Source organism: Camellia sinensis, chromosome 5 (assembly GCF_055761805.1).
Source record: "Camellia sinensis isolate YWXY chromosome 5, ASM5576180v1, whole genome shotgun sequence".
In the NCBI taxonomy this organism is placed as follows: domain Eukaryota; kingdom Viridiplantae; phylum Streptophyta; class Magnoliopsida; order Ericales; family Theaceae; genus Camellia; species Camellia sinensis.
The window spans coordinates 215,682,689-215,826,867 of record NC_138965.1 but is presented as its reverse complement, the minus strand read 5'-3'; the positions used below and the strand labels follow the sequence as shown (position 1 = coordinate 215,826,867).

The 144,179-nt window shown below is 34.7% G+C and overlaps 10 protein-coding genes across 73 annotated transcripts in view; 2 read left to right on the top strand and 8 right to left on the bottom strand.

Moving 5' to 3' along the window:
* LOC114311454 (putative pre-mRNA-splicing factor ATP-dependent RNA helicase DEAH4) overlaps nt 1-20,577 on the top strand; it is a 20,595-nt gene extending 18 nt beyond the window's left edge. The window contains exons 1-17 of one of the 7 annotated variants that reach the window (XM_082867902.1): nt 1-348; nt 619-796; nt 1,282-1,374; nt 1,476-1,580; nt 2,297-2,514; nt 13,502-13,554; nt 13,662-13,778; nt 14,409-14,500; nt 14,925-15,011; nt 15,806-16,020; nt 16,113-16,205; nt 17,205-17,328; nt 18,062-18,209; nt 18,541-18,610; nt 19,261-19,421; nt 19,704-19,879; nt 19,997-20,577. The exon at nt 1-348 is cut by the window's left edge and continues 18 nt beyond it. In XM_082867902.1, coding sequence (XP_082724028.1) covers nt 771-796; nt 1,282-1,374; nt 1,476-1,580; nt 2,297-2,514; nt 13,502-13,554; nt 13,662-13,778; nt 14,409-14,500; nt 14,925-15,011; nt 15,806-16,020; nt 16,113-16,205; nt 17,205-17,328; nt 18,062-18,209; nt 18,541-18,610; nt 19,261-19,421; nt 19,704-19,879; nt 19,997-20,150 — 1,932 coding nt within the window. In that variant the 5' untranslated portion in view covers nt 1-348; nt 619-770 and the 3' untranslated portion in view covers nt 20,151-20,577. Of the gene's footprint in view, nt 349-618; nt 797-1,281; nt 1,375-1,475; nt 1,581-2,296; nt 2,515-13,501; nt 13,555-13,661; nt 13,779-14,408; nt 14,501-14,924; nt 15,012-15,805; nt 16,021-16,112; nt 16,206-17,204; nt 17,329-18,061; nt 18,210-18,540; nt 18,611-19,260; nt 19,422-19,703; nt 19,880-19,996 lie in introns of those variants that run through there. The other 6 variants (XM_082867905.1, XM_082867901.1, XM_082867903.1 and 3 more) reach the window with 6 other exon arrangements.
* A 444-nt stretch (nt 20,578-21,021) lies between these two features.
* Nucleotides 21,022-26,908, bottom strand: LOC114311453 (beta-glucosidase 24). Its single transcript, XM_028257610.2, has 12 exons — nt 26,625-26,908; nt 25,662-25,757; nt 25,410-25,485; nt 25,038-25,115; nt 24,855-24,942; nt 24,026-24,242; nt 23,370-23,485; nt 22,930-23,150; nt 22,789-22,820; nt 22,445-22,550; nt 22,191-22,299; nt 21,022-21,514 (listed from the first exon to the last, which is right to left on the bottom strand). The coding sequence occupies exons 1-12, from the start codon at nt 26,700-26,702 to the stop codon at nt 21,328-21,330; spliced, it is 1,404 nt and encodes a 467-aa protein (XP_028113411.1). The 5' UTR covers nt 26,703-26,908; the 3' UTR covers nt 21,022-21,327.
* A 13,429-nt stretch (nt 26,909-40,337) lies between these two features.
* LOC114311452 (4-coumarate--CoA ligase-like 9) lies at nt 40,338-44,562 on the bottom strand. The gene is made up of 6 exons (XM_028257609.2): nt 43,315-44,562; nt 42,027-42,216; nt 41,670-41,815; nt 41,430-41,497; nt 41,036-41,138; nt 40,338-40,610 (listed from the first exon to the last, which is right to left on the bottom strand). The coding sequence occupies exons 1-6, from the start codon at nt 44,437-44,439 to the stop codon at nt 40,479-40,481; spliced, it is 1,764 nt and encodes a 587-aa protein (XP_028113410.2). The 5' UTR covers nt 44,440-44,562; the 3' UTR covers nt 40,338-40,478.
* A 16,751-nt stretch (nt 44,563-61,313) lies between these two features.
* LOC114311450 (cyclin-dependent kinase G-2) lies at nt 61,314-68,624 on the bottom strand. Of its 50 annotated transcripts, none has more exons than XR_014328647.1 (11): nt 66,341-68,624; nt 65,767-65,902; nt 65,566-65,654; nt 65,461-65,483; nt 65,260-65,371; nt 65,033-65,139; nt 64,749-64,937; nt 64,542-64,675; nt 64,273-64,352; nt 62,587-62,698; nt 61,314-61,805 (listed from the first exon to the last, which is right to left on the bottom strand). XR_014328647.1 is itself a non-coding variant. In XM_082867899.1 (7 exons), exons 1-6 carry the CDS (start codon nt 68,050-68,052, stop codon nt 64,838-64,840), a joined length of 2,256 nt encoding a protein of 751 aa, XP_082724025.1. In that variant the 5' UTR covers nt 68,053-68,624; the 3' UTR covers nt 64,390-64,675; nt 64,829-64,837. The 50 variants fall into 50 exon arrangements, 3 of the variants coding, with proteins under 3 accessions (XP_082724025.1, XP_082724026.1, XP_082724024.1); XR_014328646.1 differs by having other exon boundaries at nt 61,314-61,772; XR_014328653.1 differs by having other exon boundaries at nt 64,273-64,350; nt 64,542-64,619.
* A 3,446-nt stretch (nt 68,625-72,070) lies between these two features.
* LOC114311449 (Remorin family protein) lies at nt 72,071-75,133 on the bottom strand. Its single transcript, XM_028257592.2, has 3 exons — nt 73,382-75,133; nt 73,214-73,295; nt 72,071-72,427 (listed from the first exon to the last, which is right to left on the bottom strand). The coding sequence occupies exons 1-3, from the start codon at nt 74,200-74,202 to the stop codon at nt 72,218-72,220; spliced, it is 1,113 nt and encodes a 370-aa protein (XP_028113393.1). The 5' UTR covers nt 74,203-75,133; the 3' UTR covers nt 72,071-72,217.
* A 7,726-nt stretch (nt 75,134-82,859) lies between these two features.
* On the top strand, nt 82,860-87,743 carry EMB2421 (FAD/NAD(P)-binding oxidoreductase family protein). Of its 2 annotated transcripts, none has more exons than XM_082867896.1 (11): nt 82,860-83,188; nt 84,263-84,345; nt 84,442-84,577; nt 84,742-85,235; nt 85,337-85,384; nt 85,534-85,708; nt 85,853-85,965; nt 86,049-86,145; nt 86,267-86,486; nt 86,803-86,956; nt 87,240-87,743. In XM_082867896.1, exons 1-11 carry the CDS (start codon nt 82,975-82,977, stop codon nt 87,654-87,656), a joined length of 2,151 nt encoding a protein of 716 aa, XP_082724022.1. In that variant the 5' UTR covers nt 82,860-82,974; the 3' UTR covers nt 87,657-87,743. The 2 variants fall into 2 exon arrangements, with proteins under 2 accessions (XP_082724022.1, XP_082724023.1); XM_082867897.1 differs by having other exon boundaries at nt 82,877-83,188; nt 84,431-84,577.
* A 596-nt stretch (nt 87,744-88,339) lies between these two features.
* On the bottom strand, nt 88,340-100,081 carry LOC114311447 (uncharacterized). Of its 2 annotated transcripts, none has more exons than XR_014328609.1 (5): nt 99,492-100,081; nt 97,519-97,675; nt 97,357-97,407; nt 96,437-97,179; nt 88,340-88,780 (listed from the first exon to the last, which is right to left on the bottom strand). XR_014328609.1 is itself a non-coding variant. In XM_028257589.2 (5 exons), exons 1-5 carry the CDS (start codon nt 99,650-99,652, stop codon nt 88,593-88,595), a joined length of 540 nt encoding a protein of 179 aa, XP_028113390.2. In that variant the 5' UTR covers nt 99,653-100,081; the 3' UTR covers nt 88,340-88,592. The 2 variants fall into 2 exon arrangements, 1 of the variants encoding a protein (XP_028113390.2); XM_028257589.2 differs by having other exon boundaries at nt 88,340-88,670; nt 97,087-97,179.
* A 1,610-nt stretch (nt 100,082-101,691) lies between these two features.
* On the bottom strand, nt 101,692-124,655 carry LOC114311444 (DEAD/DEAH box RNA helicase family protein). Of its 6 annotated transcripts, none has more exons than XM_082867890.1 (21): nt 122,353-124,655; nt 122,217-122,270; nt 121,883-121,995; nt 121,517-121,729; nt 120,838-120,916; nt 119,390-119,443; nt 119,186-119,260; nt 119,020-119,073; nt 118,665-118,709; nt 118,481-118,575; nt 118,266-118,395; nt 117,854-117,952; nt 117,441-117,496; nt 117,248-117,350; nt 111,174-111,302; nt 110,471-110,640; nt 104,147-104,171; nt 103,942-104,057; nt 103,638-103,783; nt 103,434-103,531; nt 101,692-102,073 (listed from the first exon to the last, which is right to left on the bottom strand). In XM_082867890.1, exons 1-19 carry the CDS (start codon nt 123,559-123,561, stop codon nt 103,696-103,698), a joined length of 2,907 nt encoding a protein of 968 aa, XP_082724016.1. In that variant the 5' UTR covers nt 123,562-124,655; the 3' UTR covers nt 101,692-102,073; nt 103,434-103,531; nt 103,638-103,695. The 6 variants fall into 6 exon arrangements, with proteins under 6 accessions (XP_082724016.1, XP_082724018.1, XP_082724019.1 ...); XM_082867892.1 differs by having other exon boundaries at nt 101,692-102,066; nt 122,353-124,269; XM_082867893.1 differs by having other exon boundaries at nt 110,471-110,634; nt 122,353-124,269.
* Nucleotides 124,656-125,706: 1,051 nt separating this feature from the next.
* Nucleotides 125,707-128,389, bottom strand: LOC114311443 (Pentatricopeptide repeat (PPR) superfamily protein). Its single transcript, XM_028257581.2, has one exon. The coding sequence runs from the start codon at nt 128,291-128,293 to the stop codon at nt 126,713-126,715; it is 1,581 nt and encodes a 526-aa protein (XP_028113382.2). The 5' UTR covers nt 128,294-128,389; the 3' UTR covers nt 125,707-126,712.
* Nucleotides 128,390-129,339: 950 nt separating this feature from the next.
* On the bottom strand, nt 129,340-138,948 carry LOC114311442 (uncharacterized). 2 transcript variants are annotated; one of them, XM_028257580.2, is made up of 7 exons: nt 138,818-138,940; nt 137,837-138,658; nt 137,433-137,541; nt 136,736-136,856; nt 135,847-136,596; nt 131,191-133,120; nt 129,340-129,990 (listed from the first exon to the last, which is right to left on the bottom strand). In XM_028257580.2, the coding sequence occupies exons 2-7, from the start codon at nt 138,030-138,032 to the stop codon at nt 129,566-129,568; spliced, it is 3,531 nt and encodes a 1,176-aa protein (XP_028113381.2). In that variant the 5' UTR covers nt 138,033-138,658; nt 138,818-138,940; the 3' UTR covers nt 129,340-129,565. The 2 variants fall into 2 exon arrangements, with proteins under 2 accessions (XP_028113381.2, XP_028113379.2); XM_028257578.2 differs by having other exon boundaries at nt 137,837-138,948.
* Between the last annotated feature and the right edge of the window lie 5,231 nt (nt 138,949-144,179).

Genomic DNA, 144,179 nt, shown 5'->3' with positions numbered 1-144,179 from the left:
CCCTATCAATTATTGTCTCATATCACCTTACCTTTTGAACAAAAAAATCATAACACTTAACCCTCTGCATCTATTTTTTAATTACAACACTTGAAATTCTTTGAATTTTGATTTCGGGTTCAATCTCAAGCTTCGAATAGGTTGATCAATGGCGAATCTTCCGATCATCCAATTCGAAGAGAAAATCGTCGAAACAGTAGAGCAAAACCCAGTTGTGGTAATCATAGGAGAGACTGGTTCGGGAAAGAGCACTCAACTTTCTCAGATTCTACATAGAAAAGGCTACACCAGATCTGGAATCATCGCCGTCACTCAGCCCCGTCGAGTCGCCGCAGTCTCCGTCTCTAGGTAACAATCTTCTTCTCCTTCATATTGAGCTGTATATGTATATATATATACACACAATTACACTCTGTTTGGAACCTAGAAGAGAAAAGAAAAGAAATAATTACATAAGTTATTAGGAGAGAAGTTTGTTGACAGTCAAATGGAGCATTATGGAGTCAATTTGATGATGCATTAAATTTAGATTGTTTTGCCTTTGGAAGTATGAATTTTTATTAGTAATTACTATATGTAGAGAGTGGAACCTGATAGGTATTTGTTGCCAACAATCAGATGAGATTGGAGAGATCACCTTGGGTGAAGCACCGGCTAGTTTACGAGTACTGGAGAGTGTAACAGAATGTATTTGTTGAAGGCGATGGGTTGGCTATTTATGACTATTCTTGAAATGGTTGGACTCCAAGCAACTTTTATGGAGATGCAACATGTCCAGGGGAGTCGACTCTTTTAGGTATCAATGCTGTCCAGCACCTTGGCCCTAAAATGTAACGACCAAGTTGGATCATTAGTAAGGGGGGTGCAAGAGGTGACTCTTTGTATGAGAGTCGTGCCTCAATTTTATAGGGCTAAGATGCTGGACAACATCGAGGGATGATGATTCTACTGGGCCTTGATCTTGAGATGGGCAGACATCAAGCATAAATGTAACTGCTATGTTGCCTGTGGAGGGGAGCCACTTCAGAGGCCAATGCAAACTCTCCGAGAATGCATCGAAATATTTTTTTGTTTTTGGGGGGTGGGGGTTGGCCCATAAAGATTATTTTGTTCCCAAAGAATAGTCCGTGGAAGTTTTCAAATTCTTTTTTTTTTTTTTTTTTTTGTAGGCTTTAATCTAATGCTTCAAACATAGGAGTAAAGGATGTATATCTTATGTGGTATTCTTTCCTATTGGAGCAATTTATAGGATCCCTTTTTTCTATTAGTAATTGTTCACAGACGTGTTGCACAGGAGCTTGGTGTTCGGCTTGGGGAGGAAGTAGGCTACGCAATTCGGTTTGAAGATCGAACTTCAGAGAAAACATGTATTAAGTAATATGAATTAACTTGTTACTCGAAGTCTTCTATCTCATTGCTTGTTTGTGGTTTGTTGACTTTACTATTGACTAATTGTATGGTTGTGGACTGCCCAGATATCTTACCGATGGAGTTCTTCTTCGTGAAAGTCTTTCAAAACCAGAGCTCAACCAATATTCTGTAATCATATTAGATGAAGCTCATGAAAGGAGCCTAAACACGTAAGATTCTTTTTCATGCTTCATGACCCTGTCTGTTCTTTCATTTTTTGGGCTCTTATTATATTTCTTATTCTTTGGCTAGCATTAGACACTTAGAGAATCTCCGACGATGTAATATTTTGTTTGCTATTTAACCCTATAAAAGTGCACTTGGTAGTATTTACTGTGCTAAAAATAGCACTGGTTCTCTAAAAGTGTAGTATTTTTTGTTTTTGTGCTATTTGTCATTCATTTACCTATAAACCACCATTATTTAAATAATGCTTTAATTTTTATTAATTTAAGTCGAAATTACAAAATAATTAAATTGGTTTGTACATAGATGATTTTTTTTATAATTTATTTGTGCCAAATTAACATCACTTTTATCATCACATGACATAGTTGTAAACTTGTAATGTAATCAGTGATAAATTAAACTCCAACTATATAATTTTTATTAAAAAAAAATCAACTAGTCAAAGGTATAGTATGCTTTTAACAGAAGTATGTTTTTTGTTGAAGTGAGTGTTTTTATTGCATTGTGCTATTTTAGCACTTCAACATCTATACGCTACATCATTGCAGATGCTTCGATCTTTGGCATTTCTAAAAATTTTCTGGTATTTAACTTAAATACTTTTTTATTCGAATTTATTTATGCAATTTTTTATTTTTTATTTTGGATCTATACATTATATACAATGGCCTTCATATGTGGAAATATGTATGTCCAGGGATATTTTGCTAGGACTGATGAAACGGTTGATTAAAATGCGTGCATCCAATCTGAAGGTTTTGATCACTTCAGCTACTCTTGATGGTGAAAAAGTGTCAAGATTTTTCTCCAATTGCCCTATACTCAATGTCCCTGGGAAGTTATTCCCCGTGGAAATATTTTACAACATGGAGCGCCCAAAGAGTTATCTTGAATCTTCTTTGAAAACAGCCATCGGTATGATTAAAACTGTGTTTTTGTTATGCTTTGGTTTTCTTATATTTGTAGATTTTGTAGTGTGGTGCTTTTTGGTTCAGTACAATTTGGTTCTCTCTTTTGCATTGCTGGGTATGATATTATTCTGAATTGTGCAGCCAGAACTTATATATATATATATAGTGCATGCCTGTGCCTGAAGGCAAGGTGTAAATAATGTTAGTATCACATACTTTACAAAAATTAATTAAAATAAATCAATTCAAAATGATAACAATTTAACTACTACAGAAATCAATTGTAATAAATTAATTCAAAATGACAACAATTTCATTACAATATATAACTTCACGCATAAGTTAAAATAGCAAATTACAGTTTTTGGCAAACTTCATAATTAAAGTTTAAATAGCAAATTTATAATATAAAAATGTTTTTGTACAACATAAGCAAAGATATTTACGCCAAAATAATTAAAATTTAAATAGCAAATTTATAATATAAAAATGTTGTGTACAACATAAGCAAAGATATTCACGCCAAAATAACACATGTATAGTGAGTTAGAATGGGACAACCTTCAATAAAAAAATGTGTCTAAATTAGTATTATAACTGAGTAACCTTTTCGCTTTATCAAATTTCAAAGCTTCAAGAAATTGTGAACAAACATTTTGGTACAAAAGAGTAATCATCCTAGCTTTAAAAAAAAAAATAAAAAATAAAAATCATCCAGTTTAAAATGAAAGAGCCAACCATCAACACACATAGAAAAACAACACAATCCCAACATTTCTAAGGTGAATTAGTCACCTGCAACATAATCACTCCAATGCTTGAATTTACTTTGAAAAATCAATTAAAAGAAATCATAACAGGAAAAATCACATCAAAATACCTTTGAGAAACAGAGAAACCAATAACTATGAATTAACAGGAATTGAATATAAAAAAAAAATATTTCAATATAACCCTTCTTGATACATATGATCAAGCACCTTTCAACTTAGTTCCCAAGTCTCTTGATTAGTGTATATCATGACTTGTGAGTTCACATGTTGCTGCTTAATGAATATGAAAATGAATTGTATAGAAAAAAAAAAAATGAATATGAATTGCTAAGTATAGGAATTCACAATTTAGCAATTGCTAAGTATAACTCTCCTTTTTCTTTTTTTTTTTTTCAATTTAGCACGAAGAATTTAACAATTTAGATAATACACGAAAACAAATGAAAATAAATAATTACATCTAATTTGGAATCCTAATATAGGCAGGCTCATGACAAAAAAGCTTTGCACAATTAACCATTATACAACAATTTACTCAAAATTCTCACTACGATTGTTTTTCTTCAATATACTACTCATCACAGGAAAAGAATGCGTAATGGGAAACCCAATAAAAAAATCCAAATACAAAGATGTTACCTTCTGCAATATCATGGACAATTGCCACTTTTATACACCTGAAATTTGCAGGAAAAAAACAAAAATAAAAGTCGAAGTCAAAATATATCACTCTAATCGAGTGCCAAGGATTAACAAAAAATAAAACAATTATATGAGATCGAACAATTTATGTGTAATAAATTTTTATATTACAATTTATTAGGTAGTGAGGGGTGACCATTGGTTCAATGGTTTAGACTTGGCCCAATAACCTTGAGGTTATGGGTTCAAGTCTTGGGCCACTACTTTGTGCATTATGCCAAAAGGTTAGGTATGTATTCAATCTTTTCCCTCCCAAACACACAATGTGTATTAATTGGGTGTTGTGTTGTTTTTTTTTTGTAATTTATTAGGTAGTGCCGAATGTAATGATTAGAAGGCTTTTTTAAATTCAACGATTAGAAGGCTTAACCATAAAGTGAAAATTACCACCACCTCAATAAGATAAAAAACTGGAATGATTGAAAAGATTGTACTTGAGTGCTAAAACATTCCCTACAAAAACCATGCACGTTGTGTGAAAAAAACTTTTAACTTAAAGTAAATAAAAACTTGAAAAATAAAAATGAAACTAATATTAAACTAAAAATGAAACTAATATTAAACTAAAAATCAAACTAATATTAAACAATCAATGGTGAATTAAGTCAAATTTTTCAAATGAAAACAACTCTTTCATTATCATATTAACAATTAACGAAAGGATCAAGAGATTCGATTCTCCTACTTCTAAACACACCAGTCCATTAATTGATTAAATACATAAATTGAAAACCATTACCTAATCACAAATATAAACATTAAAAGAGACATTATAGTTTGTGCGAGAATGTGTATGAATTGTGTTTGGTAAACAAACATTATATCCAAATCATCACCCACCCTCATCCAATCAAACCACCAATCAGATGGTTGCAGTTGAGAATCAAATAGAAAACTTTCAAGAAAGAAAAGGAAAGAAGCAAATTGATACATACTCAGTTCTCCTAATATATTCTCTGCCACTGGGAATCCTTAAACGAGTTAATTGATCAAATGTAAAATTAACCGTGAGGATAGATATGTGATTTTTTAAAATTATAATCCATAACTACACAACTGAGTGAGGAATAAGCCTATGAAACTGGACAAAACTTTGTCAAGCCAAAATATTGTTTATGCCACTATACCCATTGGCAATATAAACTTAGGTTTTTGCTTAATGTTGCCCCCAAGCCAAAATATTGGTTCTGCCACTAAACCCATTGGCAATATAACTTAATTATGAGGCTAGGCTTGATTGTTCTAATGCTATGTCCTAAAACCATAATAGAAATATAAAATTAGAAAATATTGATCTAATGCTATGTCCTACGAAGACTAATATATTGAAACCATAATCAGTGTGTTTGGTTTCAGTTTTTTGAAAACCGAATTTTTTGTTTTTCGTATTTTTTTTGTTTTTAGTGGATATTTTTAAAATTTTGACCATTTTTTTTACTTTTTCAGATGCATCTTAGTTAGATGTATTTAAAAAGTAAAATATTTGTGAAAAAATATAAATATTTTAAAATTTTAATAAATACACAAAAATACAAAAAATATACTGAATTTTCATTTTTTTTTTTGTATTTTTGGTATTTAGTGAATTTTTTAAAGATTTTTTTCACAAAAATTATTCTTTTTAAGTATATTTATGGTAGGTGTGTCTAAAAATTTTATAAAAAAATGCTTAAAATATTAAAAAAATTCTGTAAAAACAAAAAAATATGAAAAACAAGAAAGTAGAATTTTCTGAAAAGTGCTTTCAAAAAACTGGAAACAAACATGGTGAATAGAAATATAAAATTAGAATAAATAGCACCAAGAACAAAGAGACTATCATTATGTTTAGGGACCAAGTTTAAAACATTAACCAGCTTTTGGGAAGAGTTGTCTCAATTTACGGGTGATGCTACATTTCCTCCTAGCAAAGGAACAATAAGGAGGATGTGCTCCTAGTAGTACTTGATCTACCTACTTGGCATCTATTGGGTTACTAAGTGGAGTAAATGATCTTTGACAAAATCATAGAATCCAAAAATCAACTCAACAAAAGCAGCTGACTTCAAGCAAGTGACACCATCCTATTGTCAAGCTGCCAATTGGCCACGTAAATATTATATTTAGTACAACTCTCTACATGAGAATCCCAAAATCATTAAGAAATAACAAATATCACATGAAATAGAATAAACAAATTAGAGATTAAAATCCCTCATTTATGTATGTAATGACAAATTAGGTCAATGGTGCGTATGGTTGGGAAAAAAAGAAATTACCATAGAACTTATCGTAGCTTAGTGTCGTCGGTTGATCCCACACCACTTGTCTGCAAAATTGAACCGTTGTAATGGTATATTAGTAGTGGACAACACACACTATCACACAATGGTTTCTCTTTTTAATAGACAATGGCATTGCCAAATGAGAAAAAAAATAACAACGAAAATGAGTAAGCTTAACAATGTATCAATCGGAAAGCCAATAACCATGGGTCCATTACTGTCATGGGTCTTATAGCAACTAATACTTTCCCTTCAGCAAAACCAACTAAAATCTGGGTGTGAGAGTTTCAAATTCAATTTTGAAGATCTCAGCTTCTTAAAATTGTCCGAGATTAAGAAATAGAAAAAAAAAAAAAAAAAGAAAAAAAAAAAAGGATGTCTTGTAATCACATCAACAAAAGAATATTTTGTAATCTCATACATACTAAAGAGGGAAATGAGCTCAAGTCTCAAGTCTAAACTAAATATTTTAAGGGAATTTTTTTTTTTTTTTTTTTTTTTTTTTTTGAAGGGAAGGGCCAAAAAAAACTTGAACATGTTTTTTATTTTTTAACTTGGAGTGCCGTAGGCACGGGTGGTTCTTTTACGATGAAATGTGGTTCTTTTACGATGAAATCATGAAACTGTCCTATTTATACCCAATAGATAGTATAAGTTGATTTTACTATTACCCGATACTATCAATTTAACTGAATTGAATCAATCTGACAAAGATATGAGTTATTGCACATTGTTTTCGTATGCATTTTGTTAGTTTCTTTAGACCAAGAATCAAACCATCTAATTTGAGCAATCAATCAAAACCACACACAAATGCAGATGCCAAACTAATAATATAAAATTTAAGCTAAAGATGCACTGTTTTATGCCAATATCAATAGCTTGCCAATCAATAATACCAAAAACAAAAAGTGATTAGATTCCACAATAAACATAGTTAAATCATTACACTATGAAAAAAATAGAATTTGGAAATCAAATTGAAAGTAGACTAACAAATAGAAGGCTTCTCTATTAAACCAACCGATAATTATGAAATTCTAAACAACCAATTAGAGGATTATATGTAAATAAGATGACGTTTGTTAATGAGATTAATCAAAGATTGAACAGGATTATACTACAATTCCAAATAATTAAGTTATGAAATTCAAAACCAATTAACTGAAGAAAAAAAAAATCAAATATCTATCAAAACCAATTTGAAATCTTATTAAATCAAAACTCCGACTCAACTTCTATAAGTCTAAAACAAATTAACTCATGAATTTGCCTTTTATATCAATAACTCATGCCTCAACTTGAAATTGCTTACATTGGTAAAGTTTCAAATTCCATGGAAATTGAATACATTTGTACCAATTAAACAAAACCCAAATTTTATTTAGATTTAACTGAGATAGGGGATGGGAGTGAGTGGGAATCATTCCATTATGAATCTTCAGCCTAAAACAAAATCCAAACACACGTGGGCTCAACTGGTGGTGTATGATGAGATTACAAATGTACATTAAATATTGAGGGGAAAAAACAAAGGTGAAAAAGGTTCAAATGAAAACCTCTTTGTACAATAATGCAATAACAACATACTAAAAATCCTAAAATTCCCATATTAATATACCAATAAAAACATGAAATAACAACCCATTCACATGAAAAATATATCTAAAAATCTAAGTTTGGGTGCTCACCACGAAAAAGTTATTGAACCCATTAAATATAAATCTTGAGAGAGAGAGAGAGAGAGAGAGAGAGAGAGAATCACCACAAATCAACTATGTAGAGCATGTGTTGGTCTTCAAAATCAAAGAATCATGGAAGTCAGAAATTATTGAAATCAACTTCCAAACTACACATAATAGATGTCGACATTGGTGGCTAAAAGAAAATAATTAATTATCCAGAAAAATGAAAACCAATATGATGGCTTATAACTCTATATAATTAAAGGAAACTAAACCAAAGCCACTTGAATTTATAAGTGAAAACAAAGCAATACCATGACAAATTATCAAACAAAAACCCCAATGGATTTTAATTGCCTTGAAAAATTATACTTTCATTTAGGTTTAAAGTTCTATGTATGGTGGAGAGGATCACCACGTATATAATTTTGAACAAACTCGCATGTGCTCAAATCATTAGAATGTTATTATTACAATCAGAAATTAGAAGTTATGCCTTACCTTTTGAAGAATTTATGGATAGGCACAGAAAGATATTTGAATTGTTTTTTAAGTGATGAGCAACAAAAGGAAACATTAAAATGCTTTAGTAAGCATGCAAATCAAATACTTACCACAATGTTTGGATGCTAAAGGTTCTTAAGAAGTTTCACTTCTTCCTCAAGCTCTCTAATGTGAACCTATTAAGCAAATTTAAAGCAATGATTCAGATATATAGGACCACAAACACAATGCTTCATATACAAATTACCATTAATGTAAATAAAGGAATTAAATTGGAAGTGATTTTCTGTTTTGAAGCACTCTTACTGCAATTGAAAGCTTCTTAGATACATACCAATACCAAAAACAATTGAAAAAACTAACACAAAAACAATAAATATATCCAAAAGAATCACCATAAACAAAATATATCTTTTAGAAATGGAGCACCAAATCCAAAATCAGTAAGAGCACTTCTCAAATAATAAATAAAAAAAAGTATAAGAACATTACTCCAAAACAAAACCCACTGCTCACATCCTCTGTGCACCATAACTCATCATCATTTTGCAAATCACCACTGAATAATGTGCCAGATAAAGCTTAAGTAAATACAAAAGTATTCAATAAATACCAAAAATATTTTGTCTAATTTGAAACTATGAGTAAAAATATGACCATCTATTTTATTTTTGGCTTAATGTTAACAGTCAGGTTAACCTTTCACATTAACCTATTTAATGTTAACAATCCTCAAGCCATTTGACTAACATGAAATGAAAATGGGTGTTGATATGAAACCAATTTTTTCCTCAACCCCCATTTGATTTGATAGAGAGTGAGAGCTTTGTTGGTGATGGTGGGGATGATGAGATAAAAAATTAAAAAAAAAAACACAGAGTATCCAAATTTGTATGGAAAAGATAAGTTCACTCGTTACGCGTTACAGAACGCGTGCCAGTATTGGCACGGGGGAAATGTCCACATCAGGGAATGACCTAAGGAATGGCATGGATGCTAACTTTGGAGGCTATTTGCTTTTAGACGTAAAAGATTTCTATTGGTGGATTTGAAGGGATAATTAAATGTACTTAATATCTTTGATATTAAATAGACGTCTCTTCTTCCGATTAGGGTAGACGTCAATGGAAGAAATTGGGGCTTTTGCTGGGGTTCAGAATGAATATCCTTCGTTTTCTGATATGCAGCATGTTTTTAATCAGAAGAAGCTCTTTAGAAGGAGATGCAGCTTCAAAGATGGATTGAGAAGAATTAGGAAGAGGGATTTTGAGATTTTATCAATTGTCCGTAATCATTTGGATGAGAAAGGACTTTCCAGAAGGGTTGTCGAGTGGTTTGATGTTGTTCTTATGTATGAAGATTGCCAGAAACACGCCGACTGGTATTGTCAGAAGGGGTTAGTTGATCATCCTAAATATCATACTCTGGTTAAGACAATCTTGGATCTTGAAAATGATTATGCTTCTGCAATTGAAGATCAGGATTTAGATGTTAAGATGAAATACATCATGAAGATGTTGAATGTTCTTGCATAATCTTGTACTTTAATTATGTACTTGAATTTGATTGAGAAATAAAATTGCTTAGGCTGTTTGATTATTAGATTTCGCATTTATGCTATTATTCTCTAATTTTAGAAGAAAATTAATTAGGCGAATGCCTGAAAAATAATCATTCAATTGATTTAACTTCATCTTTTATTGCGCAACAAAAATTGTCTAACAAAAGTCGCGCAGCGAAAAAGCCGTCAGGCTAAGTTACTATACTTGATCTTTTGTCAAAAAGTCGAGAAAGAAGAGCCTGCCCGGCTCTGGAGGGCGCATATACTTTGGCCCAGTGGACTTAGATGTATTTGGGCATAGTGGATTTGCAGGTTGCATTTTATTGAAGTAGCCCAAGATTTAATATTTTTATAATATAAAAGTTTCCAAGATTGCCCCTGGGGGTAGGGGATATTTTAATGTTGCGTAGATTCCTAACGCAACTTATTTTAAAATATAAAATTTGTCTATAAAGGCTATTGGTAATTATAGATTGGAATGAAAAATTAAAATGGTTCTAAATATTGTGCATTTCCGAAACGGATTTGAGGGAATGATCTCGGTGGAGAACACGAATGACAGCGGTGACGATTTCACGGTTGATTCGGGAGGTGTGCACCTCGGTAATCTATGGCTTTCACAGAAGCCTACGAAAGTGAAGTTTAAAGGAAAGGATCCCAACAGGCAGGAAATGAATTCTTATGTGACCCTGTTTACTTTGCACGATAATGGGAATTATGGATATGAGATTCATTGGAAAGGGGATGATGATAATAAAGAAATATATGCAGCGCCTGGGTCGTGCGATCTTTACATCTCATTATACAAGACTGATACTGTGACTAATGTTATATATCATAATCATAGATTATCAGGTTACGATTTGATGTTCTGGGATTTGGAAGAAGTTTGCAAGAATTGGGATGGAGGATCTGGAGACGGAGATGGAGGTGGGAAGAGCAGCTCGGCTTGTTTTACTATAGAGGTTATTAGTTGTTATTTTCTCAGTTTAGATGTTGTTATGTTGTTTCTAAAAGTTTCGGTGACGCGCAGTGGTGGAGCACTCCGTGCTCTGGAGAGAAGATGCAATCTTCGGAGGTGGCTTGCCCGTACTATTCTACTTGGCGTATCCCATACGCCAATTGACTAAAGCCCGAGCGGCTTTGGAGCGGAAGAAAAGTCGTCAGACGTAATTACTATACTTGATCTTGCCAAAAGTCAAGAGTTGCATCTCATAGATCATTCTACAAATCACCAGTGAATAATATGCCAGATCAAGTTTAAGTAAATACAAAAGTATTCAATAAATACCAAAAATATTTTGTCTAATTTGAAACTATGAGTAAAAATATGACTATCTATTTTATTTTTAGCTTAATGTTAACTGTCAAGTTAACCTTTCACATTAACCCATTTAATGTTAACAATCCGCAACCCATTTGACTAACATGAAATGAAAATGGGTGTTGACATGAAACCAATTTTTTCCTCAACCCCCATTTGATTTGATAGAGAGTGAGAGCTTTGTTGGTGATGGTGGGGATGATGGGATGAAAAAAAAAAAAAAAACAGAGTATCCAAATTTGTATGGAAAAGATAAGTTAATTACCTTTCACATTAACCCATTTAATGTTAACAATCCTCAACCCATTTGACTAACATGAAATGAAAATGGGTTGACATGAAACCAATTTTTTCCTCAACCCCCATTTGATTTGATAGAGAGTGAGAGCTTTGTTGGTGATGGTGGGGATGATGGGATGAAAAAAAAAAAATCCAAATTTGTATGGAAAAGATAAGTTAATTATTGATTCTATTCACAAATAAATTTAGCACTAACAAAAATATCCTAATTTCTTAAATTTTGGGCTGAGATCTAAGTACCGAAAAATGGAATACTCTAATAAATTTTAAAGAGAGAAGTAGAACCTCATGAGGAATGAATAAATATAGTCATATTGAAGACACTGTCACAGACAGACAAGCAGAGAGAGAGAGAGAGAGAGAGAGAGAGAGAATCCATGATAGCTTGTCGCCGATTTGGGCTCCATGATAGCTAACCTAAGAAACTGATGATTAAGGTCAAGAAAATCCTCTCCTCCGATCTGTTGCCGCGATGTCGCCGATTTGGGCCCACCAATCTAGCAAGGCTAGCACCTAACAAACCCACCCGAAGTCACCAATCTGCTATGTATTAGGTTTTCGGGGGAATAAGTGACTAATAGGGGTGAGGCTGTGACCATTGTCAGGGAGATTAAAGATGAAGAGTGAGCTCTGAGAGTGAGATGAAGGGGACAACCCAATTTTGAATTTTGAGAGAGAGAGAGAGGGATGGAAGCAAGGTTCTGAAAAGCGGTTGCGGTTGCCGTAACGGTGGTGGTGACGCGGTTGCGGTTGCGGGGTGTAAAGGCCGTAGTGTAACGGTTGCGGAAACCGGAACCGTTAATTTTTTTATTTTTCGCACAATTTGAAAAAAAACTTACCAATACGCATATTTTTTTCCATGATCATATTTATTTGGTTAAAAATAAATATTGATCAATTTTTGTAAATTTTTAAGTATGATCCAATATATTTCATATTTTTAAATCAATATAAACTGAGTTTTTTACATTTTATTTTAATAATTAATGACTTTATATTATACAAAAAATTAATCACTAACTATTATATATAAGATAAACAATGACAAAAGTAAGAGAATAAATAAGAGCCTAAATATATATATATATATACATATACATATTTTAACCAAGCCAAATAGATAATGATCACACTTATTATTATTATTATTATTATTATTATTATTATTATTATTATTTTCAAACAATATATAGATAAACACACACAAACAAAATAGTTTAGTAATAGCAGCTGAATAAAATAGTATAGGTCTTACGGTTTCAACAAATCAATAACATGTTCTTCACCTTCCCTCTTCTCTTTCTCTATCTTTTGTTCCTCAATTTTCTCTCTTTATCTTCCCTCTTCTCTCTATCCCCTTCCCCCATTTTCAGCTTTTTTTTTTTTTTTTTTTTTTTGTGTGTGTTTTTTCGAAAGAAACAGTTTGGAACCGTTACGTAACGGTGCGTAACAGGCCGTTACGGCTGTTACGGCACCGTTACGACTGCTACGGCAGCCGCTACGACCGACGCACTTGTGAATCTCAATCACATTGCAAAAGCGGCCGTAACGGGTGGCGGTAACCGCCAAAACCGTTACGTAACGGCGTTACGTAACGGTTGCGACCGCTTTTTAAAACCTTGGATGGAAGGGAAGAAGAAACATAAGGAGAAAATGTATATCCACCATAGGATGTATGTGAACAATCTCAACCATTGAAAGATAATTTGTCTCTTAGACATTTTTCAGCTGTTGAATTGAATCAATCTAATGGTTCACATTTTGACAAAGGGACAAAAGTCCCATTAGGATTCGAAAACAACCCTTCATTGTTATATAGATATTTGCTTTTTCCTTTTCACTTGTAATGAGAATGTGCTAACAAATTTGTCTTGATAGATATACATGTTCGGGAACCAGAAGGTGATGTCTTAATATTTATGACTGGACAGGTGAGAATTTTCTTTCCCGAGGTCTGTCTGCCATTTAATGGCTTAGTTGTGTCATGCTGGTTTTGCTTGTTTTGATTGGAGAAATTAAGTATATGGCCTTCTTATAGGATGATATTGAGAAGCTGGTCAAGAAGTTGGAGGAGAGAGTTCAAAGCCTGGAGGAAGGTTCTTGCATGGATGCTGTAATCCTTCCTCTTCATGGATCTTTGCCACCTGAACTGCAGGCAAGTCTAATTATTTTCATATCTCTACTAGATGAATTCTGATGTATTTTATTTTTTTTGTATGTGATATTGATGACTCCTCTTGTTGGCCTCTATCTTTTCTTTCTTTTTCTTTTTCTTTTTCTTCCTCTTCCTCTTCTTCTTCTTTTTTTTTATTTTTTATTTTTTTTATATTTATAAATTTTATTTTATTTTTTATTTTTTTGTATCTCTTGGACCATTTTGTCTAGCGGTGAATTTTTTTCTTTATCCATGGTATAAACACTTGCTTATGTTCTATGGTTGCTTATCAACAAGCTTCTTAGGACTGGTGCAGTAATTGGCATGGGCTGAGAAGGATAAACATGGTTTCTCTGAGCTATATTGTTCATCAAAAGGAGATCAAGCATTAAGACGTAGTGAATGATTTTATTTATCAATGCACAAATGTAGAAACTCCCGAGGAACTGTCTGGGGAGTTTATGCAGATTTATGCATTTTTTTTACTTCTCATCCTTGTGAAATTGTCCTCTTTCTGTTTTTGAGTTGAATGCTGAAGTAGAGTTTGAATGGAACTGATAGTTAAGTTGTAGTTCAAATTGATTCTAATTGTTTTGTTGATGACACTAAATGTTGGCATTGTTCCTACAGGTGCGTGTATTCAGTCCTCCACCTCCAAATTGCAGGCGATTTATTGTTGCTACAAACATTGCTGAAACTTCTTTGACTGTTGATGGTGTTGTGTAAGTGGACTCCATGAAAAATATATTGTGTCTCATTCATTTCATTTGTTTATTTGGTGCAATAATGATAATTTTTTTAGTTAAAATTGCCTGCAATAAGATGTCAACATAAAATGAAACTGCATTGCCCTATGGCTAGGCTCAAACTAGGCTAGCCTAGAGAATTTGGATGGCTATAAGTCTGTGGTCCTACACCAGAATTTCTGAGGTCCTTTGTGATCTATTTTATTGTTCATGGCTATTCTTCTTTTGTTGGGTAATGTCTTTAGCTCTTTTTGTGAAATTAGTAGATCCTTTCCCCACCCCTTTCATGCACTATATTTCATATGTTAATTCAAAAAATAAACAAATTTTGTTTTTTGGGCTCTTTTGAGTTTGGGTTAAACCTATTTTCTCATCATTAAAAATTATATGTAAATGACAGGTATGTTATTGATTCTGGTTATGTGAAGCAACGACAGTACAACCCATCAACCGGCATGTATTCCCTTGATGTTGTTCAAATAAGCAGGTAAAAGATTGATACTCTTGAAACTTTTGTTGTTTTTAGCATAGATTAATATCTAAGAAGCACAAATATGGACATGCAACATGGATACAGCATGATATGGATATGCCAACATAGCAATTTTAAAAGAATCAGGGCTTGAGTATGAAAAAACCGTGTTTCTGTCACCTTCTTTTAGCATATCAAAATAGAAAGAAATTATTTCACACTATATTTTGGAAAAGAAGTACGGATGAAAAATCCTATTATCTATTTTAAAAAGCTTTATTCACAAACAAATTGGTGACTTAACAATCATAAGCAATCCTAGGACCAAGAACATCAATAAGAGGTCCTAAAGGGCGCCAATTGTCCAACAACAAAAGGTATGCCATTACCAATTTTGTGCTTAACAAATAGCCTTTTACTCTTTGTTCTTCAATGTGCTTTTTTGCATGGTTCAATAGATGAAGTGTTTGATCTAAGGATTGTACTGCATACGTAGATTATGGTGAGTCAAAACTCATATCCTGTAGAGCTTTTCTGCCTCACTGCCCTTCGAGAGACACATTATAGAAAAAGAGCAGACAAGAATTGTATGATTTTTGGAAGTGATATCTAGTGGAGGGCAATGTTTTCATACATGTGACATTTTACTTCTCCTGCAAGACAAATGATCAAATGAGTTTGTGTTTGCCTTTTTGCTTTATCCATTATATTGTCTTACAGTGGATAGCCAGCAAATGAATTAGTTGCTGAGCACTTGCTTTCCTTGTGATTGTTGCAATGTTCAAGTTTGAAGCTTTGTTTAACTGCAGGGTGCAAGCAGATCAGCGTGCAGGACGAGCTGGGAGAACACGTCCTGGGAAGTGCTACCGTTTGTACCCGTCTATGGTTTACCATGAAGAATTACTAGATGCAACAGTCCCTGAAATACAGCGGTCTTCGCTTGCTGGCACTGTTCTTTATTTGAAATCATTGGACCTCCCTGATATGGATATTCTCAAATTTGATTTTCTTGACTCCCCTTCTTGTAATGAAGCAACTCCTTTCTCCATTGTTTATGTTTAGTTTGAAGTAATCTGTTCAACTAGTAATGATCAAGTTTAATTGGGTTTGCTGCAGCTGAGTCACTAGAAGATGCTCTTAAGCAACTATATCTTATTGATGCTATTGACGAAAATGGATCAATTTCAAGTATTGGACGAACGATGGCTGGTACTGGATTCTGATTTGATTTTTAAATTTTCTGTACTTTAGTATACTGAAATCAATAAATAAGTTTTCAAAACACGAAGCATTAAGTCACTACTATCATTGCCATCAGTATCATTGTCATAGAAGTTCCATTAGGAATTGGGTTTGGCTATGAGATTCTTGTATGGCCATCCATGTTTAGGAGTTGTTACTTAGTTTATGGTGAATTGTTGTGTGAAATTTTCGTTAGTACTATGATTGTTTTCTGCTACTGTTCATCTTGAGGTGGTGTTTTTTTAGCTTACTGACAGATAAAATAAGGACGGGCAAGGGGGGTTGGGGTGGGGATAGCGGCTTTTTCCATATGAATGCCGGATGTGTGATTTACTTTGTCTCTTTCCTAGTCTCAGTGGTCGGCACTCATCCAGCAATAACAGTTTTGTCTTTGATTATGTTGATCTTGTCTGTTTGTGTATACTTCATTTCTCAACGTACTGACAAATGAATGTATGATGAGTTCTTTCGATTCTTTATATAAGTGATGAATTTCTGGTGAGAGAGGTGAGGAAGAGACAGAGTGTGGTGGGTTTGTAATGTGTTTCGGTGTTGGGATAAAACATTGACAGGGTGTTGTGTGTGATTGTAGGGAAAATAAATTAATTGATTGAAAATGCTGGTGTCAATATTGTCGTGTTGCCAACTTTGAAAATCTTGTAACAGGGACTTTTTTGTAATATAACAAAAAAAATTGAGAATATGGCATAAAATGGAGTACAGCCAGCTAAAAGAGTGCGAATTGCACTCCTCTATATTATTTAAGATCTTCTCATTGTTTTCTTTTTCTTAAGTTGATAAGAGAGAACCGTTACTTCGGATCAGCTTTAAACATTTGCATTCATCATTATCTGCTTAAATTAATGATAGAAAAACCCTATGAAAAAAGCTGCTTGTGTTGAAAACCCCTCTCAAGGGGCACAGGTGTTTCTGGTTTCTCTGAGAATCTTCTATACTTAAATGCAGAGCTTCCATTGGAACCTTCACTCTCAAGAACCTTAATGGAGGCAAATGAATATGGTTGCTTATCCCAGGCTTTGACAGTTGCTGCTATGCTATCAGCGGAAACCACGTTGCTTCCTGGCCGAAGGTAGATTCTTGAATTTGTTTTGTAAGATCATTACTTGCTGTGGATGCTGCAATTATTATGTTATATTATCTCCAGGTATTTGCTTCTGGTAGCTGGCAAGCATAATGTGCAACTAAAGAGCACGCATTCTGAAACCTTTGCTTGGCATAGAGGACAGTTTGATTTCTGGATTGTAAATTTTAGGCATATCAACTGATACTAAACTATGCAATCCCCAAGGCTATGTCATACATACCTAATACTATAGCTCTCCTGTAGTCCTCCTGATACAGCCCCAAAAGCTTAACATATCTGCCCAGTGCCCACTGACACTGCATGATACAACCCACCAGGTCTGACCATGATTATAGTTGGTAGTTGAGAAATCTCTGGATTGTCAAACTAAGGGGGTTGAGCTACTTGTCCTATATTAGGGGCTCTTCATGCATGCACAAGCTCATCTTGTGAACTCTCCGTCTTCATCAAGGCTCCGCATCTCCATAGCTAGGCTTAAGGATTGGTCATAGTGTGAAAGACCTTTTAGTTTTAGATGCACATATGTTCCTCTACGGTGCTGATTGAGATTTGGCCATAAGGGTCTTTATCACACATCAATAATTTGATAATCAATTATAAGGTCATGATATGAATTCCATTTACATTAGTATTTTGGTAGTAAATTTATATATTTTGTTGTTTTTTCCTTGTTAAATATTCTTCTCTGGGTCCAAATTTGCCTTTTTATGTCTCACAGCAAGAGCACTGAGAAGAAGAGGAAGCATGATTCTTCAGACCTTCCTAATGGTTCTGGTTGGGGTGATCACATCCAATTACTGCAGATCTATGAGCTTTGGGATCAGACTGACTATGATGTGGATTGGTGCAAAGATAACAACTTGCAGGTACCTTTATTCTGTTTCAGATAGCATTGATTAAATAAATGCTGTGAGACAGTAACATCAATATTTTGTTATTCGGCATCTGGCCCTTTAGGATATAATCTTTTAGCCTTTCCATGGGCCGTAGCCTTGTGCAGACATCGTCTCATTTCAAATGTGATCTGGGCATTAATTGCTTTACTTATGTTGTGAGGCAGAGGAACTTGCTGCAACTTCTTGACAAGTGTGCATACTTGTCTTTTTTTCCTGACTTTCTCTAGGGTTTCAATTGGGGTCTGTTTCTTTTTAATTATTGTGTGAGAACTTTATCTGATATTAAACATACTGACTGTAGGTGCGAGGAATGAAGTTTGTTAGAGATGTCCGGAAACAGTTATCCCAAATAATGCAGAAGATAGCAAAAGGTTGGAATTCATTTGTATCGATGAACTTATACCTTGTAAACACATGTTTTGCATTTATGTGGTAATTGTGCTATGGATGCATCTTACTGTAATGTACAGCAGCAGCTCCAGAGTTTTTCTTCAATGTAGTCAGTCAATTTTTTCCCCCCACTAGTTGAATTGCATTGAACCAACTTCTACTGAATGAAATTATTCATAAAAAGAATTTAATTTCAACTCAATTCAATTTCACCCAAATTAAAAAACTAAATCCTAGTTTGCATATTTTCCTTTTGTTTATTAGATTGACTCTGAAATAGTAAACAAAAATATTTGATGGACTTCAAATGGTAAACAAAAAGACAAGATTTACCCAAAGATCCTAGTTTTATTTACTTTTTCGTTAGGCTCATTGCGATCACATGAGAAATCCTACCAAAAAACTTCTAAATATATGTATACCAGTTTCTTTTTGTTTTTATATTTTATTTTAACATACATTTTCATTCAGCTGAAGTCAACCTAATATTTTCATTCAGCAGCCCCTGGTTATGGGAGAATGTTTTGCTACCTTTCTCATTCCATATTTCTCTATTTAGTGTTGTTGGTTATCGGTCACCTAGATGTATATTTGAATGCCCCAATTAATTTTATGTTGTGCATAAAATCAGGGTCCCTAGATGTTCGAACAAATGAAAGACGGAAAGAAAGCCAAGAGGATTATAGGAACTTGAGGAAGTCTCTGTCTGTTGGCTATGCAAACCAGCTTGCAGAGAGAATGATTCGTCACAATGGTTACCGAACTCTTGGTTTTAAACCCCAACTTGTTCAGGTAGAAACTTAGAAAATATCTTCTTGTGTTATCTTGTTATATGCATATGTGTTTGTTGAAAATACCAAAACTTCATTTTCTGTCATTGGATTTTACTTTTTGAATGACCAAGTTTAGCACAAAGCAGTGAAGTTGAATTTGAAAATTACGTTTGAAGATATGTTAAAGAAAACTACTAGCATCAAGTACCTGACTCACATCTAGAGTTTTTTTTTTTTCAGCGTATTTTTTATATTATTGTTGTCTTGAACACAACTGAAGGTACACTTTTTTTAAATTTAGGTGCATCCATCCTCTGTGCTGAGAACGGATGAAGAGGGAATGCTCCCAAATTATGTTGTCTACCATGAACTTATTTCTACCTCACGTCCATTTATGCGGAATGTGTGTGCAGTAGAGATGCCATGGGTCATGCCCATCTTAAAGAAGCTCGAGAAACTAAACATCAGCAAACTCAGGTATACCAGTTTCTTGGGGAAATAATTGTCGTAGGAAGTGTATGCTTCTTCCTTTTTTAAAGTTTATTTTCCATTTTCATGTACTATGATCTTGAGCATTATGTTTGTGTGAAGCAGTGGTGGGTCGGGTCAGTCTGAGGAGCAAACTGAGAGAGATAAGTCAAGCTTGCCAAAAAAAGATGATGTTGATGTTGCTAGGCCTGTTGATGACCGTGACAGTCAGATACAAGCAGCTCGGGAGCGTTTTCTTGCTCGTAAAGGGAAGAGATAGCACTGAAATGTTGGATTGGCACAGTGGCTAGTGAATTCAATACTCTTGGTAAGAATATGTTGTAGCTGATGGGAGATGGGATGGATGACACCATTTGAACTTCCATCTGTTATGGTAACATCATATCACCCCTATTTTTGGTTGCAAATTTATGCTTCAAAGATGTTGGAGAGGAGAGCCATGTCCACAATCACGAAGGCTAGTTCTTGAGGAATTTTGTCCACTTTTTCTCCAACCCTCAGATCCACCTTGTAGTATGTGCACTTGTAAATTTTGGTAGTATTTTCTTAGGATATAAACAATCTGAAGCATTTAAAAAAAAAAAAAGTGAATTTGTTGGATAACGACCGAGTGTATGCCTCGTCTTCTTGTCCTTGTAATGATTTTTATATATTTATTTTGCTGAAAAGTGAAGCTTTTTAAATTAGTCACTGAGATGATTCAATGAAAAAAAAAGAAAAAAAGAGGCTAGCGGAGGGTAAGATATGGGTAGAAGAGGCTCTTGAGAACTCATGAGTAGTTTTTATGCTTTGATGATGCTTGGTATGCTCTCTTTGAATGATTTGAGTTTGTAATTTTGAGGAGAAAGAAGAATGGCAAAGCACAACAAATATGTCTCTTAGCTTGATATACATTGTTACATTCATTTTTTAACAGATTATACTTTCAAGAAAATTGGTGATTTAATATGGTATCAAAGTTTTTCAAATTTAAATCTCATGTATCTCATTGTCTCTATTATTGTGTACTTTGTTCTACTTGTTTTCATGCACCTTATTTTCTCAATCTGTTTTTTTTTCATGTGCGCAATGAAGTCGCACCATAAAAGAGAGTGAGTTTAATATACCTATATCTTAACAACTTAGAACAATTGATGATATAACTGTTGCCAAAAATGTATTTATTTTTCTTTGGAAATACAACGAATTAAGAGAAACATGAAGGAGAGTGTATGTTTGATAAACGTTGTTGGTCCTATTTCTTGACATGCAGCGAAAGTATAGCAAATTAAGAAAAGCATTTTGGGAACCCACAAAATTTAGACAAACCTGATGACAAGTTTACTCCTAAAATGCAATCTAGATTGATCAACAGGGCTAATAAAACAAAGTAAGGGACTTCTGCTTATATTTCATGAGATGGCGCAGAAATCGTATACATTGAAAGGTCCTTTTTCTTAAGAGCTACTGCTGCTGCTGCCCGTGATGAAATTCCTGAGCCAGGAAACTGATTTTTTGGGGTGCCTCTTGAAATCATCATCATGGTCGACATAATGTAGCCCAAATCCAATGGTATATCCTGATCCCATTTCCATGTTGTCCAAGAGGGACCATACGAAGTAACCCTTGAGGTTAACCCCCTCACTGTCAAAAAAAAAAAAAAAAATCTTTAATTTGTTTGCTAAATTATCATGACGGAACCAAGAATTAAGAAATAATAAACAGCAAAACAAACACATAGAATTTATGTGGTTTGGTAAGAAATTTTGTTATGAATGTAGAGAATATAATGTGTAAGCTTTCTATATACAATTGTCTATTTGAAAACCATAATATCATAAAACCCCAAAATAACCCATTATATACCATGAAACCTCGCCATTTGTTGGGTAGTTTGTGTGGGGTATACAATGCTGCTCCCTGCGACTGTTCTAAAAATAGGCTCACAAGGCGCAACGTCAAATGCTATTAAAGACTAGTAAAACCCTCCCCGAAACCAATTGGTTGTAAGAGAGATGGTAGAACTCAGTTCAACAATTCAGGTGACCAATGGTTTATTAGCCACAACATGAATTAAATTTGAGAGCCAAAGCAGGTCATTTAACACATGATCAGTCATGTGGGAATGGGAGGATTTCTTCCTCATGTAGGATTCAAGACTTTAACAACACTAATATTGGGAGTGCCATAAATTGACTAGGTCACCTAAAACCATTGTCAATATATGAAAATTTGCATTTATATATCATGAATTTCTATTATATATATATATATATATATATATTTTTGCATAATGCTATATATTTAGAGAGATTATTACCTCAAGGCCTTTCTGACATAGGTGAGGTGGTTTTGGAGGAACTCAATTCGGACATCATCTTGTAGTGCCGTCTCAATGGCGATCGAGCTGTTCCTTTTCTGTGGATATCCTGTTTAGGGGGTGGGTACTTTAGTCATTCCAATAAACCATTCTCACCCAAAAATATATATATATATATATATAATAAAAAAGCAATAAAAGAATAAAAATATAGGTAAACAGTTCAAACATGTAAATGCAGCTGATTAACTAACCGTTTTCAGTAATGTAGATGGTGGGGTTGTTATATGCAAGCTTCAAATGTAATAGAACTTCACCCAGTCCTTCCGGGTAAACAAAAATCGCATCGAAACCTCCAGCCTAGAATTAATGCGGTCAAACATGAACAAATCAGATCGCAAAACAACTCCATATATATGTCTCAATTTATTACAACTTTTCATCAGGGTTCACAACATGAAACGCAAGGAGACTTCACAAAATTATACCAAATTCATTCTATATATAACTCACACCACAGCAAATTTTAGTTTACACCATACACATAGGTACCCATTTTTTATGGATTTGTAGCTTTTCTGACAAAATTAAATTGTACCTGTTCACCAATAGGTACCCCATTTTTCTCCGCTGAGAAGAAGAATGAAAATAATTCAGGTTAACATAACTCATGCACTTAATGTGAACGGGAAAAAAAAAAAAAAAAAAAAAAAAAATTGATGGGTTGTTGGGAATATACTTAGTGTTTGAACATATTGGTCATTTTCGTAGCCGGTAGGCACATCATTGGAAGATAGCTTAAGGGGTTTTGTGTATCTTGATGTGTAGTAATTGAGGCCAATGAAATCAAAGGACCCTTTAACCATTTCTTCTTGCTCTTCAGTGAATGTTGGAAGCCTATCCCTCAGAATAGCCTTCATGTTGAATGGGTAGTCTCCACTCACTAATGGATCTAAAAACCTAACAAATACCAAGGGGCCAAAAAGCACAACTTGTTAAGCCAGAAATATTTGTCATGTTCCCAAAAAGAAGAAGGAAAAAAACTGGTGTCTGACATTACATTAAAAGCAATAACACTAACAGTGCAAGTGTTTTCAAAATTTCATTGTTTTTGTTTCCAAAAACCGAAAATGAGAAAAACAAAAACCTGAAAAAGTTTGAATAGCACAGTTCAATTACCATCCAGTCATGAAGTCCCATGCTCTCTGTGCTGCATGCTTATCCGCAGGCGTTACACCAAGTGGCAGAAACCATTGGGCACTCACAGAAATACCTATTTCTCCTTTTTGTGTGGGCTGAACCAAAAAACCAGTCAAATACTTCATTATTTCAACATCATCAAAAAAGGATAAATAAATTTTAAGTAAATTACAAATACACTCTCTGAGGTTTGCTTAAAATACAGATTGCTCCTGTAGTTTGAAAAATTACAAATACCCCCTTATTAGAATTTTTTATTTAACAGAATTAACTAAAAAAATGAAATTCATAATTGCACTCTTATACAATAACAAAATTATCTAAATTATTAATTAAAACATACTTTAACATCATTAAAAACTGTTAATTGACTTGATGATTTATTAATAAAATGAGCGATTTGTTATGAAATTAGAAACCTCAGAAGGTGGAATGTAGTTTTCAAAATGGTAATTCATATTTTAATCAAACCTCAGGAGTGTATTTGTAATTTTATCCATAAATTTTTTGAATAAAACCAATATATCTATGCTATGCTTGGATCTTGAATTTATAGAGAAAAATTTAATTCATGATCTAAACATAGTGTTTTGAGACATGGTTAAGAGAGAATTGATGAATTTAAAACACAGTACTTGGTGAGAATCTCTGTAGGCTTTAACGGCACTGGCATGGGCTAGTATGATATTATGAGCAGCTATGTAAGGATGCGTTGATGGTTCATCTGGAATTGACAGACTCATTTTATATCCATACACAGCAAAAACTTGTGGTTCGTTAATTGTTATCCAGTGTTTCACCCTATCTCCAAAAGTCTTGAAACAAAGATCGGCATAATTCGTGAAGTCCTCACTGAAATCAAAATGAAAAAATCAGATTCACAATTTTACTTTTCTTTCTTTTACTTCTTCTATACAGAAGTTTCAGGATAAATATGTATTTTTCAAATTATAAACCCTGTTTATCATTTACTGCTTCTTAAAGCTAGCATTTTGTCAAAATTTTGGTTGGGGTCAAAATTTTGAAATTTTTGTCACTTCAAAAAAAAACAAATAATTTAAGTGCTTCTACAATGAAAACCCCTAAAAACTTTAAAAAATTAACCAAATTTGAAAATTTTCACTGAAGATAATAATAAAACAAAAACTTTTATTTGCCAACTGGTGATTTTTCAAATTCGGCCCATTTTTTTACAGGTTGTGCTACTTGCACAAAAATATTCATCGAAACTTGCACAAAAGAGAGACGAGGGGTGGGCTTCTGTGCAAGTTTCTGTGAAATTCTATGCACGTAGACTTTTTGATTTCTTTTTAAAAAAAATTCAGGGACTTCTAGTCTAGAAGTGCCCAGAAGTAAGTATAAATTGACAAAAAAGGTGTAAGAGGTTCACTAAAGACGAAATAAATCTTAAAATAAATAAATACATAAAAATTGCCAATCTCAGAATAACCAAGAAGCACATACACAAAGTTTGAGCTCAACAAGCCATGGTATTCTTCTTGCAGAGCAGAAGGCAAGTCAAAGTGGAATAATGTCACAAAAGGCTCGATGCCTACCAAAGAAATTAATTTCAGAACTAGCAGAAGGAGATAATTAATTCCAAGTATGAAATGGATGAACTGCTTTCAACATAAAGCTTGTTCATACCATTAGCAACCAGTTCATCTATCAAATTGTTGTAGAAATCAATGCCAGTTTGGTTGACACCATCACTCAATTTTCCAGCTGCAAATCATAGAAAAGAAAAGGAGTACTCACTAAGTGGAATTTAAAAAGGGTCTCGCACAATTACTTCTAACAATAATTCTAGGAACACAGAACCACCCACAGAAAACACAGATGAAACAATCCGAGTGAAACAATCTCTTTAATGGCAAGTCTAACCATCTGATTTGTATGGGCATGCTGTTTTTTGTTTTTTGTTTTTTTTTTTTTTTTTGATGGATTCTATGTCCCTAGACTTATTGTTACTTCTAATTCATCAATAAAAGATAAGAGGGATGAATGAGTGGTATAAACTTGGAATTAGCCGGGGCCAAGCAATGGAGAATCTATAGTTCTCTATGTTCATATTCTTCAAGCATTGTACATCATCCTGTCATGATGATTATAACACCAATCATATCATTAATATTTATCAATTATTAATTTTAGTTAGAAATCAAAGATCAATTTGATAATTAAAGAAAAGTGAGCAGAATGTAAGTTCTGTAATATTGTTTCCAACAAAAAGAAATAGTGAAACACCATGATTTATAAAGTAGTACTGACTTTGTATTTGTGGTAGAATTGAACTGCTGGGGTGTCTTCAATGAAGTAGTCCCACGTACTCGATCCTCTCCCTCCTTCATGAGGTGCACTTTCTGTCTGCATTGCCATACACAAATGATAGGTGTTTCTTATTTGTTCATTTTTCCCCCCACCAAACCAAATTTTAGCCTCCCTTTGAATTGTGGGATGAGAAAAGAAATAAATAATTTTGGTCTCTCAACTAGGTGAAAAAAAAAAAAAAAAAAAAAAAAATGAACGTATTTTCTCCCTATCATGTTTGGCAAAGTCAAAAATAAAAAGTACGTGATAGAGGGATATGGTTGAGAATTCTTTTTCCTTCTCTATTTTTAATTGGCAGTTTTGGTAATATAAAAAATACACAATCGATCAGCTTTTTTCTCACCAAATCTCACCATTTTGGTGAAAAACGAAACCAACAAGAGAGTTAACTTTATTTTCATTTCTTATCATATCACATCAAATTACATGATCGAAACGGACTGAAAACATTTCAGAAAACAGTTTTTTGAAAATAAAACCAATCAATTTTGTCATCTTTGTAAATTTCAGAGAGAAGAACAAGAACAGCCCCTTCAACAGACTAAAACCAGCCCTAAGAAACAATTTAATAACATCTTGCCTGCATTAATAAAGATGGCACTTCCTGATTCATACCCACAAGGTGACACCACTAAAATTCCCACTAATTCAACAAAAACAACCATCAACCACCAAACAAAAATATAAAATAAAAAATCAACAGTAGACTACATCCACATCCCTTTTTTAGATTAAACCCTTTTCACCACCCAAAAACCTCAAAGCTATTGCTGAGTTTGATGTAAGTTCTTAATTTCTCTACAATGACCATTTAGTCATATATATATACTTGTGTATATGTATGCATACTAGTCTCAGAACAAAGACGGCTAACAGAGATCAATCACTCTACAATAATAGTACCTGAAGAGCAGAAGAAGCAACCCCAAACTTAAAATCAGATGGGAAGTCACTTCTTGCTAATTCTTTCATTAAAGCCATCAAGAGAGAGAGAGGGAGAGAGAGAGAGAGAGATTTTGTTAGCAATTCAAAGTACCCAAGAAGTGATACATGGGTATTTGTAAAGGGAAAGTAGAGGGAGCCCTTAAAGCAATAGGGCAATCAGTTTACATGCAGGTTTTCAGTCAAAGACTTTGTTCCATATCATCATTTCCCAACTTAATTCAACCTTTATCTTTATAGGTATTGGTCAAAAATTGCTACAAAATTATAATCATAATAAATATTTTTATATATATATATATATTTTTTTTATGTATTTTTATATATTTCAATACACTTGATTACCATCATGCAACTTTTGTATATGTATAGCACATTATTCCTTCACTTAAAATCAATTAATTTTAAATTAATTGTCTCCAATAATTCTAACATAATATTAAAGTTGTATCTCGAGTCATTTTCTGTGTCCTAATTCCTGCTTAGATCTTTTATCGTCGTGTGAAAAAAATATTAAATTTAAAAGCTGGTCAAGCTTATAATACTAACTGATTTTAAATTGAGTATATTTTATAATTCTAAGATTTTCATATGGGTGAAATAGATTGGTGGTGGTTGAATTCAACAGTCTTTGGTACTATATAGGGTGCATGAAATGTTAATCCATCTTATTTAAGTTATATTTAGCTTATAAATTTGGATAAAAATTTTAAAATATATATATTTAAATTTGATAAAAAAATTTAAAAAAAATTTATCAAAATTTATGAACTAAACATAATTTTTTTTTGAGAGACCATTTGTTTCTTCACACTTGTTTTGACCTTTTGATCATCTTGACCAGTCAAGATATATAGCCAATATATAATTACAGTCAAAGTTTTGAAATTTATAATTGGATTTAAGAATTGGTTCAAACTTGAAGGTCTCTCTCTCTCTGTCAGCCTAGCTGAATTTAAAATTGTTGATAGTCTTTGAATCATTTTAATATACATACATATGACTTATTTTTGGCAGATGATTGAAAGTTAATTTTTTTAAGATTTTGTTTAGGAAGAAGTGTTGTGTTGGGTTGGGTTTGGAGTTATTTTAGTTAAAAAAGAAATAAAATAGGATTTTTAATTCAGTAAGACAATATATCACATCTAATTCATAATTATTATATTATTTCTCTCATAAAAAGTCAAAAAAGTCAAAAAATTCTTCCTAAATGAAACTTTTTAACCCCAAAAAATAGCTAAAAAGTCAAAAAGTGAAAAAGCTAAAAAGGCAACCCACTTCTCAAAAGAACCCTAAATTTTTTAATTTTTTTTTTAAAATATATAAAAAATGTGATAAATAATATGATTCAAAAATAATATAAAAGCTGATTTTTGATTACTAATTCACTTTTCAAAAGAGACCATTATATTGGGTCATATTCAGTATATTTGATTTTAGTTTTCTGAACTTAATTTTTTGAAAATTGAGTTTTTTATTTTTTATTTTTTTTGTTTTTAGTGAATATTGTATTTTTTTAATTTTTTTAGATGCATCTTACTTAAATGTATCTAAAAAATAAAATATTTATAAAAATATTTTAAAAAGTAAATAAATACACAAAAATATGAAAAATATATTGAATTTTTATTTTTATTTTTGTATTTTTGGTATTTAGTGAATTTTTTAAAGATTTTTTCACAAAAATTATCACCTTGCTTAGTTTGAGTTTTCTAAAAACACTTTTCAGAAAATTATACTTTCTTATTTTTTGTATTTTATTGTTTTTACTAAATTTTTTTAATATTTTAAGTAATTTTTTTAATTTTTAGACACCTAATATAAATACACTTAAATATCAAAAATACAAAATAAATATGAAAATTCAGTACATTTTTCATATTTTTGTATATTTATTAATTTTTTAAAATATTTTTTCACAAATATTTTACTTTTTAGACACATCTAAATAAGATGCATCTAAAAAATAAAAATAAATAAAAATAAAAACTGAAAATTTTAAAAATATTCACTAAAAATAAAATAAAACATGAAAAATAAAAAATTTAATTTTTAAAAAATTTAATTCAGAAAATTCAAACTAAATACATTATATACTTTTTAAGTATATTTATGTTAAGTGTGTCAAAAATTTAAAAAATTACTTAAAATATTAAAAAAATTCAGTAAAAATTAAAAAATATATAAAAAATTAAATTTTCTAAAAAAAAATTTCAAAAAATTAAAAACAAACATAGTGATTTGTATTCGAATAATGGAAACGCATTGCCGTAGATATCATATGGGTACAAACACGTCAGCAATGCTATCACCCAGAAATATAATTCAACTTCAGATTGAGACATTGATAACCTAATTCTACATTTTGTCATATTATATACATTCATGGAATAGGCTTGTTGACAAGATGGTATTGTTCTGTTCGTATAGGCATGTTTGTTTGTGGGGATATGTAATTGGGATTGGATTAATAATTCAGTAAAATTATTAATTTGATATTTAGTTAGAAAATTAAAGTACGAACTAACAATCTATTTGTATATGGTACCTCACACATATAATGTACTATTTAATCCTACATAGAGGGTGGGATATAAATTTGGGGACTAACTCAAAGTCTGGACTAACTTATCAAATGATTATAATAGAGGTATTATGATCAATATATTGGATGTTTCATATCCCGTCATGTCTTATTCATTCCAATCCTCTTAAACAAATATCGGATTGGATAATATTTTGTTAATCCCTCCTTATAATCCTAACTCAATCCAAACATAAAATAAGATACACAATTCAAGGAAATTTGTAGTCCTAGGATTATTAGTCATGGAAATGCTAATCCAACCTAATTCAATTCGCCCAAACAAACATGGTTGTAGTGTATTACGAGTACTATTTTAATAATTTAAATTATTTTAATCAAATTAGGTTTAAAGTCTTATTAAATAGGATCAATTATATATATAAAAAAATTATTCGACTCTATCAAAGATTATTTAGTTATTTAAATTAAAGATATTCATATCTCTATTTATTACACTTGTCCACGTTAATTTAGGTATGTCCCTTCTCTTAACACTTCTCTCTACTATCACTGTATTGCATCTTTTCACTATTGTCTCTATTGATCTTTCTTGTATATGACTAAATTATCTCAATCTATTCTCTTTCAACTTGTCTTCTATCAGTGTTACTTCTACTCATTCACGAATATACACATTCCTAACGTTGTCTTTTCTAATCTTGCCACACATTCACATTAGCATCTTCATCTCAAAAATACTTATCTTATTTACATGTTATTTTTTAGTTGTCCAACATTCTGTCACATACAACATCGCTAGTCTAATGGTCGTTCTATATAACTTTCCTTTTAATTTAGCAGGTACTCGTTTATCACACAGTACCCTAGACGTACTCCTCCACTTAAGCTACCCTGCCTTAATTCTATGGACTACATCTGCTTTAATCTCTCCAGCCGTTGTAATAATCAATTCTAAATAACGAAAATGTTCACTCTTATGTAATTATTCGTTCTTGTCACGACCCAACCCCACCCCTATAGGTTTAGCGTCGTAACCGGCCAGCAATCCGCGATTACCAATGACCTGCTTAACAATAATGACAATAACACAATAATAGAGGGTTGACGAAAGCCAATCACTAATAAAAAATAATGTCCAATGAGCTGTGAGGACTTAAATGAACAAAATAACTCTCATATGTTTATATATACAGAAACACTTAAGTCCATAAAACACTTATACTCAAATTAGCGAATCAGACAGGTTTAATTTTCATTCTAACTTATCTGTTCAAACAATACAAGTCAATAAATCTCATAACAATCAATAACACTTGATCACATAATTAACATGTAGGAACATAATTAATAGTTCCAATTAAGGCTCAATTCAATCACAGACAATTTCAGTAAACTGAATCAATTTTCAATTAAACTTCCCAAATGGCTCTAAAAATTCTCATGAGCCCATCCATGTACTCAATTTCAATTTGTGCACCCAATAAGATTGTCGATTTCAGTTTCAAAGTTGTAACCTTAACAAGTAATTTTCCAATTTTGACATATATGCACAAATTAAATTACTAGGCACTTAGTTCAATTAGAATTAACACATAATTAAATAATTAAAATCACGATTAGCAAGTTTGGGTCGTCACAATTCTCAATTTTCACTTCTCCTCTGTTTCTATTGTAACTATTACTAAAATTGCACTCTATCTACTCTGTCTTAATTCTACTTATCCAATTTTTCTTAGATTTAAGTGTCTCTCTCAATGTCTTCAACTTAAGCAAAAAGATAAAGCCTTAAGGTTGATCCTTGGTATAATCCCACAGTAATTGGAAATTCACTTATCTCTTCAGCCAGTGATCTGCTAGTGGTCACCACACCTTCATACATGTCCCTATCACGTCAATGTAGCCTTTTGTCATTATTTTCTTCTCTAACACCCACTTGATTATGTCACGACCCATCCCGATGACCAAGGCTAAATCACAACTAGCTTATCCTAAAATCCCTTAAAGCAATTCCAAGTAATTAATTTAAATAATGCAGCAAAATAAAATAAAAGAGGTAGATTAATATCCGAAGCGTACATGGAAATTATTATTTATGTAACGATATAACATTAGTCGGATAATGATTACAAGAAAAAAAAAAAAAAAAAAAAAACACATGATATCCATATCAAATTTGAGGTTCTGATCCACAAGGTAAAACCATCATTCTTTAAATTTCTTCTCCTAAAAGGGGTTTTAACAGCTATAAGCACATGACAGAATGAAAAATATTATACTAAGAGCATGAGGGTATAAAATCACCCTGAATAATTATTTAGGCTAAACGATGAATAGTTTGGTTCGAATAAATTATTTTTAATAACAGACATATAATACAAAATCATAAAAACAAAATAATCATAACCACGGTACAGAACAGAACAGAGGGTCAATGGATCCATGACAGACAGAGGGTCACGAAGTAACTAATCAGAGAGCCAAAGGTTATTTAAGTCTCCCAAGGCATGGGACTATCAGAGGGTCACTAAAGTGACAATTCAGAGGACCAATAATTATTTAAGTCCTCTAAGGCATGGGACCTCCGTGGTAGTACTTATTCAAAACAAATATTTATAAAATCATTGTCAAATATTTTCTAAAATTTAAACAAACATATCCATGAGTTTCAATTTAAGCAAATAGAGTTCAGAAAATAATCCACATAATTGAAATATTAATATAACCATAAAACATAAATTATATAAAATAATTCATGGTAACTCAAAACATTCGTGAAATATATTATGGTGACTCAAGGTATAATATTACTCACTTTAATATTAACCCTTACTGTTTCCTCTTCCCGATCCCTCCGATTTCCTCTTTGCTCCACTTTCTTTTCTCCCTATTTTTGTGTGGCCTACGCTTATCACCTCTCCCCTCTTTATATACTTGCGCAAATGCTGAGACCCCTAGGCCAACTCATCCCTTAATGATTTTCTTTACAGGTGGCAGATCTCATATATAGCAAGATCTTCGAGTGGCACATTTTTGGATGCCCATCAAAGCCTACCTAGAACATACTAGCATATCCTAAGTATTTAAAACATACTAGTGTAGCAAACTACTAGGGCCACCTGTATACTTTGTTGAGTAATTATTATTATTCTTATTATTTCGTTTTATTTATTTATTTTTTTCTTTGAAGATTATGTTTTATATTTTGGTAAAACTAATGGCTCTTAATTAGATGACATTTTACCACACGCCATTTAAATATACTCCTAGTATTTTATTTTATTTATTTATTTATTTATTATTATTATTATTATTATTATTATTATTATTATTATTATTATTATTATTATTATTTATCTTTATTTTATTTTTTATTTATTTTATTATTATTATTATTTATTTATTTATTTTTGTGATAAACATTAAATGTTTAGTTGAAGTTAGTGAAATATTTGGGACTTGAGTATCACATTTCTCCCATTCTAAATAGAAGTTTGTCCCCAAACTTGACGTACCTTAGTTTTCGAAGAGGTTTGAGTACTTGGCTCGCATTTGGCTTTCAGTTTCCCACATAGCTTTTTCGACACGGTAGTTTCGCCATAAAACCTTGACAAGAGGTATAGTCTTGTTTCGGAGAATTTGATCACAATGAACAAGAATCTGCACTGGTTGTTCTTCGTAAGAGAGACTTTCTTGAACTCCGAGGCTCTCATAATTGATAACATGTTCTAGATCTCAAAGATATCGTCGAAATATCAAAATGTGAAAAACATTATGAACATTAGATAGTTTTGGTGGAAAAGCAAGACGGTATGCTATAGAGCCAATTCTCTCCAGTATTTCAAATGGTCTGACGTAACACGGATTCAACTTTCCTCGTTTTCCAAATCGAATGAGTCCCCTTGTTGGCAAGACCTTTAAGAACACATGTTCTCCTACCTGAAATTCCAAATCTCGTCTCCGTGTATCCGCATAGCTTTTCTGGCAACTTTGAACTGTGCGAATTCGCTGTTGAATGAGTTGAATCTTATCACTTGTTATTTGCACGATTTTAGGGCTTAATAGTTTCCTTTCTCTGACTTCTACCCAACACAGAGATGACCGACATCTCCTTCCATACAATGCTTCGTATGGTGCCATATCAATGCTCACTTGGTAGCTGTTGTTATAAGCAAATCACTAAAGGTAGGTGTTCATCCCAATTACCCTTGAGGTCCAACACGCACACCCGTAGCATGTCTTCCAAAGTCTGGATTGTTCTTTCGGATTGCCCATCAGTTTGCGGGTGATAAGTAGTGCTAAACTTCAGTGTTGTTCCCAAGGCTTCTTGCAATTTGTTCTAGAAATGAGATACGAAGTGAGGGTCTCGGCCAGATATGATTGAAACTGGGGTACCATATAATCGATTGATTTCTTTAATGTATAGAGTGGCGAACTTAATAAGCGAATATGTGATTTTGATCGGTAGGAAATGTGCCGACTTCATCAATCGGTCTACTATCACCCATATCGCATCATTCTTTGAAATTGACTGTCGTAGCCTGACTATGAAGTCCATTGTAATGTACTCCTATTTCCATTCAGGAATAAGGAGTGGTTGTAGCATTCCTGCCAGTTTCTGATGTTCTGCTTTAACACGTTGACATTGTAAGCATTTGGAGACGCGGCTTGCTATGTCTCTTTTCATTCCTGTCCACCAGTAGTGTTCCTTCAGATTGTGATACATCTTGGTGTTGCCAGGGTGGACTGCAAACCTCGAGCTATAAGCCTCCACCAATATCTTTTTCTTAAGTGCTGAAATGTCAAGTACGCAAATTCGATTTCGAAATTTTAACATCCCAATGCTTATAGTGAAGTCAGGATTAGGAGTAGTTTTCTACTCCTCGTACTTTTTCTTTAAAAGTTTGTCTTCACATTGGTGTGCTTTAATTTCTTCAATCAATATGGGTTCTATGATTACGTTGGCGAGCAGTCCTTTGATCTTACGGAGGACGAGGATACATGCCAAACTTCTGGTAGTCTTTTGACTCAATGCATCTGGTACAATGTTAGCTTTGCCTGGATTGTGATGGATCTCTACATCATAGTCCTTCATAAATTCTACCCATCGACGTTGCCGCATATTCAGTTCCTTCTGCGTAAACAGATATTTAAGACTCTTGTGATTAGTGTAAATCTCACAAGTTGTACCGTAGAGATAATGATGCCAGATCTTGAGGGCGGAGATTACTACAGCCAATTCTAGACCGTGAGTTGGGTAGTTTTTCTCGTGAGTCTTTGGTTGTCGCAAGACATATGCAACGACTTTCCCATTCTGCATAAGAATGTAACCTAAACCACTGTATAAAGCATCGCTATAAATTACAAACCCATCAGTTCCTGTGGGGAGTGCCAGTATAGGAGCTGTCACAAGCCTATTTTTCAACTCCTAGAAGCAACATTCCTACTTGTCAGTCCATTCAAAGGGTGTGTTCTTCTGAGTTAGTTGCGTCAAGGGTGATGCTATCTTCAAGAAATCTTGAACGAAGCATCGGTAATAGTCGGCTAAACCCAAGAAGCTTCGAATCTCGGACACATTAGTAGGTCATGGCCAATCCACAATTGCTGTAAGTTTTTGGGGGTCAACCGAGATGCCGTCTTTGTTGATGACGTGACCGAGGAAGTGTACACTAGTGATCCAGAATTCGCATTTCTTCAACTTGGCATAAAGTTTGTGATCACGTAATGATTGCAGCACTATTCATAAGTGTCGCTCATGATCCTTTGGTGACTTGGAGTATACGAGAATGCCGTCAATGAAGACGATGACGAACTCATCAAGATATGGTTTGAACACTCGGTTCATAAGGTCCATGAAGGCCGTTGGAGCATTTGCGACACAAAATGGCATGACAAGAAACTCGTAGTGCCCATAACGTGTTCTGAAGGTCGTCTTCTCAATGCTTTCCGTTTTGACTTTTAGTTGATGATAGCCGGAATGCAAGTCGATTTTGGAGAATACTTGGGCGCCTTGAAGTTTATCAAACAAGTCGTTGATTCTTAGAAAGGGGTATCGATTCTTGATGGTGACTTTGTTCAGCTCCCTGTAATCAATGCATAACCTCATTGTGCCATCCTTTTTTCTTTACGAACAGTACTGAAGCTCCCTATGGTGAGGCACTTGGTCGAATGAAACCTTTGTCTAGGAGTTCCTGGAGTTGGTTTTTTAGTTCCTTTAATTCCGCCAACGACATGCGGTAAGGGATTTTGGAAATCGATTGTGTATTGGGTTGAGTGTCGATGGTGAATTCGATTTCTCGATCAACTAAGGTACTAGGTAAGTCTTCAGGGAAAACATCAGGAAATTCTCGAACGATCGGTTTGAATCGAGTGTTAGGTCTATTTGTTGTGCGTCAACCATATAACAAATACAACCACCACAACCTTTTCTCAAAAGTCGATGGGCTATCACGAAGGATATCAAATACGGAGGGGTAGAAACTCCAATTCTTTCAAAGACCAGCTCGCGTTGGTCGGGTAACCAAAGAAAGACCTTTTTGGTCGTACAATCAATAGAGGCATGATTAGCAGCAAGCCAATCCATTCCTAAGATTATGTCGAAGCTACTAATGTGGAGTGGAATCAGATCGACATACAAAGTTTCACCTTTTAAGGATATAACACAGGACTTGTATACCTTTGTACTAAGTGTGGAGACACCAGATGGAAAAGCCACAGATAATGCATATCTCAACGGTTCAGGTGTTGATGTTAATTGGGAACAAAGTGTGGTGCAACAAAAAAATGGGTAGACCCAGAGTCAAAGAGAACATGAGCTAAATGACCACAGACAGAAAGTGTACCTGTCACAACATTCTCTATAGCATTGGAATTTTCGGGTACTAACGCAAAAGCTCTCTCTTGGCACCTCTGTTCCTTCTTCCCTCCCATCACCGAGTTGGTGAATTTTGGGCAGTCTTTCATCACATGGCCAACTTGGCCACATCTATAACATGCTCCTATTACCCGATAGCACTGTCCCTTATGAGCTTTTCCGCAACTCAGATAATTCGGAATGGTGCTACCTTTGGGAATAGTAAAACTTTGGTTGGCTGAACCAGTTGAGCTAGTAGATCCAGGATTTACTTTCTTTAGTGGGGCTACCCTTGATCCTCCGACTGGTTCCCAAAACTACTTCTTTTGACCCATTCCACTTGAACGTGCAATTTTTATTCCTTTTTCGGCGATGTATGCTCGATCCACCACCTCTGCATAGGTTGGTAATTTTAGAATCTCAAGCCTATCTTTGATTTCCGTATCTAATCCTGCTTCGAATTTCCTTGCTTTTCGGGCTTCTGTTGGAATAACATACGGTGCAAATCAGGCTAGTCGCGTGAACCTACTTTCGTATTCCGCCACCGACATTGTTCATTGCCTCAAATATAGGAACTCAAATGCCTTCTGCTTCTGTAGTGATTCTGGAAAATACTTTTCATAGAACACCTCTAGGAATCTCGCCCAAGTCACGATCTCTTCTTTTTCTAAGGTGAGAAGCCACCATTCCTGCGCATTTTCCTTGAAGGTGAAAGTGGCGAAGGATACTTTCTATTCTTCTGTGTAGGGTAGGGCACGAAAAATCTTCTCCATTTCTTTAACCCAAACTTCAGCTATCAACGGGTTTGAACCTCCTGTGAACATGGAAGGGTTCAGGTCTTGGAACTGTTTAATCGTAGTTGTCCCTTCTCAATGTTCTGGTGACCCATTATTCTGCAAGGCTTACAAGAAACTGGTAATAGCTCTTTCCACAATCCTTTCCATTGGATCGGCTCCATTAGATAATGACCCGGTACCATTTTCATTGTTAGACATAGCTATAAAACAATTTTAATAAACGTGGTGCATGATTTCTATTAATTACCTAAATCAAAACATATTCACATAATCTACAAAACATAGACAATATATACATTATTCACAAAACACCGATTTTATTCATGTCTAATGGTGTTGGTACATCACTTGCGATTATGTCAATTTAGTGCCTAACCCTCCATGACAAAACGGGTTGGAACTAGGTTATGGTCAGCTCACTTGGACACCAAACACAAGGAAAAAGAAAAACACAAAAACAACAAAAGAAATGATTTTGTTATCAGGATCTTAGGTTAAAAATAGCCATAGGTACTGTAGTTACATGTGATGCTCAAACTCCCAACTACTTTGCTTGATTCCAAAGCATCGCCATATCACCTTCACTCGGTATATGGGGATGCTTGTCTCGTAACCCCACAGCTGTCGTCTTGTGATATGCACAGGTACCTCCACATATGTCGTAATGTCACCAAAGTCAATCATCTGAGTATTAATTAGGTTTTGAGGGGGAAGGACTCTTGCTTGAATGTGATCACTTAAGAAGGCATTTTCTCGTCGAACCATAAACTCTAAAGGTAAAGGTGCCACTAAATAACGAGGATATCCCTGACTCGGGGCCATGCCTACTATCCGTGTAGGTCTTAAAAACCTATCTAAGGTACTCATAGTGTCAACCCTTCACCACTGTGTGTCTACTTCTATGGGGATAGCCCTTAAGTATACTGGTCGGCCCATGAGTCGGTTGAGGGTCGGGTCTGCCTGCCTAACTATTGCTTCTGAATCACCTATTTCCTCTAGTAAGTTTGGAACGTAATTGTTATTTTCAAAAATTCCTTCAACGTCCGGGGGATCAGGCCCGTACCAAAAAGAGTCGCTAAAGTTAAATTCTGACAATGCCTGCACTACAAGATGCCCAACTAAGCTATAGAAAAAGACTTCAACGTAATTTTTTTTTTTTTTTTTTTAACCATTGCTCTGATACCTCTTTGTCACAACCCATCCCGATGACCAAGGCTGGATCGCAACTAGCTAATCCTAAAATCCCTCAAAGTAATTCCAAGTAATTAATTTAAATAATGCAGCGGAATAAAATAAAAGAGATAGATTAATATCCGAAGCGTACATGAAAATTATTATTTATGTAACGATATAACATTAGTCGGATAATGATTACAAGAAAAAAAAAATGATATCCATATCAAATTTGAGGTTCTGATCCACAAGGTAAAACCATCCTTCTTTAAATTTCTTCTCCTGAAAGGGGTTTTAACAGCTATAAGCACATGGCAGAATGAAAAATATTATACTGAGAGCATGAGGGTATAAAATCACCATGGATAATTATTTAGGCTAAACGATGAATAGTTTGGTTCGAATAAATTATTTTTAATAACAGACATATAACACAAAATCATATAAACAAAATAATTATAACCACGGTACAGAACAGAAGGTCAATGGATCCATGATGGACAGAGGGTCACGAAGTAATTAATCAGAGAGCCAAATGTTATTTAAGTCCCCCAAGACATGAGACTATTAGAGGGTCACTAAAGTGACAATTCAGAGAACTAGTAATTATTTAAGTCCCCTAAGGCATGGGACTTCCGTGGTGGTACTTATTCAAAACAAATGTTTATAAAATCATTATCAAATATTTTCTAAAATTTAAACAAACATATCTATGGGTTTCAATTTAAGCAAATAGAGTTTAGAAAATAATCCGCGTAATTGAAACATTAATATAACCATAAAACATAAATTATATAAAATAATTCATGGTAACTCAAAACAGGGGTGAGCATGGTCCGGATTGGACCGGATTTGGATAAAACCAGTATCAATCCGTTATCTACGGTTCCTAGAAAAATTGGAATCAATCCAATCCATTTAAATCATGGAACCAATCTGAACCAATTCATTTAAACACAGATGGGATCGGTTTAGGACCACGAATTTACATAATTAAATAACAATATATATATATATAACACTTTAGTTTCATAAAAATATAAATATAGCACCATATTAGTTTCACAATAGCAACATGTCTTTTCATAATAGCGACATACTGTTCTAGAATTTAAACAACCATAAAAAAAACTAGTTCCACCATAAATATTTAGACCATTACAAATTAACACTAAAAACTAGCAAACAAAGTAATGAAAGAAGATATTATGCGAGTTTAAGTTTGGATTTAAGTTTTATATGAAATAAGAGAAGATACTATGCAGGAGGGTATATAATAAAAATATAGACTATATGTATACGGTCCGGATTGGTTCCAATCCGGAACCCATCCGTGAACTACGGATTTTTAATTTTTCAATCCGGAACCGAACCGCGAATTCAAAAAATCAATCCAAACCTACTAGATTGGATTGGACTGAATCGAATTACGGATTTCACAAATTTCTTGTTCAGCCCTATCATTTAACTTCTCAAAATAGCTCTTCCACCTCTCATTAATCTCTTTATCCTTCACCAACACCTTAAAATCCTCACTCTTGATACATTTAACATGATTAAAATCTCTTTTTTTCTTCATTCTTATCTTGTCATGTGTAAACATGTCAAACTTGAACACCTTTTTAAGTAAATTAACTTTTTAAATTAAACTTGAATATATTTTTAAGTAAAGTTGATTAAACATTAATAGCCATATGATCGGAAATAGATAGTTTATTTTCAAAATCTATGTCATCCACTTTTTAAAAGTAAATGTAATTTGATTATGTAATTATTAATTCTCGATCAATTTAATTTTTTTAATAAATATTTTACTTAATAAGCCTTATAAAATAAACCAAGATGACCATGTCCAACAATATCTTTCCAATTAAATGCCCAATTGGATAGAATCCATTCCTTTTACTTCAACTTTTATTTTAAACCGTTGGATTACGACAGTAAAACCATAACAGAGTATCCTCAAATGAGCCATTAAATGCCACCTAGTGAATGATATCCTCAAATGAGCTTACAAAAGTCACAGAATGCGGTGGTTTGTTTTTCAGAAAAATTTTTGAAAAAAATTCTCCATAAATAAATTTTTAAGAGTAATTAAATCAAACAAATTTTTTTTAAAAAAATTCAAAATTTTATTTGATTACTTACTTTTCAAAATCACTCTCTCTCACATACACATCAAATCAATCACTTTTTTTAAAACTCTCTCCCCAAAATAATTTTTGAAAAAATACAAATCAAACAAGTTTTCGTACTTTTTATCTCAAAAACTACTCTACAAACACAAACCAAACACACCCAACATCTTCACAAATGGAGAGGACAGCTGATGTATTATTTTGATTGCAATGATTACAAAGAAAGATGTTTACATTTTCTTCCCTTCCAAATAACTTCTTTTTATTTTTAACACATTAATAAATAAACAAACAAGAACTAAGAAAGAGTTATAACTTGGAGGAAACACCAGAATCAGATAATGCAAGCTTGATCAATTCTTTTCTCAACACCTTGCCAGGAGCATTTTTGGGTATTGAATCAATGAATAATACTCTCCTTATTTTCTTGTATGGAGCCACCTACAACAGATTTATTTAAAATGTAAGTCTCATAGAAAAAATAAAAATAAAAAATGGTGGTTAAATGGAGGCTAGTTACTATTTGTTGTCCTAGATAATCAGGTTGGTGTTGATATTAAACTATTCATGTCGTTCACATAAAAAAAGAGACTTGAGATTTCACCTTATTGAGGATGCAAATTCATATTTTTTCAATGTGGATGGCCATGAATAGTTAAGACAAAAACTAAATATTTAGGTTCACTAAAAATGCTAGAGACTCTAAAAATTCTATCAAAAATTTTATCAAATGTCTAACATGGGCGTGAGACCTACATAGGACACATATTGTGTGGGTCTCACACCCATGTGAGACATTTGGTAAAATTTTTAATAAAATATTTGAGATCTCTAACATTACTCTTAAGGTTCACCACATGTTCAACCTGTCTTGCAATAAAATCCTTGATCTGTGATTCATCAATAGTGCTCTCAGGTTGTCTTACAACAAAGGCCATGGGTACTTGACCTGCTTCCTCATCTGGGTACCTGCAAATTTCATCACCGATTTTATCAATAACCCAACCATTAAGCATAGTTTGTAGCAATATAAAAGGATTGGATCTATCTCCGGTCCATCCAATGGAATGGTCCGGTTTGGTTATGTAAGCCTGCCGCACGACATATTTTAAATATCAGTTCCACTAATATTTTAAGTCCAGATAGGTAAATCATTCATGAAAAAGTCGAATTAATCTAATAATCATTACCATATGATTTGTACTATTATACTAATATTTTAAGCAGTAACACAACAAACTAAGTAGAGAATATACTCACGGAACCACGGCAGCATCAACAATATGTGGATGGGTTTGAAGTAGATTTTCCAGCTCCACTGGAGCAACCTATTTGTTTATGCAAATACACGGCACACACAAACAGACACAATGTGAATAGTCAAAGGAAGAAAAATATGTGGCGGATGCTAACCAAGATTGAATAGTTCTTATTGCTTTATCAATACTTGCAAAAATAAAAATAGTAATAAGATTTGTATTGCATTATTGCATACATAACCTGATAGCCTTTGTATTTGATTAACTCCTTTATACGGTCCACCACGTATAAGAATCCTTCATTGTCAAAATAACAGATGTCCCCAGTTCTTAACCATCCCTCTGAATCCATAATCGCTGCAGTTGCTTCTTTGTCATTAACGTAGCCTTAAACAAAAATCACAAACAACCTATGAGAAACTCATTTGTAAAATCTACATCTTACATTTTGTTTTCTGACACTTTTGTAAGTACTTGTGTGGGTGCTGCTATTTGTACCCACAAAACTTCAAGTTCACTCACATTCTAAACACATTCACTTTCTAAATTAAAAATTTTGTGGTGGAAATTGTGCCTAAAAGGGTAAAAATGAGATCACCTTTCATTATGTATGGGCCTCCAACCCAAAGTTCCCCATGCTTGAAAGGAGGTAAGCTGATACCAGTTTCAACGTCTACAATTTTGGCTTGGCAATATGGCATCAGACGGCCGGATGACCCTAAAATTTGGCTTTCAATTAGACCCATCGTTCGCGATATTCCGCCAGTTGATTCTGTCAGACCATATGACTAAATGCAGAGTGAATCATGAATATCATTAGCAGCCCATCAAAATCCGTAGAAAACATGTCATTTTTCATGATTTGATGAAAATGTAAAAAATAAAAACCAAGGAGAATTTTATGTAAGTAAGAAATGGAACATAGATCTTCCGTGTAACGGGGTTGTATGTATTATTTATTTCTTTTCAAATATGAGCTATTAAAGAAGAGTAGAAATCCATTAAATTAAGAAAACAATTATATGTGATGAAAATGAAATGACAATAATGTTGACTATTAATATTAGTATTAGAGTTAATTCGCGTAATCCAATCCACCCATCTTGATACGAGTCGACAGCTTAACCTATCTTCTTTATTTTAGAGCTTGGATTCTCTGGCGTTGAGTCAAGTTCGCCCTTGCTTGGGCTTAGCAGACTGATTTGGTAATCCCAACTGTTTGTTTTTAAAATTTATTACTCATGCAAAATAATTAAGATAATTGAATAATTATATGTTTGAATCATATTTTTATTACAAAAATTAAGTAACTACTTTTAAAATTATAATTATTATCTATAACTAAAGATATCAATTATTTTAATATTTTATACAAATATTTTATTCCCAATAAATGATTTAGATCACTTGAGTTCCACTTCAAAATAACCCACTAAGCTCAAAGATTTCTCAAGATATGTCCATAAAATCTAAACACAAAATAAGACACAACTCTCTCAAAAACAGTGAGGCTCACATAAAAGGGTCCTGTCTCATTTTATGCTTAGGTCTTGTTTGGGAATATATTTTTTTTAGTAATTTTTTGATTTTTTAACTAAAATATAATGTAAAAAAAATAATATATTTGAGATAATTTTTTAATTTTTTACCAAAAAAAAAATAGACAAAAAATAAAATAAAATAAAAATTAACTTTTTAATATAAATTATTGACTTTTTAATTTTTTTTAATAATTTTATAACTAAAAAAATCACTTGCAGTCTTAGTTTATGTGTTGCTTAGTTTATGTGTTGCTGACATTATTCGACTCCAAAAACACTAAACCCTTATTATTTTATATATTTTTTGCACTCCAGTATCAACTGCTAGGGATACTAACGACTAACCTGCGCTACTAGCACCCCGGGAAACCTCTTCTTAAACCTCTCAATAACGGCGTTCGGCAGCGGAGCTCCGCCGCACCCCACCACCTCCAGCGAACTCAAATCGTGGGCGCCGTCCATCAAATCACCCTTTCTCACCATCGCAACAATAACAGGCGGGGCCAAGGCCACTTGTGTGACCCTAAACTCATCAATCGCTCTGATCATCATCCCTACATTAAACCTCCCAAAAGACACCAAACTCTCCCCCATGGCCACCGCCCTCACACACAACATAAATCCGTACACGTGGAAGTACGGAACCGCACAGAAACTAACCGCCGGCGAAAATCTCACCGGACGAGAAGCTTGTGATCCGGCCAACGACGATATGAAGTTCCGGTGACTCAGCTCCACGCCTTTGGATTTGCCGGTAGTTCCCGAGGAGTAGAGAATCGCCGCCGTATCGGACTGAGAAACGCTAATTCGATGAAATTTTCGAGTTCGATTCGTCATCATGGACTCGAACTCCGGCGAATCGAGAATAATCGTACGGTGGAGAAGTGAGGGGAGATTGTGAGCGGTGTCGGAGATAGCGAAGGCGATAACCGGTTTGGAGAGGTCGATTTGGCGAGAAATTTCGGATTTGGAGCTAGTCGGATTGGAAGCAGAGACGGTAACGCCGAGAGAGAACAGAGAGAGGTAGAGAATCGGGATTTGAACTGAGTTCGGGGAGAGAACAAAGGCGGAGTGGCCATTGGAGAGTCCGATTTGGTGGTGAAGAGAGGCGGCTAGGGTTTTGGTACGGGTTACGACATCGGGATAGGGAATGCGGCGGCGGGTGGCGGCGTCGATGAGTGCAGCGGTGGTTTCCGGTGAGGAGGGAGAGTTTTGGAGGAGGAGAGAGAAGACAAAGTCGGTGATTGAAAGAGAGGTGGTTTCGGGAGGAAGGAGAGAGTGGGGTCTGATGCTGTGGTAGCTTTTGGTCTCTGAGCAGAAACCACTGTTCGGATCAATGGAAGAAGAAGATGGATTAGGATTAGGATTAGGGTTGGGGATACGGATTGGATGCGCCATTTTTTTGGGCTGTATATGTATACGTGTATTGTTTGGATTTTGAATTTTGATGAAACTATATCTATTAACCATAATGTTTAAGTGGTTTAATTTGATAGCTCTAATATGGGAAATGAGAGATCCACACTTCTCCCCTTATCACCCTTTATTCTCTCTCTTTTCATTTTATTAAAACTTCGTTTAGAGTTTTAATATTGGAATTACATATCATTACTGATCTATTAACGTTAACAATAATGATTCAGGATATTAAGGGGTTGTTTGGGTGTCTTAAATAAGTGTATTTTTTATCCCTTTAAACTAAAAAATTGAGGAAAAAAATATGGATATTTGAGTTAATTTTTTAATTTTTTATAAAAAAATGTGTATTAAAAAATTGTATAAATTAGTGTGTAGGGAAAAATTAGGATTGGGAGTTGTGCAGTCGTAATTTTTGACTTTTGGTGAATAGTAATAACTTTTTAACTTTTTGAATAACTTTTGACTTTTTTTATCTTTCCCAAACTTTGCCTAATTTTGATATTCTAATAGAATACTAATGATATGACAATGAAAAAAAAAAAAAAAAACTAACAAACAAACCAAAATCAAAACATCATATCATAGTGGGTGAGGCCTATTGCAGCTCATTAAAACTGGTTTTAAAGCTCAAAAATTAAAATTCCAAATCATTTTTCTAACATTAAAGATTAATAATTGAAAATTTCTATGGTCCCTAATAAAATTAAATAGATTACGTTGCATGTGGTGGAGATTGCATTTACATTTGATATTTTAAAATATAATTTAGAGTAAAATTTTTGAATTTATAATTAGTATGTTTGGTTTCAATTTTTTGAATTTAATTTTTTTTAAATTGAGTTTTTTTTATTTTTTGTATTTTTTTGTTTTTATTAAATATTTTTAAAATTTTAAGTAATTTTTAAAAAAATTTAGATGTACCTTACTTAGATGTATCTAAATAATAAATTATTTGTAAAAAAATATTTTTAAAAATTAATAAATACAAAAAATATAAATATATATATATACTGAATTTTTGTATTTTTTTTGTATTTTTTGTATTTAGTGAATTTTTTAAAATTCTTTTCATAAATATTATACTTTCTAAGTGTATTCCTAAAAATTAAAAAAAATACTTAAAATATTAAAAAAATTCAATGAAAATAAAAAATACGATAAATGAAAAATGAAAAAAATAATTTTCTAAAAAATGAATTTTAAAAACTAAAAATAAACAGGGTGAATATTACTCTTAATAATTAGGCTCAGTACAATTTTACTGAGACACTTTGGTAAAAAGGTTATGTTTGGCATGAATAGTTTGGGTTAAAATAGTCATAAAAAAATAAAATAAGTTAAAAAATTAATAAAATAAAATGTCACATCTAAATCATAATCATTTCATTTTTTCTCTCATAAAAGTCAAAAAAACTAAAAAATTCATCCCAAATGAGACTTTTTAGTCACAAATAACCAAAAAAATCAAAAAGTTAAAACATTCCAAACAAAAAGCCAAGGCAATGTTTGAGAATTTGTTTTTTTGTTGATTTTTTTGACTTTTATAAAATGATACGTGGAAAAGTTTAAAAAAAATAATGTAATAATTTATAATAATTTTTTTATTAAAATTTAGGATAAATTACACTTTGCTCCCTTAAAATTTCATCTATTTTCCACTTTGGCTCTTTAAGTATAATTTTTCCACTTTGATCTTTCATGTTTGCAATCCTTCTCACTTTACTTCTAAACTAACTTTTATCAAAAAAAAAACTAACAAAATCTGCTACATTATTAACACATCTGCTTTATCTAAAAATATACTAAATTTTAGTAATTTTTTTTTTATATTTTTTGTATTTAGTGAATTTTTTAAAGATTTTTTCACTTGGTTTGAGTTTTCTAAAAATACTTTTCTAAAAATTTTACTTTCTTTTTGCATATTTTTTTTTGTTTTTACTGTATTTTTATAAATTTTTAAAATATCATATGTCACATCACTCAATTCAAAATTCTTTTTAAAATTCTTTTTAAAATTCATAACCAAACAAATTTTTTATATTCAAATCATAATTTTAAAATTTACAAATTTAAAATACAACTCTATACTCAAATTCTAATTCTAAAACTCTACGAAACGGAACCTTAATTTTACCTTTCTCTCGCGAGTTGCAACTTTTGACAAGTAAAAAAAGGGGGGTATCATTTAGTGAAATGAAATTGTTTCTTTCAACTGGTATCACAGCCCTACTCTAATTGATCAGCAAAGTTTTTACTCTCGAACTTATAAAATAGTTGTCCAATTTCATAACATGGCAATGTTATTTTTTTTGGCTTTTTAAATTAAAATTCATAAAAAGATAAAATAAGTTAAAATAATTAATAATATAAAATGTCACATTAAATTTATAATCATTTTATTTTTTTTTCCTCATAAATATCACTTTTAATTATAAAAAAATCTAACTATTTTTCCAAATATAAAAATTTTATCCTATTAAAAAAGTCAAAAAGTAAAATAATCTATTAAAATAGTAACTTTTCAAACAGTCGCTATGTAACTCTTGATCTAGGGTAATCTAATATATCAATTCAGATATTGGCCCTGTTTGGTACAACTTTTTTTCAGCTTATTTCAGCTTTCAGCTTAATTTAAGCTATTTTGATGTGTTTGGTTTAGCTTAACAATGCAGCTTATAGCTTTTTGTAAATCAGAAATCAGCTTATTCTTTGAGTGGAGCAGGAGAAGCTTAATTTATAAGTCAGAAATCAACTTATGTTCATAATTATAAGGTATAAGCTGTTAAGGCATAAACTATAAGCACTTTCCCACAGCTCTACCAAACAAACAGGGCCATTTTCATGATTAACTTCCTGCTTATGCATTAATTATTGAAAAAAATTATTTAATTAGTTTTTCATTTTTTTGCAGGATTTTATCCGCTTTCTGATGCTGTGAATACTGCCAAGTTTCATTCTGAAGACTGCACGTGAAATCGTCTGCATTTTGTACGTGCTACATGAATCACGGTGGCTATCTGTTGCTATTTTTTTAGCTTTAATCATATCATGGACATATGCGACACCTGAAAGCAGTCCAGCTAGTTAAATATTCACATATCTGATTGTGCACTCAATCATTTGTTGTTTAAATTGTAAAATTAATTAAAGAAATTTATGAAAAAATTAAAATTACATATCAAAAATATATACTGATAACTAAATTTTAACATAAATATACAAAATAATAAAATGATAAAGAAATCAAACCGAAACCTACACGGTAGCAGTTTCCTTAAAACGGATTTCGCAGCCTCACGGGTCGAGTGCTTGAGGAATCCCGGCGTCTGTCTCCCAGGATACGATGATCAAAAACCAGCTATAACAGAAGCACTCTCTGTCTAGCTTAGCGAACAAAAACAGTGGCAGCACTCTCTCACAGCAGGAACTTTCTGGCAAACTGACTAAAGAATGGAAGAAACGATTTCTGTGTTGGAGACTTGACTAGAGAGTCTCAATTTATACATGTATAGGGGAGAGAGGAGAAGCCTCCAGCCTTTATGGCTGGTCACTAATGCACCATTAACCTCTGCAATAAAGGCAGGAGTTACAAACCCCATTAATGCACTATTAAACTCTGTAATAAAGGCAGGAGTTGCAAACTCCATTAATGCACTATTAAACTCTGTAACAAAGGCAGAAGTTACAAACCCCATTAACTCTTTCATGAAGCTAACTTCATTGGACAATTTCTCATTCAATTTTCAATGGTTTTGGCTATACTATTTTGTGGTGTAAAGATCCCATTGCAAAGTATCTAGACCCACTTGGACCCAACACAATAGATGGTTGGGACCTACTTTAATATTTAATTAAAGTCACCAAAAAATTATTTTTTCCAACAATCTCCCACATGAATAAAAATTGACCGAAAGACTCAACAAATGGACATCGTTCAACAATAATGACTCGAAGAGAGAGTACAACGGACTAACCCCGACATCAAAGAAGGTAGCTTTTGGCTTTGAATCTCTCCCAGTGAAAACCTATCGAGTTTACTAGCTGATCAGTGAATAAGACATCTTAAACTGCTCTGCCGTTTATGTAAACTGAGACAATAGATCTCACACGGGAATTACTCCTACCACCATTCTGTTCTCACTGGTGTGCCCTGTATGGCCCTGGACACTAGCCTGGTTCAGCGAGTGGTTTCAAAGAATCTTGGCCTGCCCAATTCTTCTAGAAGCGGCCCCACTTCAAACTCACATAAGTGACTCTACTTGAGTATCCTACTATACTCAGCTCAACAGCTTAACACACTAGAGTCATTAAAAGCTCAACTTAACTTCTACACTTGCAGGTATCACTGATAGAAGGAATGGCTAGAGGTTTAACCTCCTCAGTGGCATACCACCGTTACACGCAATTAGGTTGTCCCATTGAACCTAGATCTTGGGATCTCCAGTCAACTAGGTTGGGTTTCCATTCCGGTAACTTTCCAAAGGCCTTAACCTCATTCCTTTTGACGACGTTTCGACTAACACTCGATTTAACCCTTTAGTTAGTGGATCCGCAATGTTGTCCTTAGACTTTACATAGTCTATAGAGGCAACTCCATTCGAGAGTAGTTGTCGTATGGAATTATGTCTACGACAGATATGTCTAGACTTTCCATTATACATATTACTCTGTGCCCTACCAATTGCAGATTAACTATCACAATGAATACAAATAGCTGGCACAGGTTTAGACCAACGTGGAATATCTTCAAAGAAATGGCGTAGCCATTCAGCTTCTTCTGTTGCTTTATCTAAAGCAATAAACTCTGATTCCATCGTTGATCTAGATATACACATTTTCTTGGAAGATTTCCAAGACACGGCTACCCCACCAAGAGTGAACACATATCTACTAGTGGACTTTGAGTCTTTTATATCTGATATCTAATTTGCATCACTATAGCCTTCAAGCACCGCTGGATATCGAGTATAATGCAACCCATAATCCTGAGTGTAGCGTAAATACCTTAACACCCGCATAATGCCCTTCCAATGAGAAGCATCGGGATTACTTGTGTATCTACTAAGCCTGCTAACTGAGTAAGATATATCTGGCCTAGTACAACTCATCAGATACATTAAACTTCTAATTACCCGAGAATATTCTAATTGAGAGACACTTTCTTTATTATTCTTGGTAAAATGTAGACTTAAGTCTACAAGTGTCGATGACACACTCATATCTGATCCACTAAACCTCTCACGTATCTTATCAACATAATGAGACTGAGATAGTACAATTCCGCCAGAGATTCTGGTAATCTTAATTCCCAGAATAACATCTGCAATGCCCATATCCTTCATGTCAAACTTAGAGTTTAACAACTTCTTGATAGTTTTGATCATTTCATTGTTACTACCTATAATGAGCAAGTCATCAACGTATAGACACAAAATGACATAACCACTGTCAGTGTCTTTAACATATACGTATTTGTTACACTCATTGATTCTAAATCCATTTGACAACATAGCGTTGTCAAACTTCTCATGTCTTGGAGCTGAAAACCCCTCGGGTTGCTGCATGTAGATTTCTTCATTCAAATCTCCATTTAAGAAAGTTGTCTTTACGTCCATCTGATATATCTCTAGACCACGTAGCGTTGCTATCGCAATCACCATGCGAATGGATGTAATCCTTGTCACAGGTGAATACGTATCAAAGTAATCCAAACATTCTCTCTGCTTCTATCCTTTGATAATTAGCCCAGCTTTATACTTATCAATTGACCCATCAGCTTTCATCTTTCTTTTAAAGATCCACTTACTCCCTGAGGCCTTATTGCCTAGGGGTAGATCAACCAACTCTCAAGTATGATTCTGCAAGATGGAGTTAATCTCACTCTTAATTGCTTCTTTCCACAAAGGACTTTCAGGTGAAGTCACAGCTTTATGAAAAGTTCGAGATTCTCCCTCTAACATATAAGTCAAAAAATCCGGACCAAAGGACTTTGCAGTCCTTAGCTCATCTACATCTTCAGCTTGATCATCAACTTGATCACGCAAGTGATTATTTGTTTGATTAGCTATGTAATCATTGTCACCTTCAACCTCTTACATGGAACTCGGATTACATTTTCAAAGAAAGATGCATTTCTTGATTCTATGATAGTATTCTTGTGTATATCTGGAATAGCATACTGAACCACAAGAAATCGATATGCATTGCTATATTGTGCATAACCGTTGAATACAAAGTCAACGGATTTTTAGGCTTATCCTAACCCTCTTGGGTTTAGGTATTCCCGCCTCTTGCATGACACCCCCACATTTGTAGAATTTATACAAAGGCTTTTGGCTTTTTTTTCCGAAAATTCATACAGGGTCTTTAAACAATTCCTTGTGTCACAATGATTATGAAACTCTCAAAATCATATCACAGTAAATACATTCCCAGAATGTCATCAACCGAATTAGGCACCCAAATATATTTGGTCCAACCTATTACTCTGAAGCCAATAGTCTTACTATTAGGAAACACAAATCCAATGTTCAATAGTCTACTATATGGAACTTCATAACATGGCTAGTAGTCTTATCACTAGGAATCACTAATTTCTCAGCATGTGGTCAGTAGACTTTCTACTATTAGGAATCACAATGTCTTAACCTGTGATCAGTAGTCACTTTACTACTAGGAATCACAGCGTCCTGACATAGGATCAATAGACTCTTTCATTACTCGAAATCAGCATGTCTTGACATATGATCAGTAGCCTCTCTACTACTAGGAACCATCATGTCTTGACATGTGATCAGTAATCTGTTCACTACTAGGAATCATAATCTCATAACTGAGTAGCCAGTGGTCTAACACCTCCTAAGAACCACCAATTTAAGAATATATTTGGAATTTAAAAATTCAAAAATATATTCACCCACCCTAATGGGTTGTCTCATCTTTGCTTTCAAGCAAAGTCACATAGTAATCATATATGCTATAATTGACACAAGGATAACATATTAATTGCCTCTGATTAATTCAGAAATGTTATCATGTAATCTTATGATTTCCTTTAATCATACTTGATCTCTCTAGATCTTCTTTTAAGAATCTCATAAGGCTTAACGTTGTCAGGTCGAACAACATTTCTGTTGTCACCTCTTGAAGCCATGTCTGAAAAATCACAACAGAATTTCATTTCTGTGATTCCAGAAATTAAACTTAACCCTTAGAAAATCCCTCAGATGGAAATTTAATTCAAAACTAGTCTCACCATTTAACCTAGAATCGAACATGGTCAGGAATGTTCCCAGGAAGACTGGAGGGATCACATCGGCCCCACTTAAAACCCAGTTAACCTTTTGACAAAACATTCAAGAGCATGTTGACTCCTAGTCAATAGGAAACAATTTTAAAATTAAGATTTCCAGGGAATAAACCAGGTTATAGGTTATAACAAACCAAGGTCCAAAACTTTTACAAGCAATGTAAAATAATTGCTACAACAATATAAGCAAATAAAATTTGCTAATACAAATTGGTAAACAAACCAACTACATCTCAAGCAAACATGCTTCAAACGTTTAAATAAAATAGTCAATCCATAAGGATTTTATTTAGTCCAAAAGTCTTTCCACGCTTAAGTATGCCTACAAAGAGAGTTAGTAGCAAACGACAACATAATATAAAGCAACTAATCTAAAGCAATTGTACATACAATCAAATATTATTTAACATTCTAGCAAATCATAGAATAGCAAAATAACTAAGGAATTAAGATACTATACAAGTTACAAAACCATTTTTTTCAACATCATTATCAACGCTACCTTTGCTTTGGCAAAAAAACATTTCATACAAAAACTTTTTCCAGAGAAATTTGTTTTCCTATATTTGGTTGCATCCTTGAAAGTGGAGCCTTTGCATTGGTCATCTATTCAGTGCATGCTTCTCTAAATTCTTGTTACTCTGTTCATTCAATCTGTTAGCTTTATCATTATTAATTGTAAAGTTAGCTTTATCATTATTAATTGTATTTATGTTAGACTAGACTAGCTTTAGCTTTATATTATTAATTGTATAGTTTTTCTTTATCTTTTGCTTTCGGTGGTAATGGTGGTATCCAATGCCCATTTTCTCTCTATAAAGAGAGACTTCATTCTCTTTGAATATACAATCAATATACAAAACATTTCAGAGTCTCTCTCTCGCTCTATAGCTTCTCTCACTCTCTCAAACTAATCTTTCATGGTATCAGAGCCCAGTGTTACATTTCTGGCAATTTTCGATTTTGGTGTTTAGTCCCGTACACAGTGGCATACATCAAATCGCTCGGAATTTTCTCACGATTCCAACGGCACCTAGCCCGTTCTCAGAACACCCTCCACGCGCCCACACGCGCCGCCTTTACCTTCTGCGCGTCACCAGCTCCGCCACCACTCTCACACGCGCCCGCACGCGCCATCTGTTGCCACTCACCTCCGCCACGCGCCTCCACGCGCCCACACAACCGCGGCTGACGTGAGCCCTGCCACTCCCGTACGCCGCGCCTGCTATTGTGCGCCTTTCGTGCGCCGCTTCACTACAGTGCACCCGCGTGCCCCAAAACGGCTATTGTGCGCCGCGCCTGCGCCTGTTCGCTACCGTGCGCCGCCGCCTTTCTGCTAACGTGCTCCTCCCTGCACTCTGCTAACGTGCGCCGCTGACATCATCGCTGACATCATCTCTGTCCAGCAGCCTTTTCTGGCTATTTTCGACCTTCCGGACTCACTGGTACACTCTGTTTTACCAAATTTTGATCCTACAGGTCTCTTCCTGTTACTTTAATCCTACTTAACTAGTATTATGGATCGTCTTGACACCTCCCATCCCATTTCCGTTATTCTGAATGGTTCAAACTATGTTCTGTGGGCCCAAGCCATGTCTTCCTTTCTTAAAGGCAAGAAGCTCTGGCGAATTGTCACCGGGGATGTGACTAAACCAGTCAAAGACAGTGCCACTACTGAAACTCCTGTTCATACTGCTACATATGAAGACCGACTTGAGGAATGGGACAGTAAAAATTACCAAATCATTACCTGGTTTCGTAATACCTCTGTTACCTCTATCAGTCTTCAATTTGGCCGGTTTCAGCTTGACTCTGTAACTACTCCTGCGAAAGACATCTGGGATTTTTTAAAAGAACGATACCAGACTACTGGTCTTGCCCATCAATATCAACTTCAGAACCAACTTCACCGCATGCGCCAAGAATCCACTCAGTCCATTAATGACTTCCTTTCTCAAATATACTCTGTTTGGGATCAGCTTGCTCTTTCAGAACTAACCTGGCATGACCCCGAAGATGCAGTTTTATTTACTAACCATCGCAACCAGCAAAGGTTGGTGCAATTTCTCATGGCTCTTACCCCCTCTTTTGAGCCCGTACGTGCCTCTCTGCTTCATCGCCATCCCTTGCCCACTCTTGAACAAGCCATTTCTGAGTTGCTATCAGAGGAGACCCGTCTAGGTACTCTTCAAACTCATCATGTGGACTCTGTTCTTGCCACTCCTCCGTCCCGGCCATCATTTACCCAGCGGACAACTGCTTGCCTCTATTGTCAGAATCGGGGCCTTCCTTCAACCCATCTCCTGGTCAATTGCCCCGTCAGATCCTACCGCTACTGCAACAAGCTTGGTCCTGGTCATCTGCAACAGGATTGTTTTCGCAATCCATCCCGCTCATCCTCCAATAGCCACTCCTCTCGCGGTGGCTCTTCCCGGGGAAGTTTTCATCGTTCCGGCAACCAGTCTCATCACACTGCTACTTCTGCTTCCGGGAATCAGTCTTATTACACTGCTGCTGCTACTTCCGGGAATCAGTCTCATCACACTGACACTGCCCCCTCTGCAGGGTTCTCTGAGTCACCTGCTCCATCTACCCCTCACTTTTCTCCAACGGATGTAGAGGCCATGCTCAAACAACTTCTCTCCTCATCTGGTACACCTCCTCCTACTGCTTTGTCTGTAATCCCAGGTAACTCTTCTTGGTATTTTGACTCTGCCTGTTGTAATCATATGACCTCCAGTTCTACTATCTTTTCTTCCTTATCTTCATCTCCTCATATTCCCTCAATACATACTGCTGATGGTTCCCTTATGTCTGTTCGTCATGTTGGTACTGTTTCCACCTCTTCTTTATCTCTACCTCATGTTTATCATATCCCTGCTCTTACCTTAAACCTTATTTCCATTGGTCAATTATGTGAACTTGGTCTAACTGTCACCTTTTCTGCTACTGATTGTTTGGTACAGGACCCTCAGACAGGGCAGACTATTGGGATCGGCCGTAAGCGTGGACGTCTCTATGAACTCATTCACCTTCATGTTCCTGCCTCTCCTCAGATTGCTGCTCCTACATCTACTTCCTTATTATCTCCCTTTCATCTTTGGCATTGTCGCTTAGGGCATATTTCTGTTACTCGTTTAAGGTCTTTGGTTTCTAGTGGACAGTTGGGTCATGTAATTCCCGATAATTTCGATTGTATACCCTGTCAACTTGCCAAACAACCTGCTTTATCATTTAATAAGAGTACTTCTGTTTCTCTTGCCCCTTTTGATCTTATACATTCGGATATTTGGGGGCCTTCCCCTACTACTACTATGGGGGGATCCCGCTATTTTGTTGTTTTTATTGATGATTTTTCCCGGTTTACTTGGCTTTTTCTCATGAAAAATAGGTCTGAACTTAAACACATTTATTATCGATTTGCACAAATGGTTCACACCCAATTCTCCAAAACCATCAAAATTTTTCGCTCTGACAATGCTATGGAATATCGGGATTCAGATTTCCTTTCCTTTCTTCAGCATCATGGTACACTGCCTCATCGTTCCTGTGCTGGCACGTCCCAGCAAAATGGTCGCGCTGAACGGAAACATAGGCATATTCTTGACACTACTCGCGCTCTCCTTCTTTCTTCTTCCTGTCCTGAAAACTTTTGGGGAGAAGCTGCCCTCACTGCTGTTTACACTATCAACTGTGCTCCTACCCCTGTCATCCATAATCAAACTCCCTTTGAACGTCTGCATGGCACTCCTCCTCCTTACGCCAATCTCCGGGTTTTTGGCTCTGCTTGTTTTGTCCTACTTCAATCCCATGAACACACCAAGCTTGAACCTCGCTCTCGTCTTTGTTGCTTTCTTGGGTATGACATTGAACATAAAGGCTTTCGCTATTGGGATCCTCTCTCTAAACGTCTTCGTATCTCCCGCCATGTCGTTTTCTGGGAACACCAAATGTTTTCCTCGCTATCCTCCTTTCACTTACCCGGACTTTCCACTACTGCACTGTTTACTAATCCTTCCATCGATCTTTTCTCTGCTGATTTTGATACAGGTTCCTCCTCCATCGAGACGCCCTTGCTCACCCCTGATCCTGTCCAGCCTGCTCTACCTGAAGGTCTACCTCTTGTTGCCACACCTCCTTCTTCACCGACTCTTCCTCCCACCGATCCTCCTACGGGTCGACCCCGCCGGGTAACTCAACCTCCTATCCATCTTCGTGATTATATTGTTGGATCTACTGCCTTCTCTACTTATGAACCTACCTCCTATCGTGAGGCTTGTACTAATCCTCTTTGGCAGCAAGCTATGACTAATGAACTCCATGCCTTGGACAAAGCTCACACTTGGGATCTTGTTGATCTTCCTCCTGGCAAGACTGCGATTGGCTGCAAATGGGTTTACAAAATCAAAACACATTCTGATGGCTCTATTGAACGCTACAAAGCTCGTCTTGTTGCCAAGGGTTTCAACCAAGAATATGGCATTGATTATGAGGAGACATTCTCTCCTGTTGCTCGGCTTACCTCTGTTCGCAGTTTACTTGCTGTTGCTACTGCTCGCCACTGGGGGCTATTTCAGATGGATGTCAAAAATGCTTTCCTCAATGGTCATCTTCTTGAAGAGGTCTACATGCAACCTCCACCTGGGTCCACTTTTCAACCTCATCAGGTTTGCAAACTACAGCGTGCTCTTTATGGTCTCAAGCAAGCGCCTCGTGCTTGGTTTGCTAAGTTCAGTTCTACCATTCATGACTTCGGATTCACCTCTAGCTCCTATGACTCTGCTCTTTTTATACGGACTACTTCTCATGGTACTACTCTTCTTCTTCTGTATGTGGATGATATGATTATCACTGGTGATGATCAAGCTGGTATTCTCCACCTCAAACAATTTCTCCACCAACAGTTTGAGATGAAGGACCTTGGTACCCTTAACTACTTCTTAGGCCTTGAAGTCTCTCATGATTCTACTGGTTCCTATTTGTCCCAGGCCAAATATGCATCTGATCTTCTGGCTCGAGCTGGTCTTACTGATTGCAAAACTGCCTCTACTCCGGTTGATCCTCAGATTCGTCTCACTCCTCTCGATGGGACTCTTCTCTCTGATGCTACTCTTTATCGCCAGCTCGTCGGCAGTCTTGTCTATCTCACAGTCACTCGTCCTGACATTGCCTATGCTGTTCACATTGTCAGTCAGTACATGTCGGCTCCTCGCACTCCCCACTATACTGCTCTACTCCGTATCCTTCGCTACCTCAAAGGCACTATGTTCCATGGTCTTCACTTCTCGGCTTCTTCCTCTCTTGACCTACGTGCCTTTTCCGATGCTGATTGGGCTGGGGATCCTACAGATCGACGCTCCACCACGGGATTCTGTTTCTTCTTAGGGGATTCTCTTCTTGCCTGGCGTAGCAAAAAACAATCCCTCACTGCCCGCTCTAGCACCGAAGCTGAATACCGAGCTCTTGCTGATACTACTCAGGAACTTCTCTGGCTTCGCTGGCTCCTTGCTGATATGGGTGTTTCTTCATCTGCTCCTACCCCTCTCTACTGTGATAATCAGAGTGCCATTCAGATTGCTCACAATGATGTTTTTCATGATCGCACCAAACATATTGAGATTGATTGTCATTTTATTCGCCAGCATGTCACCTGTGGAACTGTTCATCTTCTTCCTATTGCTTCAGTCGATCAACCCGCTGATATCTTCACTAAGGCTCATCCTCCTGGCCGCTTCAATGATCTTGTTTCCAAACTCAACTTGGTTGATGCTTTCCCTCCTTGAGTTTGCGGGGGCTGTTAGCTTTATCATTATTAATTGTAAAGTTAGCTTTATCATTATTAATTGTATTTATGTTAGACTAGACTAGACTAGCTTTAACTTTATATTATTAATTGTATAGCTTTTCTTTATCTTTTGCTTTCGGTGGTAATGGTGGTATCCAATGCCCATTTTCTCTCTATAAAGAGAGACTTCATTCTCTTTGAATATACAATCAATATACAAAACATTTCAGAGTCTCTCTCTCGCTCTATAGCTTCTCTCACTCTCTCAAACTAATCTTTCACAATCTTTGGTTTCATTTGCCTTATACTTCAGTTTTTCCAGGTCTCATCAATTGTTCAGGTTGTGGGGATAATTCTTTGCTTAAATGCTGCTGCCAAAATTTCCCATCGAGCCCAGGGCATCGCATCACTGGCAAGTCGATGGCACACTATGGCGACATGCGGTTCTGGTGACGCATCTCAATTGAGAGTTTCAAATAGTATAGGAAACTTGGAGGCTGCCAATTCATTGGGCTCATTGTATATAAACAGCTCAGAAAGTGATTTGGACTCGCTGGATTGCAATGCCTACAAATACACAATTGGTTTCTTATGTGTCCTCGGACCACAAGAGACAAGCTGTCGGTATGTAAATCAAATTTTACTATTTTTGTCTGAGAAGCATAGACATAGAGACATGTGGCATGATGTAGATACAGCGTGTTCGACACGGAGTTTTTATAAAAAAAATATAGGACACGACTCGTGATGAATATGTGCAAAATATACAAGTTTATATTTTTATTATAGGTCTAATATGAGGATAAATAATTATTAAATGTCTTATATATGAATTTTTAAGTAAGCGATAATAAAATTTTAAGACTAAAGGAGGATAATAAGCATATATTTATATTGTTTTTGTTATCATTGGGTTTCAAGTTATTTTATTTAAACTTGTAATGTGTTTCATATATGTTTTAAGTATTACAAAGTGTCCAACGAATGTTGTGTCATATTGATGTCTCACACAACATGTTACTTCCTTGAAAGTGTCCATACTCCTTAGGTAGTGACTTCAAGTCACTGAATTTAGCCGTTGATGATCCTCTGAATTCAAGTCAAAACTTGGTGAAGGAGGAATTTGATCTCTTGGAATCATAGTTACATACTTTATATGGTGCATCAGTTGGCACTCGTCTCATTCTTGTTAAATTTTTCATTGGCCGTGCAGTGATGTACTTGCTGACCAATCCCGGGGGTATCACAATATTTGGATGGACAGTTGATCATGGCCTAATCAACACAATCTTCTTTATCCAGCTCTCATTAGTCCTCTTTGTGGTTGAGAAAACCATAGTTTTAGCTTCAGAGTGATTAATCTAAAATCTCACATCTTCCACAAACCCTACGTCTCAAAATCTCAACACTGATTAGACCAAGATTACAAGCGGAGGCAAAATCATTGTGAATCAAGCGTCTACTTCCACATCTTTTGCTGGCTGCTCATAACCACCAGTTGGAAACAATACTCGCCTTTTTGTGATTAACAGGTCGGTTTAGATCTGTATTTGTCTATGTGAAATGCCAATGTGACTGCACCAAAGATCCTCTAGAGTGAAATTTTCCTAAAGTTTCCTAGAGTGCTACTTTGTGTGGTTGAGATTTACTGGCAAGTCACATCAGAAAAATTGATGTGACTTGCCAGTAAATCTCAACCACACAATGTGACACTCTAGGAAACTTTAGGAAAATTTCACTCTAGAGGATCCTTGCTCATGTGACTGAGGTACGTGAAATGGTTCTCAATTTCTTAGGCCGCTCTAATCCCCGTGTTGAAAGGTCCTGAGAGCAAAGGCGCGCGCAAACACACGGCTTGAACATGGTATGATGTATAAAGATGCAGCTTGGCTCAATACTAATTGTAACTGAAATGTGAAATTTATGGAGTAAATCTTTGGACAAAAAAGAAAAATAAATGAAATTTAAGGGGGTTTTTTTTTTTTTTTTTTTTTTTCCCTCACAGCCTTAAAGATGCAATGTGATGAAAGTGTGCACCATGTCTTTTATATCGTGACGGAGTCAGGAAATTGAGGTAGAGGGACATAATTAATTATAATTTTTTATTTTAAAAAAAATCATGATGAACATTAAACTAATAATAATTTTATGAGCTAAATTTAAGCATAAAAAATTACATATTCATTATTAATGGGAATAAATTAAAATTCTATAATAGTGTAGAATAGCTCGGTGCAGAATGGTGATGTAAGTTTGTAATTTGAGCATAAAAAATTATGAATCAAAATTCTTAATTTTAGAAAATAAAAACACATCGTTTATAGCACAAATTATTATAAAATCTATTTAATTTTTATTTGATAGAAAAATATTAAAGAGATGACATTGCTTATAAATAATGTGTTTTGAATGAAAATTATTAAACAGTCTTAAAATACCATATAGCATTGCCTACATGATACTCAAAGCATGAGAAATTACAAATCACACTAAGCAGTCAGTCAACTGCTTGAAAATAATAAGTTCATTATATCCAATCTATAAGATTTTTCTCTACACTATTAGTTTAAACTATAACATAAATAATACCACATAGTGCTCTCAAAGTATCAAATAATTACTTATTGTAACAATACAATAAATTCTTAACTAAAAAGCATGTTAAAAAAAATATATACTTTATATATTACAACAAGACACACACACACACACACACACACACAAAAAAAAAATCTCAAAACTAAGGGGGACACGTGACCCGTCCTTCTTTCCCTCCACTACTGCTGTTATATAGGTGTAAATCACACTCCTCTTCTAAAGTTTAAGGAAAATACAATTATCTCTACACTTTTAACATAATTACACTAATTATCTTCTTGATGTTTTAATTCACATCAATTAGTTTGTTTTATTGATGTTTATTTTATCAATAATTGGTTAGTTGCATGAATGTTATCTCTTTTCTATTAAGATACACACTTAGGTGTAATTATATAAATAAATGTAGAGCTAACTGTATTTTCCAAACCTTAGGTAATGTGAAAATATTTTTTGAGCAACTTTGGACACCATATTTTAAGTACTATCGGTTTTATCACCAGTGGTATAAGATATAACTACTTCGAAAAAGGTCCATTAAATCACCTACTAAGGCCTGGCCAATGCATAAATGGAATATTCAAAATTTGTTGGCTAAGAAAATAGGGAAAACTACACATCCATCAGTGTAGTTTTTCAAAAACAAGTTTCAAATCAATGAAAAACTATATAAATATTAATAATTAAATTATAAATGTTTTTCATTAATATATAAATATTTTGTAAACATGTCACTAAGATAATATAGATGGAATATTCAAAATTTGTTGGATAATACATTAGTTGTGGTATCACATCATCATCACCATCAAAAAAATTTATAAAAAAATTAGTGTAAAGGTCATATCAATATCAACATCAATATCAATATCACAATCCAATCCCCTCTTCCTATTTATCCTACCATATGCATGTAACAAAATAGTTAATTATTAAAAGTGGGTTCACTCACCATATTTACCTTGATACTAAATTTTTACCACACCGTCTGGGGTGTGTTTGTGGTGTCCACCTCATTGATACGATTTTGAATGAATTTTTAATGTGATAAAAAAATAAAATAAAATAAATGTAACTTTTCATTTCCTAAACAATATATTTGACAAATTCAAAATTTAAAAATATAATACTTTTACTTTCCTCAGAACTATTTTCAAATATCATATATACCCAAGGCCCACCGTGTTATTAAATTATGAATAACATTAGCCATGCACGTTCACGCGGAGTCGAAAAAAAAAATGATTGAAATTCATCTCGCAACAAATATCCTGTGTCCACTAATACTATTGCGGGATGCTTGACCAACCACTTGGTCCGCGAGGTATAACTCCACTCCATAACAAACAAAATATTCAAAACTCTTTTACCATTCAAAAAAAAAATTCTGAAGGTACACCAATTGGTCAATGTCGGCAATTTCCTCGATTCTGTCTCACTGTATTCCAAATTGAACCCCATTTGGCTGCAACAAGAATCAATGAAACTGTCCAAATCTGGAAATTCTACTACAAACCAACACCATGATGGATATAACAAGTATTGTATTGATGCTATCATTCTATTTACAGGCCAACACCACTCACTGAAAATGACGATACCAACCCAGAGGAGAGGGGGGGCTCATTTGTAGATTCACGCTGAGGCTAGGCTAATGATAGGAGGGCTCACTTGTAATTCCTCGCGCATTGCCTAGAAGCCAAACAGATTCAAACCCAGATCCAGCTTCAAACAAAATGTTTCCAAAAGTGAATTTTGGACAAATAGACATACCCTTTAAACTATTGCAACCAAAACATGTCAAAGATCACAAACAATTTTATTACATTTTGCAAGTACACTGGCTTTTTTAATGCTACAATCTAAACAATTCAACATAGTAGTCTATGTTGTTCTGTAATTGTATATGAACACATTCCAAATGCACCCAGGGCAATTTCCACTACTTCAGTTATTATTAGAACTGCATGAAATGATGGAAAATACAAACCTCACTCTTCCATGATAACTACAAACCATAAAACCACTACAAATTTGTAATGAATCACAACTAAGAGAGATTGATACAGTAACCAAGTCAATTTACAAAGGACGAAAGCTATGATATTTCACCTACCACCAAACAGAAGTCATATTATTGCTTTAAAAAGATGTAGTTTCGTCTGCATAAGCAACTTTGTCTCCCCTCAATACACAACTTTTTCTGAACAATATTTAACTGGCAGATTCTGTTCCCTTCTATTCAATTACAAAACCAAACTGAGGTACCATCGAGCCACAAACATCAGGACTATCAAATTTTACAATGCATGCTGAAACAATTCTCCAATAACAAGGGCACGCAGTCATGAATGGAACTTACAGATGACAAGAAAAGGGATGCCTCATAAGTATTAATTTTATACTATGTAAAACGACAATACCAAAGACTGAAACTAGATCTAGCAGTGAAACAGTGAACATGTCAATTATTCACAAGATAACAAACCAAGGGTTGTTAAGGTACCTCTGCTGAGCTTGAAGGAACAAAATCAATTTCTGAAGAACCGTTAACATAATTGGAAATTCTATATATTCCAGTTTGTGCAGGTAACCTCCTCAACCTGCTTGCTTTGATACTGCAGGACATTTGCAGACAAATGTCATAAAAATTCTGGAGCTATTAAAACCCACAATTTTTCACCTCATAAATACATAAAAGAGAGCTGGGTGGCAGAATTAATAACTAATCTTTTGTCCTTCCATTCATATTTAAGGTGTCAGCACACTTACTCATCAGTTCAATAGATAACATAAGAAGCTCCAAAAGGTCCAATACAACAGCATGAGAAAATATACATAAAAGAGATCGTGCATAAGGATATTCTCAACTACCCAGAATCTTACTGATAAAAACACCAACCTCCACAAAAAATGGCGAGCATTATGATATAATTGTAACAATCAGCAGAAAACCATTGAAATCCAAAACCACAAATACTTGCCCAAGAACTTCCATGTGAACGATTTGCATGCTTAAAATCAGAATGATAGAAGCTTCACATAATCCAAGCCACATAACTCACAAAACAGATGAGGGCAACCTTCTTACACTATAAACATGTACCAACTTATTCAAAGAGAGGATATGAATACTGCATACACCTGCATGGTCAGTTCAATACTGTGCTTTAATTTGGTAATCCCTAGCATATGTTCAATTTGAGTGAATAACCAACTTCTTAGTCTACTCTAATGTAGTTTTTGCAAGTTAACCTGCAACTTCATACTGACATTTTAACTCTATTTTCTTTTTCTTTTCTTTTTTTATAAGCCTGGTGACATGTTAAACTAACTTATCAACTAAGACCATGTTAGGACATCAAAGCAAAATCTTATTTCCTCATCCAGGTTTGATATCTCATTTATTATAACTTTAAAAATCCATCATCTTGAATGGCCATTGCAGAAAATACCAGCAAATACTCAAATGCTTATTGAACCAATATGAAAGCCGAAGTTATTTTTAATACATATCTAGGGCACAACTTTAGTAATTAGCTTTGCTGGCTGGCTCCAATCATGATGAAAGCTGCATCTAAACATGCCATGTACAGGACAATAAAACAATTTCATTTCCAGAACTTCCAAACAACCCCCAAAAGAAGCCATTTATATTAAAAGTCATTAATACTCAATAGTTTTTAGATGCCATGATTGTCGAGTAAACATGATAAAAATTGTGCGCAGATTTTAAAAACTCATCACCATATGAAGCCTCCAAATCATACATTGGTTGATTTATTGATTGATTTTGCCAAAGAAAGAGAATAGTGAGATCTATATCTATACCCCAGAGAAATATTGCTATAGTGAGATCTATATCTATACCCCAGAGAAATATTGCTATCTTTTAATAAATCCGAACACAAAATACTGTGGCAATCTTCTAACAACAAATGACTCCTTACAACAGAACCAGGCACATGAGATGGACACAAACAGGTTCACTTGCTCCTCCACAGTACAATGATGTTGTATGAGAAGTACATTGTGAGAACAAATATCCAAGTAATTAAAGGTTAAACCCACGATACTAATATATCAATACATACGTCTAGTATGACATTTTCAATAGGGAGATTCCACATGGATGGAAAGCAAAATCCTTATCCTTGGTTACATTCCACATATGTCAGATTTAAATTATTACCTTCAATGTGGAATAGTTTCGGTCAAATTCTTCTTCAATGAAAAGGTAAGAGCGTCCCCTCCGCTTTACACCAACCGTCTCTTGCAAACACAATACGATGATTAAAAAGGATAGAACTGATAAAAGTAGTAAGATCCATATTATTCTGGTATTTCAAAACTAAAGTCTAAATTTTTAAGAGAATTGTTTACAAGATACCAACGAAAATATGTTACATACACAAGTTTCAAGTGAAACTTCTCGTGAAAGAAAAGGCCATTTTTCCACACCTTGCGATGCAAGCAGTGTCAGAGATGCATTTCAATATAACGGCCAAGCTGGAGAAACAGAGTCAATCTGCTACAGATCTGACAGCACAACAGGCAATAGAATTATGTTTCTCCACCCAGGGGTTCACAGGTGCCTGCTAAAAAACAGCATGAATGATCGCTTCGCAAACAATGTTTTGCAACTTCCTTTGAATGCATGGCTCTCACCTCAATGGCTCAACCATGTAAATTTGAGAGGAAAAAAAAAAAAAAACTGAAACATAGATCAAAGGCCTCCAGGTACAAACTCATTTCACTCAGCCAAACAGCCCACCAGTTCCTAATTCCCCTTGCTGCAACTCCTTCCTTCGCTGCTCCTCTAAAGGATCTGGGCTCTTCATTATCCTTCGCAACCGCCTAAATCCACATGAATAGAAAATGCGTTTAAATGAATGCAACTTAACAAACAAATTTAAACTTCTGGTCATCTCATTTTCATAGTATTAACATGCCTGTCCTGTGCATGTTGTGCTGGAAAAGTAGGCATGAACTCTTTAGACTTAGGAAGAGGAACTTCATGGAACCATTCATGCTTAAGAGCATCTTCAGCTGTAATTCGCTGTTACATTACCACAGGCCTTTAGAATTATATTTTAACTTGGGGAAACGAACAAAAAAGAAAGTAGAGCAGAAGTAAATTTTATATGGAGAAATATCAAAGTTATTGGCAATATATTACCTTCTCAGGGTCATATGTTAGAAATTTGTTCAACAAGTCAAATCCGGCATCAGAGAGAACTGGTGATCCAGTGAAAGATGTAGCAGGAAATTTCTTACGCAATAGGTTACACCTGAAACAAACACATCACTAGTTAATAGACACGTGATATATTTGTTGTGTAACTGAAAACTGTCACCAATTGAGGCCAGAAAGGCAGACCAGAATCACCCAAAGCTGGAAGCCTGGGAAAACAGTCAAAAATAAGATAACATGAATGTTGCAATCAACTTAGCTGAGCATTGAATACAGGAAATAGATACTTACCGATGCTTGACGAAGTTCACCTTAACTCCAGGAAGTTTGGAAAACCCAGGCCAATTTGTCTCGTTTGGTGTGCCAAGGATTCTGAAAATCTGCAGCCATAAAAAGACCAAGCAAAACTAATTAGCCCACAGTTAAAACATAACTTTTACAGCCACAGCGGCAGCAGCAGCAGTAACAAGGGCAAAAAGACACTCATTTTACCTTGTCAAGCTGATCAAACTCTGTTTTCCCATTAAACAACGGTTCCTTTGACAACATTTCAGCCATTATACAGCCCAATGACCACATGTCAATTGCTGTAGAATACGACTTTGCTCCCAACAAAAGCTCAGGCGCCCTATAAACATGACAGCTCAAGCATTAAGAAAGAGGATCCTTGACAATCAAAAAGATGACAAAATATGTGGAAAATGGAAACCATTGAGAATCAACCATGGAGCAGTAGTTATCATTCCTCTAATTTTTCTTATTCAACAATACCTCCCTCAAAAAAAAACACAATCAGGTCAATAAATAAAAGTGCAAAAAATTCGCTCGGAAAGCAGTCTACCCCAGAAAACATCACAACTATAAGAAACCAAACACAACTGATGCACCATATCGTTAACAGCTTCACAACAACAATGGTGTTGGATAACGGAATGTATGAACTGCAACTAAAAAACCAAATAATAAAAAAAGGAGATTGAAAACCCAATAAATAAAAGACCAAGCTAGTCAAAAGCTTCCTCATAAATAGAGAAGGGAAGATAAGCGAAAATAAGGTGCAGCTCACCTGTACCACAAAGTCACCACCAAATGAGTATATGGCTTCAATGGGCTCCCATATTGACGAGCCAACCCATAATCGCAGATCTTCAACTCACCTCGATTATTTAAAAGCAAATTTGACGTCTTCAAATCCCTGTGAAGCACCCAGTTATCATGAAGATACTTTACACCCTCCAATAGTTGAAGCATTAGACATTTAACTTCACTCTGACTAAAAGGTTGTTTCATCGTTTCCATCAATCCCTTAAGATCATGCTCCATGTATTCCATCACCATAAATATACTATCAAGATTGCTCCCCACCACAACTTCTTTAACATCCACAACAGATGGGTGATGAAAAGAAAGAAGAATGTTTATTTCCCGCAATGAGGTCAAAGGAAAACCTTCTCTTTCTTTTTCCATCTTGACCTTCTTCAGCGCAACAATTTCTCCTGTTTTCTTATCTTTGGCTCTGTAAACAACCCCATAAGTCCCTTCATCTATCTTGTTCAGTCTCTCAAACTTATCAACACTTCTACACCCCTCAAGCATGTTTACAGTTCTTTGTGGTGGGACTGCAAGCTCTGGTGTATCATGAGAATTATGTTCATTCTCAGAATCTGTATCTGACTGGCTAACATTAGTGTCATTTCTATAGCGTTCCTCATCTATCTCCATGTAATCACTCTTGTCAGAATCACTGGCAGGGTAATCATCTCTGCTGGAAGACCTAACACGGTAACCTCCATCAGATTCAGATGACCTCGTCCTAGTTCCTTCAGAGCCTTCTCTCTTAAGTTCCCCAGGCTCAGGAGTAGCTGACTCCCTGCGTACCTTCATTTCAACCGACTCAGAAAGAGACATTTTCTTCCTCCTTTTAGGGATTTCTTCATCATCAGAAATTTCACGTTCGTCAGCTGGGGAATTGACATCACCTGCCCATCGAGAGGCTGATACATTCCGTGTCGGGATGTAAACTTCATCCTCAGTCTCCTGAAAGTGACCCCATGGCTGCTCCTGAGGTGGAGAAGTAGATAAATCCACTGGGGACTCAGATACGACATCCACATATGACCCAAGATCCACAGGAGACTTAGCTGGTGAAGATTCTGAAAGGTTACTAGCTTTCACAGGAGAAACTTTTACAGCCCCGTCTGGAATAATCTTGGGTGGCTGACGGTTGGACTTAGGAAGCAGTGGCAGAGGAGGCAGTCTGGTAGTGGCTGGGGCAATTCTACTCTTAGATGTATTGCTAACTTCCTTATCATCTCTGTCCCAAACAATTGGCGAAAACTTCCTCTTCTTACTCCCCACAGGTGACCGAACCCCATTCTCTACCTTTGAAGCCTCAATCGGTTTAACCTGTGATTCCGAATCAATAGCCTCATCAGAGCCACTTTCACTGGACAATTCACCCGGCTCGCGGTCCATGACTCTTACTGAAAACCCACAGCGTCTTGGACCACCACCACCAGCACCCGGATCACTCTTACTCGAAGCAGAACGGTATCCACCATTAATTATGTCCCTCTCTTTAACATCCTTCTGTCTACCCCTAACCCTATCCCTCATCCCTCGGTCACGACCTCGACCCCTGTCGTAGTCATGATCATTGTTTCTACTTCTATCATACTCACCCTTGGAATACGAAAAATCCCGCCTTGAAACATCAACCTCTGACTCATGATCCCTAAATTCGTTGTCATGATAAACCCCATGCCTACCTGCCGCCATATATATCCAAAAGCCAACACTCCAAACAAAAACCCTCCAATAGAAACTCCTCCAAATTTCCTTATCTAATAACACCCTAACCCTAAAATCACCCAATCAATCCGAACAATATTTATAGTATTTTTAGAACCCAAAATCCAAAGAACACAATTTGACACAACCAATCAAACACAGATCTGATAACAAGTACGAGAATTAAACACAAAAACAACGGACAACTATTCCAATTTCTTTGTTGGTGCTTGGATGCTCGCAATTTTGCAAATACATAGAAGGGTATCGAAAGTCAAACCCTAGAAAACGAATACAATCGAAGAAACAACACCCAAAACAAAAACAAAAACCCTAGAAACTATGGATAAATATTTCGTTCTCTCCCTCTCATGCGAATTGAGTTTGAAAGCGAGCCTACCGATTGATCGATCGATCGAACGATGAGATTGCTAGAGAGAGAAAGGGCGGCGACGCTTCTAGAGAGAGAAAATCCCCAAAATCGGAGGGCAGTAGGAAAAGAGCAGCGAAGTCGCGAGACCATAGACACTGTTTGAAATTTGCTTTTATTTACGCGAATTGATCCCTCTCAATTATTTTATTTGTTTAATAATATAAATGTAAATTACATTTTAGTCCCCAAAAATATTCTCAATTGTTTTTTTCTTTCGATTCAGGGCTCGTTTGTGAACAGACTAATTTAGTAATTTTTTGATTATTTGACTAAAATATGAACTAAAAAAAATTAGTATTTTGAAATAATTTTTTAACTTTTTACGAAAAAATGTGAAAAAAATAAAAAGAAAAAAAAAATCTTTAACTTTTTAATATAAATTATTAACTTTTTAATTAATTTAATAATTTTTTAATTTTTTAACTAAAAATGAAATTCCAAACGATGACTCAGTCAAAGTGTTCCAGTTGGCATGTGCCATCAAATCCCCTCATGGAGCACATGGGCGGCATGGGCCAAAATAGGTAGTAACGTCATTTTTTTCTTAAAGTTTCTTAGAGTGCTGTATTGTGTAGTTGAGATTTATTGACAAGTTACATCAATTTTTCTGATGTGACTTGCCAGTAAATCTCAACCATACAATATAGCACTCTAGGAAACTTTAGAGAAATTTCACTCTAGAAGATCCTTGGTGTAAAATAGGGAGAGAAAAAATTACAATAAAGTGTCCTTCAAAATTTAGATAGTTATTTATTGTTGCTGCTAAAAAATTAGTAATTGAGGGATTCAAATTTTAAAAAAATAAATTTAAGAGTCGATTCAATTTGTTTGGTTCTGATTTTTAGAAAATAATTCTTAAAAAAATTTACTTTTTTATTTTTTATTTTTTATTTTTTAATATTTTTAATGAATTTTTTTATTATTTTAAACAATTTTTTTTTAATTTTTAGACTCGCCTAACATAAATACACTTTAAAAATATAATATTTGTGAAAAAAAATTTTAAAAAAATCTTTAAAAAATATACTAAATACCAAAAAAATATTTGAAAAAATATAAAAATTCAATACATTTTTCATGTTTTTGTATATTTATTAATTTTTATAAATATTTTACAATTTAAATACATCAAGTAAGGTATATTTAAAAAAATAAAAAATTACTTAAAATTTAAAAAAATTCACTAAAAACAAAAAAAACACAAAAAATAAAAAATTCAATTTTTAAAAAATTGAATTCAGAAAATTGAAACCAAACACACTAAATAATTTCCTTTGATAATAACAATGGTTAAATATCAAAATTAGCTCACTTTGTTTCCTTTTTCTTTTTTTCATCTTTTTCTGATAAGTTACAAATACTTCTAAAGTTTATGAAAAGTTGTGCATTGAATTTTTATTCAAATTTCTCTCTTTTATCTACTAATAATTAGGCACCGTAAGTTTTGAGATTTTTTTGACTATTTTAATTATAAAAAATAAAATAAATTATTTTAATCACAACAAACAAAACATCATATTAAATCCATAATCATTACACTCTTCTCTCACAAAAAAAGTCAAAAAAACCAAAAAAGTCAAAAAATTCTTCCTAAATCAAACTTTTTAGTTCAGATTAAAATAGCTAAAAAATTCAAAAAAAACTAAAAAGTCAACTCACTTCCAAACGGAGGCTAAGGCCAAGTTTGGCATCCCCTATATAATCCATCTTTTTATCTTTTTATCTTTTTTCCATCACATCACCTCTCTACTTTTCTGCACATCTTTTCGTAAAAAGACAAAAAGTACACTTATTTAGATCATCCCAAACAACCCCTAAGTTTAAACCCACGTTTTAATATAATTCTCTGGTTACCCCAACCATTTAAGATTTTAATAAAAAACTAAAACCTGAGTAAAAGTTTGAACATAATGGGGTCAATGTATAGTTTAATTTTAAGTTAAAAGGTAAAAGACGTTTTTTGCCATATAATTCTTTCATATGGTGTTCCTAAAATGTACTGAAATGGGGGTCACATGTATACTTTATGTCATAATTATCAACGGTAAGTAATGAAAGAATCATATTAAAACACAATCACAGTATACAAACTTAATTGTTTTAATTAAAAAATGAAAAGAAAGTAAAATTCATATAAATTTTTGTAATTTACCTTTGTCAAAAATACAATTTACCTTCACAAATTCTGAAAAAATACACTCTGCGCCCCTAAGATTTCAAACCACATATCAATTAAACCTCTTCTTAACCAACAGACTTTGATGGTCAATATCACTCCCACACCCCACAGAGAGGGTAGAGGTTCAAGCCTCAACGAAATGAAATTTAAGATTCATTTGGGATGTGAGTTAACTTTTTAACTTTTTAATTATTTTAATCTGAGACTAAAAAGTCTCGTTTGGAATAAACTTGTTGGCTTTTTTGACTTTCACGAGGGAAAAAATAAAATGATTATAATTTAAATGTGACATTTTATCTTATTAATTTTTTAGTATATTTTATATTTTTATAACTAAAATAGTCAAAAAGCTAAAAAAAGTTGGCATGCCAACGAAGGCTCAATGAATTGAGATCTTTGTATGGTGATGAGAGGCTTAAGACCTGTTTGGTTAGGTTAAACTAGATTAGATTAGATTAGATGATATAATCTACAATCATACTGCTAAAAAAACGATTTTGTCAGAAATTTAATTTATCAAAATATCAATTTTATCTTTTCTTTTTTTCACCCTCCTTTACTATCACAGGTCCGCAGCAGCCTCTTTTGTCTCTTCTCTGCCTTATCCCTACCACCTTGCCTCTCCCACACCATGACAGCCACTGCATGGGTCCCTACCAAACCCATTAAAAATCACCATCAACCTACCAAATTCATCACAACAAAATGCCCAATCTTTGGCAAACACTCCCAATATATATACAAATGGAAAGAGAGACAGAAACAGAGAGAGAGAGAGAGATTACTTCTATGGGTGGTGGCAGGTGATGCAGTGGTGGTGGCCTTGAGGAGGTGGGGTAGGCTCACCTCTGTTATGGTGGTGGAGGTCTGTTATTGAGGCGTGGCGAGAGAATGGGTGGAAGGGCGACTTTGCCATCATTTTGCTCGATACGTTATTATGTTTTCTTACCATTAAAGGAAAAGTTTCTAAATACCAAACAATAAACAACAGTATAAAGCACCGCCCCTCTCACAATATGCAGCCCAGCCCATGAGTTAAGTCTCACTTCTAGTTTTTTCACAGTTACGCTACAAATACATAATGGAACACAGAACGTATATAAAGAGATAAAATTTTACAATATAAATCACTTATGCTGTGTTTGGTTAGGGGATTTGAGGAGGGATTTGAAAAGGGAAAAGGTGTGTGAAACTAGGTGAAATATAAGCATGTTTTATTCACATTTCACCTACCTTTTCCATTTCCCTTTCTAAATCCCTCTCTAAATCCCCCAACCAAACACAACATTAAGCACTCGACACGATTTGGTTCATGTTAACCATAGGCAATGCAAATAATCACCAATTTATGATAACCAAGAATTACAATCTCTTAAAAATTACATACTTAAAACTGAAAAAACCATCACATAGCATTGAGTATTCAAAATTTATTCAAGAACAGTAAATTAGTCCACGAGTTTAATTCGGAAAAGAAAAAATACGTTGTACAACAAAATTTACCAGCATCAAATATTGAGCTTAAATACACAAAAGAGTAGCTACCAACAGATTGAAGGCAACTTGAAGGAGAAGGAAGAGGGAAGGTTACCGGTCCTCCTTATATAATCCGCACGTTCAGAAGTCGTAACAGCCTTTTCATTTAGTTTTGCCCCGGCATTTGCAAGCTTCTCTTCTGCTATTCTCCTCGTTGCAGCAAGTTTGTTCGCCAACCTCTCTTGCGCTCGAGCTTTCAATCGCTCAGCCTTGACCTAAAAGGGCACAAAGGATGAAGACAGTGAATGAATATAAACTTGTACATAACACTTGGGGCATAATTTGGTTGGCATATTGGAATTTGGAAGCAGTATAATTTTTAAAAAATAGAAATCTGACACTTTCATTATATTTTTCCTTCTTTTTTTTTTGGGTGTAATTTTAACTGAAAAATGGTAGATGAATTATTCTTCGATTCCATATTTTGTTGAATCGTTTTGACCAATATGTACAACTAGGTGTTGCACACTAAGTGGGTTATCTCCAAGCGTTTCACACAATAACCTCTAGTAGCCCATTATGCTGCCCTGCCCTTGGCATGCTCAAACTACCTCATATTTTCAAGAATCCTAACATATGGTGTGCACTGGGCTTGACACATCTGGACACGACACCCATGACCTTGCAAGTGTTATGACATGTCCGAGGAGTGTCATTGTCTGAGATGTGTCAGACATGAACATGGCAACTAAAATGAAGTCTCCATGCTTCACAGGTGAACAGTGATGTTGATTTTTCTAAGAATTCTCAGTGAGATTCAGAAAATAGAGCACTAGGCAAGAGACATACAAAACATGATGACTGATTAATGAAATCAAATCATCACATCACAAATCAAGTTCATGAAACCAAATTTATATTGCTACGATAAAAACAGGACCATGACAAATAGCTAGTTCTATGAGAAAGAATCAATCAATCAATAGTTAGTTTAGTTCTATGTGTATCTACAAACTATGCAAAGTGATGATTAGTAAAATGTAGATCTAGATTTTAAGTACCTCCATTCTCTTCATCTCCATTTCGGCTTTTCTCTTCTCGTGATTCTCCCAAGCTTGTATCTTCACCTCTTCACGTTTATACCTGTAAATGCACAATACAAACTTATATATCATTTTACCAGCTCTATTGATCAATTCATCGAATAAAATTTAGACAAAACAACACACCTTGCCATGTATTTGGCACGTTCTGCCTCATCCCAAGCGATGGCCTGAGTTTCCAGATGATTCATCTTTTGAGCTTGTTCCAAGTTCTTTCCCTCACCTCCTTTCCCGGGACTGGTTTCTTCCAAGTCCCTACTACCCCCTCTATTGCCACCACCGCCCCTCCCCTCATCACCTCTGCTCTCCTCCGGTGTCAAACCGGTCTGAGATCTCTCAAGAGCCCTAACCGGGGTTGAGGAGCCCGACGAAATCGGGCTCCTAACCGCAGGAGTAGTGGCTCTAATAGGTGTAGCAGTTCTAGAAGGCTCTTGGCTAGCAATTGGGGTCATTTCTGTCCCCATATCCCTCACACATATCGATCTAACCACCGACACAGGACTCTGTGCCGGCTTATTGATTCGCCAAATAGACTCTTCACGGTCTACTTTCTTAGTCTCCACATCAAAATGGATTGAATTTGCAAAATCAATATGGCATTCATTTCCCTCTCCTCCTACCTCCTCATCGCCACTCGAATAGTCCTCTTTTTTCGGGACTGGAGCAATTAGTCTCCTGTCATCGGCATTCGAATTCCTCGGCTTGGTTTTGGATTGGTTCTTCTCTCCTCCCCCTCCCCCTCCTCCTCTTGACAAATTTACTAGCCATTTTTGTGCGTCATCCCACTTCGATGGTGTCGGTTTGCCCAGCGCTGTTCGGTGATGGGAAGCCCGGTTTGTTCCATTTCCTTTGTGAAACTCAAAAGTCATAGCAGTACTATTATTGCTGCTTGAAATCTCCTGTGTCGGTCCATAGTTCAAGCACCCCTTATCCTCTATAGACCTCATTTTCACTCTCTGATCTGAAACAGAATACTTAAAAACACTCTGTGGTGGACCAAATTGTCACCAAACTCTCTCTCTCTCTCTCTCTCTCTCTCTCTCTCAAACCCCTTTAACCCACTTGAGAACTGGTTTCAACCCACTTTGTATTTTGGTTGTGAAATGTATATCCCAAGTAAGAATACAAGACCCAAATCTCAAACAAACAAAAAAAAAAATTCTAGAAATAGACACAAAAGATGACCAAATTGTCACCAAACTCTCCCTCTCTCAAATCCCTTCAACCCACTTTGTCTATTGGTTGTGAAATGTAGACACCCCAAGTAGACCCAGATCTTAAACAGAAAGAACAAGTCTACAAACATATAAACCGGTAGGTCGTAGAATTAGACACAAAATATATATATGAATAAACAAGATCTTTCTAATAGTGAACCCCACTAATCTTATCCATTCATGTTTATTTATGTGTTCGTAACATAACCGAAACTGAAAAAACAAAGCAACTGCACTTACAGATCTGGCACTTTGGAAAGCTATACACCATAGATTTATGCTCAGGCTATCCACAAACACTAATGCCTCTCTTTTCTGCAACAGCAATCTATTGTATGACTTGTGAAGAGAACTAACAAGTAACAACTTGGAGGCTTGAAAAGCCTAAAGAGAAAAGTGATCTTGAAGGAAAGCTAAGCAATAAAGTACAAGAAGTCAACAATGTCAAGAATTTTTTTTTTCTTGGTGTTGAATTGGGAATAAGTGGTTTTGTGAATTTCATGTGTTTTACCAACTCACCATGGAGAGAAAAGCTGTGGTGACTTGTCTGCCCTTTTAACTGACCACCACCATTGCCTTATTTGTTGTATGAAACAAAATGCAATGAAAACACAACCAGACCCCGAGTGTGATGTCTTGTTTAAACTGTTGCCATCGCAGCAATGAATTATTGTACTTTGGTACAATTTATTTCACGTTTAAAATTTTATAATTTATATGAAGAATTTAAAAATAATATCGCATTTTAATTATCAACACAATATTAATGTAATAGTCCTACCACTTTATATCTCCAATATAATAATATAACTACAAGATTAACTTATTATATGATAAAATCTGATCATGAAAATTGATGATCAATAGCATTATTCATTTTAAAAGACTATTTTTTTCATGTCAATATTTTCAAAGTCTAACTCGTAACAAATAATTGATATTGATTTTAAGATGTGTTTGAATTAAAAATTTGAGAGAGAATTTGTGGAAAGAAAATAAAAATAAAGAAAAAAAGTAAAAAAATCAACTTATATTTCTTTTCTTTTTTTTTTTTTCGTTTCATTTGACAAATTTCTACACTACATAGTTTAGGAAAATGTTATTCAAATCATGCATTTTTACTAATGGATGTCACGTAATAAAAAAGAAAATAGAACTCATTGTAAATAAAGTTTCGTTTGGCAAGTTAACATTTTAATCAAAAAGTCAAAAAAATATTAAAAAAATCAAAAAGCCTATAACCTATACCAAAAATTTAAAGATTCTTTTTTCTCTTTACTTTTTGCACATCTTTTCGTAAAAAATCAAAATGTCACCCCAAACATTTTTTTTACCTTATATTTTAGTTAAAAAGTTACTAAAATAGTCTGTTCCCAAACGAAACATAAATTAAAATATATATATATATATATTAGTTTGTTACACACTTGAACACTAAAGTGCAAAACACATAAAGAAGCTCACAAATCTCCATATATTCAGCCTGCAATAATGGTTGAGACCACTAAAAGTGGTGCTCTAAAAGCACCACTAGTGATATGGCAATGGACAGAACCCACTGCTTGTGTCTTGTGTTTTTTTTTTTTTGATTAAAGTGCTTGCCAACTCATTAGTGGTGCTTTAGAGCACCACTTTTAGTGGGATGTATCATTACCCATTCAGCATGGCAGATAGTTCAATATCACAACTAACAACACAAAATTAACCAATCAGGCACTGCTTTTCCTTCTTCTGAAGAAAAGCAAATGTGCAGAGATTAAAAACCTCTTTTTTGAGATTGGCTAAACAAAGAGGAAGATAGATCAGATCCATTGAATATTAAAAAAATATAAATAAATAAAAAAACTAGTACTAAATTGGTTTTGTGTTAACGGTAAAAATAGTTCACATAAATTAACACTCTCTGTGTTGTTTGTTTTCTGGCAAATTGTTTTTTTTTTTACATAGGAAATGGTGTGTGAGTTTCATTAGTCTATATATTTTATTTGGGTGGAAAGCAAGTGAGTTTCACTCACATAGTGGAATCTTGGGAAGCGTTTGAGTGACACCGAGATACATCTGTTTGAATCTTCCCAAACAAGTCCTGCTCCCTATGTATATACCGAGAGAGTGAGAAGAGTACTTACCTGAGAAAATAAATTATTTAAGCTTTCGTTTGGAGAGTGGGTTAATTTTTTGACTTTTTAAATTTTTTGGCTATTTTAGCCTGGGCTTAAAAGCTTGGTTTGGGAAGGACTTTTTGACTTTTTGACTTTTTTGAGTTTTTTTGTGAGAGAAGAATGTAATGATTATGGGTTGGATGTGATGTTTTGTTTGTTATGGCTAAAATAGCCAAAAAAACCTGCAAATCCACTTGCCAAACACAGACAGAGGCTGAGAGTTGGTTTCATTATTATTTTTATTTTAGAGAGTTTTAATTTTAAAATTTTAAAAAGAGTTTTACTGATGTGGTGAGAGAAAAAAAAATAAAAATAAAAATACACACATCACATCATATGTAGGTCTCACTCCTTATCATATCACTAAAACTCTTTTTAGAGTTTTAAAATTAGAATTCCCAACCTTTTTTTTTTTTTAATAATGTGTTTAGTAAATGTTAAAAAGTTATTTTCTAGTTAATGGGAAAATTGATTTTTCCATTGTTAGGTTTTGTTTTAACAAATATATATACAAATAATTTACCAAATCTTTCACCACTCTATAATGTAGCACAGATTAAGATACACTCTTTATTAAATATGTTGTGATTTTTTTTATAAAAAAAAAATTAGAGAGAGAGGGTTTTGATTTTTAAATAATAATATTATACATAAATAATTTTGAAAATTTTAGTGAAATATCTCTCTGTAACTTTGTGTAGTAAAAGAGGTCCAGGATATTTTTTTTATTAGTTAATGTCTCTTAATATTTTCACAGAGAAAATTCAATAAAGATAAGTTTTTCTTGACTTAGAGAAATGTTACCCGGCTCAGAGAAATTTCGGCCCCGACTCAAAAAAATCAAAGAAATTTCTCTTAGAAAATTCTGAATCAGGACAAAATTTCTCTCTATTGGGCAAAAAAATTCTAAATCAAATTTTTCTCTGTATAAATTTTGAGGGACCTTAACTATTATAAAAATATTATATACCCCTTATCTTATAAAATTTTAATATAAGAGACCTTAAAAAAAATTCTCCAATAATTTTTTTATATTTTCTTATCACTAAGAACAAAAACCTCAGTCCTACATTTATTTATTTATAAATGTGCAATATTTATGCCTAACATAAGAAATCCATTTAATTGTAACTTTTTTTTATTTATTTTAATTTTCATCAATAGCTAGTTTTAGTACCAGAGGGAGTGACACGTGGACGGTTGGGATGAATAAAAGTGTCAGTTGTTTTATTGCCAAAATCGGGCCCATTAGGAAGGGCCAATAATAAGGATCCTGACGTGGGTTCCTGAGAATTTCACGTGGCCAAAATGAGGCTCAAGACTGTGAGCTGGTCTGTTAATGTCTTCTTCGAATGGTACAATTAAAAAATATATATATATATATATTATTTTTTTAAATTAATATTTGAGTTATATTACATATCTTATATATATTATTAAAAATAATATTTTTCTCATGTTTATAAGGGTTTTTTTTTTTTTAAGAAAGACATATCAGTATGTATTTTCTTAATTACATATAGAATTCTATACAAATCCAAACATAATTTAAATTATATTAATTTTACCTATTTTATAAAATCATTACATGATAATCTAACTACAACATATTTATATTTGATTTTTTAATAAATTTTATATAATTTCTATTTCTACATATTTTTATTTTCCAAATAAATATAAAAGAAAATTAAATAGTTATAATTACTTTTAATTTTATATTACTAATTCTTCTTCTAATTTAACTATTACTTTTAATATTAAAATAAATATTTATTTTACTATTTTATAATTTAATATATATCATACAAAATTATTATATGATAATTATACTTTTATAATACTATAGAATTAAAATTATCAAAATATACAAATAATTTAAATAAAATTAATAAATATAAGTATTTAAGTAATAATTTTATAGAAAAATAATTTTAATTTTATTAGAAAAATATTATTAGAAAAATAATTGAAATCATATTTTAATTTTAATTTTAATTTTAAATTATTTTTTTATAACACATATTGTATTATCTTTTTTCTTTTTTTTTACAAAAATAACTCGTGCATTACACGAGTTAACGATTAATTTCAGCTCAATTTAAATTCTAAATTTAATAATTAGGTAAATATTCAATTGTCTCTTGAAGTAATTTGGACTCGATATTTTGTATTTTGTTATCAAGTTTTCACGATTGGATCAACTTAGGATTTGGAGACTCACTGTTTGAATGTCCCACTCTCACCCTGAATTGGGCACTGTCTTCAGTGAGGACCCTACTGTCCCCCATTGGGTAATTAATGAGGAATATGTGTAGATACAAGGGAAAATCGGTTTAAGGTCCCTATCCAACTTTTAGTAATGGATTAGGTCCACAATGTGTTCTTTTGTAGCCTAAGGTCCCTAAATGTTATTTTAGAGTGTAAAATACCTGTCTTACCCTTATTTATAATATATGTTGTTTTGAATTTGGCAGCTAAAGATCATATTGATATTTTGTGGGAGATTACGTGAGGATGAACTTGACGATTCAGATTTTTGTGGAGATTTTCTAGGGTTTTTGTAGGTGTTGAAATCCTGTTCGTTGTTTGTAGGTGTTGAAATCATGTTCGTTATTTGTAGATGTTGATCGATCGTGTAGGAGTTGAAATCTGGTTCATTGTGTTTGATTTGATTTCATGTGGAGTTGAATTAGATAAGTTTTCAATTTTTGATTTGATTTGATCGTGTAGGTGTTGAATTAGGCTTTTGTTTTTAGTTTTGATCAATGTGAGAGAGACGAACTCAGTGTTGTTGTTTTTGATTTTGAAGTTAATTTTTCATTATCTGTTATTGATGAATTTTCGATGGAGTTGATTTTGATTTTTGGAGTTGCTTTTTCATTCTCTGTCAACATGGTTATGAGTTGTTTTTTGGTGCTCTGTTTTTCTACGTTTTTGTGCTCTGTTTTTTGTTCACTTTGCATTTTTTGTGTAGTGCAGAGAAAATTGCAGGTTTGTTACTATAATTGAACTCAAATCATAGAGAAAATTGTAAACTTGTAGTGCAGTGAAAATCACAGAGAAAATTGTAAATAGGCAGAGAAATTTACAGATGTAGCAATAGAGTAGTAAGTGTTTTGTTTTGTTTTTTTTTTTTTAATTTTTTGAATTGAATGTTTTGTGAACATAACAGATCTTCTCTGTGATTTTTTTATGTGCTTGTGTTTGATATATTTTTGTTTTTGTTATATTGAAAGTGAATATGAGTTCACAAATTTCTCTGGACTTTTCTTTGTAGTCCAGAGAAAATCATATGATTGTATTACAAATGATAAGTATTACAAATTTCTCTGGACTTATATGTTGTGTTTTTATGTGTTTTTATATGTTTACACTTTTCAAAGTTTTCTGATATGTTTTCTTTGCACTTTCTATTTTTTTTTTTTTTTTTTTTTTGCACTAATCATGTTTCTGGACTTTTCTTTGTAGTATAGAGAAAATCGTAGGTTTGTTATTATAATCCAATGAAAATGACAGAGAAAATGTTAAGCTTTGTAGTTGAGTGAAAATCACCCTTGAAGTTGGTGTCTTGATCTTGATGCTTATTGCCTTTTCAACTTGGACATAAATATGCCAGAGAAAATTAGACACAAGACATAAACATATTGTGGCCAGAGAAAATTATAAATGCTGCCAGAGAAAATTAGACACACAAGTAAGAAAAGTAATTTGGCCAAAGAAAATTATAAATGCCAGAGAAAATTAGCCACACCAATAGAGTAATAAGCCACAGATAATTTGCTTGAGAAAATAATGCAGAAACATAAGCATGCCAGATAAAATTACACAATAGAGAAACACAAATGTAACAAGCCAGAGAAATTTACAAAAACAAGAACACAAGAAGCTTCAACAAGAAGCCCCAAATGCACAGAAAGCAGTTCAATTTTGACAGTTGGAAGGAAAGCAACCCATCATCAGTTGGAAGCAAAGAAATTCTGGACTTCCAAAGAATTTCTCTGGTTTCAACCCAGAGAAAAATTTCTCTGGTCCAGAATTTCTCTGAAATGATAAAACTCTGATTTGATCAATTTGTCATTGGTTTTGCTGCTGCTGATTCAATCACAATTTCCTGCACAAACAAATTAATAGTTCTTCTATGAGTTTGTGATAGATTTTCTTTAAACTTAATGGTATGAATTTCTCTGGGTTGAATCCAGAGAAAATTCAAATTTCTCTAGATCACTTTCTCTGGGTTGAATTTCTCTGGGTTGAATCCAGAGAAAATTCAAATTTCTCTGGATCACTTTCTCTGGGTTGAATTTCTCTGGGTTGAATCCAGAGAAAATTCAAATTTCTCTGAACCTGAAGATATTATATTCAAACTGGATATATATATATATATATATATATATGTGCTGACATTGTATATATATATGTATGTATCATATATATATATATATATATATATGTTTGCAACCATAGATAAGATAACTAAGAGTGACTGTTTGATTATGGTTGCAAATGGTCTTAATTGATTAATTATCATATATATACTAGTCAAGACAGTAAGCAACAGATTGTATATATATATATATATATATGTATGTATCATATATATATATATACATCTATCAACTCCACTCCACTCTGTTTGTTTACCCAGAAAATCAAATTTGCCAAACTTAGTACTTTTGTTTTGCTGAATTTGTTTTCGTACTCGCCGGAAAATACCCAACACCATTACCAGCATGACAAAGGAGAATATCCAACAGACGTAGGGTATTTTGGTCCAAGAAATTGATAAAATGAGCTGGTATTTTGGTTAGGGACCTGAGGCAGTATTACATTTTGTAATGTCCTTTATGCAGAAAATTGTTATTATTAGGGAGCTTAAAAAAAAAACCCCTAGATACAATGAGAGCGCCCATTTGGGTTGTTCTTAAATCCATGACCATGCCAAAGAATTTTGGTTGGAGTTTAAATAATTTTGACTTTTAAAATATGTATTATTTCTTATTGTCGGTGAAAGTGATTTTTTGAGTTTGTCATCGAAGTTCCATAGAAGGTTATAGAGTGATTAGAAAATCATCAAAAATCACGTGCATCTACCATCTAAGTATTATTAGAGCTTGTCAAAAGGTAATCAAAACTTGTCGAAGAGTCTTCGGATGATGTTTGATTGCTCATGGTGGTGGCAGATGGTCAATAATGATTATTTTAAAAATAAGTAAAAGTATCTTTTGTGTTTTTAAAAAAATTAATATCAATTTAATTTTTTTTTTTAAAAATAATATACCAAACAAATTGTTATTTTCAATTTTAAAAAAATACAAATGAAAGATGAGCATTTTGGTTCAAATTTAGATGAAACAACATCGGGACCCCTAGCGTACTAAACTATTTTTAGAGAGGGGCTCTTGTAGATGCAAATGGGCCTTAACGTGCTATGAATTGTGACCCATGTGCATTGCCAATTGCAATTTGCAAGTAAACATTTTTCTATTAACTTTTGTATAAAATATTACTTTTATTTCTTTTTTAAAATTTTTATTAAGACAATTATTGACTTTAAGAGTGTGTTTGCAATAATCTAAATAAATATATTTTTTAACTTTTTATAAAAAAAATATATAAGAAAATAGAGAAATAATGTAACTTAAAAAAAATAAAAAAAATATATTAAAATAGAAGATGCCAAATAATGCCTAAATGTGAAGAATAATAAGTTTAGATAACACCCATGTGTGATTCTTGAATATTGATGCATCTAGTGCATTTATCAATGGCTATTGCTCGCATAGAATCATTTTAAAATATATTTAGATTTGACATGTTTACTTAATTAATGAATAAATTTTGAATAAATTTTTTAGGTATACAAGTAACTTGATTTGTATCTAGTGCTTCTAAAAAAAATATATAACGATGCTAAAAGAATAAAATTTAAATACGATATGAGGTTTTAAAGTATTTTTATTTAGATTATTTATATCAGGACTCTTTAATTATTATTTAATATTATTATATATATTCATTTGTAAATTTATATATTTTGATTTTAATTATAAAATGTATCATTTTCACTTTTTAAATTTTTTTAAAAATATGTATTTATACGATTTTATAATTAAGAAGATCAATAGGAACGGTTTCATAAATGATTTAGCCTAAAATTTAAAGCCAAAAACTGTAATAAAGACGACCTAAAGAAATGAACGGCGGGGATGAAACCTCTTGCCAAAGGCCAAGCCACAAATCGAATTCAGCAAACGACGTCGCTTCCCGAGCACTTCTCAGTGCTTGAAAACAAGCTTCAATGGTGGACCTCTGAACTCGTCATTCTCTTTCTCTCTCGGCAATGGGCGTGTTAGGGTTTACGAAGAGCTTCAATGGCGGAATCTTCTACATCATCAGAAACAGAACAATAACATACTCGTTCGAGAATTTACAGAGAAGAAGAGCTTTATGTTCAGACTCCAATAAATTCAACGGTCACGATTCGATATTGCCTGTTCTGATCGTCGGTGCTGGCCCTGTTGGACTCGTTCTCTCTTTACTTCTCACCAAATTAGGTAACCCGTGATCGTCTGTTTGGTTGCCCGGAAAGTGTGGGAAATTGTAAAACTTGAAAATTCATGACTTGTTATTCGGTTACTAGTGCAGTCGTGTGTTTTCTCATCAAGTTAGCATGGTTTTTTGTTATCTGCTTGGTTTGGTCATTGATGTGTGAGCAATGATTTTTGCTAGGATTTATGTATTTTCTCAATTGGTGCACTTTGAATTTGATTGAGTTAATTATAATCTTTGCATAGACTTTCCTTGAAATTGATTTTTGGTTCTCAATTCCTAAAGCCTGATTTGTTGGTGTTTGCATCTTGGATTTGTGGAGGGAAAAGAGAAAAATTTAGCTTCTAATTTCATTTTTCTTTTTCCCTCCACAAATCGAAAATCCAAACACAGCCGGAGAGTTCTTCATTTTGGGAATTTGTAGCATTTGTGGAAGTTTGAAGTTGTACTTGGTAAGAAGAATGACAAAGATTAGATTCTTTGGGCAGATTGCTAATTTTAGCTGCAATCTTGAAGTGTACAATTCTCTTCAAAACTGAGAAGCAAATGTAATTGTTGTGTTTGTTGAGCATAATATGTATGATCTTCCTACAGGGAAAGCTCTGAATCTTGCTAAGCAAGTCATGATCTACATTCAGTAAGAATTCTAATAAGCTTCTCAAGGTCTATAGTTTTTGTCTAATTTCAAGTTGTTGGTATCTTTCAGCATCTTAATCTCAACTGACCTCTTATTAGACAAAAATGCTTTGAAGGGTTTTCTTATGTTCGGGAAGAAATTAAGCACGCCTAGCTTTTTTCTTAATCTCCTCTCTCTCTCTTTCTCTCTCTCTCTCTCTCTCTCTCTAAATTCATTATCACCAAACTGCCATAAATTTTATTGTTCAGTTCTTTACTAGTGCTCTCCCTCTTTCTGTGGTTGGATTTGTGCATGTGTGCATGCCAAATGTAGTACATGCTGGCATTTTGTTTTTGTCATTATCTTTCTCTTCTTTCTTATTTTCTTGTTATAGATTTTCTTTTGTTTCACTGAATTTGGGAACAGTGTCTAAACTTTGCTTGTACCATATGGCCTCTAATAGGTGTCAAGTGTGCAGTTTTAGAGAAAAGCAGGACTTTTTCTAAACATCCCCAGGCACATTTCATCAACAATCGATCTATGGAGGTGGGTTTTCTTATAAGACGTGGTTGAGATGGCCCTTCGTAACATTCTGAATTCATCAGTGGTATACTTCTGTCTTGATGTGCAGTTCTTTCCCAGGTGTTCCGCAAATTAGATGGACTAGCAGAGGAGATCCAAAGGTCCCAACCACCAGTAGATTTGTGGAGAAAATTTATATATTGCACATCACTTTATGGTTCTATCCTTGGGTCAGTAGACCACATGCAACCTCAAGGTGTGATTAATCTTTGTAACATTCCAACACGGTGACTTAGACAGTGGGGTATCTTTTATAAACACTAATCGTAGGGTTAAGACGGCAGAAAATGTTGTGATATGCTGACCCGTGATTGTCATGTTTTGCAAAACTTAATCTCTCTCATATTTCCTTGTCTACAGATCTTGAGCAAGTAGTTGGCCCAGTCTCTGTTGCTCATTTCTCACAGTACAAACTGACCAGTTTGCTTCTAAAGAAGCTTGATAACCTCAATTTCCAAGTTCGGACTAGTGAAAATTTGGGAGGTCTTGATCACAGGCCAGTTAGGGAAAAGGAGATATTAATGGGGCATGAATGCGTATCGGTTGATTCCACCGATAATTGCGTTAAAGTCACTGTATCTTTTCTGAATGAAGGGCAATATACGGAGAGAACTATGCATTGCAGTATCCTTGTTGGTGCAGATGGTGCTGGAAGTACAGTGAGAAACCTTGTAGGAATTAATTTGAGAGGAGAAAAGGACTTGCAAAAGCTTGTCAGTGTTCATTTCTCAAGTCGAGAGCTTGGGCATTACCTACTCAATGAGAGACCCGGTATGCTATTCTTTATTTTTAATACTGAAGCTATAGGGGTTCTTGTTGCTCATGATCTCAAGGAAGGGGAATTTGTATTACAGGTAGTGCATATTTAGCACATATCGACATTTGCTTGATTAAAACTACCACTGCTATAACATGTATCACATACTTACAATTTGATTTTGCTATGTTCTTGCAGATACCTTTCTATCCTCCTCAGCAGAAGCTTGAGGATTTCACCTCTGAGGTACTTTCCTTTCCTCGCAGCATATATTTTCACGGGGGAGGAGAGCTTGAGGTTTCCTGTGTGATCAACATTAGGGGAATAATTTGAAAGGTTGATGGATTTATTGACTTCATTGTAATTACATTTTTAAAGGGTTCAAATTGTTGTAGATCTGTGAGAGGTTAATCTTCGAATTGGTTGGCCAAGCGCTTGCAGACATAGATGTGATTGACATAAAACCATGGGTGATGCATGCTGAAGTTGCTGAGAAGTATATGTCATGTGACAACCGAATAATACTTGCCGGTGATGCTGCTCATCGTTTTCCTCCAGCTGGTGGTTTTGGTATGTGACTTTTATGTGATCAATGCAAATTTAGTTGCATTTGCAATGATGAAAATTTGATTCATGCACTAGACCTTGTAAGCAATCTCTTTGACAGTAATGTTTTTCTTTTCTTGTCTTATAATCCCTGTGTGATTTATGCAGGAATGAATACTGGTATTCAGGATGCCCATAATCTTGCCTGGAAGTTGGCTTCTGTTGTCAAAGGCATTTCTCCATATTCAATTCTTCAGACGTATGAAATGGAACGCCGGCCGGTACTAGTTTTGTCTTGTGTATTTGTTTCTTTTTATTTGAAGTCTGATACATATTTAAACATCGTTTCCTTGAGCATTTTCAGATTGCCCTTTTTAATACGGCACTTAGCGTCCAAAATTTTAGAGCAGCCATGGCAGTACCAGCTGCACTTGGTCTTGATCCAACTATTGCAAACTCAGGTACATGAACGCTGTTTATTGCTTTAAGCCTGCTGCTTCTATCATTTTGATATTTGTACCGGTATGGCTTCCATATATGATATATAATAATTGTCACATTATTTCTATTTTGCTTTGGCAGTCCATCGAGTTATTAACCGTGGGGTTGGTTCCTTACTACCATATGGACTACAGAAAGGAATTCTAGATGGAATTTTCACAATAGGTCGTGCACAGCTATCAGGTTTTGTTTTGAATGAGAACAACCCCCTTGGATCTTCGAGGCTTGCTAAACTAAAGCGTATATTTGAAGAAGGAAAGAGTCTTCAGCTTCAGTTCCCTGCTGAGGATCTCGGTTTCAGGTATTGCCATGTTGTAATTTGTTTTAGTTACAGCTCGAAATTTGCTATTGTTACGACTGTTTTAAATAATGGTATCGGGATATGTATTGGTATCGGTGATATGGTCATATATTGGCCAGTATCAGACAATATTGACCGTCGACCGATATACTGATGAATAACCGTATCAGGAGTTCAAAATTCTGATGAGAAGTTTGTCTGAAATAGTGATCATTTGGTTAATTCCTCATTCAAAATTTTATAGTCAGCCTGTGATTTGGTTTATTAGTTCTAGGACTAACTGAATACATGTCTGACTGCTAGCCATTCATGTTAGGTACCTTAAAGGAGCACTTGTTCCCAACAAAGTTAGCACCTGGGATGTACCGGAAACACCAACAGGTCGTAGGCGGGATTATGTTCCCTCTGCAGATCCAGGATCAAGGTTGCCTCATATGACTGTTAGGGCATCATTGAACCCGCCAAGTGAGGTATGCATTGCTTCACATGGGTTTCTAAATGTGTGTTTATGTGTCAGTGCCTAAGAAGCACGGACACTTTTGACATGACACAACACTTAATGTGGTGGCTAGATAATGGTGCCGCCATCATCATGAACGACTGGAATCAAGAGTTCCTAGATTCTAGAGTCGCAACTCATGTCTAGAATCCAGAAGCTCTTGGTTGCTGCCTTTGATCCCAAATGTCAGTTTTAGAACAATAATCTTGAATTTTTCATTTTTATTTCCTTTATGAGCGAACATGTTTTCGTAGGTGACAATTTCTACACTCAATCTTGTATCTGAAGACAAACTCGAGTTCCTTCTCATTATAGCACCAGTGGAGTCATCTTACCGTCTAGCTCACTCTGCGTTCAAGGTGGCAGAGGAATTCAAAGTTTCTGCCAGAGCCTGTGTGATGTGGCCACATGGTGTCGGTAATGGAGCTGAAGTAGGAAGCGAGGCTGCATTGAAGCCATGGGAGAATTACATAGATGTCGTGGAAGTTAAGCAGACGTCAACATCATTGTCCTGGTGGGATATCTGTCAGATGACAGACAGAGGAGCTATCCTAGTTAGGCCCGACGAGCATATCGCATGGCGAGTGAAGTCAAGAGTTGTTGGTGATCCGACTTCAGAGATGAGAAGAGTTTTCTCCATCATTCTTGGAGTAGTGTCCACTCAAATATAGGCATCTGCGTTCAATTTTATTTGTTTATTTTTTTGTTGAAGCAACCGACTCATTCAATTTGAAATGATTTTATTGGTAGTTTCATCATCCTCTTTAGTAGCAGATACAGAGGCTCTGTATCTTTCAGTATAGCTGTGTGTTGTCTTAAAATTTGTAGCAGTTTGTATGCAACCAAGTTGCTATGATGTGTGTTTCCGATAAATCACGTCTAAGTGAGAAAAAGATGTATAGGTGAACTTATTGTCTAATAATTTCTGTGATAATTAACGGTGTTTTTTATCAAACACTATTTAAAAACGTCACTAATTGTTAATTTTCAACATCAATTTAAAAACTATCACAAAATAATCATTAATTATAAATTTTAGTGACAGTTTAAAAAAAGTCATTAATTTTTAATTTCCAATGACAGTTTGAAAATTTTAGTTCACAAAAATGTCAATAATTATAAATTTTAGCAATAATTTATAAAAATTGTGACAATAAAAATCACTAAATTATCAATTTTCAGTATCATGTAAAAAATCACCACAAAAATTATTTTTAATGGCGGTGTTACTAGGATTAGCTTTCAATAGGATTAATGAAAATTAAGTCGAACTGTTAGGATCTATTAATGATTTATCCAAAAAAGGACAAGTGCTCAAGCGGATATAAATAGTAACCAAGTTGCCACAATCAAGTAATAATCATTGCTTAACTTTTTCATTGCATAAAAAATTGTAATCGAATATAATGCATCTTTAATGTACTATTGTTAAATGAAAAGGTCACTTAATACAAGAATAAGCTAATTGAATTATGCACAATACCCAAATCAAAATTCGGATTTGAGAACACTTCCATGACAAGATTGGCAAGTTGCAATCCTAATTCCTTGCATCTGAGGAGATTCAATGGTTACAGAAACTGCCAGAGGGCATCAACCTGTGCTGATCAAGCTTGCTTACTAGACCCAGTGATCACGTAACCGATTATTGCTGTGACAAGTCCCAACAACGCACCAGCAATAACCTGTAATATGAGGAAATTTAGAAATGATAATCAACAGTACTAACCGGTAACATAACAGGAAAACTGAGAAAGGAAACAATAATTGCACACATACATAAATATATATATATGTATGTGTGCAATTATTGGACATGTATTTTCTTATCATTTTAAAAATAATTTATAAATATATTCTACTTATTTTTTACAGGCAAAGGCAAAGGAAAAAGACAAGGCAATATCAAAGGAAACAAAAAAAGCTATTCCTTATGGCAAAGGAAAGGAAAATGCACATCCCATGGTATTGTTTCTCAACAATTTTTATAAGTTTCTTTTTCGAATATTATATAGATTTTTTTAGGAATTGCATAGTGTCATATACTATTTTTTATGTACATTTTTCAAAAGTTTCTTTTTCAAAAATTTATTCAATTCGTTTTATTGAAAGTGAAATGTTTTTCTGAAGCATGTTAAAGTAAGCATTTGTACAACATGCTAATGCATTTGTATAAACATTAATTTGAATTTTTAATATGTTTGTCTATTTGTATGATAAAAATATGTTGCATTGAGACAATATGTTGCATCTACAACATAGCATAATAAAAATAAAATAGAAGAAAACGAATAAGGAAAATAAGAAGAAAGAACAATTATGTGATGAAAAGGAAACTACATAATATAATTTTTTTTAATTTTTATTTTTCTTATAAGAAGTTCTTAAGGAAAGAAGAAAAAGACAAAAATGCATTTTAATACAACAGAAACAACAAGAAGAGAGAAAAGGAAAGTACAAGACATTACATGCTAATATTCACATTTTACGTACCCAATGATTTAATATTTACCTTTTCAACGTACATTTTGTAAAGAGATGGGTAGTGTCTTAAAATCAATAAGTGCGTGCATAGTGAGTTTGCAGTTTTATGTTTTCAAATTATTTTTCCCTTCCTTTTTAAATTTCATAAATACATGCATTGGTTCTTATATGACTAACAACTTAACCGAGTGAAGAGGAAAAGTTAGTTAAAAGGAAGAAAAATTACATGATGAAAGGGAAGCAAGTTAGTTAATCTTCACATTTTATGCACATTCTTATATAATATTCTCATTTTAGGCACACAATGATAATGTGTTATCAAAAGCTGCATTGGCCCAACGTGCACGGCGAGAACGTGAAAAAAATCAAAAGCCATGTTCTGCATACCAATTGGGACAACGCCTGCGACGAGAACGAGAAAGAGAAAGATCGAAGGAATGTATTAACCCAAGACAACCTTCTTTAACACCAAATTGGTAAAAAGAAAAAGAATCTTTTACCCAAGACAATTTTGAATTTTTTACTCTTACTATTACCACTTTATTATATAGATTTTAATTTGTTCACAATCTATTTCTGTAGGCCTCCTCCTACAACTCCATGTAGAAATGTTGGTGTGGTCATCCGCGATGAGCACGACCTTAATGTTATCCATGTTCGTGCGGTAAGTACAAAATCAAGTCAAACATTGTATGTATTTTATTTATATAAGATTATATAAGATTTTTTTTAATCTTTTCAATATTTTATTTATATTTGTTAGGCAAAAGATAAAGAAAAGGTCAACCCAATGTCTAAAGGAAAAGAAAAGATGGCTCCTTCTGGCAAGAGAATGACAAATGCATGTCAAGTGGTATATATTCTTTTTTAAAAATATGATGCAAAACTAATCAAAATTTTGATAGTTAAAATATATGAGTGTGTAAAATGAATTTATTGTTTTATGTTGTTTTTGTAGAATGATTGTAATATGTTTTCCTGTAACTTGCTATTATTTGTATGTATTTTTCAAATTTATTTATTCTTATTTTGCATGGATACATGTGCATTTATAATGTACCATCCATAAGTTGCTACTTATATAAAGAGAATAGGAAAAAAGAAACGAAGAAATAAAGAAAAAATATATAAAGAAAGGAGAAACTAAATAAGATAGGTTTTTAATTCTTATTTAATATATAAAATAGAAAACAAAGAAAGGGAAAGGGAAAGTGAAGAAATAAGAAGATAGAAAGGGAAGAAATAAGAAAAAAAGAAATAAAGATAACACTATTAAAGGTATAAAACAAAATTAAGAGAAAGGGAAGAAATAAGAAGATAGTTTCATTTTAAACACAAAATATTCACATTGTTTGCTTCAATGATAAAATATTTTCTTTTTAGGCACAAAATGATAATATAATATCAAAAGCTGCATTGGCCCAACGGGCACGGCGAGAGCGTGAAAAAATTGAATTTCAATGCTTGCAACGAGAGCAAGAGGGATTAGAAGAATGTGTTCAAATAAGACAACGTTCTTTAACACCAATTCGTCGCGATCGCACTCACTTGGAGTGGGAAACAATAACTGAAGATTCTCAGTCGGCACAAAAACGAACAATGGTTACCTATCATCAGACATGTTCGTTTTCTATGCCAAGCACATCTTCAAATTCACAAAGGAATCGGTAAATTACTGTGTCTACTCCTATAAATCGATTTCTTCAAGCACATCTTCAGATTCTCACATCTTCAATACATACTTTTACTCATACCGTTTTGTTTTACAGAATTTTATTTAAACACAAATATTTGTAGGTCTACTCCTATAAATCGATTTCTTCAACAAGATCTATGTACTGATGATGAATTAGAAGATCTACCTACGAGTATATCAATTGGCGCCCGGGCACACAAAGATTCTTGCCGCCATTATCTTGGCAAGATGGATGTATTATGTCCTTATTGTTCAGCCTTACATTGGATGGATGAAAAATTGACAAAATCATCTATAAAGCGTCCCTTATTCGGAACTTGCTGTTTGGAAGGGAAGATTAGGCTACCTTTACTTATTACACCCCCTCCACCACTTCAGGCATTGTATGATGGGAATAATGATCAATCAAAATCCTTTCGAAGTTATACTCGAGTGTACAATGCAGCCAATGCTTTTACGAGTCTTGGTGCTACATTGGATCCTAGAGTACTCAGTGGAAGGGGCCCTACATCATTCACAATTCATGGGGAATTGCGACATCGAACAGGATCACTACAACCACAACCAGGGCAAGATGCGAGTTATGCTCAGCTGTATATCTATGACCCTTATTCAGCTTTAGAAATTCGTAATCGTAGAAATCCTAACTTGAGAAGGGATGTTCTCAAAACTATTCAGGATAGTTTGTTGCAAGTCAATGCATTTGTAGATAAATATCGCCAGGCTCATGCCATTTTACATCAATTAGACTCGGCAGGACACAATCTACCTGCTCATCTTCATTACAGTTCAACAACTGATCGACGTCGGTATAACCTACCAACTACAGATGAGATTGCAATTGTAATACCAGGTGATGGAACAGAGGTAAATGGAATGAGAGATATTATTTTACATTTCCGAGGAAATAATGAGTTGATGCAAATTAATGAATGTCACCCAGCATACTTGCCATTACATTATGTTCTATTATTTCCATATGGTGAGCTTGGATGGGAACCTGAGTTGAAATTGTGGAATGTTCAGTATGATCGACCTTCAATTGATCGACTTACTCAAATGAATTTTTATAGTTATCGTTTGTTTGAACGACCCACAGAGTATTCAACAATTTTGAGAGGTGGGAAACTATTTCAAGAGTTTTTGGTAGATGCTTGGGCTGCAACTGAGCAAAATCGATTGACATACTACAAGCTTAATCAAGGGAAACTTCGAGCTGAGCTTTACCAAGAGTTGTCAGATATGGATCCAGATTATGTGCGACCTGGACAAATTGGTCAAAGGTTTGTTTTGCCATCTTCATTTACTGGTAGTCCTAGACATATGTTTGAAATCTTTCAAGATTCAATGGCTATCACACGATACAACCAACACCCAGATATTTTTCTTACCATGACTGCAAATCCCAATTGGCCAGAAATTACTTCAGCATTATTACCATATCAAAAACCTATCGATCGTCCTGATTTAATTGCCCGTGTTTTTGAGTTGAAGAGAAAATGTTTGATGAAGGAGATAGAAACAAATAAAGTGTTTGGAAATAAAGTTGCACATGTTTTTACAATTGAATTTCAAAAACGAGGCCTCCCTCATATGCATGCACTTTTATTTCTCAAGGGTCCAGACAAAATTCGGACATGTGCTCAAGTAGACAAATTGGTGTGTGCAGAATTTCCAGACCCAAAAGACGATCCAATGCTTTTTGAAACTATCAAATGTTGTATGGTACATGGACCATGTGGTGCTCGAAATCCGCAAGCTCCATGTATGGAAAATGGTAGATGCACTAAGAGATACCCTCGAGCTTTCACAGAAACAACAACTATGGATCAAGATGGATACCCTATCTATCGTCGTCGCAATAATGGTCAAGTACATACTGTAAGAGGGCAAGAAGTTGATAATAGGGATGTCGTACCATACAATGCATATCTTTCAAAACTTTTCAACTGTCATATAAATGTGGAAGTTTGTGCCGGAATGAGATGTGTCAAGTATATACATAAGTACATTTATAAGGGTTATGATCGTACAACGATGGTGTTAGGAATGATAAATGAGATTCAACAATATCTCGATGCAAGGTATATTGGACCTCCAGAAGCTGCTTGGCGAATATTTGGTCATCCTTTGCATGCAGAGATGCCAACAGTTGTACGATTGGCACTTCATTTACCTGGAATGCATCGTGTTGTTTTTAACCCAGAAGAGTCATTACAAACGATTCAATCTAGAGCTGGTCAACAAATGTCAACTCTTACTGGCTTCTTTGCATATTGTGCTGCCAGTGAAGATGAATGTCCATTCACTTATCAAGAATTTCCACAACATTTTGTCTGGCTCAAGTCAGAAAAGAGATGGAAATCAAGAGAAAGGGGATATGCAATTGGTAGAATGTACTTTGCTAGCCCTAATTGTGGTGAAAGATTTTATCTACGTTTGTTACTAACCGTTGTCAAAGGACCAAAGTCGTTTCAGTCTTTACGTACAGTCGATAATGTTGTGCATGATACATTTAAATTAGCATGTATTGCAAGGGGGCTTTTAGAAGATGATGAAGAATGGATACAATGCTTGAAAGAGGCCGTAGTCATAAAAACTGGATATCAATTGAGAAGATTGTTTAGTATTATTCTCACCCAGTGCTCTCCACTAAATCCATATGCATTATGGAATCAATTTTCAACGCATATATGTGATGATCTTGCACATAAGATTTGTACATTGTTTGTCATTTCTAAACCAACTGAGGCTCAAATTGAAGATTATGGTCTCCATCTTTTGAATCAAATGCTTCATGAATCAGGCAAAAGTTTAATTGACTTCCCACCCATGCCACAACCTACTGCAAATTGGAGTGCAGTAGTTGGTAATCGATTGATAGTTGAACATCAACAACTGCAGAGTGAGGCAGAACATGCAGATCCACAAATTACTATTGATTGTCTCAATAATGGACAGCGGAATGCTTATAATACAATTACTTCTTCAGTTTTTCAAAATAAAGGAACTGTTTTCTTTCTGAATGGGGGTGCAGGAACAGGGAAAACATTTCTATACAATACGATTGCATTAAAATGTCGTAGCCTTGGGCATATCGTTGTTACTGTGGCTTCGTCTGGAATTGCATCACTGTTACTGGTAGGAGGTCGCACTGCACATTCAACATTTTCCATTCCGTTAGATGTCTTGGAAAATTCACTTTGTGGGTTTACCAAACAATCATTACAAGCTGAGTTATTTAGAGAAACAAAACTCATAATTTGGGATGAAGTTCCTATGCAACATAGACATTGTGTTGAGGCGGTTGATCGTACATTGAGGGACATTTGTGATAGTGAAAAGCCATTTGGGGGTATTACTGTTGTTCTTGGAGGAGACTTTCGACAAATCTTACCAGTTATACCCAAAGGAGTTCGTGAGCAAATTGTGAATGCATCATTAAGACACTCTGTTCTATGGAAGCATATATATATCTTGACTTTGGATTTGAATATGCGCTTGAATCATGAAGGCCATGAAAATACTAATTTTGCAAATTTCTTGATGGAGGTAACACTACTTTAACCTGTATTATATAGATTTTAAATTAATAAATTGTGTTTACACTTACTCTATTATTGATTTCACTTTTTTTTAGATTGGGACCAATCCTCAAGAAATCGTTAACCTTCCATCAACAATACACAAATGTCAAGATTTGAATGAATTACTCTCTACAGTTTATCCACAATTGAATATGATAGAGACGTCAACCCCAACATTTTTAACTGAACGCACAATTCTGTCTGCGCGTAACGATGATGTCAGTGACATTAATACTACTGCGTTGAATATCTTTCCAGGGAGATTATATACTTATCTTGCAGCAGATAAAATGTCTGAAGATAATGAAATTGATCCTACCATTACAAATAGATATCCTAATGAATATTTAAATTCATTGGATCCTCCTGGGTTGCCAACTTTTAAGTTAGAGTTGAAAGTGGGTTGTCCTATAATATTGTTGAGAAACATTGCACCGAAAGATGGACTATGTAATGGTACAAGATTGATGGTTACTAGGTGCGGCACTCGCATAATTGAAGCTCAAATATTAACTGGAGAAAAGTTTGGCAATTTGGCATTCATACCAAGGATATCTTTGACACCATCTTCTTCAGAAATGCCTTTCCAAATGACAAGACGTCAATTTCCAGTCCGATTGGCATATGCCTTGACCATTAATAAATCTCAAGGTCAATCTGTGAAATTTGTTGGGGTTGATTTGCGTATACCAGTGTTTAGCCATGGGCAATTATATGTGGCATTGTCTAGATGTACATCATTTGATCGTATAAGTATTCTCCCTCCTAAAGATAATTTGGATTCTACTACAAATATTGTTTATCCTGAAGTGTTGCTGTAGTACTCTATGCAGATTAAATGACGTTTTATTAGAAGGTAACCACGTAGATTTATTTCTATTGATTATATAACTTTTTAAAAAATTTCAATTTAATAATAATTTGAAATTTGGACTTTTGTAGGATTGGACTGAAAAATCTATGGAGCTTAAAAGGAGAAATACGACTACCTTGCTTCGATGGGGATGTAATAAGGTAATTTCAATCTGAAAATATTTTGACATGTATATTTCCAACACATGTACTAATCTATATTTTTTTTGTTTCCACAAATTACCAGATTGTTGTGCATATTCCTCATTGGGGATACATAAAAGTTGATACAAAGACTTTTTGGAAAGTAATGAGGAGGAAGTTTGGGCAAACGCATATTTGAAGACATGTTATTGACACATCTTTTGTAAAACATACATATTTTTGGTGTATGACAATATAATTTTTTGCGTATGACATGTTAGTGACACATCTTTTGTAAAGCATACATCTTTTGTAAAACTATAACCCACTTTTTGTAAAACTTTAACCTACTCTTTTGGTGTATGACAGTATAACTTTATTTCTATTTTTTGTTCAGTGTTTACACTTTTTTTTACTGCCTTTTATATTTTGATATGCAATATAACTTTAAATCTTAAATGTTTGTTTCTTAATTTGCATTAAGATTAGGGAGAGTTGTCATTTTATTTGAGTTTTGTAGAGCGTGTAATACAAGCAAAATATTTCAATATATTTTTTCAGTATCTTTATCAAAAAATGACATAAACTTTATAAATTTCAACATAATACGTATAAATTATAACTGCATTTTAATTTTAAAATTATTTACACCGTGCCTTTAGGCACGGGCATACGCTAGTATATATATATGTCATGAATGTAATTTTTTTCCTTCTGTTTTAATTATTTTTTCTGATCTAAAAGACATGGGCTACACATTTGAGGACAAGATGAAGGAAATTCATCCAGATGATTCTGCGATCTACAATGAATTGATGAAGAACAATGAATGCCATAGAAAGGAAACACGATTTGATTCAATTTCAGTTGCTGCAAGAACAACAATCTAAAAGTATGGCACTATGAGTTGGAGGGGTTAAAGAGGGAGCTAATATGACATGATGACCTCTTGAGTAACTGGACTTATGTTATATGAAGTTAAATTTAAGTGGAGCATAATCTCACTTCTTTATAATAGTAATGACCACTTTTTTTTTCTTTCTTTCTTTCTAATCTTCCCAATTTTCAGAGAAAATGCTAAAGGTGATGATTGAGACCCCCTCCAATCACCACCCCACACACACGTGGCGGGTGGTGATTGGAGGAGAAGGGAAAAAAAAAAGAAAAAAGAAAAAGTGACCAATCATGGGAAGAGGAGGTCAAGGGGGTGAGAAAAAAAGGGGATCCAAGTCATTATTGATAAATAGTAACAATCAAACATCAAGTCCAATCAAGACAATCAAATAATAAATGATGAATCAATTAAACAAGATGATAATTTAAAGCTTTCAACAAAACCTGTTGCGGGGTGTGCCCAAGAAGTTCACGTAGTGGTCTGCTCTCAGCCAGAGGATGTTCAGCAGGAAGTTCATATACAATTTGATTCAAAACCTGAAGAACTCCATAAAATTAAATCTACACAAGATGTCTTGCAGTTAAATACTATTAGATGTTTAGAACATGCACATGCATTATCAACAAAGAAAGACATATCACTATCCACAAAATCAGCACATGTGAATGTGTTTCTGTGGTGGGGGTTGGAGGGAGAGAGGGAGAGCAGCAAACCTCTGCTTGGCGACCAGCATGTAATCTTACACCAAATGCGTCATACATCACCTGTCATAACAATGGTTACATAATATCAGCATGGGTAGATAACTTAACAGAAAGAACTATACAGAGCTTTCTCAAAGAACTATTTAAACAAGATTAAGTGAAGGATCATACAACACATGCTAAGATCAATGCAGTTGCAAACAGTGATCCTCCAAATCCATCATAGAAACCAACGGCTGCAGCAAGAGCAGTGACAGTTGCAGAATGGGAAGATGGCATCCCACCAGATCCAATAAGTTGCTTGAGATCCCATCGTCTTTCCTTATACCTGCAAATCTATGAAAGATTAAGACTCTTAGGATGAACTAATTATAATTCAAACCCGACCATTCTAGATACAAGTACAAGCAATCAAGATCAAAATAGCTAAAACTAAATCTACCAAGCTAGAGAAATTTCCTTGTAGATTTGTTTGCAGTGATATTCCTCTGCATTTTATTTATTGATTTATTTATAAGAAACACGTAGACTACCGTGTAACCGTGTTAAACAAAAAAAGACAATAGTGCTAAGCAAAAACAGTAATGATTAGAATTAGACCATGAAAAGGGGAAAGAAAATTACAAACTAAAGATTCTAAATGATGAAAACTACCAATGACCCATGTGATAAAAAAAAAGAAAAGAAAGGGCAATACAATAGTGCTATCAACTAACAAGATACAGTAAAAATAGGAATATGATTATAAGATGAAAAAGGGAAAAGAAAATTGCAACCTAAAGAGTTAAAATGATGAAAACTACCAATGACCCATGTGATAAAAAAGGGATCAACTAGATGCAGTAAAAATAGAAATTTTATTCATTGTGCGATCTATCTATCTATCTGCTTTAAATCATTGATGATTCCATTCCAAAAGAAATAGAAATTTCTTTCTTTTATGATAATCAAATGCGGTCCTTACAGTAAAACTTTATTCAAATAATGAGGTCAAAGTAGTAAACTTGACCAATGCAATGCAATGCAATGATCACATGCAAGGTTTTAAAAAGCGGTTGCGGTCGCCGTAACGGTGGCGGTGGCGCGGTTGCGGTTGCGGGGTGTAAAAGCCGTAGTGTAACGGTTGCGGTAACCGGAACCGTGAATTTTTTTATTTTTCGCACAATTTGAAACAAACTTACGGATACGCATATTTTTTTTCCATGATCATATTTATTGGGTTAAAAATAAATATTGATCAATTTTTATAAATTTTTAAGTATGATCTAATATATTTCATATTTTTAAATTACTATAAACTGAGTTTTTTTTATTTTATTTTAATAATTAATGACTTTATATTATACAAAAAATCAATCACTAACTATTATATATAAGATAAACAATGACAAAAGTAAAAGAATAAATAAAAGCCTAAATATATATATACATATTTTAACCAACCCAAATAGATAATGACCACACTCATTATTATTATTATTTTCAAACAATATATAGATAGACACACACAAACAAAATGGTTGAGTGATAGCAGCTGAATAGAATAACATAGGTCTTACAACTTCAACGAATCAATAACATGTTCTTCATCTTCCCTCTTCTCTCTTTCTATCTCTTGCTTCTTCATTTTCTCTTTATCTTCTCTCTTCTCTCTATCCCTCTTTCCCCATTTTCAGCTTTTTTTTGTGTATTTTTTGGAAAGAAACAGTTTGGAACCGTTACGTAACAGTGCGTAACAGGCTGTTACGGCACCGTTAAGACCGCTACGGTAGCCGCTACGGCCGACACACCTGTGAATCTCAATCACACTGCAAAAGCAGCCGTAACGGGTGGCGGTAACCGCCAAAACCGTTACGTAACGGCGTTACGTAACGGTTGCGGCCGCTTTTTAAAACATTGATCACATGTTTAGGTCCCCAATCCATGTTCACCTTGAGATATTAATAAATATAACTATAAAAAATGAGTGGACTTTTAAGTTTATTTAACATAAGCTTGAACTAGTTAAATATGAAGAAAGAATTACATTCCTGAAAGCCAAATTTATCAAGAAAGTTAAATTAAAATGGGTTTATGATATCCAAATTAGCAAACACAAACACAATTAAATCAGAATTACTTAAGATTAAAAAAGTGTTGATTACCAGGTGGTGAAGAACTTGATGAATTGGGCGATAGCGAAGGCGACGAGAGCAGAAATGAGAGGATAATTGACAAATATCGACCAAGAAGATGAAGACAGATCAGAAGTCGTTGTGGCTGTGTTTTTCATCAACGATCCAGATGAACCCACCAAATCATCCATCGTCTCTCTCTCTCTCTAAAACCACAATTCAACAAATATCTTTCTCTCTCTACACACACATATATATAAACCTAATCAGAGAGTAGCTTTCTCATTTGATTCCCTGATAGAAACAAGACAAGAGGAAGAGAGAGAAAGAGAAGACTGACTCAGTCACAGTAAGGATCGATCTTAAAGCGTGTTATGCGGAAGCTCAGGATCGATCGATCGATCAAAGACTGCTTGGGTTGGATGGAAGAAAAGGGGAGAGAGAAAATAAGAAACGGAGCCTACGTTCTTTCTTCTCTCTCCTCTCTCTAAACTAACGGTAGTTTGAAATTCATTGAAGTTACTTAATAATTTTATTTTTATGTTTTAAAATTTTAGGAAAACAAAAAAAATCACAATTTTGATTCTTGTAAATTTAAATTTTTTATTTATTTTCAGTTTAAATTTTTTTCTTATTTCTGTTAACTAAAACTGACGGAGAAGTAAACCTTCTAAAATTGAGGGAAAAAGTCAAGGTTAAAAAAAATAAGTTTATTTTGTTTTTAATTTTAGATTTTTTAAAATAATTTCTTCAAAAATTTATATCAAATGTTTGGTTTAATTTTTATTTATAGTTATAAAGTAAAAATAATTCAAATAAGTTAAAAACTATTAACTTTCAATTTAAAAAAAAAAAAAAAAAAAAAGGCTAAAACACAAAATTTTAAAATATATTTAAATTTTATTTATTTATCTTGGCAGTTCATCCAGAACCAATTTTAAACCAATTTTAACACCAATCAAATTCAAATACTAACATGGTTGATTGTACTGTCATAGACCATTATTCAACGGAAAAATTGCAAATCACTGACCTAGTGAAAAAATATTACAATGGGATGTTTTAAAAAGATAGTTAAAAGTTGATTTTTTAAATTTTTTTGAAGTTTTTTGAAAAAAATATGTAAAAAATGTAAAAGATGATATAATCTAAAATGATTTAAAAACAAAAAATGACTTTTAACTATTTTCTCAAAATAGCCCCCTGTAGAAGAAATTTTTTTTAGTACAATTCTAACATTCATTAAAAAAAGATTGGACCAGACACAAAAAACTTACACCATACACACAAAACATTTATATCAACATGAAAATACAAATATTTTTTTCACTATCCATTGATTTGCAATTTCCCCTTATTCAAATGAGGTTTGGAATATACCCCCAAAAACCTTTTGGGTTTGTTTTTAATTTTTAATGCCAACTTGTTCTTTTTTAATTCCTCACTCAAATGAAGTCAGGAATATGCCCCCAAATGGCAATACCTTTTAGCTTCCTCTTTTTATGACAATTGATTGTCTTTCATTTCTCATAGTTGGATTTAGGCTGGAAAATTATTTATTATTATGTATATAAAATAAAATAAAAAAACTATATATACTCAAAAATTAGTCAGAATATCCACTCATAAACAAACAAACAAACAAACAAACAAAAACAATTTATGTCCTGCCCAAATATCATCTGGAATAGGCCATCAAAAACATGGTAAAGCTTATTTTGGGGAAATTATGGATTGCTACATCATTAGATAAAATGAGGTTAATCAACACTTAAATCTTTTTTGTAACGAAATTATCCATAAAATTTCTTTTCTACATTTGATGTGGGCACATTTTCTACGATCCAAGTTTCTTGTATCTGAGTACTATCAATGAACAAATTTTTAAACAAATAAAATCAAGCTCAATATCATAAAACCCACCCGGGTTCAACTTTTGATATTTTAAACGATTTAACTTATCAAAAGTAAGGTGTTCATCCAAAACACCCAGAAATTATCTCTCATAGTCAAAATATAAACCAGTTTTTGTCTAATCTCATTTGCTGCATAAGAAAACTTCAAAGAACACTTTCTTTCTCAGGAATACCATGCTTTTTAGTTTTCACCAACACCAAAATCTAGCAGATGCTCATGCAGAGTAAAGATGCATCTAAAATTGGTGATAGGATCTCAAGGGGGATGGATATGTATAAAATAAAAGGTTAACATAGGACTATGCACCATGACATTTTTGTATATAGCAATGTCTTTCACTTTCATGTCAAAACCTGATCTAAAAAATGCATTTTTTTAATGATGTGCATTGCAGTTCGCAATGTAATTATTATACAATGGTGCCACAAATCAAGACTATAGGTCCAGGAAGTAGGGAAACAAAAGTGAAGGAAATAAATTTATGACTTCAGATCTTCAACTTCGATGATGGGGGGAATAATGTTGGGACAAATGTATGACGGGAAAGGTCAAGAGGCTAACTTGAGCATGGTGGTATGCCATTCTTCCACTCCCATGGACGCTTTCGCTTAATCACTGCACCATTTCTCTCTCCCTTTCTGGCTCTGCATCTCTGGTTTGTACATCCATTGTCTTAAGCCTCCGATTACTGCAACCTAGGCAGAAATACAGCATCCATTATTAGCAGAGTTCAATATTATTGAGGCCTTTATCCTATATTATTTCAAAGGTTTTGAAAAGCGGTTGCGGTCGCCGTAACGGTGGCGGTGGCGCGGTTGCGGTTGCGGGGTGTAAATGCCGTAGCGTAACCGTTACGGTAACTGAAACCGTGAATTTTTTTATTTTTCGCACAATTTGAAAAAAACTTACCGATACACACATTTTTTTTCCATGATCATATTTATTGGGTTTTAAAATAAATATTGATAAATTTTTATAAATTTTTAAGTTTGATCCAATATATTTCATATTTTTAAATCACTATAAATTGAGTTTTTTACATTTTATTTTAATAATTAATGACTTTATATTTTACAAAAAATAATCACTAACTATTATATATAAGATAAACAATGACAAAAGTAAGAGAATAAATAAAAATCTAAATATATATATATATATATATATATTAAGCCAAATAGATAATGACCACACTTATTCTTATTTTTATTATTATTATTATTATTATTATTTTCAAACAATGTATAAATAGACACACACAAACAAAATGGTTGAGTGATAATAGCTAAATAGAATAACATAGGTCTTACAATTTCAACAAATCAATAACATGTTCTTCATCTTCCCTATTCTCTCTCTCTATCTCTTGTTCCTCCATCTTCCCTCTTCTCTCTTCCCCCCATTTTTAACTTCTTTTTTTGTGTTTTTTTGTGTTTTTTTGAAAAAAAGTAATTCAGAACCGTAACGTAACGGTGCGTAACAGGTCGTTACGGCACCATTACGACCGCTATATCAGCCGCTACGGCCGATACACCTGTGAATCTCAATCACATTGCAAAAGCGACCGTAACGGGGCGGTAACTATCACAACCGTTACGTAACGGTTGCGGCCGCTTTTTAAAACCTTGATTATTTCTTATTCTTTTACCAGCATCAAATGTCTACTTTATAAGATACCCCCATAAACTAGCATGTGAAGTCAATTTTATATTCGACTTCTCTCTCCCCCCCTCCCTCTTAAAAAAATGATAACCCCACAAAATTTTTTGCATCTAGAAGGATAGTGAAAGTCCATTGAAGGAATACAAAGACAACTTCTGAAAGTGGGAGAGAAGAGTCACATGCAGGAGGGGGAAGTCGAACCCTTGACCTCATGCAAGGGCTCCCTGCCAACTGATCTAGTCCATGTGGTGTCAACATACATCCTTATTCACAGTTTATTTGGATACAATGCTATATTCAAGTATCAAATTTTAGAAACATAGCATAGATAAAAGTTGGATTTTATGTTTTCATGAGGGAAAGGTATGCAACTGACATACAGAAGCAGCTTACCCATTATAAGTTAGCACTAGAAGTTCATTATCTGGGAAAATCAGAACGACACAATTTGGCTCAAAGATACTATTGGCTGATTCTGCATCACACAATGTCTGCGAAGGAAAAAAAAAAGATCAGAAAATCTGTCTCCCCACTGTCAAACAAAACTAGTTTGAAGAAATGAGAATTTAACTTCAATAAGCCTTGCGTTTGACTTACTGGAAGTAGTTGGCCAAATTGGCTCTTGTTGCGTACGTCACGCAATGAATGCAAAATACTATATTACATCTTTTGTGACAAAATTCATGAGCTCAGCCTTTGCCGCTTCCATTATCACTTGAAAGTTTGTCTGTGTGTACCTTCCCCTGCATTCCAGAATTAGTGTAACTCACTCATCTTCTCATTCTTAAGAAGAAGAAAATAAACATTTACTTTAACCATGCATTGTGGACAAACTATAGCTAACTACCAAGCAAATGGCCCAAATGCATATTAGTACTAGTAGAAATTTGTTCAAGGATACCAGAAATGGGTTTTAGACCAAGTTGCTGAAGGATAGGCTGGACTGGCGATGCCATGCATTATCCTTGCAACAGCTCTGGGAGTAAATTTGGCTTGAGAATTACTCTGCAAAAAGACCTATCACACCCATGAAGAGCAAACATTTTAACATTATGAACAAAGATTTTCCTCAAGTAGAAAATTTATTTAAATCAAGCAAGCACTACCTTTATATCTGCTCGTAAGAAGCGACTGAAAATATAAATGACATTCTCATTAGTACAATACAATGAAATAACTTAAACTAGTAAGAAAAGAAGTTTTAAGGGTACGTTTGGTTCATGGATTTGAAAAAGGGAAAGGAAAAGGTCTGTGAAATGTAGTTATATTTTATTCACATTTCACTTATATTTTTCCTTTCCTTTTCCAAATCGATGAACCAAACACAGCGTAAGGCAAGAGTAAGTCAATAACCTTTTGTAAGAAATAATGTATAGAAAAAAAGAGAGAAAATAAATTGTATGTATTATTATTGATTGATGTAATGTTATATAAATTACAATGATTCATGATTCCTATATATAGAAGAGGGTGAGTGTGTAGTAGGTAAGGAGTAGGTGAAGTGGAGGTGGTAGTGGTGTAGTGGGTTAGGTTTAGTGGAGTAGGTGAGGTGGTAGTGGTGTAGTGAGTTAGGTTTAGTGGAGTAGGTTTAAGTGGGTGAAGTAGGTGGAGAGTAGGTGGATTTTAACAGCCCCCGCAAACTCAAGGGGGATAGGAACTAACCAACTTGAGTTTGGAGAGAGTAACAAAATAAGAAAATACATAAAAATAAAAAAGGATAGGAGACACTGTATGGTCGTGTCAGACCATTGGTGAAGACACTGAATGGTGGTGTCATAACGTTGTAGAGGACACTGTATGGGGGTGTCATAACGTTGTAGAGGACACTGTATGGGGGTGTCATAACGTTGTAGAAGACACTGTATGGTGGTGTCATAACGGTGTAGAGGACACTGGATGGCGGTGTCAGACCGATGTAGAAGACAGTTTATGGGGTCATGTCGGACCGTTGTAGCAGATAATGCTGTGACAGTTGTTGTGACAGTTTACGGAGTCTTGCTGGACCCTTGTAGAAACTAACCGGAATCAATGTCGGGACAGTTTACAGAGTCTTGTCGGACCCATAAAGGAGCTAACCGGAATCAATGTCGGGACAGTTTACAGAGTCTTGTCGGACCCTTAAAAAGTCGCACCCTCAAAAAGTGTGCCCAATCCATAAAAAGGCGTGCCATCAAAAGGCGTGCCCAACTGGCTCTGCTCCAACGCATGTATAAGGATGCGCGAGCAGAGATAAGTGTGCTAAAGGCGGAAAATAAGGAGCTGAAGCGGAAGGCCACCGTTATGTTCCGATTTGGAGGTCCGCCATATGCTGTAGTGGAGGAGCAGGGTGGAGTGATCGTGCCCAGTGGAGTGGGAAACACGGAGGCAACACCGTCAAGGGCCGCCCAGGAAGGAGGCAAGAAGAAAAGACCGGCGGAATAGGCGAAAAAGTGAGATCGGTGGGTGGCCGTCTGCAGAAAAGAAAGCAAATCTTGTGGTTGTTTTTTTTTTTTTTTTTTTTTTTTTTTTTTTGGTGTAAAATGGTGATCGGGGTGAGCCCCAACATGAATAAAATAAGGGAAGGTTTGGTGTGCAAATTTGTATTTTTTTTTTTTTTTATTTTTTTTTTTTTAATATATATATATATATATATATTCTATATATTCTAGTGGGATGAATGATGAGTTGTATGAAACGATGGGAACAAGTCCATGTGGGTTAGGGAATGGCGATGATAATGTGTTGTGGGTGGTGGAAAAAGTAAAGTGAGAGAGAGACACACTGTAACATATTAACATAGTTTATCTTAGGTTTACCGGCACATTCCTTTTCTGAAGATATGCATTCCAGCTCAAACCACTTCAAATAATTCACAAATCTCATCATCACCTCACGTGATAAGAAGACAAATTTGCAGCTGTAACACTGCCCAACGTGGGTGAACAGTTGGTTGATAAAAGTCCTTTGGTGAAGTGATGGCGAATCATCCTCACTCTTGAGCCCCTCCATTACACCAACTTTGGTACCGTTTACCTTGGAAGGGGCTTGTGCATTGGCCTTAACCTGCAAACCCCCAGTGGCAGCAGATTTTGATTTAATCCCTCGTGCATCCACATTTGCTGGAGGTCCTCCAAGCTTGCTGGATGTCTTGGCACCAGAATCGGGTGGAGGAGATGCAACTGGAAAAAATGCAGAAGTAGCGGCGGTAGCAACCATTATGAAAAATCTATCACCAAGCTGAGAAGAATCTGGAAGAGCACGGTAGAAAACGTCAGAAATTGGATGTTTTGGTGGCAGATTCGAAGCTGTCTGAGTGTGGAAAAGCAGTTGAGAATTGCGTGATTAGTGAAGGTCGTTTGGTGGAGAACGGTGAATCAGAGACGAAGTCTGCGAAACAGTGTGCATCTCCGACTTCAAATGTGACAAACGAGCCTGAGGTGGCTCAGAAATGCCCTAAGTTAGGCATGACTTCTGTGCGTGGAAGGAGGAGAGATATGGAAGACGCTGTGGCCATTCACCCCTTGCTTTGCCGCCGGAGTAGTCAGAATCCGGCGGATTTGCACTTTTTCGGCGTTTACGACGGCCACGGTTGCTCACATGTGGCGATGAAGTGCAAAGATCGATTGCACGAGATAGTGAGAGACGAGCTCGAAAGCCACGAAGAAGATTCGTGGAAGAAAATGATGGAGCGAAGTTTCTCTTCTTGCAGAGTTACGGCTGTGGAGAGTGGAAGGTATGTGTAGAAAATTCCAGCGGGCAGCAAAGGCAAAGGTGTCGGCCGGCTGCCCGCCGGTGAGAAAGAAATACAGGCTTAAATCTTATCGCTCTGATACCATGTAAGAAATAATGTATAGAAAAAAAGAGAGAGAATAAATTGTATGTATTATTATTGATTGATGTAATGTTATATAAATTACAATGATTCATGATTCCTATATATAGAAGAGGGTGAGTGTGTAGTAGGTAAGGAGTAGGTGAAGTGGAGGTGGTAGTGGTGTAGTGGGTTAGGTTTAGTGGAGTAGGTGAGGTGGTAGTGGTGTAGTGAGTTAGGTTTAGTGGAGTAGGTTTAAGTGGGTGAAGTAGGTGGAGAGTAGGTGGATTTTAACACCTTTATCAATAATATGAGACATCAAAATTTTAGATAATATGAGATATCAAATTATTAACTCCGCCGGGGTTGTTAACAACTCCGCTCCCAAGCCCGGGTTAAGGAGGAGGGTTATGTGTTAGGTAGCCGACAGCCAACACGTAAAAACTTATGAAAATGAATCCTACTTTGAAGCGTTTAAATGCTAGGTCGTTACCCTCAAGTAACGCGTTGCGCTTGCCTCCGGGTGTTTCAAAAAGTGAGCAAGGAGCGCCACATCGACGCCTGGGTGCGGTGAAAGATGGGCAAAAGTTTCCGCGTTTTTCTAAACGAGCACGGGTAAAGAAGCTAGTCCAAGACTACAAGTGTAGAGTAGTCACTTGGAATATAGGAACCTTAACTGGTAAGACGATAGAATTAGTAGATGTTATGATTAGGAGGAGAGTTAGTGTAACTTGCGTACAGGAAACTAAGTGGACGGATGAGAAAGTTAAGGAAATTGAGGATACCGGTTTTAAACTATATTATAGTGGTAAGGACAGACGCAGGAATGGGGTAAGAATCATAATTGCCAAAGGTCTAGTAGAGAATGAAGTGGCGGTCATTAGGAAAAGGAATAGGATTATGTTAGTTAAACTAGTTATTGGAGGGAATATAGTAAACGTTATTAGTGCATACGCCCCTCAAGTAGAATTAGATGATCAAACTAAGAAGGATTTCTTAGAGCAAATGGATGAGCTCTTACAGGAGATGCCCGTAAGAGAAAACCTAGTTATAGGTGGAGATTTTAAGGGCTATGTAGGCATAGATAAACTAGGCTATGAAATGGTGCATGGTGGATACAATTTTGGTGACAGAAATGAGACTGGAAAGAGTATCTTAGATTTTGCGTTGGCTTCTGACCTGATGGTGGCCAATACTATGTATAAAAAGAGGGAGGAGGATTTGATAACTTTTAAGAGTGGGTCAGTTAAGAGCCAAATAGATTACTTCTTAGTAAGAAAAGTGGACCGCCTAAAATATGTTGATTGTAAGGTGATTCCTGGAGAGAGCCTAACCTCTCAACATAAGATTTTGGTACTAGAATTATGTTTTAGAGGGCAATACCAAGCTAGGAAGGATGGTGGGCGTCGTAAGACGAAATGGTGGGACCTAAAAAGGGATAAACTAGAAATATTTAAGAATAGAATGGATAAGGAAGTTACTTGGGACTTGGAAGATGATGCTAACACTATGTGAAACTTGATGGTCAATTGTATGAGGAGAATCTCAAGGGAAGTGCTTGGATAGTCGAAAGAGACGGGAGGACCCAGCGCTAAGGAAACTTAGTGGTGGAGGGAAGAGGTTCAAGCAGTACTTAAGACAAAGAAAGAGTGCTTTAAAAAGTAGCAAAATGATAGAACTGAGGAAAACCTTAAAAGCTATAAATTGGCTAATAAGGAGGTCAAAAAAGTAGTGAAAGAAACTAAGTTGAAAGCTTATAATGACCTATACACTAGACTAGATAGTAAAGAAGGAGAGAAGAGAGTATACAAACTTGCTAAAATACGGGAGAGGAAAATAAGAGATTTTAATCAAGTTAAGTGCATTAAGAGTGAGGATTCTAAGGTATTGGTGAAGGATGAAGAGATTAAGGAAAGATGGAAGAACTATTTTGAAAAACTATTAAATAAGGAACATGGAAGTACAGCAATAGGAGAAGAAATGACTAGTAATATGATAAACTAAGATTATAGATTTTATCGCAGGATTAGGAATTTTGAAGTGGAGATTGAACTTAAGAAAATGAAATCAAATAAGGCTTTAGGACCCGATGATATCCCTATTGAAGCTTGGAAGTGCTTAGGTAAAAAGGGAGTTGCTTGGTTGACTAGGTTGTTTGGCAAAATTTTGTTGACTAGGAACATGCCAAATGAGTGGAGGAAAAGTATTTTAATGCCAATATATAAGAATAAAGGAGATGTCTAGAATTGAAACAACTATAGAGGAATTAAGCTAATGTGTCATATAATGAAAGTGTGGAAGGGGGTGATGGAACGCCAATTGCGAGATATAACAGAGGTGTTAAAAAATCAATTTTGGGTTTATGCTCGGCAGGTCAACAATGGAAGCGATTTGTCTTTTGAGGAGAGAAATAAAAAAGTATAGAGAAAAGAAAAGAGACATTCATATGGTGTTTATCGACCTTGAGAAAGCATATGATAGAGTGTCCCAAGATATAATATGGTGAGTGTTAGAGAAGAAAAGAATGACAAAATGTTACATTGATGTGATTAGGGACATGTTAGAGAAGAAATGAGTGACAAAAGGTTACATTGATGTGATTGGGGACATGTATGAAGGAGTGGTGACCACTATTAGATCGCCTGCTGGAGAGACAAATGAATTTCCTATCACTGTTGGGTTACACCAAGAATCTACCTTAAACCCTTATCTTTTTGCTTTAGTTATGGATGAGTTGACGAGAAATATTCAAGATGACGTGCCATAGTGTATGCTTTTTGCAACGATATTGTGCTAGTGAATGGGACTAGAAAATGAGTTAATACAAAGTTGGAGATTTGGAGAAAAACTCTTGAATCTAAAGATTTTCGAATAAGCAGAGATATGACAAAGTATATGAAGTATAAATTTAGTAACAGTAACAGTGAAAGTAGAGGAGAAGGGAAGATTGTGAACCAAGAATTGCCTAAGAGTAAACATTTTCATTATTTAGGGTCGATTATCACAACAGCGGGAAAGATTGATGCGGATGTGGCCCATAGAATTAAGGCGGGATGGTGTAAGGGGAGAAGTGCGTCTGGGGTACTGTGCGATAAACAAATACCCACTAGACTAAAAGGTAAGTTCTATAGAATGACTATTAGACCAGCGATGTTGTATGGGACGGAGTGTTGGGCAACCAAGAAACAACATGTAGATAAGATGAGTGTTGCTGAAATGAGAATGCTAAGGTGGAAGTGTGACAAAACTAGACAAGACAGAATTAGGAATGAGTATATTCAGGAATGGGTAGGAGTAGCACCGATAGAAGATAAGTTGAGAGAGAATCGATTGAGATGGTTTGGTCACATTCAACGGAGACCAATAGAGGCAGTAGTGAAGAGATGCGATGCTGTAAAGGTAGAGGGAAGTGTTAGGGGACGGAGTAGGCCGAGATTAATGTTGGCTAACGATGTAAATAAAGATATGGATTTGCTTAATTTGACTAACGAAATGGCCTTTGATAGGGCCGCGTGGAGAAGAAGGATCCATGTAGCCAACCCCATTTGATGAGACTTAAGGCTTAGTTTGGTTTAGTTTGGTTATGAGATATCAAATTATTATATATGTGCATTACATAAAGAGTTACAGATTTGTCAACCTGCTTTGATCCATCTTATTAGGTACATCACTATCATCATATCCATTGAAGTATTCCAAAATCTTCTTTTGCAAGCATGGTGTATGTTGGGAATCATTGCAACCGTTTATCTTCTTACACAGTTGCACCGCAAAAGCTGCAGCATTAAACATTGCATCCATTTTCTGCACCTAAGTCAATCAAAAGCAAAACGCAATTCATTTGCAAGTAAAAATAACATGTTCCAAGACTTTTTAAGAGACCACAGACCAACCTATTTGGTTTTGACATTCATGAGGATTATAAACTTGTGCTCATGTGAATGACTAGCCAAGATGCATCAGCCCATGCAATGTGACCTACTGGATGGGTTATGGCAAAAGATTGCAGTTTGCTGCTATACAACTATTTCTTGATCTTTGACTTCAGCAAAAACATGAAAAAATAAAATTGCATTTCAATGACTAAGAAGAGGGCATTTGGAGCTCAGGAGTCTCAAGCTTTGTTCAGTATTGTAAAAATACCACGGACATGGCCCCCAAAAGTTGACTAATTGGTGCAAGGTTGTATGAACACAAAACTCCAAACGTTACAACAAACAACATTTCCATGGTTCAGAAGCCAATAATAATTATTAATACCATTCAGCTGATAATTTTTACCCCACATATATATAGAGTTGAATTGAAAAGGAAGTAACTTCAGAATTAATACATCACAATACCTTGCAACTTTCAACCTCAGATAACCACTTTGTAAGGTGTGCTGTGAGAGAGCAAAAATCCTTTGGGACATCCACAATGGTATAGCAATAGGCTGGATCCTTCATTTCATATGTGATCTCTCCTTTTGACTATGACAGAAAAATAAGCAGTTTTGTGAAAAATGTATCATCTATAAATCCAAAATTTTGACATACACAATTTGTTAAAATTATGAACAGAATTACATCATATAATTTAAGGAACATAATAAATAATATTGTAACATTGAATGAACAATAAATCAAAGAGCATAAAACAATTGCAATGCAAAACTACAATTATCTGAAATTATGAATATTATAGTTTAGAATTTTACAAAAGTTCTAACATCAATTCATTAACTACATAACAAAAACTACCGTTTGGTAATTATTTTTGCATTACTTCAGCTATGATAAAGAAAATGCAAGGAAGAAAAATAAAAGTCTAGATCCCCAACAATTACTTCCTTTGCCCTTCAAAAGCAAATGAAGAACACAGCCTTGCAGTTTGTCCTAAATTTATCATAGATCTGTCCAATTTGTTGTTCCTCTAATTTGAAACAGAGAAGACAACAAAACTCTCTGTCATAGCTTTGTCAATTTTGTGATTAATATTACATGTCACACGCTAATCTATCTTCTAGTATATTGAAAAATCACACACTGGAATATCTAAAGTCTGTAATTTCTTCTCTTCATTCTCACTGACACCCTGATGACGCTGTGCCTTTACTTTCACATCCTCAAGATGATTTTCCCAAATTTCAGAAGAAAACTACATAAAGAATAAATTGACCTTCAGATGATTGGCATCCCTGCCTCAAAGTAAGGGTCAAATCAATACTTGACTAGGCTGCATTTCATTTTCTACAGTAACTAGTGGAATTTATCGAAGTTACAATGTGAAATCAATAAGAATCAAGAACTATAGAGTACATTATCTAGAATACAGTTTCTGAAAGAATTCAACTCTATGACATATTGCTGGAAATTTGTGTTAATGTATATAATAAGATAGTGGCATGTATATAATATGATAGTGGTGTTGGTGGCAGATAGTGGCATGTATAGAATATGATAGTGGTGTTGGTGGCAGATAGTGGCATGTATATAATATGATAGTGGTAGATAGTGGTAATATATAATATGTAAGTGGCATATAATGGGTTATAATGATGTTTGTAATATCTCCTATATAAGGAGTGTCATTTGGTCTTGTAAGATAAGAAGTTTTGAATATAACAGAAATATATTCCTTCTTCCTCATATTTTCAGAGTTCTTCTTCCTCATATTTTCTAAGTTGGTATCAGAGCAACAAAAAACACAGCAGCCCTAAAACCGTCATAGCCATGTCGGAAGTCACGTCCGAAACCACTTCAACCCCTGCCGCTGCCATTCCGGTGAAAACGTCCAACTCTCACTCTGTCCAAATCACCACCATCCGCCTAAATGGTGATAATTTTCTCCGCTGGTCACAATCTGTCCGGATGTATATCCGTGGGCAAGGAAAGATCGGTTACATCACTGGTGACAAGAAGGCTCCTGCTGTTAATGATCCGCTGTTCGACAGTTGGGACGCTGAAAACTCCACGGTTATGACATGGTTGGTCAATTCCATGGAGGAGGATATAAGCTCTAATTACATGTGCTATACTACTGCACAAGAATTGTGGGATAATGTTAGTCAGATGTATTCTGACCTAGGAAATCAATCTCAAGTTTTCAAATTAACTTTGAAGTTGGGAGAGATTCGTCAAGGAGATGATTCCGTCACCAAATATTTCAATTCGTTGAAAAGGTTGTGGCAGGATCTTGACATCTTCAACACAAACGAATGGAAATCGGTTGACGAATGCAACCACCACAAGAAAACTGTGGAAGACAGCCGTATTTACAAGTTTCTTGCCGGCCTCAACATTGAGTTCGATGAAGTGCGAGGAAGAATTATTGGCAGACCTCCTCTCCCATCCATTGGCGAAGTATTTGCCGAAGTCAGAAGGGAAGAAAGCCGAAGGAGCGTCATGCTTAAGAAAAAAGGTACTGGTGAATCAATTGAAATTTCTGCTTTAATTAGCGATACTGCGGCCAACAAGGCTGCAAATTACCAGCGCAGGTTTGATGATAAGCCACGGGTCTGGTGTGATTTTTGCAACAAGCCTCACCATACACGCGAAACGTGTTGGAAGATCCATGGCAAACCTGTCAACTGGAAAAGCAGCAAACAAGGAGAGAAGAATCGTGGCTTTCCTACCGCTAATGAAGCCGATTCAGGTCCCTTCAACAAAGAGCAGATTGATCAACTCTTAAAGCTGATAAAATCCAACTCCTCATCCGATACTCCTAGTGTTTTGTTGGCACAAACAGGTAGAAATCCTAAAGCCTTCTCTTTCCTAAACTTCTCTCCGTGGATCATAGATTCCGGTGCCTCCGATCACATGACTAGTTTTTCCCATTTATTTAGTACTTATTTCCTTTGTTCTGGTCATGACAAAATCAGAATAGCCGATGGTAGTTTTTCACCTATTGCAGGAAAAGGATTTATTAAACTAACTGAGAAAATTAATCTCAATGCTGTTCTTCACGTCCCCAACTTAGCCTGTAACCTTTTGTCTGTCAGTAAACTATCTAAGGATTCTAATTGTCGTTTTACATTTTTTGAATTCCATTGTGAATTTCAAGACCAGAACTCGAGGATGATGATTGGGCGTGCTAGGATGCTTGAAGGTCTTTACTACTTTGATGAAGTACCTGTTAGTAATAAAAAAGCTCAGAGCTTTAATAGTACTAGTTCAATCTCTGTTCGAGAAAAAATAATGCTATGGCACTATAGGCTAGGACATCCTAGTTTTCTTTATCTGAAACATTTATTTCCAGAATTATTTAAAGGGATTGATTGTTCTTCTTTTCATTGTGAAAGTTGCATTTTTGCAAAATTTCATCGCTCTACTTATTTGCCAAAACCTTACCAGGCTTCCAAACCTTTTTATTTGATTCATAGTGATGTTTGGGGCCCTTCTAAAATCACTACTCTTTCTGGTAAAAGATGGTTTGTTACATTTATTGATGACCATACCCGCTTATGTTGGATTTATTTGATGAATAAAAAATCTGACGTGAAAAATTTATTCACAAATTTTTACAATATGATTGAAAACCAATTTCAAACCAAAATTGGTATTTTACATTCTGATAATGGAACAGAATATTTCAATGAGCAGTTGGGTGAGTTTTTGGAAAAAAATGGGATTTTTCATCAATCTACATGTCGGGATACCCCTCAACAAAATGGCATTGCAGAACGAAAAAAAATAAACATTTACTTGAAGTAGCACGTGCTATAATGTTTTACATGCATGTTCCTAAATATTTATGGGGTGAAGCAATTTTAACAGCCTCTTATTTGATAAACAGGATGCCTACAAAGGTAATACAAAACACCTTTTGATTGTCTCAAAACTTTTTTTCCTGACACGAGGTTGTTTTCTGATTTACCCGCCAAAGTTTTTGGATGTATTGCCTATGTTCATGTTCCCAGTCAATTTCGTTCAAAACTTGACCCCCGTGCTATAAAATGTGTTTTTTTGGGTTATTCCTCAAACAAAAAGGGGTATAAGTGTTTCGATCCTCAAACCAAGAAATTTCATGTGAGTGTGGATGTGTCATTTGTGGAAACAAAATCCTATTTCCCCAGCACTTCTCTTCAGGGGGAGACAAGTGGAGTAGAAGACCATTTTTGGGATATTTCTATCCCGCTCCCCAATGTCATTTATCCTACACAAAAACCACATCTGTCTGATAATGATCACTTAGGAGAACTAAGTTCTATGGTGCCTAGTCAAGAAGATTCTTGTTTAGGGGGAGAAGTACTACAAAATGATCTAAATTTTGAGCTTCAGGTTTATACTAGGAAGCGATTTCATCTGAGGAATAATGACCCGAATGTCCATCCTAATGACCCGAATGTCCACCCGAGTTCTGGCATCGAAATTTTAGGTAATCCTATTCCTTCTATTTCCGACCTTGATGTTCCTATAGCAATTAGGAAAGGTGTCCGAAATTGCATTAAACATCCTATTGCAAATTACCTCTCCTATCAAAGACTGTCTAAAAACCATAGAGCTTTCACATCTAGGATTTCACACTTGTTTGTTCCAAGGAATATACAGGAAGCATTGGATGATCCGAATTGGAAATTAGCAGTCATGGAGGAGATGAATGCTTTAAGGAGAAGTGGTACTTGGGAGATAGTTGATCTACCCAAAGACAAGAAAACAGTTGGGTGTAAATGGGTGTTTACGACAAAATGTAACGCAGATGGAAGCGTTGAGAGATACAAGGCGAGACTGGTGGCTAAAGGCTGCACTCAAACTTATGGGATCGACTATCAGGAGACGTTTGCTCCTGTTGCTAAAATAAATTCCATCAGAGTACTGTTATCTCTTGCAGTAAATTCAGATTGGCCTCTACATCAACTTGACATTAAAAATGCATTTCTCAATGGTGATCTTGAAGAGGAGGTGTTCATGAGCCTACCACCAGGATTTGAGCAGAGACTTATGCAGATTGAACAAGTCATTATACGGACTCAAACAATCACCAAGAGCGTGGTTTGAACGCTTTAGAAAGGCAGTTATCAGTTGTGGCTTCTCGCAGAGTCAAGCAGATCACACAATATTTTATAAACATTCAAAAGACAGTAAAATTGCAATTTTGATTGTTTATGTTGATGACATCATTTTAACTGGTAATGATGAAGCAGAGTTAGCAGCCCTCAAAGAGAAACTTGCAAAAGAATTTCACATTAAGGATCTGGGAGCCCTCAAGTATTTCCTCGGAATGGAATTTGCAAGATCCAAGGAAGGTATATTCGTTAATCAGAGAAAATATGTTCTTGATCTCCTTGGAGAAACAGGTATGCTTGGTTGTAAGATGGTGGAGACTCCGATCGAGCCTAACTTGAAGTTACAAGCTGCTAAGGCTGAAGAAGTCAAAGAGAGGGAACAATATCAGCGACTTGTGGGGAAATTGATTTACTTGTCTCATACGTGGCCTGATATTGCCTTTGCAGTCAGCATAGTAAGTCAGTTCATGCACTCACCAGGGGCAGAGCACTTTGAGGCCGTTTATAAGATCTTAAGATATTTGAAAGGAACTCCATGGAGAGGCTTACTGTTCAAGAAACATGGACATATTCAAGTTGAAGTATACACAGATGCAGACTGGGCAGAAAGTGTTACAGACAGGAGATCAACATCCGGATACTGCTCCTTTGTAGGTGGGAACCTAGTTACATGGCGGAGTAAAAAACAAAATGTGGTAGCTAGAAGTAGTGCAGAAGCAGAGTTCAGAGCTGTTGCCCATGGAATCTGTGAAGTAATGTGGATTAAAAGAATTCTTGAAGAATTAAAGCTTTCTCACCCGACACCTATGAAGGTCTATTGTGACAACAAAGCAGCTATATCTATAGCTCATAATCCAGTTCTACATGATCGCACAAAACATATAGAAGTGGATAAACATTTCATCAAGGAGAAAATCAATGCTGGCATAATCTGTATGACCTACCTTCCAACAGGTGAACAATTAGCTGATGTGCTAACGAAGGGACTACACAAGAAGCAATTTGATAAACTGACTAGCAAGCTGGCTATGGACGATATCTTCAAACCAGCTTGAGGGGGAGTGCTGGAAATTTGTGTTAATGTATATAATAAGATAGTGGCATGTATATAATATGATAGTGGTGTTGGTGGCAGATAGTGACATGTATAGAATATGAGAGTGGTGTTGGTGGCAGATAGTGGCATGTATATAATATGATAGTGGTAGATAGTGGTAAATTGGTAATATATAATATGTAAGTGGCATATAATGGGTTATAATGATGTTTGTAATATCTCCTATATAAGGAGTGTCATTTGGTCTTGTAAGATAAGAAGTTTTGAATATAACAGAAATATATTCCTTCTTCCTCATATTTTCGGAGTTCTTCTTCCTCATATTTTCTAAGTCATATAAACTTATTTTCAGCTTAATTTGCATAAGTACAAACCTTTAGCTTCTGCAATTGATTTAATATGTCAATAGATGAAACCCCAATGATATTTGCCACAGTGGGAATGTCAAACACATATTGCCCATGCTTAATATCAGACCTGAAAATGTTAAGCATACTAAGAGTTACATGAAGGAGAAAGCATTTAATTTCTTCGTGTAATCAGAGCTTAAGACAGCACAGCACTCACTTCTTCAGAATTGCTGCAATCACAATATCCTTAGCAGCAAGCAATGCAGGGGTAGTCTGCAATTGTTTTATTACCATAATCAACAAGTGCTAATCAAAGAATATTAGAACAAGAAAAAATCTGAATAAGCTCACAAAGTTGCACATAGCTTTCAATGGCAATTGAACAATTAAGAAACTCACATATTTGTAGCTTAAGTTATTCAAAAGTAATTTTATTATGTGTGTGAACTAAACTACAGTTGCACAAAACAAGAAGAACTAATGATTGCATTGATGCTTTATGCATGTCCATGCCTTTACATGGCACTGTCAAAGCAACAAGTAAAGGTTTGAATAACCTCCCTTGCTCAACCCAGAATGCAACCAGAGAAAGAGAAGTCTGACATGATTTTTAATTAATTTGCAACCTACCTGATGGAAATTTATGGTGCAGGTTACATTTGTTTGTGGAAGCAGACGCAAGTACTGCACTTCACCCAACTCCAAATGTGTTAGAATGGTCAGCATCACCTGCCACAGTCAAAAACCAGCAGTTCAAGTCTTACGATGCATGTAGATATGCCAAAGTGAACTCAAATGGAAAATGCTTTATCATCATTCTAGTATTTCTACCAAGAGGAAGATGCCAGGATACAAATCTAAAAGTAATAAGCAGTTATTGATGAAAATGAACCAAGCTTCACAATATTTTCTATGTCCTTAAAATTATCAAAAACTTCATGGAAGGTCAGTGTAATTTACCCTTTTTTTTTCTTCAAAAAATAAAGAATTGTCAGGAAATTTGAATTTGCATTAAGTATTAGAAGTAGAATGCAGGAAGAACCTCTTCTTTCATATCAAATTTACGCGATGCAGGCTCTTTGACTAAAGAGCAAACTTTCCCATGTGAATCCAATTCATTAGTAAAAACTTCAGAGAGGAATCTGCTGACTGCATATTCATCCACACCATCACTGTGAAGCACAATATTTTTGGTTAATTTCAGCTCTTGAAAACCATAAATCAAAGCTAAACAGAATATGAAATGCATTGAATCACCTATATGTTAGACTACGAAGCTTAAAATATGTGCTATCATCAAAAAAGAGATGGCAATAAGATAATCTACCATCGCGTCCAGCACGTCCGATCTCCTACAGAAAAGCATGATTTGTTTTGTTCAGAAAAATTTTACATGAACATTATCTTCCAAAGAACCAATGGTTAAGAAACAAATACCCACCTGGACATACTCTTCCAAGCTTTCTGGTAAAGTGTAATGGATAACCTGAGATAGAAAGCTTCAGTGCAATTTCTACAATGTAGTGCCATGCTAGACGTGTGTATATGTGACAACAAGATATCTCATAACAAATAATGTTGCTTAGTGCTGCTTTTACATGAAAGCATTATAAAAATTCATACCAAGATATGATTACCCTGCTGTTGGTAGAGAAACCTGACTGTCCAACTTTTTAATAACTACAACTTTTGAGCATCAATTAATTATGTGTGTGGGTGGGTGGGTGGGGAGGGGGGGGGGGGGGGGTGTTTGTTGCAGAAAAATAAAACGAGTATTTTAAGGTCATTGTTCTTACAGCTCCAACATCACTCTTGTCAAGCCCCATGCCAAATGCCACAGTTGCAACAACCTTCCAGAAAATAATTCAAGTACATGAATTAGCCATATGTCATGACATCTTACTACATAAATAGAAATGAAAATAAGTTTCAAAGCCAAAGTGAACCAGAACAATTTCTTACCACTCTTATCTTGTTGGAACAAAATGATTCCTGAATACGACTTCGATCCTTTGAGGGTATACCACTGTGGTAACTCTTTATTTATTATTATTATTATTTTTTTTTTGACAAGTTCAAATAAGTTACCATAAAGAATAAATTAGTTTCATATGTAAGAAATCATGTATGATTCAACTGAATCAAGAAAGTATATGAGAGGCTAACCATTGCTTGAATATTGTTGTCGCTTAAGTATTTGCTTATCAAATCAGTTTCATACTGCAAAATAATAATTTAATCAAAAGCCAGGCAGTCAAAATTGCAATGTAAATAAGTATAAAAATTCATCCAATTGAATTCTGTATTGTCAAAAAAATCATTTTAAGCAAACGATTTAACTATCTAAGGCCATGGTATACACTATGGGTGTGTTTGATTGGACGGACTGGAAAAGGGGGGATTAGAATCCATCGGACTTGAATCCTGGGACTGTGAATCCCCCGGACTATTTGGTCGGATTAGATATGTATCCTGTGTTTGTTTTTTCATGGGATTAGATGTCTGGATAGGACTATTTTCAGTGAATCCAACGTTTGGTTGGACGGACTGGATAAGATAAATGAACAAAAGACTATTTTACCCTTTTTCAATTGTTTACTATGTAATAGCAATATTAAACATATCTTTAATATTTTAATTATTTTTAGTAAACATTAAACATACTAATGGTTAAATTTTGTTTAAAGATATTTAAACATACTAATATTGATAAAAAAATTTGACTGGTATAGATTATTTTTATTTAAACAAATAAAAATTTATTGTTGAAATTAAACATACTAATGGTTAAATGTTTAAATTTTTATTTAAACAATTAACATTGAAATTATTTTGATGTACAGATTATGTTTAAACAATTAACAATTAACAATTAAATAAATGTTGATGTATAGATTATGTTTAAACAATTAACAAATGTTGATGTAATTAACAATTAACAAATGTAGATGTAATCAAATGTTGACGTATTAAAACATAATTTAATAGATGTTAAATAAATATACATGTTGATGTACAGATGTTGAAATAATTTAATAAACATGTTGATGTACAAATGTTTAAATGTTTAAATAAAACATAATTTAAATAAATGAAATTATTTATTGTTGAAATTAAACATTTAATTGTTTAAATAAAACATCTATTAAAACATCTATTAAATTTAAACAATGAAATTAAATAAAACATAAACAAAATTTTAAAATAAAACATCAATAAAATATCTATAAAAAATTATTTTAAAAAATTAAATAAATAAAACATTAATAAAAAGTTAAATAAAATTATTTTATTTTTAAATTGAGACATTTAAATTTTATTGAATTTTATTAAATATAATACATAATTAAATAGTAGAGGGTCAAAATGGTCATTTTCGCATATAATCCAAACAGTAATTAGTCTCCTACTTTCTGTCCCACCCCCCAGGACAGGATAGTCCCCCATATGGGGGACATGGAGTCCGGCCGGACATGGAGTCTGCCGGACTAAAAAAAAATCAAACGACGGATAAGGTGCACTATTTGGATTACAATCCAAATAGTGGATAGTCCCCCCTCCTAATCCCCCCAATCAAACACACCCTATATGGAAAGAACAACTCATGGGGTTACCTGGAATTTGCAGTATATAATAATGCTTTGAACTTCCGCAAAGGGGGAAGACTTGATTAACATCATCAGATCCTTCATTCTGTTTGGTAAAGATAGTTAAACATGAGATGAGAAGCAACAACCAGTTAGTATAGATGTAAAACTAAGAACTTAAAAGGCATAATACTTGAAAATCTGTATTAATCTAAGAAGCATGGATACGGACACGTGACACGACACGGATACAACACGGACATGCTGACACAATAATTTTCAAAAAATGCAAGACACAACACGTGAGGGACACGCATGAAATTTATAATTTTGTATATTTATTATATCTTATATATATGAATATATCATTCAAAGATAATAAAAAAATGTAATATAATATTAATTCCTATAAATTTATATGATTTTTGTTTTATTATTGTATTTTAAGGTGTTTTGTTCAAATTTATAATTAGTTTAACATGTATCTAATTCATAGACACATGTTTTTAAGTGATTAACACGTGTGTCTTCCAAGTGTCCCAAGTGTGTCCGGATCTTCAAAAAAAATTTAAAAATAGGACACGTTTTAAAAAGTATCGGACACGTGTCCAAAGAGTGACGCACACGACACGGATACGTCACCTTTTTAGCAGTGTCCGTACTTCTTAGGCATCAACACTTAATACAAAAATGTTTTTACACTTGCCTATTTCTGCTCAAAGTAACTGACAACTGTAAGTTGTCCCTCAAGTGGCTTGCCTTGATGAGATTCGTTGGGGAAATCTCCAGAGCACACATTACATCATTCAAAGTTTTGGTGGTTGCAGTTGCAGTCATTGCAAGAATGCACTGAACATTAAGCATATCACGGAGTAAGGATGCCCTGAGCCTCATATACGAAGGCCGGAAATTATGTGACCTGGTAGAAGGTTTTAAAATTAGTCTAAATTGTTCAAAAATACATGCAATGAAGAATGAGTTCAGCTAGAATGCAGCACGTGCAAGCTAAATCATAAAATGGAGGCTAATGAAATCAGAAGGTAACAAGTCAAAGGGCACAGCAACAACTCACCATTCAGAAACACAGTGAGCTTCATCCACCACCAAAAGTGATATAAGTGGAGTGGCAGAAAATATTGATATAAATTCTGCATTCAAAAACCTCTCTGGTGACACAAAAAGCACCTAAAACATAAACTGTACTAATTTAGCTTATCAAACTAATGTTCAGAAAAAAGAATTGTTTGAATCAAATAGTAATGCACATGCATAACTGTGATCTGAATACAGTCACGGGGAAGTCAAACAATCCTATTGTATTTCAATATATTCTTTCACAAATACATAAAATGGTAGTAAAACAATTGAACGAGCTGCAATTGCATTCAAATTCTTAATAAAGTCACCTTTATGGTTCCTTCTTGTATCATCCTCAGTGTTTCAAACATTTCTTCAGGTGTCTACAGCAACAATAAGGATCAAATTAGGAAATAAACCAAAAACAGGCACAAACTCAGAGAGAGGGAAAGAAAGGGAGACCACCTGAGTGCTACAAAGAAGACTACCCTCAATCATTGAAGGAAGCTGTTTAAGTTGATCAATCATCAATGCCACTAAAGGACTCACAACAATGGTAATCCCCGGTAAGACCAAAGCCGGTAACTGATAACACAATGATTTCCCAGCACCCGTCGGCAAAACCAGCATCGTAGATTTTCCAGAAAGCACCATTTTGATTGCTTCCAATTGCCCATCACGAAACGACTCGTACCCGTGTGTGAGCTTCAACAACTTCAGTAAATTCTCATTGGACGCCTCATTTCGAACACCCATCACAGCCTCTTCCAACAATTCTTCATTAATTTCAAATCTTGGTCTCTTACCCACCTGTTGTGTATCCAAACCATCTTCCTCACAAAAACCTTCATTCTCAACCTCACCACCATTTTTTGATTTCCTCTTGCTCCCTCGAAACGATCTACCACCACTTGATACATAGTAACTCTTTCGTTTCCCCTTGAATTTTGACTTGAACTTGGATTTGTACTTGCTTCCATAGCCATTAATATTTAGCCTCACAAAATTACCTTCATTACTACATTTTTTCAGCTTCTTCACTGGCACTGTATGAACATTACTTCCTCCAATCAAATTAGGATGTCTCTTCAAAACCTTATCCAAATTTCCAGCACCAATCGCTTCAATCTCAGCTTGAGGTGGCTTTGGTGTATCAATCTCGATAGACTCTAAGTTGAGGGTCGGTCTTCGAATCTTCGAGAACGATGCGAACTTCGAGAAGAACAAACCACCGGCTTGAACATTGTTAATGGAATTCTCAGCAGAAATCACTTGATTCTCATCGGATGGGCGGCGGATTTGGAATGGTAGGTCGGAGAGGTCTGGAGAGGGAATTGGGATAGGTGATGGGTCTGATTGAAAGGGTTTTTTAGGGTTGGAATTTGATGGTGGTTTTGGTTTAGGTTTTGAAATGGGTTTTTGGTGGGAAATTGTGGGTTTGAGCTTTATTTTGGATTTGTTGGAGGAACGAAGAGTGGGCGGCCGTGGTGGTAGTTGCGACGGCGGTGGCGGCGGAGGAGGTGGCGATGGGAGATGTCTGGGTGGTGTTGATGAGATGTGAGAGCCGTCGGAGTCGGAGTCGGAATCGGGATCCATGGATGACGATGATGAAAAGGGGAGAGAGAAATCGAAACTACTAGTATGAGCTTTCCAGGGCATAAGCTTTCCCGCCATTTTTTTAATGGAGGTAAAAAATGTTTTTTTATATATTTTTTAATCGGGAAAGATTATGGTATCACGAATCAAAATCTTTTTCCATACAACATCTCTACCGATTCACTTAATTTTTCATTAAATTTAAGTAAAAAAATGACAATTTTCTCAAACTTATACAGAATGCTACAATGGTTGATTTTCATCAAATTTGCTCCAGAGACGGCCGGTAAGGGAAAAAAAAAAAATATTTTTTTTTGAATTATTTGAACTTATCTATTTGAACTGTTTGAACCTTTTAGTGGGCCAGTCGACCGGCTGGTTGACCGGTAAGGCAAAATTTTTTTTTTTTTTTGAATTGTTTGAACCAATCCATTTGAACTGTTTGAACCTTTTAGTGGTCGACTGGTTGGTCAACCGGTGGGGCAACCGGCAGATTGACCGGTTCCTCTCCTCCAACGGTCACAAACAGTAATTTGCTAAAATGTGTATCATGTTCTCAGTTTGATATTTTTTTGTTCAATTCTCAATTTGATACCAGTTTGGTGAAATCGTTGGAGCTTCAAAAAGGGCCTTTTTCACCAAATTTCAAATTTGATGTCAGGTTTGGTGAACTGACCATCTCCAATGGTTAACTTTTTTTTTCATAAAGTCTGAGTAAAAAAAGGACCATTTTCTCAATTTGATATTAGCTGCTCCAATAGTTATCATTAAAGGCAAGGTTGACCAGCGGGTCAACCGGTCGGTCGACCGGTAAGACAAAAAAAAAACATATTTTTTTTTTCTTTTTGAACGTGTTTGAACCTACTTATTTGAACTGTTTGAACCTTTTCCGGTCGACCGGTGAGGTGACCAGTTGGTCGACCGGTGGACCCACTTGCAACGTTACAGCACAGTAAATTAGTGAAGGCTCACGTAGATTCTCAGTTTAGTGAAAAATTTGCTTTATTCTCAGTTTGATATCAGTTTGGTAAAATCATTTGAGAAAAAAAAATAACTTTTTTCATCAAATTCAAATTTGATATTGAATCTGATGCAACGTTGGAGATGATCTTAGTCTCTCTCCTTGACTTCCTACTTATTGGGTCATTGGGTCCAAATTTCAATAATCCAAACTGTTCACATTTTAAGATTTGTTGAATATATTATACTTGTAAAAAATTAAATTAATCAGATTTCAGACAATACGTGCTTGAAAAACTGTTTATTAATTTTTTTTTAAAAATAGGTTTTAATTCGATGATCCGAACACGTAATTTCTGATATCCAATCAACTTAATTTTTCATAGATATGATGTATTCAATAAATCTTAAAATGTAAACGATTCAGATCATCAAAATTAGGCCCAAAAGTGACCTAATGGCCCAACAAGTAGAGAGTCAAGGAAAGAGATCAAGAAGATGATCTTGATTCACATATCACATGCATCTTATAATTAATATATATATATATATATATATAATTTCATATTTTCTAAGTGATAATTGAAATTCAAAAAAAAAAAATCATAAATAAACACAGAAAAGTCATAACCAAATATTTTAAAATAATGTCGTAATTAAAAAAAAATTAATCACAATTAAATAATGAAATAGTGTAACTAAAGTGCATATAGAATGAGGTGTTTATAATATAATTCTCCATAATAATAAACTTTAAAATGTGTTGAAAATTTGTATTAATTTTAAATAAATTTCAATTGAGGCCTCATTTATCAACTATACATTTTAGTCAAAAAATAAAAAAAATCACTATAGATTGTTATATCCCTCTTTCTATTTTTATACACATATTTTTGTAAAAAATTATTAAGATAACATATTCTCAAACAAAGCCTGAGTCAATCAATAATCAAAATTTGATTTTAAATTTTTTTGTATTAATTTTTTTTAAAAAAATTGTCACTCATCCAAACATTTTGTACGTTTTAAGAGTGTTGCGTGTCCACCATTCTCATATGAAGCAAAGTCAAAGGAAAATGAGTTGGACCCCCTCAAGAAGGCATCCCCTTTGACCCCCTCTCTTTTTGATTGGCCAATTTTTCTTTTTTCTTTTTCTTTTTTTCCTTCTCCTCCAATCACTATCCGCCACGTGTGTGTGAGGGTGGTGGGGGTGGTGATTGGAGGGGGTCTCGATCACTTCCCAAGTCATAAAAAAGTAGAAAATGAAATAAACTGAATTGTTTCCTAAATGGAGTTTAGGTATAGAGATGAAATTCCAAAGTCAAAGTTGTGTTCAACTACAGTGAATTCATCATCTACTTCCGATTGTTTCTGAGAAGTTACACATGTTTACAAATCATTTTCCCCGAGCAACAGAAATCTCAAGATTCTCAAAGCGTGCTGGCTGGCAGGAATGATTTGCATATGACCCCATGTAGTCTCTGTTGGTCCACCGCCAATCCAGGAGAGCTTTTCCTGCCGTTCGAACCACCTATTGTACAGAAATGGATCCTTATTGCAAGGGATGCTAATGGGGGTGAATTCTTCAAGCAACATGGGAGTTCTGGCACAAAATTAGTCTTTGAATTTGAGTACTCACTAATTGAAGAGCTGCATTGGCCTATCACCATGTCCCTAAAACCAATTGGTGTCAGCAAGGGCTTGCAGTATGTCCTTATGGCATTTGACATCGCACCCATTAGGCTATTTTTAGAATGGTTGTAAGGAGCGACATTGTGTACCAAGCATCTTGCTAGTTTACTAGTCTCTTCTCACCTTTCACCGCCAGTGCTGTTCAAGAGAATTCCAAAGGAGATGAGTTGAAATTCACTGTTCAGAAAACGACAGGTAACCAATCTCCCAGAACAACTCAGAGAAAAGACAAACGTGAACCAGAAGAGTGGATTGCAACTTATAGAAACAGCTTCAGAAACCTTTTCTGTTAAACAGTCTTCTTCTCTTCTCAACAAAATGTAATACTCAAGATTAAATAGGACAGAGAACCTTGGCATGTTATCTTGGCTCCAATAACATTAGCCCTCAATAAGCCTAGACACATTCTGATCTTAAGATTAGATGATGGCACGGCACTACTTTTAGCTCGGAAGAAATAGATTTGTGAGTGTAAGTGGTGTTTGAGATTTCCATATCAAATTTAAGCAACTTTGAGGTACATGTACAAAGGGCAGTGTTTGATGATAAGAGGAGACAATCCCAGCAGAGCTATAAACTAAGAAAAGCCAACCAGACAACCCAAAATTGTGTAGATCTCCTCTGTTTTAGGATGTGTTTTATCAACAGAATAGAACTGGTGAACTTGGTTATCAACCTCAATCCAACTGCAACCAGGTGCCTTATGAGCATTTTGCTCCTTCAGAATCTTCCTTACCTTCCTAACCTCGTCCCACTTCCCCGACTCTATGTAGATATTTGCCAACATTGCACCATAACCACCATTATTCGGATCGATCTCAACCAGTTTCTTGACAGCAAATTCAGCCAAATCTATGCGACCATGAATCTTACAGCCGTTAAGCAAAGATCCCCAAACAACCTCATCAGGCAGCATCCTCATCCCCCTTACAACTTCCATGACTTCTTCAAATCGTCCTGCTCGACCAAGAAGGTCTATTAAGCACCCATAGTGCTCAATCTGAGGCTCAATATCATAAACCCTAGTCATCAAATCAAAATAAAACCAGCCTTCCTTGACCAATCCTCCATGGGTACAAGCATTCAACAAACCAACAAATGTAACCCCATCTGGTTTTACATCACCTTTACACAGCGTCATTTCCTCAAAGACACTGATGGCACCCCCAATCTCGCCATGGAGGGCAAAACAATTGATCATGGAATTCCACGACGTCAAACTTCTCTTTTTAGTCTTGTCAAAAACCTGTCTTGCTTCTTTTAAGTTACCACATTTTCCATACATATCCACCAGAGCATTGGAAATATACGAATCAGAACCAAGCCCATTTCTATAAATATAGCCATGGATGCATCTACCAATCTGAAGCATACCCGTGTGTCCACAGGCTGAGAGTGAACATACAACTGTAACCTGATTCGGCCTATTCCCTGGACACGGCTCTTCCTCTGAAAGGCTAACCATTCTCCTAAACAGAGAAATTGCCTCCGAAAACAGCCCGTTCTGTGTACACCCCGCAATCACAGCGTTCCAAGACGGAACATCCCTCTCGGGCATTTCTTCAAACAGTAACACCGCATTCCCCATCTTCCCAAGTCTAGCATACCCAGAAACCATAGCAGTCCAGGACACAACATTCCTCTCGGACATTTCGTCGAACAACTGTCTGGCAGTCCCAAGATCAGAACAAAACCTCGAGTACGAATCCAAAAGCGCCGTTTGCACAACTGGGTATTTCTCAAAACCATATTTCAATATCTGGGTATGAACCAGTTCAGTCCCACGAGACTCCATAACTTCCGGGCAAGACTTGAGGACGTGGGGATAGATAAAGTGGTTGGGCTGAGGGCGTCTCCGGCGAACCATGTCGCGGTACAAGAGAAGGGATGACTTGTGGTCGGAGTGGGAAGCATAGGCAGTGATCATGGCGGTGCAGAGGTAGATATTGGGGGAGTTGAGATTGTCGAAGATGAATCGAGCGTAATTGAGGTTGGAGAGGACGAGTGTGCAGAAGCGAACGAGCTTGAATGCGAAGAACTGGGTTTGGCCGTGGCCGATGGAGATGAGAAAAGCTTGGAGTTGCTTCAAATGGTTGATGTGATTGCATTTGTCTACTATTGCAAGTACATATTGATTCAGATTTGGTTGGGTGATCATGTTATGTTATGTTGGTCTCACTTGCCTTATGCTTCTTCTCATGCTGTTATGAACTATTTATTCTTGCTTTCTTTTTCGAGTAAAAGTTTGTATAAAACTCATAAATCAAAAATAATAATAATAATAATAAAACATAAAACTGTTTTTAAGTGTTTTTGCTTGATATTCAAAATAAATAAAAAATAACAGGGATTGACTAATAATAGTAACAATTCTCTTTAAGCATAATTAAAAAAAATTCTTATTTAATGGAAAGTTATAAGTCGAACGCAACAAATGAAAAAATCGTTCATTATATTAAATCGGATCATAATTTAACTATTCCACAAGTTTTAGTAAGTGAAAGTTGAGAATAGAAGTAAATTAAAATCATATTACTCTCAAAAAATACTCAAATCTAGAGTCACTTGCACACCAAATTCAATGATAATTTTTTTTTTTTTTTTTTTTTTTTGTTTAACAAATCCAGTGCTTCATTTGTCTCTAACTACATTTTATCTTTGGCATTATAAAAGGTAAACCAAATAAATTATTCATATTTACTTGAGATTGACTCATTGCATAAACAAAATCATTTTAAACATATTTTAAAATTTGTTGTATAAAAAAAAAAATAGAACTACACGAATTAAATTATTGATTTCAATAAAAGTTTTAAAAATAAACAAACCCCAGTCTCAATTCATGCTTTTTCACCTCAAAAAATAAAATTATATAAAAATAATGAATACGTTTAATTTATTATTTGTTCACTTTTAAAATATATGTGACGGTAGAGATGCGCCGTTTTTAAGAGGTGTTTGTTTTGTTCCCACTTTATAGGTATGCCTTTATTTTTTCTTTTCTTTTTTTAACTACAAGTCTTGAAACGATTTTTTTTTTTCCCTTTTGGTTAAAAAGAATTTATTTTATGAACAATGCAAAATTGCAACAATAATAATGAATATGAATGAATTGGGTTTGAATTCACACCATCTCTCTAACACCAGAATAAAAAGAATTCACACTTCTCTCTAATGGAGGACTAGAAATTGAACACAAAACACTAACAAGAATAGGCAATGAACCTCCAATGCCCTCTCTCACTATTTATCAGCCTAATAAAAATTAGAACACTTTACAATGATCATCGTGTCACCAATAAGACAGTTATGCTTCTTACAAAATAAATTTTGAACCAATCAAAAACCAATTGGCAATCACCCAAACATTCCCCAAATATTTTAAAAAATAAATAAAACAAGCACCGAGCGATGGCAGACATGGAGATTTTCACATTACCGTGCAATTGCACTTGGACTCAAGCTTTTCAGGCTTCATACTATCACTCTTATTGGGAGCCCCAACAATGCACATAGTAGATACATCTACCTTCTCATCATTGTCAACAAAAGGGGCAGGTTTTGCGTCGGTTTCCACACGCCTCTGCTTTGCTTTTCGGGACTTTGAAGTGCGTTTGCCGGCAGTTCTGCCACGTGGAGCCTTTATATCGGAATTGGAATTTCCTAATATGGTGACCATTGGGTGTGAGCCCTCCAATGGGAGGGAGTTTTCCTTTTCCATTGCTATGGTTGCAGCCTCGTTGGCCAGATCATGAATGATAGAGCTGCAGATGAGTATTGTATCACTTGGTTCTTCCAATGTCAGGTTTCTTGTGTTGGTGCCACCATGGCCCTTGGCTGTTATAGTTGATTCATCTGTCACAGCAAAGAAATTTTTTCTCAAAAGTCAAATGAAATATATTCATTCAATCAGTTTGTTTTTCTCTGAGCCAATACATATTCATACAATCTCAAAGCCAAGTTTTTCATATTAAGATGTTTACGACAAGAAAACTTGGAAGTACAGATCTGCTCATGGAAATGGAAAATGACAAAGCACTTTTCCCAGCTGTTTCTACCCCATGTAGAGAGAGAGAGAGAGAGAGAGAGAGAGAGAGAGATGGATCGGTGTCATTTCTAAGTTTGATGTCAAATGAACAAACATCAAATCAAAGTTTAAAGCTATGAATATATATACTAGTGGATTGTTTGATGATTGAGGGTGGTTTGAATGATTAAGGAAAACATTTAGCAGTTTTGGACTGTTTGATTGAATGTGAAGGGCATTCTTGAGAGAAAAAGAAGTGTGACAACGTTCACACCATATGGGTGTACGCTTTATATAATAGAATATATATATATATATATATATATATTCATATATATAACTCAGAATAACCACTGTGACATCGAAAATAACTCAGCTCACCACAGCACCCAGTACCTGGTCTACTTTCTTTTTTCGGGAACCTAATCAAGGTAGCATAATAAATAAAAACATGAAACCTCGGGTACACAAATAACCAAACCAAGCTTTAAGTCTCATCAAATGGTTATGCAAATATATACATATATCTACATCATTCATTACAACTACATTAAAACGAGAATAAATTTGTCCATAGAAAGCTAAAAGATTATAAATGCTCACTGCAAAATAGGCTACCAAATACTTGAAGAACCACGTATGAAAATGTAGTCATTGGTAAAAAATTCTGTAGTAAATATACTTGTCTCATTATTTCATCCTACTCAGATATTGCTAGTAATAATTATAGGACAAAAATATATATATGAAATATATCAAGAGGGGGAGTCATGCGAATCTTATGATTTATTTCATAATGGTGGGCTAGGAGTCGGACGATCTTCAAATAGTTCTCGTAGTGTAGATAGTTCAGATAGATTTTATGTATTAAATGACACAGCACATTCCTTGAAATATATTCCGGCAATTTTAAACATAAAAAATGTCTGATGAAACTAATAAATTTGATATGACTACGAGAAAGGAGAAAAACATAAAAGACAAACAGCAAAAACGTCAATACAAGTTATAGTGCAAGATATACATACCAAGGATGCCATGTGGATGATCCAAGGTGTCAAGCTCTGCAACTGAAGTTGTTATATCCTTATCAGATGTGGTAGCAACAAAAGGCTCCAGTAACTCATCCATGGAGCTCTTTGAATTTGTGGAAACGACATCAGACTGAGAACCAGGCGAACCCAGTTCGTCATTTTCAATTTCTATTTCCGATATTGTATCCAATGAGCTCTGAGTGAGAACATCTGCAACATCCACCCTATCAACAATAGAATTTGGCATGGTATCTTCCTCTACTGTAGAAGGTTCTGGAGTCGCAGCCGATGCTCCTTGATCCGAGATGCTCCTCGCGCCATTTTGGAAGCCTTCACCATTCCCATATGAAATAGAATCTTCAACACTTGAAAACAAAGCAACTGAACTGTCTCCTAAATGGTTGTTTAGGGTTTGTGTTGACAATTCTGAGGTAGAAGCAATCATTGTTCCACGGTGATTGCTGCATTCAACTTCAGTGCATGTATCATCTACTCCTGCACTTTCTGAAACCAGCAACTGTTCTTTAGTAGTGCCATTTGTTACACCTACAGCCTCATTTTCGACACGGGCAACAGCAACCTCCATATTTTCTTCATTCATGCTCGTTGCAAGACCCAAACCTTGGAAAGCATGACTTGGAGTTCCAGACAAAGATGACCCTGTGCGTTGGTGCTTTGTGTTTATGTCATACCTGTACGTTTCAATGTCAGATTTCTTGCCACTTAACTGCCGACGAACACGAGTCTCTGTTTGCCTAGCTGAGCCTAAATCCACAGAGGATGATGCAGAGACGCTGCCCAGTCCAAGGGAGCTTCTCATACTAGTTGCACTGTCTCTCACATAGGATAGATCATCATATGGAATGCTAGTGGCAGTAAAAGTCCTGCCTTGGACAACAGGCCCCTTACTGCTGCTTGACCTCTTCAGCAGTATGGAAATGCCTGTGCCTTCTGAAACATGAAGCTTTAAATTTGGATAGTCACTTAAGTGCTGCATTTGCTGAGCCCCATTGTCACCATCAGATGGGTTATAGCCTACAGTCGGTTGGTCCATCACTTGCTGGTTTTCTAACCTCCTCATTTCTTCCTCTGACAGTGTCTGTGTAAGAGAATTTTCGGATAATAAATTCAGGCTCAGTTCGGCAAAGGAAGTCTGGCTTTCCTGAACATGCTCCTCATGTTGAGCAGCCCTTGTTTCAGCCGCATTATTCACTTCTGAAGATTCAGATACAGCAGTCACCGGATCCATTGCATCAAATGACTTATGTTCAACTGAAATCTCCATAGAAGGACTTGGGAAATTCTCAGAAACTATTATGGTTGGAGCTGGAGTAGTGACAGTCAAAGGTTTGTCTGAACTCCTGCAGTCAGGACAAAGTTTCAAGTCTCCCTCTGTTAATTCAATGGCATGATACCCACGACAACATCTAGAACAGACTGCCATATCTTCAATACTATAACCTTCTGAAAAATTACCCTTCACCTCCAAACCTTCAGAAGCTTCCGTGATTGCCATAGCAGTGCTATGGTAGTCGAAGTTTCTGGAGTCACCGAGTAGAGAATCATCTTTAGCATCTCCACTAAATTCATTGCGCTGGACATCAGGTGACCCATCATGAAAAACATGACTGACATCTTCAGTTACAGCATCTGCCTTCTCAAAACCAAATACATCATCCTGAACATCAGGATATGGTGACTTTCCACATTCACTAGCCATATCATCCTGGTTATGGTCACTTTCTTCAGTATCATGTGCACCACTTGTACCTTGATCAGAACTTGCGTTACTGCTAGTTGTGACAGAGGAGTTCCTGGATATCATGGCACGATGTGCAGCACTTGCTTTTCCAACATAAAAGGTGGAACTGGGCACACTAGATAAGAGTGGCCTGAACATATCCTGAGGTCTTTTCCGATGATCCTACACAAAATGATTCAATGGAAATTTCCCCTTCAGATGTGGCATAATAAAAAATCATGAATGAACAAATCTAAAAGCAAGGCAACATGTCAGACAAATAGATAATACTGACAATCTGTGATTCTGTTATGACACCCCTAAGTTCAATTTTCTTTAGTTTGAACAGCAGTCATTAAAATCCCAATCCAGTATGGATTAAGACTAAAAATAGTACATCGTTTGGATTTTCATTAATTGCCAATCTAGACAGGTAAGCGTCTAAAGGGGTGGAAAAGAGAGCAATGTTATCTAGAGGGGGGAGATACACATTGGTTCAATCAGTCCTATGTAGTAATCCCGTTCATTATTTGTCTCTCTTCAAAATTCCGGTTCGAGTTGCGAATATGATTGAGAAATTAATGAGGCATTTCCTTTGGAAAGGAAAGGAAGAGGGGAAGAAGGAATATTAGTGAGGTGGGAGATTGTTTCTCTTCCTAAGGAAAAAGGGGTTTAGCTATTGTTACAATGTATCTAGAAATATTGCTCTTCTCGGTAAGTGGTTATGGATATTTCCCATTGAGAGTAATTTGTTATGGCATTCCAAAGTAACTAAGGGTTCGTTTGGCAAGAAGAGTTTGGGGCTTTTTTGGCTATTTTAGCCACAAAAGACAAAATAGGCTATTTTAGCCACAAAAAACAAAACATCACATCCAACCCATAATCATTACACTCTTCTCTCACAAAAAAAATCAAAAAAGCCAAAAAGCCAAAAATCCCTTCCCAAACCAAGCTTTTTAGCTCAGGCTAAAATAGCCAAAAAAGCTAAAAAGCCAACCCACTTCCCAAACGGAGGCTAAGAGTAAGTATGGGGTACTAGCTAATGGGAGAGATTCTAATGTGGCTAGTAGGGATTGTCATAATCCAATGAACCACCCACGCCTTTTCATCAGGGGTGCAACTCGGACGGGTTTGGTCAAGTTGAGAGGTTACCCAAGCCCAGCTTGAGTTGTGAAAGAGTTGCCCAAGTCCGACTTGCAACCCAAAGTTGTCTACCCAAGCTCAACCCGAGCATAATAAATTGAACTTGGGTTAAACACGAATTGTCTGCAAATTTATTTTTTATTTTTTTTTCCCCTCCCAATCTAGGTTGATTAATTTGTTACAGTTAAATAAACATTTACCATTTTTTTGGATAAAATCATTAATAACATCAAAATAAATAATTTATATGATGTGAGAGAGATGAAGAGGAGAGAGATGAGAACTGAGGAATTGGAGTGCCACTTTTAGTGGTCTTTGCCAATTCTGAGTGAGAAAAAGAAAGGTAAAATTTTGTATTTTGTTACTTTGTGTATATGATATGTATTATGAAAATGATTTAACAATTCAGATTATTTTAACATTATCCAATGATTAATAATTTATATGTATATTTAATATTGTTATATATTTATTTATATATATATATATATAATTCGGGCTTTAGAATTGCTCGGGCTGTCAGAGTTTTCTGCTCAAGCCCAGCTTAAATTTAATTTGGGCTTCTAAATTTTTGCCCAAACCCACACCAAATTTAAAAATATGTTGCCCACACCCTAAAAAATTTCAGGCTAGGCTCCTATTGAGCCAACCCAAGTTGCACCCCTACTTCCTATGATGGAGGGTATACATATACAAGATGGAACATTCTGTCATCATCATTTTATGTATTGGTCCAGGTAATGTTGAGGGCCAAGTTGTAGAAGGTATCGCAAGACCCCGAGACAGAGGGGAAAATATGAGGTACTATATGGCTTAATTTGCTTTTATGGAAGGTTTAACAATTTATAGACTAATGGTTGCATTAGCACTTTATCGCGTGGTAAGAAAATTAGAAGAAGCTCAAAGCAGTAATTGGAAATTGTCTATCCGTGAAGTGGTGCTTATGTTACCTGGAAGGTAGATTGTTCCGTTATATGGAATGGGAACGAAAATAGGAAGGTGTTGTGTCATATGCTCTAAAATATGGTATTGGCACAAAAATGCACCATGTTTTGGAATGTGCATTCCAAAACATAATTTGTTAGGGTATTTAACGTTTTTTGGCAACACTAAGGGGTACCGATCCCTTAGTTCAAGGAAAGAACGAGATTTCGTGGCACTAGATCCTTGCAATTCCAAGGTAACCTATTGTTATTTGAGCATCATTTTGAAAGGTCAAATTTGAAATGGTTGGAGGTTCAGATAAAACCTATAATCTAAACAAAGCTAATAAGAATTATGAAACTGATAAAATTTATATATGTCTCAGGATTTGATAATAAATGTTGATGTGTGTTTGGATGTGCCTTAAATTTGAAGCACAAATTACAATTTCTATGGCACTTTAAATAAAAGTTTCCAACTAAAATGGGCAATCAGAGAAAATGGGTATGTGACACCTCTAGGTTAGCTAAAAACTACAAAATTCAATATTGTTTAACCTTATCCATAAGAAGGCTGCCCTTTTCCACAATAACTCCATTCAATGCATTCTACAAAAGGAATGCCACGGAAAATGCTAATGCAGCCATTAAATTTATATTCAACATCGAAACGTCACCTAAATTTTCTTTCCGGTCATTGATCATATCTAAAACATTCGCATTGAAACTTCAAACATACATACTGAGTTTTCACTGGTTTTTTGCAAATCTGTTGATGCTGACACGCATAAACTCAGTCATGAAATAAAAAAAATGACAGTCCAAAAGACAAATAACAAGTACCATTTGTCGAAGTGCTGAGTCAAAGGATCTTTTTGGAGCAGAACTCGATAGCATTGTTTTAGTTGGCTTCTTGGAAAATGCTGGAGCTTTATTACTTGGAAATGCACCAATTCTCCTCGAAGCTGAGCGGTCTGAGCTACTCATAGGAACAGATTGTGGAGAGTCAACATCATCATCACCAGATGATGCAACAGAAGCTTTACTGTGGGAGCTAAATCGGTCCCGATCATGACTATGCGATGAACTGATGCTTCTAGAAGCAGTTGGAGACATCGACTGCCTTCCAGATCTGGAGGATGAATCCCTGCCATTTCTGGATGCTGGTGAGGAACCCCTCACATATGATGCAGGTCGATCAGCCAATGAAGTACGTAGATTAGGAGGTGCATCCAAGGAAAAACCTGGAATATTTGTTTGCCATGCCCTTATTTTTGGTGATGCTGAGTTACCTCGACTTGTCTTCAGAGGGGAGGTACCCCTTACCCCATATGAGGACACGGTACTACTAGATCCTGGGCTCATTTTCCGATGAGTTGGTGTTGAAGACCTTGGAGCAGGTGATGATGGTTTACTCGTTGGGGGAGATGGTCTCCGCACTGGGGTAGCATGGCGTAAGCTAGGAGTTTGACTATAATGTGGTGCCGAAGATGGCCTTCCCCTCGTTTGAAAAGTGCTATTCCCAGACCGAGGAGATGGGCTTAAGCGATTTGGACTTGCACTACCTCTACTACTTCTGTGACTCTTCTCCATCTAAAATAAGGTAGGCATCATATGTGTTATTGTATCAATACGATAAAGAAAAACATGGCCACAGTGTTAAAAGAAAGCACCAGCAGATGAGTAAATGGACAATAAATACTCATCCCATTGACTTGAATAAACGACATACCGTGGATGACCTTGAGATTGTGATGGGTTGACTTCGAGCTCTTCCCCTCTGTGGAAGTGTAACTGGAGGTGTCTCATCATCCAAAGAACGGAAGAGAGGGGTGTCGGGAGGAGTTAATAACCTTAAAATTTAACAACCAGACATTAGATCAAAAGATACAAAACCAATAATGGTGAAGTAGAGAGACCGGCTATGTGGCATTGAGAAAAAGCATGAAAGAATAGTAAATATTTCTAAAGAGTAATAACCATTCATTACGGATAAAATATATATATATATATATATATATAAAGTTTCTAAATTGACTAGTAGCTGAAACAATTATTAGTAGTTTTGTGGTGGGAAACTTCATTTTCTAGCCCATAGTTATGCATGAATATAAACTTCTTCCTCCCGCTGGAAATTTATTTATGTTACAAGGTAATAATAATAATATATTTAGTAACAAATATGTATACAATTAGGGCCAACCACATAACCCAGAAGGGCCACCTTAGGGGAATACCCCCATACAGCAAATCAATAAAGCTTGTAATGTGTTATGCTCAGTTCTTGTTGGAAGTTCAATTTTTATTTCCTTCCTGAATTCTGCTTTTATAGCAATTTTGAGAACCATTTAAGTTTTGCAAAATTGTCAAGAAACCAGCAACACACAATGTAAAGTTTATAGAATCAAAATAAGAAAAACATCACCCACCAATCATAGTCATTCTTCTCCCCATCCGCATTAAGCAGGTCACTACTCTCGCCTCGTGCAGGAATGGAAATTCCAAGCTCGTAATCTGACAAGTATCTCAATTTCGTGGCTGTTTAAAGCAAATCAAAGTCAAATATAAAAACAAACAATTGTCAGCCATAGGAAATAAGCACAACAAAATACACCCAGCTTTGTCCCATTGGATGGGTAAATTGGGTACAAACCTAAAATATTTGCACAAAGTTGCTAACCTGATGAACGAAACTATAACCTCAAATTTAAAAGACTGAGTTTTTAACACTGAACCCTGGCCCCTAAACCAGAGGAAACAACAAAACTCTAAATTCCATACTTCTCAATAGAAGAAACCCACAAAACCCAATTTCAACAGAATGGAAACTTACAGAATGTATCTTCAAAATCTTCGTTTGATTGAAGCAAGAAACTGTCTCTTTCTCTGGTCTCCATCTCATTGAACAGAGCAAGATCGTCATCTTTCTCCCTGAGGAGCATCCCGCCCTCAAGACTGCGCCCTCTTCTGTGATTATCCCCTCTGATCTCCCTCCCAGGGGAACACCTCATTGCTGGAGAAGGAGGCATCTCCACCTCCCTATTTCACTGCACAATAACTAACACTCCAAACCTTTCATAAAACCCAAATGGAAAACCTCACTAAACCCTCCTAATCGATAACCAGAACCAAACTCAAGTCCCAATTGCTATCATTATGAGTGTCAAAATGAACTCAAACGCAATCAACTTCACTTCCATTTCCATAAAAAATTTATCTTGCACTTAAATTGGCTCGAAACTCACTCAACAAAGTCAAAAATCATCATAATAACTGAAATTCCAGTGCCGCTTGAAATGCAAAGCCATAACAACCATATCTACACATCAATCAAACAACTTTCACGAACCCTAGATTTCTCAGATAGTCACACCAAAACAAACCCTAATTGAACACTTCCATACTGCAGAGCACTCTCCAGAGACCAAATTACAAGCAAAGAACTGCCATTTCAACAAATTCACAGTTGTTGATGTAAAAAAAGAAAAGAAAAGAAACAGTTTCAAAACACGTAACTCAAGAGCTCGTTGCAAGCGATTGAGCTATAAAATCACACTGAAACTGAAGATTGAACAAAGCTTGGGCAGTGAATTAACGAGTCGAGAGGTGAATCAGAGTCGGATCTAGCTTGCATTAAAATTGAGTGTTTTTTTCCCTGTAGATTGGAAACAAAGAGATCGTCGGTGGATCGAAATGTGAAAGTCGTTGAAGAGCATTTACTCTCTCCCTCTCTCTCTCTCTCCCATGAGATTGATTGTAGAGAGAGAAAGTGAAATGGAAAGCAGGAACAGTATCAGAGTATCAGCAAACTGACCTTTTGGGGGTTTGGTTTCTGGGTTTTTGCTTCTTTTTCTTCTCAGCAAGCTCTCGTTCCTCTCTCTCTCTGTTCTGCGATATTTCCTTTTCTTTTTTTTTCGCTTTTTTAATTTTCTTACAATTATCTTTATCTCTCTTTGCGCTTTTATTTATCCGTTGTCTTATTCTTTTTTTTTTAATTTTTTTTATTTCAGTATTGCAAAAGCTCATTAAAAGAAAAGAAATATAGAGATTTGAAGTGTTAGTTGAACGGATTTGATTGGATGGTCCCTCATCCATTATTTGTCAAAAGTAACACAGATTAAAAAAATTTAGGCTTAGGTCATGTTTGGCATCCTTATATAATTCATCTTTTTATTTTTTTATTTTTTTTAATCACATCACTTTTCTATTTTTCTGAATATCTTTCATAAAAAGATAAAAAATGTATCATTCCAAACAACCCCTTAGTTTGGGATATTTCAAAAAAGATAAAAAAATTAAAATTATTAAAAAAATTAAAAAATTATCACTATTCATCAAAAATAAAATTATAAAAAAATTATTTTTATACCAAAAAAAAAAAAAAAAAAGTACAACTCACTCTGCCGTGAGGTTGCTTTTGCTGACTTTGTTGAAAATAAATTACACAGGCAGAGACAAGCATAAAGACGGTGTTATTCGGGTCATGGGAGATCATCACGGGTCTCATTTTGATAATCTGAACTGTTGAATGTGTAAAAATCGTCGATTACTTTAAGTTCACAAAAAATGACATTGATTAGACATCTCTAACTACATGATCAAATCAGTTTTGTATAAACAAAATGGATGGTGCTATAGTAAATAGTTGAAAAAAAAATTATCCGATCAGATAGCTATCGATATCCGATCAATGTGATTTTTCACAAGTATATAGTAATCAACGAGTTCTACATATTGAACGATTCCGATTAGTAAAAAAAGACCCGTGGTGGGTCACCACAGACCGAACAACACCGTCCATTCAATGGCGAAAAGAAGGGAATCATCATTTTAGGCTACCCGCTGCACGCCGTCCTTTACCTCACCGTACCGTACGACCTATTATATTTCAATCTTTCCTTACATACTAATTTATACAATTTTTTAATATATATTTTTTTATAAAAAATCAAAAAATTATTCTAAACAATCATATTCTTTCTCTCAAATTTTTAATTTAAAAAGTCAAAAAATACACTTATTTAAAACATACCTCCGTTTGGGAAGTGGGTTGGTTTTTTGGCTTTTTGGCTTTTTTGGCTATTTTAGACTGAGCTTAAAAGCTTGGTTTGGGAAGGGCTTTTTGGCTTTTTTGAGTTTTTTTGTGAGAGAAGAATGTAATGATTATGGGTTGGATGTGATGTTTTGTTTGTTATGACTAAAATAGCCTATTTTATTTTTTGTGGCTAAAATAGTCAAAAAAACCTCCAACCCACCTTCCCAAACGGTGCCTAAACAGCCCCTTATTTTGCATTCATCCGCTTAACTAGCATATATAAATTGAATGGGCGGTATAGATTGATAAATGGATATGAATTGATTCAGATTTTTTAATTTTTACAGATCAAGTAGATGGTTGCATGAGAGAAATGTACATAAAATTTAAATTAAAAATGTACTTTAATTTAATTATAAATTCTAAATATGCTTAAATTGTATTTATATTTAAAAATTTTATACATCATCATCATCATAATAATAATAATAATAATATTATTATTATTAGTATTATTATTATCAGCAAATTATAATGACCATTCTTTAGAATTAAAATATATTGAATAAAAAAAGTTATATATTTGGCATAATTACATTAATTACGGTAAATTAAACAAGCAAACAAAACAGACAAATGATTGATAAAAATAATTAAAAAAATATTTTGTGAATTCAAATTCTAAATAAATATAATATTATATTAAATTTGTGGAACTTAAGTATAATTTTTTTTCTAAACTTCAATATACGTGTAAAAAATATTTTGTAATTTTTTCTCCACTTTTTTTTTGTTGTTCACAAAAAAATAACTTTTTAAATCATTTTGGGGAAATATTACAAAAGCAAGATAAAAAATCATAATGTCTTCCTTTTAATGCTCCTAATTCTTCTTTTCCACCAATAATTTTCTAGGTGTCGTTTGGAAAGTGAGTTGACTTTTTAATTTTTTAAACTATTTTAACTTGAACTAAAAAATTTGGTTTGGAAATGACTTTTTAGCTTTTTGATTTTTTTGATTTTTTTTGAGAAAATAGTGTAATAATTATAGGTTAGATGTGATGTTTTGTTTGTTGTGATTAAAATAGCCTATTTTGTCTTTTGTAATTAAAATAGTCAAAACTATCTTCTCAAACGTTATGTATTATTATTAGTTAAATTTATCTTAAAAATGTCTTATATTATTATTTTTCACATCTATTTTTTATATATATATATATTGACAAGAGAGTACAACAACATAAGCAAGGTGACGGTTTTATTAGTATTTTAACAAATTTATGTAGTGCAATATCTAGAGACTAGATATGTACTAAAATTAGTAATCACCTTTAATTATGTTCACTTTTCTTCTCGCCGCTAGATGTCAAATTATTTTAATTTTCTTAATGGTTAGCAAACAAGACATGTACTTTATTGTAGTTGATCGAGTTACATTGATTTGGAAAAAGAGAAAAAAAAGTCTCAACATAATTCAAATTGTTAGATGACTTATTCAACTCTATCAAGCCTTTTAAAATCAAAATAATTACTTAACCATATAGGGTTAAAATTAAACCATTCTTAAAGATGGTTACCTTGCTTAATCCAAATAGATTTGCTAACGTTACTAGTTTCTGTCACCCAATACAACACTAACAAAGATTTTTGTATGGCATATTTATTGTGTCCATTAGTGGTTGGTGTTTGTGGGATGAATACTATGTTGGTTGGAACTTGAATTGAAATAGAACGCAACCTTTGATTTTAAAATAAGCATATTGTTCTTTTTAAATTGTTGCTACCCAAAATAATCAATATTCTTAGAAAAATAATGCTACAAATACAAGAAAAAAATATTTAGAAAATTAGGCTAAGTTTGAGAATTGTTTTTCCAGTAGCTTCTTTTACCTCCCCCCCCCCCCCCGCGAAGAGTATAACGGCCCCAAAATACATGTCACAATTATCCTTAATTAATTATGCATTAATATGAATCAATTTGAGAACATCTATTTGAATTGGAAAAATATTTGTTGAGGCTACAACTTCAAGACTGAAATTGATGACCATAATGGGTTCAAAAAATGAAATTGAGCACATAAATATGCTACTAGGAATTTTTAGAGTCATTTGAAAAGTTTAATTGAAAACTGATTTCTTCTAATTCGCTAAGCCATGTTTGGCTCAACCTTTAGACACTTATATATAGATATTGATATGGGCCCTTGTTTGGCTCAACAAAAGAAGATATCTTGGAGAGAGAGTTCTAGAGAAAGAGAGATCAAGAGAAAGGAAAAGGAAGAAGAAGATCAAAGGGAGATTGAAGCCAAATCTCCACCAAATTAAGCATCTAAGATGAGAATCCATCCCTAATTTCTTGAAGCTAAGTAGAATTAAAGAGTTAAGTAGTGTAAGTTGTTGTTTGGAACTTGCTTGAGTTGAAAGAGAGGATTTGTAAACATCCATGACATTTTTTATGCTTGTACAACATGTTTTCTTGCATGATTGTTATATTTGGGGAGGAAACTCCATGGATTTTGAGTTTATGTGCATGTATTATGATTTTCCATTTCAATTCAAGGTTTGATCAATTACATGAAACATTGAGTTTTGATTGGAAGTTATGATTTATGTTTTAAGTGGAAGATGTTTAATTCAAGTTGTTTGCATGAGTTTTGAGCCTTGATTTTCATGAATTTGAAGTTGATTTTGCAAAAGAAGAAGTCCCCTTTCAAAGCAGATTTTCGAATTAGTTTTTCACCCAAACTGCTTGAGCGGCCTGGGCCACCACTCGAATGGCCAACCTTGATTTGGCCAAAGTTGCATTCTGCAATTCCACCGCTCGTGCGGCCAAGGCCACCGCACATGGGCCAAACAGGGCAAATTTTCCGATTTACTTCTCTTTTCATTTTCTAACTTCCAAGCCTTCATTTACATGGTTTTCATATGTCATATGTATCCATATACATCTTATGAGCATGGAAATAATTGAATGATCAAATAACAGATAATTGAATGAGGTTAAGAACCAATTGCACGACTCGAATATGTATTGAGGAATTGTGCTATGAATGTTTGTATTTGTAGGTCAAGACTTGAAAACCGTGCAACCGGTTTTGGAAGCTTACTGCGAGTAACATTTCTGTAAAGATAATTTGATATAAATTATGTTTTAACTGTTATCGATAAGCTATGGTTTATTGAAATGCTATCTTAATTATGTAAACGAATATCCTATTTGTGAATCTAATATGGCATCTACGGATAGTCCCGAGTCATGGGGGAGGCACATTAGTGCGAGTGCATGACATATATGTGATACGAGATCTCGTTAGTCACTTCGTTGTGGTGATGTGTGTTTAATTGATATTCGGAACCGATTACTCTAGTCGGAAGACGATATGTGTTATGTCCTATGAGATGTACCATTATGTTATATTATGATATGAGATTGAGTTTTAACTCACTGTTTTTATGTATATGAATAGGTGAGCGTTCTGGAAGTCAAGACTAGGTGGAGTCTTGAACCGAGCCACCATTTTGAAGCCTACCAAGTGTTTTGGGTGTCTCCAAGCTAGGGCTAGGCCTGGAAGGCCGTTAGCAAGCTTTTGGTCATGTTGTACACTTTTGACCCGTACATATGTTTTGCATAAGATATTATGTTATATGTTGTGTAATGTAAGTGGGTAAATTAACGTTTTTGTATGTAATTATTTGTTCATATAGCTGCACAACTCATTGCACTATTGGTGTTTTTGTCTTTTGCTTCCGCAAACCCCGATTAACTTTTATTGTATAGGAAGGCCTTTGGTGATCCAAGGATTATCGGCCGGTTACGATACCAAACTTTTAGGGGCGAGTGAAAAAAAAAAATTATATTGGATTATATTTTTTAGATTTGTTTAATTATTATTTTTTATTTTTTTACATTTGAGATTCTTTTAAACTAGAAGGACCTTCAAGTATAAAATATATATGAAAATAATAATGCAAATTTTTAAAATTGAATATAGACAAAAAAATATATATATTTTTTAGCAGTTGTCAAATAAAAAGAGTTTTTTTTTTTTTCTTGTTAGCTAAATAAAATGTAGTCAAAATTTTAAAATTTTCACTAGAGACAATAATAATAATAATAATAATAATAATAATAATAATAATAA

Coding starts and splice junctions, on each gene's coding strand:
- LOC114311453 (XM_028257610.2), bottom strand. CDS start 26,702: ATGGCTTTAATGAAAGAATTAGCAAGAAGTGACTTCCCATCTGATTTT. Junction 25,116..25,409: donor TTGGCCCCGGCTAATTCCAA/GTTTATACCACT, acceptor TATGATTTGCAG/CTGGAAAATTGAGTGATGGT. Junction 24,243..24,854: donor TTGTTGAGCTCAAACTTTGT/GTATGTGCTTCT, acceptor TTTTGATTTCAG/TGAGGACTTCACGAATTATG.
- LOC114311452 (XM_028257609.2), bottom strand. CDS start 44,439: ATGGTTAATAGATATAGTTTCATCAAAATTCAAAATCCAAACAATACA. Junction 41,498..41,669: donor TCAAATACAAAGGCTATCAG/GTTATGTATGCA, acceptor ATAAACAAATAG/GTTGCTCCAGTGGAGCTGGA. Junction 41,139..41,429: donor GTTGATGCTGCCGTGGTTCC/GTGAGTATATTC, acceptor TGAAATTTGCAG/GTACCCAGATGAGGAAGCAG.
- LOC114311450 (XM_082867898.1), bottom strand. CDS start 68,052: ATGGCGGCAGGTAGGCATGGGGTTTATCATGACAACGAATTTAGGGAT. Junction 65,655..65,766: donor AGTTTGATCAGCTTGACAAG/GTAAAATGAGTG, acceptor TTATGGCTGCAG/ATTTTCAGAATCCTTGGCAC. Junction 64,938..65,032: donor GCACAACATGCACAGGACAG/GCATGTTAATAC, acceptor ATGTGGATTTAG/GCGGTTGCGAAGGATAATGA.
- LOC114311449 (XM_028257592.2), bottom strand. CDS start 74,202: ATGAGGTCTATAGAGGATAAGGGGTGCTTGAACTATGGACCGACACAG. Junction 73,296..73,381: donor CGTGCCAAATACATGGCAAG/GTGTGTTGTTTT, acceptor GTGCATTTACAG/GTATAAACGTGAAGAGGTGA. Junction 72,428..73,213: donor TGGAGATGAAGAGAATGGAG/GTACTTAAAATC, acceptor GTGCCCTTTTAG/GTCAAGGCTGAGCGATTGAA.
- EMB2421 (XM_082867896.1), top strand. CDS start 82,975: ATGGGCGTGTTAGGGTTTACGAAGAGCTTCAATGGCGGAATCTTCTAC. Junction 84,346..84,441: donor TCAACAATCGATCTATGGAG/GTGGGTTTTCTT, acceptor GTTCTTTCCCAG/GTGTTCCGCAAATTAGATGG. Junction 84,578..84,741: donor AGACCACATGCAACCTCAAG/GTGTGATTAATC, acceptor CCTTGTCTACAG/ATCTTGAGCAAGTAGTTGGC.
- LOC114311447 (XM_028257589.2), bottom strand. CDS start 99,652: ATGGATGATTTGGTGGGTTCATCTGGATCGTTGATGAAAAACACAGCC. Junction 97,676..99,491: donor ATCAAGTTCTTCACCACCTG/GTAATCAACACT, acceptor ATAGATTTGCAG/GTATAAGGAAAGACGATGGG. Junction 97,180..97,356: donor ATGCTGGTCGCCAAGCAGAG/GTTTGCTGCTCT, acceptor GGAGTTCTTCAG/GTTTTGAATCAAATTGTATA.
- LOC114311444 (XM_082867890.1), bottom strand. CDS start 123,561: ATGGCGGGAAAGCTTATGCCCTGGAAAGCTCATACTAGTAGTTTCGAT. Junction 117,497..117,853: donor GCACCATAAATTTCCATCAG/GTAGGTTGCAAA, acceptor AAACAATTGCAG/ACTACCCCTGCATTGCTTGC. Junction 110,641..111,173: donor CTGAGGTTGAAAGTTGCAAG/GTATTGTGATGT, acceptor TGATTGACTTAG/GTGCAGAAAATGGATGCAAT.
- LOC114311443 (XM_028257581.2), bottom strand. CDS start 128,293: ATGATCACCCAACCAAATCTGAATCAATATGTACTTGCAATAGTAGAC.
- LOC114311442 (XM_028257578.2), bottom strand. CDS start 138,032: ATGCCTCCTTCTCCAGCAATGAGGTGTTCCCCTGGGAGGGAGATCAGA. Junction 136,857..137,432: donor GAGAAGAATGACTATGATTG/GTGGGTGATGTT, acceptor TTAAATTTTAAG/GTTATTAACTCCTCCCGACA. Junction 129,991..131,190: donor TCATCCACATGGCATCCTTG/GTATGTATATCT, acceptor TTGCTGTGACAG/ATGAATCAACTATAACAGCC.